The sequence below is a fragment of the Hylaeus volcanicus genome, chromosome 6 (genome assembly GCF_026283585.1).
Source record: "Hylaeus volcanicus isolate JK05 chromosome 6, UHH_iyHylVolc1.0_haploid, whole genome shotgun sequence".
NCBI lineage: Eukaryota > Metazoa > Arthropoda > Insecta > Hymenoptera > Colletidae > Hylaeus > Hylaeus volcanicus.
In genome coordinates, this window is record NC_071981.1 from 7,278,895 (window position 1) to 7,394,924 (window position 116,030).

The following is a 116,030-nucleotide window of genomic DNA, read 5'->3' on the forward strand; positions in this document are numbered from 1 at the left end:
TTACTACATTAAATAAACTTTCAAATAACAAGAATTACAAATAATGAGAATCACTTTCATCAGAAAAACTAATATTCTCACAACCAACAATCAGTACCATAGCATCATTTTTTAAACATATTACTAACATGCGAAAGAATTTTATTATTTCATTATCGCAAATACGGAACGACTGTTTGCAAAGTTATTTCATAAAGTACGACAACACACGTGTACCTCAAGAATGAAATAACCGTGAAACAAGATAAACCGTTATCTGAAATAGTAACTTTTTGAATAACGTTATTTCAAACGCAGGTCTACCACCTTGGGAAAATTCTTAAAAACGAAAGTGAAACGTAGAAAATTTGAAAGAAAAATGGTTACACTGTCGTTATCGAAGATAAGTTGACGAAGAATTGGCACGCGACGTTTGTTTACCTTTCGTTTATCGAATTCATCGTGAACGCATTGAGAAACTCGAAAATCACGTCGCCGAGCGGCTCGAATTCTCTCAAAAGTCACGTAAAATCGCAATTTTGTTCAAAGCGATGCACATTGGCGGAGAAGTGCTTGTAAACAAACACACGCAATCTTCCGTAATATCATAAACAACGCACCGTAAATAAAATTTAGCATACCTATGCATTTTTCGAAAGAATGCTGCGGCGTTGTTATTTTGCGAACCACTTTCGGAAATGCTTCGGTAAATAATCTCATTTCAATTTACTCTTACTTCATTTTTAATAAATGATGCAATTTTCAAAACGAATGAAAGTATATACAGTGGGTGCAGAAAGTATTCGTACACCGATCAATTTCCAAAAAAACTATGTAAAATTGTAATTTATTAACTTATTTTTTATAAACAATGACATTCTACATATTCTCGGAAATCTCTAGAATAGATGGATTACAAAAAAAAGTAGCTATTTATGTAAGTTGCGAAATTAACAAGAAAAAACAATTAATCGATGGAAATGTTGAAGCAATAAGTATTCGCACAACTGTTTAAAAGTACTTTCCTCGAAATATGATGTTTTCTAATTCGTACGGAGCAATAAACTAATGTGTTTACGTTACAAACTCTACTGTAAATGGTTCGTCATAAGAATCGTACAAATACTTATTGCTTCTATACTTTTACCCACTTTTCGCACTCTTTTTGTTAATTTCACAAATTGTATTAACTAGTAAATGTTGTTTGGACTATATCTATCTTAGAGACTTCCGAGAATATGTAAAATATCATTGATTATAAAAAAAGAAGTTAAGAAACTACAATTTCACAAAAAAGTTTTTTGGGAAATTGATCGGTGTACGAATATATTCTACATCCACTGTAAAATTAATTCTCATATTATCCAAGTTACCTGATAACATTTCTTTATTTATTGTATACCAATGAAATCGTGTAATTATCTTACTTAATGGCCGGATCTTCGAACTTAACGATAACATAAGAAATCATTATTCAAACTTAATGAAGCGTTTATGATCATCCGTCTTTAAACGTTGTAAGCGACATAACGCGACTTTGTAACGATTTTAATAATAAGAAACGACAAATACTTATGTAAATAATTCACACGTTTTATAAATTTTAATTTGCACAAAATTAAAATCACGTCATCGAGGTGGTGACACCCCTTAGTATTAAATATATTGTACTCCAGAAGCTTAGGCACTTTCCCTCACTCTATCCCTTCAGAATGCGCGTTATTCGACTGCGCAGACGCCTTGCGCAGTGGAGGGGAAGGGAGCCACGCGAGGGGCCCCTCCCATCGACTCCACTAGGACATAAAATACTAAAAATGTATCTCTAACACTGTAACCTAATTTATATAACCTCTTCATGTTTAAACAAACTGTTCTCCTACTTTTAAACATTCCGAACTCGCAATTTATTACAATGATTAATCAGGAAAATTTCAGGTATGAATCTATAGTCAAATACTACAGACTTTTCAATTGTTAATCCATGAATCGAGCACTCGATTTAATTTATGTACATAAATCCCATACTACTCGCAATATTGTTACGTAACAAGACGCTGAATCGATCTGATGCGATATTAACGTTAGAAGTAGTTTCTGTATCAAATTAATTCGCGCTTTCTCCTTACATCACGCTTTCGCGACGAAACATGTATAACTGGTAACTCGAGGTGTCAAAGACCATTTTCACGAGCTATTTACTGTTAGATAAGAATTTGAATGTCATATTATCTCTGTATTAGTCGTACGATGATTGGAAAGATGATTAGAAAATTGTTTCCTTTTATGACGACGTTTTAGACATGAAAAATGCTTGCATTTGATATATATTAGGTTGTCCTAAAAGTTTCTTTCGCAATTTGCACTCAATTATTTTGTGTGACAGTGTTTATATAAATAGACAATCTAATTTCTTAGAATTGATGTTGTAACAGTAATGGAGCAAAATGAATCGTACACAATTCAATAATGTAACATTAGACATAAAATATTGAGTATGTATTACTTATTAATAAAACGAAAGAAACTTTTGGGACAACCTAATACGTTGTATGTCAATACATGACTGTGTGTACAGACGAGATGAACAATGAATACACAGAAACTGAAATATTTTCATTCGTCACTATTTTAATTTAACATCTGGAAAAATTAAGCTACTACAAGACTGATGAAAGAGATAGAAAGAATTTTTTAGGCATTTAAGAAAGCAACGTAGAAAGAATAATATGCTACCAAAGTTGATATTAAGAAGTTTTCAGACACCCTATATTTATTAGACCTCTACCAATACTAATAAACGCACGATAATAGCCTACCAATGTAAACAAATTCTCTGTTTCGAATTCTGGTGTACACGTCGCTCCTCAGTTATGTTTCGTTCCCTCATCACCTAACCACTGTGATTGATCGCGGTCAACGTTATGTCGTCTGAATCTAATTTTCCAGAATAGTGTTACCAGTTAATAATATGCTAATGATTATTTCTTAGTTGGTAGTTATTTTATCTGAAATTTATTAATTCAGTAATGAAGTATTAACAAATTGAAATAGTGAAAACGGTGCAAAAACAAGTTACTGCTTGTTACTACGTTAATAGTGACCACACGTGTTAATCACAATCAAAATTCAAGGTTTTAGCATTTTCTATTAATTTACTCGACATAGTGCGTGAACAATGGCGTTCCAAAGAATCATCGACATACTTACGATGTTCAGCTACAGTCAAATCCGGTGTATGTTTGAAATTTCTTTCATATAATATATAATTGTTATATATAATAATAATTATTATATATATAATTGCCCTAGAGCCTAATCTAGAACCTTTAAAAATTGCCAACAAAGTTACACGTTCGAATATTATAAAAATTGTATGGTTATAAGAAACCATCAAAAATATACTTTCTCACGTGTTCGATTACAGGTAAGGAGGTACAGCCTGAGGAGATTGGTCCAGCAAATTTTGAACGGGCGATAGTAACAGCCGGTAAGCATGCATATTGAAACAAAATAGTTGATTCTTTCTTTTCAAAAGAATTTTATTTTTCTTCACAAAATATTCTATGAGTGTAAACCGTTTCGAATAGTCTTCTTATATTTTACAATCTCACCCTTCGTTACGAAGTTTTAAGCGGGAAAACGCATGCGCAGCGACGCGTGCGCAATCAGCTGATAAGAGATTAAAATGGCGCGCGCCAAGCATCACACAAGCAAACTTTAATTGCTCGTATATAGATAAAGAAGCTTCAGATTAAAAAATGGTAAAGGACTTTTAGGTTTCTTTTTGCGCAAAGAATTTCTTTCCATGAGCTAAGCAACTGTCAGTAGTCTAGTCATTTTATTAACCGACTTCGAAAAGGAGGAGGTTACTCAATTCGACATGTATATTTATTTTTTTTTATTTTTATTTTTTAACATTAATTTCCACAACTTTGATTCAAGGTTATGGAAAATTCAACTACTTGTTGCTGCTAGCTGTACTACCCGCCAGTTTCTCTAGCATTTTTTCGTCGTCAGCGATGTCGTATGTCCTGCCAGCCGCGGAATGCGACCTGGGCCTCAGAATGATCGACAAGGGTCTACTCAACTCGATGACATTCGCAGGTAATATTCACTCGTTACAAATCACGCAATCGTAAACGTAATTCTCAGTTAAATTTAAAAGGACTTCAAAGTCAAATTGCTCCAAAATAAAATCTGTAGGAATCAACCCAAGTCCTGACTTTTCTCATTCTTTTAGTCATTAAAAGGGTACTTTTTAGGTACCACTTTGAGAAGTTTTGGCTTCACAGTGATTGATGTTATTTTAGCCTTTCTCTCAGAAATTGTAGCTCCTAAAATATCGTGTATTTAGTTTGTTTAGACTGCAAAACCGAACACACATTTCATTTCTACTCGATCATTGTATAAGATATTCGTATAAATGTTCAAATATTATTCGAATACGTGGTTATTCGAATATACATGTCGAATACAAATAGAGTCCTAGCCCTAGTTAGAAACTGGTGTGTGGTACACCACAGGGTCATTAGAGAATGTATTTGTAGGAATACAAACATGGTAAATAAAGACACACTCTTGTACTTCCTCGTGTTGACCACGTGCCTTTCACGGAAACCGATTCCGACGAAACGGAAGTTTCTAAGATTGATGAAAAGCGTTCAGTCGTGGCAAATTTCTATTATTTGGCCAGCCACGAGAGTAAGTACCCACACAAATTTATTTACTATGATCCAAGCGTTCTTTACAGCAAGAAACCGTATCGGAAATTCCTCTGCAATAACAATGAAGAAAAAGTGACAATGGAACCTTGATAATTGCACGAAAATCGTGCAAGTATCAAGGTTCGTCCAAAGTTCGAGGCTGTCAAATTTCACTACCTTCGATCGATAAGTGTCGCGGCGCAGTCCTGACTTCGCGACACTTATCGACGATTCGCTGTGTTCCAGAGTTTGAAATGACTGGAAAGGCAAATCTTCTTTTCACATGCAATAATCTCTTTAAAATTCGATTATTATTGCTGAAATGTCACATACAAGATTCGATTGTTTTCAGGTATGATCTGCAGTTCGTTTTTCTGGGGATTCATGACCGACACGTTTGGTCGTAAGAAGATCATGTTTTATGGTTACATGTGCGCCGGGATCTTGAGTCTGATGGCGTGTTTCTCGCACACCTCTTGGCTTTTAATTTTCTTCAAATTTCTCGACGGCGTGGTGTAAGTTGACAAAAAGATGATCGATACCATCCTTGGTAACAATTAACAATCTTGCGGAAACATCATCGGTGTTCTAACGCTTTTGGAAAGTCGCGCATAGGACGAGTCGTCAGTAATAGGACACCTTTGTATTTCTTACAAGTTAAAAATTTCTTAATGTCAAACTTCAGTCCTCAAACTTTAAACAACTACCAAATTTTAGTCTTCAAACTTTACAGTATATCTGGCCCGTATGCTGCGTTGATGTCGTATTTGGCAGAGGTACACAACGAAACGCAACGATCTCGCACCTACATGTGGTTAGGCGTGTTTTTCTCCCTTGGAAATATTTCTTTACCTTGTAAGTGTCTTTACCTTGTAACTCTTTATATTTTATAAATATACAGGGTGTTCCAAAAATGTTGTAACACCTTGAAAGGGGTGATTTGGGAGGTGATTTGAAACAACTTTTTCTTTAGCGAAAATGTTGTCTGAGGCTTTGTTATGGAGATATTAACAAAAAACCCCGGACCAATCAGAGCGCGAGTGGGCGTAGACTACGCCCACTACTCTGGCCCCGCCCATACGCTACCGCGGGCGCTCCGCCAGCATACTCGCGCTCTGATTGGTCAATGTTTTCCGTTAATATCTCCTCAACAAAGCCTCGGACAACATTTTCGCTAAGGAAAAAGTTGTTTCAAATCACCTCCCGAATCACCCCTTTCAAGGTGTACAATATTTTTAGGATACCCTGTATATTGTCTCTTTATTCTTCTGTTCAATCTTTGAACACTGAGGAGCTCGAAGTACTATTGTAATTCGAAGTATAAAAACGTTTGTTTTAGGCATAGCATGGTTAATCATACCTCAGAAATGGAACATAAATTTCGTGAGCAATATGGTAGAAATCAGCTCTTGGAGAGTGTTTCTAGCAATCTGCTCGTTGCCAGAGTTTCTTGCTTGCATTGCGATGTTCGCGTTCCCAGAAAGTCCGCGTTTTCTCCTTTTGAAAGGTAGAAGAGAGGAGGCTTTGGAAGTCTTCAAGAAGATATACTCATGTAATACAGGCAAAGATCCAGATATGTACCCGGTAAAGAATGTTAAACAGTGTTTTCAATGTAAAATTGCTTACGTAACGCATTAACAAATTGCACTACTTATCTTGTGGATAGATTCATGAATGATTAATGAGTTTTATTTATAAGAGTGAGAAGTAGCATAACTTATTAGCATTAGGAATGCCAATAAGTCTGTTACTGAGGACTAAATGATTAAAAATCATACGTAGGGAATGTTAACAGAGTTTCACAAACTCTATACCAGAATATAATTACCCTGAGTTATTGATACAACGAGTCCCTAATTTATTAACAATCACCATTCACAGATCAAGGATCTCGAGGAAGAAGATTCTGTTGAAGTATCAAGTGAGAAGGTGAAGGACAAGCTACGATCATGCTGGCAACAGATGAAACCTCTCTTTTTACCTCCTAATATTTTCAAACTTTTTGCGATAGGTTTGATTCAATTTGGAGCCACAATAGGGTCAGAATAAATGAATTCTTTTTTAAATAATTTCACTGTCGCTAGCTCCTTAAACACACACACTTATATTAATAGTTTTGGTTTAAATTGTGGACCATTTTTATGATGTGAATAAATAACTCGCTTCATTCAATCTACAATATTGTTACTTGTGTATTTCAAGAGTCAGCATTTGTGAATTATTTCTATTATCAACAGAAATGTGCAGTAAACAATACTGACAAATTTTCAATTTGTAGATCGAATTCTATAAGACTGTGGATGCCTCAATTGTTCACAATGATGGAACATTTCAAGCACACCTACAATAAAGTGGAATACTCGAGCTCGCAACCACGCTTTTGCTACATGTTAGGTCAACAGCAACCAAATGAGACCTTGACAAGTTCAGTTAATGAAAGTTTACACGTTACACATGAGTGTATACTGGTACTACATCTACAGTTACAATTACTTTCTTTTCTGTTCCCTATCGAACTTAATATTCTACAGAATTTACTTTACAGGCAGACTTGAATTCAAAAGTATTCATCAACTCAATTGTGATTGCTACTACAGGAGTTATTGGATATACTTTAGCTGGCACATTAATTACTATAGTAGGAAAGAAGAAACTCATAGGTAAGATTGCTAAATTCAAAGATTATTCGAATTGAATCATTTAAAAAATATAAATAACTTTGAATTCTATTTTCAGCCACCTGTTTTATGGTAGCTGCTGCTTGCTGTGGATCCCTTTATTGGGCAACAAGTGTCAACAGTATTCTCGGTTTATGTTCAGTTTTCGTTGCCATGTCGAGCATAGGTGGGGCTTGTGTCGTAAACGTTATTGTCGATAATTTTCCGACATGTTTAAGGTAAATAATTTTAAAAAAATATGAATATATTTGATTACGAATGTGTGACTGAAGAATTTCTTTATAATTTCAGGACTATGGCAGTAAGCCTGACTATGATGGTTGGCAGATTCGGTGCGGTTATAGGCAATTCATTATTCCCGGTTCTATTCAAGCTATCTTGCCTAGGTCCTTTCGTTTTAATTGGATCCGCTTCTTTAGGTAAGATTTAAATAATAATTTTTATATTAAATGATGTAATGGAATAGTGGACTAGGTTATGTTACGTATCGCTAATTTTAATACTTTCGTCAAATAAATACTAACAATCGTAAGATTCTATTGACTGAATTCAATGTAAAGACTGTTAACTGGAAGAGAATGATGATCATACAAAAGTTTCATTTCAAAACTGTATTTTTTACGTAGATGACACAAGACACGTTTTTTAATTCAAGTGCATAGATGCACAATCCCTTTACGAAGCTGTGATGCCAGATTCTGCTCCCAGTCGCGCATGCGCATTGGTTTTAGCGGCAATAAAGTATCTGGTTAAACTTTGTCTCAAGGGCCCATTTTTTTGTAGATATTTTGATTTAATAGTCAGTATTGTACTATAATTTGCTGTACAATACTGTGTTTCGATGGCGAGGGCTACGTAGTATCTTGCTGCATTATGGTATGAGACTTTGTGTAACGTTGTATGATGTGGGAGTATTGTGTATCATTCAGTATTCTAGCATACAGTTCTCAAATATTATGTAGTTAACAGTATTATGCTCTATTTCAATTTAATACTCAGCATTATACCATAATTTGATGTACTATACTGTGTATCGTATGTCGAGGATTACGTAGTATTTTGCTGCATCATGGTATGAGACTTTGTGTAACGTTGTATGATGTGAGAGTATTTTACATCTTTCAGTATTCGACTAATAATGTTGAAACATTATGTCATTAGCAGGATTATACTGTATTTGAATACTCAATATTGTACCATAATTTCCTACACAATATTGTGTATCGATATTGAGAATTATGCTGTAACTTGTTGCATTATATTATGAGACACTGTGTAATGTCGTATAATGTGGCTGTATTGAATACAGTGTATTCTGTATGTTCCTCTATTCTGACGCATAATGCTGAAATATCATGCAGTTACGATGATTATGCTCTATTTCGATGTAATACACACCATCATTTGTGTACTATACTCAAAGTATCTAATACGACTATAAAACTGACGCCCTTAGTCGCCCCAAAGAAAAATACAAGTATACATGTATAGTATAATGAATTGGGACCACGCATCGTCGACTATAACTGCAGCACTGCGCCTTTTTTTCGACGCGCATGCGCGAGTGGGAGCAGAATCATCACAGCTACGAAGGCGGGAGATATAAGATTAAATCATAATACTAAGCAATAAATAGCGAATGTTGATTCTTACTGGATCCAATCAATAATTTCCATTAGAAACATAAGGGTACACTAACAAATTGAAGCTGTGCAATAGGTCTTGTATTTAAAAATACATAATGCATATGATATATTGACGAGAACCGTAAAATGGCGTCGAGTCAAACTTCTATATATGCCATTATTCCGTGATATCAGTAATATTTGTTTATTTTCCTTATCACTGAATATTTATTTTTCAGTATCAGCCTTCCTGGTGCTTCTTTTACCTCGGAAGCATTCGCAAACGGACAAATCAAAGAACATCGCTTGATGTTCATCTTTTCGAATACTATATCCGATTTAGCCGATTGAAATTATAGCGTCAGCGAACTGTAGCTATAAGGTTCACGTGTAAATACATTTTGTCCCTGGTCTTTCACCGATTGTATTATTTGGGTGCATGATTTTTCATCATGTAAATATGTAAATACACTGCAATTACACTCATATAGAATTAAGATCTGCTCACGTTTTATACGTATGCGTGAAACAAATCGAATTGCAGAACGAGTGCGTGTCGTAAGTGAGATTTTTAGTGAATCTCGTGACTGCATGGCGTAGAATTATTTTAGAACAATCTCTCACAATTTTTAATCACTTCGCCAGTGAATCGTTAGGTAGTATATTAAATAAATATCAAAATATCGAAGTAATGTATTCAAATACCAACATTGTTATATATTAAATCTGTTTTAATATTGTTTTAGAGTAGACAAGCCTCTGAGAGTTTCATTTCATGTCCCTATTAAGTTGGCAAAATAGTTCGTTCGAATTTTGACGCACAAATAAATGGGGAATGTTTCTTAAACAAGGAGATGTATTTGTTGTATAACATATTGTCCATTTTGTTCTATGATTTCTACCCATCCAGAGATGGGCAAAATCTTTATCTAAATAAAAATTTTAAATATCGAATAAAGATGAAAAATTGTCATCTATTACTCGTCGAATAAAGATACATAACTTTATCTTTATTCGATGACTGCCGAATAAAAAAATATATTCGAGATAAATGTACTCAAAGGATAAAGATAACTGAAATTATTTTTATCCGACGGGTCAAGATACCTGCTTTAACTGCAGAGAGTTTCACTCGTTAGGTAGTTTTCCCATTTTTAACTTTAACCGACCGCTAGAGACACCTGGTTTCTCCCCGAGAGTTTCAACCCTAAGATACTTTCCCGCATTTGTAACTGTATTTGATGGCTAGAGTTGACTGGTTTCTCTCCAGAGATATTCATCCGTAGGTTATTTTCGCATTTTTATCTTTAACTGAAGTTTCACTCATCACGTGGGATAACTTTCTTACTTTTATCTTTATCCGAATTTATCGAATAACTTTTTATGCGGTGTTTACTGTTTAGTCGGCGGTTGTAAAGTATAGTTATATATAATTACACATAGTTAAATAGGTGTAATGTAAACAAATTTATACAGGAGTAAGGAAGTATATATTCGTGCATATAGACGTGTACTGTAGATATATATGATGGTCTTTTTAAATGTTTATATAATTATTGTTATTACAAAATTCCTGATGCTTGACACGACTCGGCAACGAGTAACCGCTCGATGTGATTTCGTGATGTTTCTCATGCAGAAAAATGTGTAGATTCCTGAATGTTTATAATTATGTTGCTGCAAAATCGCCATTCACCGGCGCGGCGTAGCGCGGCAAGGGATTAACCGATCTAGATGGAACTTTTCACATTTAATATATTGATATATTGATATATTGATGTTTCGCAATTGCAAACAGTTGCAATTGTGCCGCGGATCATACGATCACGCGAGTTGTTAGTCGTCAATAGTATAAAGAAATGTAGTATCAGCTGTGCCACCGATCTATTGATGGTTGATGATCTAAGAAGTGGGTGAGGGGCCTGGTATTTAAAAAAATAAATAGTTCCCGCGGAGACCCAGGAGCAGGTAGCCGCGGACGCGGACGCGGCCACCACCCGCGAAACCGCGGCCCCGGAGGATGACGCGGCGGCAGCGCGGGTGCCTGGGAAGCACGGCGAGGGTGCCCCGTACAATTTATATTTAATAATTACTAAAATTAAAATTAATTATATTCTATAGTAATTTATATTTAACAATTACTAAAATTAAAATTAATTATATTTTATAGTTAGTTAGTTATAGTTTATTCTCTTTGCGGAGTATAATTATATTTTATAGTAAAATTGATTATTTTTATTATTATTATTAAATTAAAATTAATTATAGTAACGAACTAAGGAGTCGAACTTTTATCTTTTTCACAAGTAGTAATAAACTTCAGTAAATTCATTCTAAACTACTGTATATATTTTACTTACCTTAACCTATAACAAGCCGTTGCTTAATTCAAAGTATCTATCCTCCTCCTGTTCCAACTTAGCTCTAATCTTATTAATTTCCGGGTCTACATTTTATAAAATTTCTAAATTTCGCTCAAAGCTATTTCCTGAAATAATGAATACGCTATACATCCAACTTAATGCATCGGCATGCTGCATTCGTTCGCCTTTTCTATGCTTTATAACATAATGATAATTTCGCAATATAAGTGACCATCTAAGAATTCTGGGATTAACCTCCTTTCGCTCGAAGGTTAACTTTAAGCTATTACAATGTGTGATAATAGTAAAGCGTATGCCTTGTAGGTATATTCTAAATCGTTCAAGAGAGTAAATAATCGCCAATGCTTCCAATTCGAAACTATGATATCGTGATTCTGTTTGCGTTGTTCGCTTGCTAAAATAACAAATAGGATGAAATTTATTGTCTGATTGTTTCTGTAAAAGCACTGAACCGAATCCTGAAGAACTTGCATCGCAGTGTAGTTCTGTAACAGCCGTTGGTGAATAAATACATAAAACTGATTCGGATATCATTAATTGTTTTAAATTTTCAAAAGATTTTAAAGCTTCATTATCCCATTTAAATTCCTTTTTTGATTTTAATAAATCATACAGCGGCTTCGAAATGTATGCAAAATCTCGAATAAATTTACTAAATGTGTAGTAGTATCTCCTGTTGATGTCGTCGTGATGTTACTAGTAAGAAATGTCGCACAACATTAGAACAATACATAATTATTATATTATAACAAGTTTCAACACGTACCTTTGAAGTACCTACCTCTCCTCTTAATTGTCCTCCTAATTTGTAAGTAAAGGAAAAAGTATATATTTTTTTTTGTTAATTTATGTTAGTAAATGCAAAACGCCAGGCTTCGAATAAATTTTAAGTTGCAATTTATTCAATATTACTACTCCAATTTTTGCAATTTTTTCACTTTCAGTAATTCATCAAATTTTGTAATTTTTTCATTTATAATAACTACTAAACAACCCCAGGCCTCGAATAAATTCTAAGTTTGCCTATGTATTTGTCTCGTTTTCTTTTTCTTTCTCGTACTAATTTTTAATTTAACATTGGTCGCTGCTTGTACCCTTTGCACCGTTCGAATAAAGTGAATTAAATAAATCAGACTACGTTTTAATCAATATGCATGTCGTTATCCTCTAGTCCTAGTTCAAGTATCCTTGCGTAAGATTCATTTTTAAAACTCACATATTGGAAAGAAACAGTATAATTTCGTCAATTTTATCAGAAATTCTCAAAAAAGTATTTAATAGGGGAAGGTTAAATGTGAAAAGTTCCATCTAGATCGGTTAATCCCTTGCCGCGCTACACCGCGCCGGTGAATGGCGATTTTGCAGCAACATAATTATAAACATTCAGGAATCTACACATTTTTCTGCATGAGAAACATCACGAAATCACATCGAGCGGTTACTCGTTGCCGAGTCGTGTCAAGCATCAGGAATTTTGTAATAACAATAATTATATAAACATTTAAAAAGACCATCATATATATCTACAGTACACGTCTATATGCACGAATATATACTTCCTTACTCCTGTATAAATTTGTTTACATTACACCTATTTAACTATGTGTAATTATATATAACTATACTTTACAACCGCCGACTAAACAGTAAACACCGCATAAAAAGTTATTCGATAAATTCGGATAAAGATAAAAGTAAGAAAGTTATCCCACGTGATGAGTGAAACTTCAGTTAAAGATAAAAATGCGAAAATAACCTACGGATGAATATCTCTGGAGAGAAACCAGTCAACTCTAGCCATCAAATACAGTTACAAATGCGGGAAAGTATCTTAGGGTTGAAACTCTCGGGGAGAAACCAGGTGTCTCTAGCGGTCGGTTAAAGTTAAAAATGGGAAAACTACCTAACGAGTGAAACTCTCTGCAGTTAAAGCAGGTATCTTGACCCGTCGGATAAAAATAATTTCAGTTATCTTTATCCTTTGAGTACATTTATCTCGAATATATTTTTTTATTCGGCAGTCATCGAATAAAGATAAAGTTATGTATCTTTATTCGACGAGTAATAGATGACAATTTTTCATCTTTATTCGATATTTAAAATTTTTATTTAGATAAAGATTTTGCCCATCTCTGCTCTCCAGAGAGATTCACCCGTAGGTTATTTTCGCATTTTTGCAAATATTTTGAAAATATTGCTTTCTGAAATTTTATCTAGGTATGATCCCAATCAATAATGTACACTAGGCCGAAAAAGTATGCAGATACCTTTGAAGACGCAATTCCCTTCTTCGGAATTTGAGATTTTTTTTAGAAATTAGAATTAATTTACTAGATGACAGAAAAGAAAGATATTGAAAAAGTCCCAACCGGTTGAAATGAAAGAGGAAAGCGCGAGCTTTTATATACGGTTTTTATATATATTAATAAAATTATTATTTACCATTTTTTAACATCCATGGCGATATCTTTGATAAAAGTATTCTTCTCGTTTAATTCCATCTACAATTATCGATCGCGTTCGATCATGCGGTTAGTTCCGAAACAATTGAAAACGTTCGTAATAGATCGCAGTAACCAAATATGGATATATGGAGTGATGTGGAGTTCAAATTTTGCCGGGCGCATACACCATAGAATAAACTTACACAGAATATGAACTTAGCACGTAAAGGAGTGACACTGGCGCCGCCAAACCTCAATTAAAGTCGGGCTTCATATTCACAAGAGTAGAGCTTGGGGGCCCTGGCCAGTAATGGAGAAAGTGACCGTGATGTGAAAGATTTTGAAATTCCTTCGCTACTCCGTAGATTTGTAGGCTGGCTCGGAATCATGGAAGACGTGTTCCAAAACGGGAATTATCAGAGGGAGGCGAACGCGAATATGACCACAACAGTAACTCAGAAAGAGGTAACGCTTCGTTTCTCTCCCCGTTTTAATTCGTCCGCCAAATCGATACACATCGCTCGATACTAACGTTTCAACGCGTTCCTCCGTGAATAATTGTATGAATTTGTTGACTATCGTTCTGTCCTCATCCACCACAAAATTGGACGTTGCTTGACGTGGAAGCCTTGCCTGCAGCGATATCGAAAACCTGCATACGCTGCAAAAAAATAGAAACGTTGTACAGTGTCTCTCATGCTTTGTTATGATTGATTTGAGTAATTGCGGACTCTCGCCTTTGCGTTTGATGTCACTTTATGACCTTGTTTTTGACACACTATGCCTGCGTTTTTATTATTAATGGATGCACGGTGAATTGCATTTTAACCGACAGATATACCAAATTTAAAATTTTGCGTTTCTTGCGGGAATTATAACTATGTATATCTAATAAGATGTATTTTGTATTTTTAATATTACCTCTGTAGAAAATGATAGGCAAAGATTTCGTTTGTTTATAATTACGTGGAAGTAGGTCATAAATTGTTCGTTGAGCATCATTGTGTTGGCGGTAAATACTTGCACTATATACACGCGACTGTTCCAAGGCATAAACCTACCTATATGTGATATTTTAAATGGCCATGCACGTACTCCGACTAAAATTGAACGTTATTTAAGGAACGTTTTCCGGTTGCATGATCCATTTCTGTAACTTCTACACTTGTTCTGTTTCCTTTTGTAAATGTCCTCTGCTAATAAAATTTGTATTTGAAAAATAATTGTTAATTGTGTTAATTGTGTTGCAAATTTTCATAATAATTATTTGTTATGCTTGCTTTACTTTATCTTATTCTATATTCTGTTTGTAATATCCATTAATATCTATTCATGTGCTTGGAATTTTTTACATTACTAATTTTGCTTATTAGGATTCATTATTTGATCACATGGAGATCTCAATAGCTGAGGCTGAAAAACGAGCTAACGGAGCATTGAATTTAAGAGAATTTTATACAGTCTACCTCATTGAGACTAAGTAAGTAATAATATACTCAGGTTAATATCAAGCCTCTACAATTAATATACTGTTAATCATAGCCTGCCATTTAATTTTAATTCACTATGAAAATTACTTTTAAAGCTTCAAAGAATTTAGTATATAATATTATTGTAGAGTTACTGATCCTGATTTTAAAGGTGCGCTCACTAAAGTAAGTTCTTTGTGGCGTCGATACACAGAATTTGAACTGCTTCGAGCTTATTTAGAAATTTCTTATCCTTATATTGTACTGCCTCCATTACCAGAAAAAAAAGTATTATATGCGTGGCAAAAAGTTACTACTGATACATTTGATCCAGACTTTGTTGACCGGCGTAGAGCAGGTCTTGAGGTATATTTATATTTAAGTATATATTCATTTATGTAATTATATAAATTTAAGAATTTGACAAAAATTCTTCTGAAGAATTTCCTTTTGAGGGTAGCTTCGCATCCTATACTGTCTCGTGATGAGCATTTTATGGGGTTTCTACAACAGAAGGATGGCTGGAGGGAAAGCATTAAAGAGTCTGGTAAATTGAATAACTTATTAAAATGTATTATTGGTAAATTCCATTATGTATTTATCAAAGATATTGCAACCGTTTGTACTTTTAAACAGGATACTTACAGTTAGCAGAATCAAAACTAAAAGCACTGAGTGTAGCAGTGCGATTAAGGAAACCAGACAAACGTTTTGAAACAATAAAAAACTATGGAATTGAACTTCAGGTATGCTGACTATATAGTTAATTAATAGTACAAGTTCAATATTTACAATACTCCTTTAACATCCCTCCTAGAATAATTTGTGCAATCTTCTCCGTGTACGAGCGCGATTAGTAGAAAAGCAATACACTTTGTACAAACTACATGCAAACTATGGTCGTGTGTTCAGTGAATGGAGTGCCATAGAGAGGGATATGGGTGATGGATTACAGGTACTTAAAATTTCAAGTACTACGAAATTGTACAACTGCTCAATTTTTGAAGAGTTAGATATGATTAGCTTCTTATCTCATTAAGTGTCTAATGAAAAATCTTTGAATGATAAGATTATGATATGTACTGCAAAGCACACTGCATTACAGCCTGTTTTCTTAGAAATCGGGCCACTATCTGGACTCTCTAGCAGCAATGATAGACACAATTCTTGAAGAGGAAGAATTAATAGCAGATCAACTAAAAGAATGGTTGTTTGGCGCGTCCGCGCTACAAGCAGTAGTTAGACGAAGGGAAGCTTTACAGTTATCTAAAGATGAAGCTCATGATGCCTTAACTACTGCAGTTGACCAAAAAGAAAAAGTCATGCAAGGTTCTATGACAAATATTATTACTATAATCAAATTGAAGCTATAGAATCTATTGAGATAAGTTGTATTCGTACAGGTAAATCAGGCTTAATGTCACGATTATTTGGTTCCGTGGATACGGAGGAAGTTCGTGAATTAAAAATACTGCAGCTAGAGCAAAGAATTGCACAGCACGAAGAAGTTGTCAAACAAGTAGATGAAGATCTAAAGTATGCCATTTTGATTAAACTTTGCGTTATAAAACAGTTAATGTGTTATGTAAAAAAATGTTTGACGCAATATTTGTAGGTCTTTCTCCATTAAAGCAATGATGGACATAGAGAGATTTCAACATCAAAAAGTGGTGGACTTAAAGGAAATTCTGGCAACTTATTGCATATTGCAATTCAAGCTTGCTAGAAAGGTAACTACTTTACATTTGAATATAGCTTCAATTAATTTTGTGTCTTCGTACCAGTAACTCGATATTATTTCAAACAATTGCAGGGACTCCAAGCTTGGCAGCATATCAAAGGCTGCCTCGAAAGTATGCCATAAGAGTCTTTTCTTATTTTAGCTGACAAAGAACAATAACTGTTCTCACATCTCTCGCGCGATATACATTCCTATATTTGTAAACTCACTCGTAATGTACGCTTATTACTACATGAATGTACAAGATTGTTTCTATTATTTAATGTTAGATTAGATGATATTATTTATATATACATATATATATATATACACACGATTCATGTTGGATATATAGATATGTGAAACATTATTTAATATTTATATGTATTTAGTATGCCTTGTTATATATGTAAGACACAGTTAACCGGATATGTGAATGTTCAGACGGTACTTATGGATCTCATCAATCAAGACCTGGTTTATACGTATTATAAACCGCCAAAAGAAAATTTCATGCGTTTCATTGATGAAAGTTCGAAGTACGTAGTTGTTGGTGTAACCCTTTTTATACACTATCTTCTATCTGCTCAATCGGCTATTCAATTCTATCGTTGTCGATAAAATGTTTGAACTGTATCTTATTTACCGATACAATTGTTGCATTTATTTTTCGTAATGATAGGGACCTCGACGTTATCGTTAAATCATAAAATTTAAGAATCTAAATACTATTTTCTACGTGTAAGACTATGTTTTTCTACGTATACACCTATTTCAGTACAATTCAGTAGCGCAGCTTGAAATGTATACGAGTCGTTTCCTCCTAATGTCGATTTATTTAAGTTTACAAATTCTACAATTTACTGCAACTAATTAAAATCAATACATGTCTACTGTATAACGGTTCCAAGTCATACGATAATTCCTGTATAATAATAATAATAATTTAAATTATTATTCAGAAGTCATTTATTTAGCTGCCTTTTAGACTATAAGCACTCGATAATTCTTCCACATTTAAATTTAATTTTCGTTATAGTATATTTTATTTCATGAAAGCAAAAGAAAACTCTGAAAGTATGATGTAAATATTTTAATAAAATAAAAAAAAGAGAAATTTGATCGTTGAATTATTTGCTAGTAAAAATTTTAACGAAATAAGAAGGGTCTTGCTACAAATGAATTTTCGGGCCAGTAATTTAATTGGACAATTTATTACGTGTGCGCCGGTATAGAAATGTTATACAAATCCGAAGACGATCCGAATAGATCACGAAAACGTTGGGTTTACGATGTTCTCGCTTTTTATACATGTACATTACAAGAGGAGCGGTGTGGAACGATTCTATACAAACATCTAAACGAATCACCACTAAAACGAACCACTAATTAGCGACAATAAAACGTAGAGGGGTGGGATATTATTTACAATTCAGTGCGTTCCACTTGTTCACATGAAGTTCCGCACACTTTGGTATTAATCGAATGTACATACCTGCGTTTACAATACGACTTACAACGTAAATCAGGAATAACGTGCTATCGTCGATATTACTTGTTTATTCTTTAAACGTGAATCGACTATTCGTGTATCGATATTATGAATTAACTGCGCCGGTTGGTTTACCGTGGCCCGAATTTACAGCGGACACAATTATATTTACAATGTAAAATAGGCCTTTCCTTTGTTCTTAGCAATGCAGCTGGCGATCAGAGTTGAACATTTTTTTTTTCACCTTTAGTTTGATGAAGAAATAACATGCGATATGAGTGAAATTGGAAGGAACCATGAATTTGTATCAAGAAATGTTTTAATCTTTTACATATAAAAGGTAAAACATATTATATATGGTGTTTTGATAGTTTGATTGGCAAGTTTATGATACGCAGACTCAGTAAACTGAGTAATGTATATTTAAATGACTTTAAAACGATGTCGGAAATTATGAACTATTTCATTTAATTATAAATTTGCAGGAGATACTTATTCAACTGGTTAATGGACATTTTTAAACTTCTTTTGTACAAGGGAAAAATCATCAATCTATTACAATGAACAAAGATGTTCTGTATATTTTCAAAAGTCATTTAAATATTAGTATACAGAATCTATTGTACCTTTCGAATCCTACAAATCTATACGTACCTGCAATGAACATTATAAGCAATTTCTATGTGTTAAAAAATAAACCATAAACTTTTGAAAAGAAACCATTTTGAATTATTTCAAGTGTTAATATTGAAATGATTGGTGTTGGATAATAAAAGGAGACATTGAATGAATTCTCTGGGAAAGAAATTGAATAATAATGAATTAATACTAGAGAAGATGATTAAAAACATGGATATAAATTAATGGAAGATGAAGAGGGTCTTTTAAAAAAATTCTAATCTTAACAAAAAGGTTGTCCTTCATTTATAAATAAAACTTTCTTCAAATAAATATTTTATTTACCATGAACGAACACACATTATTACTGTTTTGATTTCAATTTTTTTTGTTCATACACAAATTTGCCCAACTCTGTCGACGTAACTGCTATGTTCCTCCTCTTTATCTTGATGATAAAAATGCTCTTTGGTCGTTTCAACGAGTCTAAAAGAAACTCGAGAATAAACACAGATCATCCAAAGCGCAAAGGATACAAAATTCAGTTATTAACTTTCGATGCAATCGCTAGATTTTGGGTCCAAAACAGAATTCCAGATGCAATCACAATCTTATTTAATCAATTCATTCAACTTCGATACGCTACTATTCATTCTCTGACAACCCTTGTTATTAACGCAACATGATGTTCTCAACAGAATATTGAAAACCTAAATATACAACCGTTTTTCGTCGAGAGGAATAATCTAAGAAAATTTCACTACATTTATTGCACCCCTCCACTCGTAAAAATTCACTGAAACTGTATGAACATTGACGAAATGACCTGATTCTATGTTTTTTCTTTTCATGAAATTGTTGCACCCGCCAATTCGACAATTTCAGTGTACGAGGGTGAATTTCGCTTAAAAATATCCGCACGATGGCAACCTATCTTAATAAATACTCAAATTAATCGTCATTTTCACTATTTCGTCTGCACACTTCGCAAATTATAACAACCTTGTCCTTCCTTTCTAATTTTAATTACTTAACGTAATTAAATTTCATTTTACAGGGGGTGACTTTGAAAAATATCGCCATAGCGTTTTCCACGGACTTATCGATTCTTTACTGATCGTCTCGCGAAAAATCAATTACAATTACTGCGATAAATTCGATCGTCGATTTGATATACATACTTTCTACTTTTGGTAGCTGACAAGAACGAACCTGATGTACGTACCATGAAATAAAGGAAACGAATCTGGATTCTGCCCAAAGGAAAGGTTGGTCGAAGGTTAGGAGATGGTCCAGGAAATTAACACATCTATCAAACTCGATTTCGCGCGGGAGAATGAGCGACGAAGGCTAAGATCTGCGCGCGCAGCTTTGGGAAGTGGTGGGGGTAACTACGCGACTATACAGGGTGTCCCAAAACTCGCGTAGGAGCCGGAAATGGTAACTGAGACGATTCTGAACAACAATTTCCTTTGCAAAAATGTCGGTGGGGGCTTCATTTTTGAATTATTAACGAAAAACACCGACCAATCACAGCGCCCGATTAGCACGCGCTCAGCTGGCTACGCAGCGACTTGGCGCAACCAGCCAATCCTGGCTCGAGCTTATGCTCTCGCGACTTGTGATTGGTCGGTGTTTTTCGTTAATAATTCAAAAATGAAGCCCCCACCGACATTTTTGCAAAGGAAATTGTTGTTCAGAATCGTCTCAGCTACCCTCTATTTGCGGCTTCTACGCGAGTTTTGGGACACCCTGTATAAAAGGACTGTTTGTTTACTCAACTGTCTTACTTCCAGATCCTCTTTTGTCAGTTTCCAACAGTACTCAACGACTTCCTCACACTCCTAATCAATAATCGAGTTTCTCTACAATTTGGCAAAATAATTGTTTAAATAATCGTCGACTTTTATTCGCTCCGATACGCATTTCCTTTCCTGCAGTCCTTACGATAGTTTTTAAATTATTTCGATCTAATGGCGGCAACTCGAACCATTGCTGCGATTTTTTGTTATTTAAGCTCTTGTTCCTGCGGATTATTTTCTTTGTTACGATTCATTTTCTGTTTTTTTTTTCATTTTAGTTATAGAAAAGGTCGATCGCTCTTAACCCTTTCGCGCAGAAATTAATGGTGAGATTTTAAGAAAAGTAGTAAATCGCTGGTCAGATTTTGAATAATTATTCGAAATTATTTTTTTATAGTGGAATAAGAATTGAATAAGATTAACATTCGATACATTGGTAGCAAAATATTTTAAAAATCGTGATACACATTTCTGATAAGAAAACTTTTCATATTTCGGTAACAACAAAATTATTCGTTGCCCAATTGTTCATCAAATAATTATTTCGTAAGCTTACGTACGCCAAACAATGTTTTATGAAAGGACATAACGTTCTACATTTAGTACACATTTAAATATAAGCTTATAATTTTGTAAAAACAGTAAATAGAACGTTCCCTATAAATATACCAATAATAATTTATGCAAATATAATTAGGGAATTTGCGTGCCAAGAATCACTGCGATATAATTCCGTTTAGAATCTCATTCATAAGGATCTGAATCTTCAAAATATTTAAGTTCCTGAAAGGTGCCTAAATGTTAATATTAAAAAACCCTGAAACTTAATCAGCTTTATCAAACTACAACGATTGCTCCTAATTTTCATTTCATTAAAAATAATGTAATTGCAACATCACAGTAAATCAAGAGTTCACAGTTGTATAGATTGATTCCTGTCTAAGAGGCGCTATCTCAAGACCTTAGATGTCTCTTAGGCGTCGACGAGTCTGATCGATATCCACTCCAAGCTCGAGAGTAGTGCTTGCGAGCACCTTCCGAGGTGGGGGTAACCAAGCGTCTCTTAAGCAGAGAACCATCGCGCCTCTTAGGCAGGATTCACCGTATTCGAAGACTCAGCGACACACCGAAAATTCGGTTTACTAAAATTTGATTTGTTTGGGTTTTCCAGTCGCCACGGTCGGCTTTGTCGACGAAAAAGGAAACATTCCTCGATGAAAAAGGAAACATTTTACACACGTTCCTCTGGAGAAATCGTGTCAGGCGCGAAAGGGTCAAGCTACCTCTCAAGATAAGCTTCAAGCTTTCCAAACAACTTTCAAATAGTCCCAGCTGTTCATTTCACTCTATATTCATTTCACCCCTATGTGTTCTCGCAGACTACTATTCTCTTCAAGCACTTGTTAAAAGAAGACCACGAAGAAAGCGGACACTTTCGTTCTGGCCACACTGCACAACACTATGGACTTCCTGTATCGTGGTGAAGGGAGTCACTGTCACTTTCGAGATAAGTTACGTAGCTATCGGTGCTGTCAGGATGCTGACCCATGTCCGGACCACCGCTGCCAGGATGATGAGGACCGGGCGGTGGCAGAGGACCGCCACCCCCGCCGCCTCCACCGTCGTTCATGGGTCCGCCGAGCATGCCTGGAGGTGGCAATTGAGGTGGTCCACCGTGGAGATCGTAGCCGTGCATCTGAAAGAGGATTATCGAATCGTTAATTTAACTTGTTCGTTGCTTATGGTGTCTATAATATAGGATTGATCCAAAAATGTTGGAGGTCCTTGAAGGGGGTGGTTCGGAAGGTGATTTGAAACAACTTTTTCCTTAGCGAAAATGTTGTACGTGGATTCTTTAAGGAGATATTAACAGAAAACTTCGAGCAATCAGAGCGCGGCTGTCTAGTGAGTAGCCTACGCACTGCGGCTGACTACTAGTGTGTAACCTACGCTATCGCGGCTACTAAGCGCGTAGCCAATGTGCTACTGCGGCCGCTCAGCGCGTAGCCTACTCACTGCGGCTGTCTAGCGCGTAGCCTATGCTACTGCGACCGCTCAGAGAGCGTAGCCTATGCTAATGCGGCCGCTCAGAGCGTAGCTTATGCTACTTCAGCCATCTAGCGCGTAGCCTATGCTACTGCGGCCGCCCAGCGCGTAGTTTACGCTCCATGAGCGCTCTGATTGTTTGGAGGTTTCTGTTTATATCTCCTTAACGAAACCTCGGACAACATTTTCGCTAAGGAAAAAGTTGTTTCAAATCACCTCCCGAATAACTTCTTTCAAGGACCTTCACCAACTTTCTTGGAACATCTTGTAAATTGAAATAACACTGATACATTGTTAGTTGTACACGTAGCTTGGCTTTCTGATTCTTACACTGATCTTTTCACACTCTGATTCCAAAATTCTTGCATTCTTACAGCCTCCCTTTAACTTGATACACATCTAGCGTCTTTCATCTAAATATTCACTGGGTCTCATGCGTTTTCTTCAAGGTACACTTGAAAGTATCGTGCGGTCCAAACAGGCTTCTCTTACACCTCAAATTCTCTCTCTCTCTCTCTCTCTCTCATATTCTATACTTATTTACTTCACTTAAATGCAACCACACAATAAATAATCAAGTGGCGTTGATTACCTGTGACACCAAGTGGTGGAACGATGGGGTGTTGGGGTCTAGCCTGTCTAAGTCGGTATGAAGAGCGAAGTCCGAAAGAGCCTTCCACGGTGGTTGATAAGCTTGCACCTCCAGTGGCGTCATTCCTATGGAACTTTCGTGTCTCACGGGACTGCTGGCCACCATTGGAATTCCGTGCATTCCTCCGAAGCCCAGTTTACGACCGTCCTGCAACAGACAGGGTCTCGATTCATGGAATTGTTCTCGAAATTACGTTTTATTGTACTGTAACTGGGGTGAGTAATGGGATTAATTTATGGGGCAGTGTCGGGTATGATCGTGGACTGTTCATCGTTTTATAGGGACTTGAGGATCCCAGGGTTCGGATATTGCAGGAGTCTCAGAATTTAGAGATGTTGTGGGTCAGCGATACTAGGAACTAGAGATCTCAGGTTCTAGAAACCTCAAGGGTTAGGGATTCTAGCATCTGCAGATTACAGGACTTTGGGTACTAGGTTCTAGAGATCTCAGAGTTTACGGATTCTAACATCTGCAGATTCTAAGACTCAGAGGTACTACGACTTAGAAATCTTGGATTTATAGAGATCTCAGAGCTTAAGGATTCTAACATCTGTAAATTCCAGGACTCAGAGATTCCAAGATACAGAGATGACACGGATTAAACACCTCAGGATCGAAGAAACTTAGAACTGAAGTTACCATCACACCATAGAATAAACATAATTCCAAAAGTTAAGTATCTCCAGACACTTCAAGCCTCAAGTTAAGCATCCCAAGGCACTTCAAGCTTCAAATTTAGGGTCAGGTTGTTCCCTAGACCTTAACACTTATGGATTCAAACATCTGTAGACTCCAGAACTCAGAGATTCTAAGATACAGAGATTACACGGATTAGGGATCTCAGGATTGAAGAAACTTAGAATCTGGAGTTACCATGACACCATAAAATCAACATAATTCCAAAAATCAAGCATCTTAAGACACTCCAAGCTTCAATTTAAGCATCTCAAGGCACTTCAAGCTCCAATTGAAACATCTCAAGGGACCTCAAGCCTGAAGTTTGGCACCCCTACCCACCTTTTCCTGCATCTGTTGCTTCATGGCGATGGTCTTCTTCTTGTCCTTGCACCGTTTGTTCTGGAACCATACCCTGATTACGCGCGGACTTAGGCCCGTCATCTCCACCAGCTGCTCCTTCATAAGTGCGTCGGGTCGCGGATTTGCTGCGTAACAAGTTCTCAGAGTGTGAAGCTGTTTCTCGTTCAGCACTGTGCGAACTCTGGTCGGCTTTCCGTCAGAACCGCCGCTGCTTTTATGGCTGCCCGTTCCTCGATTGCCTCCCACGCTGGCTTTGTGTGATCCGCTCTCGGACCCCGAATCTGCGAACACGTCGATTAAATCACGATTAAACGTTGAAGTTTTAATGGACGAATAGTGATTGATGGAGTACGATTACTGTGACCTTAATTGCTATGATTTCGATTGTTGCAGAAAGCTTGACAAGTGGAGAGGATGATCTATTAGAGTGGAGGAGTAATGGGGATGTGATTTGGGGGGGGGGGGCTTCTATTCATTGGTTATAGTGATTACATATGTTTTGTTCGTGATTCTAGAATGTGGAGACTTCAGGACTCAGAAGTATTAGGATTTGGAAATTTTAGGTTATAGAGACCTCAAGATTTAGGGATTTTAGGTCGTAGAGACCTCAAGATTTAAGGATTTTAGCATCTATAGTTTCCAGGACTCAAAGCTACTAGGATCTAGAGATCTCAGCTTCTAGGGATTTCAAAACTGAGAGATCATAGCATCTGCAGATTCCAGAACTCATAGGTAGTAGGATTTTGAGACTTCAGGTTCTAGAGATCTCAAAGGGGTGAAAGTGGGTATAAGAGGAAAGAGTTTAGGGAGAATTGAGAGTGTGTGAAGGATGAATGAAGGGAGTGAGTAAAGTGGCAGGAGGTGAAAGAGTGAATGAGAGAAAAAGTGAGGTTAGGAAGTATAGTGATACGCTTCTCATTTGGAATCAAAATCTGACTTCTCAGGGAAGAGCAACGCGACTAAATTAGGAGATATGTAAGGCTTCCACTCGTTGATTACATTAATTACACACATTTTGTTCCGGATCATTGTTTATATGTATTCTTGCGATGATATGAAGATGCCACGCAATATTCCGAAGTTGCATTGTTGCGACAGCACAGAATAAGTACAACCTATACTATACTATATAGTTGTACCTATACTCTGGAGACAGTGTGAAGATGCTCCTGCGAACGAACGGAAACGAGTTCCCGTTCTTCCGGTTGCCAAGAGCGGGGAAATATTTGAAATAAAGAGAACGGTAACAGACTTGCTACCGAACGGACGTCTTTACCATATCTCAAAGTTGATAAAGTTATCGTTGTAAATAAATGTTCAAAGTTATTATTCTTTTATAAATTGAGTTCTTATAATGGTTTCTCCTCACTCCTCGGCACCCTGGGCGCAACAATATAAAATCAACTATAAGAATGGTTTGAATAAATCCATCAAGAAACTATTTCCTGAACCGATTCACTGCCCGTTTGGAGGGAAACTGACTTCTCGAGGAAGAGCAACGCGACTAAATCAGGAGAATGAAGAGTAGAATGCCGCGGCTGTCGTCCCCAACCGGTCTTGCGAAACGTTCCTCTCTGGCTAATGGGAGATCCGGATAGCGGTTCAACATGGCGGATGGAGAACGCAAAGACGAATGTCTGGTAGGTATTCGAGAGCCGAAAGACAATATTGTCGATGAGCAAACTTCAAACGCGATTCCGTGATCGGCGTCGAGTCCAAAAAGGAGGATCGAAGACGTCTTCGAGAGCGTTTTTGTGGAATCGAAGGGCGATCCAGAAGAATTTACCACGTGGACTTCGGTGGATTCTTGGATACCTAGAGTTGATTAGGTATGAAGTCCAATGTACCATTTTGTGTACTGTAGTAATAAAGAGTGTCCTGAAGTTAATGCAAGATTTGAATTTGCCGCCATTTTTGCAGTAAATTGTTGGCAACCTTGAAAAAAGAACTATTTGACAGCTGAGAGTTTAAGGTTAGTAAAAATGGAGGTTATACGATACAACAATATTTCATTATTGAACAATATTTCAAAAATAATGAAAGTTTGACGGCCGCAGTTCGAAAATTTTATACAAAATATGGTAGAAATAGTGTTTTAGTGCTGAACCCATAACCTGTAGCAGAGGTTACAGGGTTACACAATGAGAACACATGATACATGAAAACTTTACTGGTATACCACACGAGATGGCGTACATGGTTGCCAATTGTGAAAAAGGAATATTTCCACTATATGCATGTTTGCCAACATGGAGATGAGAAACATTTCCAACAGTTTTTAAAATCTAGGCGTCCATCTTGGTCTTATATCATCTTATAGAGTCGTCTGTAACAAGTTTCCAAAAGAAAAAAAACTTGTGCTGCCATCCAACAATTAAAAACGAACTTTATAGAAGTGGACTTGAAAGTCACAATAGGTTTCAAAGAGTTTAATTAATACAGTGCCACGAGAAAATTTACGTACAAGTTCCGCCAGTAAATAAAGGGTTAAGTAAACTAGAGTTCACGTAAAAAGGGTACCTGGAAATGGTAATCGATTGAAAGTGTTGCTCGAGTAAAAATGGAAGGCATACAAAAATTGTATCGTTAAGAAGTTGATATTAAATGTTTCTCTCTACGAGTTTCAGCAAGGACCAGAGTTTTCAGGTTCAGTTCCCTCGTCGGTCGCATCGATCAGAGAAGAGGAGTGCTCGAACGAGCCGAAAAAGAAGAATCACAAACCTTTCGGGGCACATTTCAGGCGGCCAAACAGAGAAACCTGTTGAGCGTCGAATTTCATTAACTCCTAATTAACGAGTAATAAGTAACTCGTGCCACGATAAGGATCCAGTTTCCTTGGCGGCGTCCTTCGGAAGGATTCGGTGGCCGGAATCGAATGTTTGCGGATGCTGAAGTAGTCAACGAAATCCTACGTCTATTTCTACGTACTGGGGTTCCCAGAAAATACCATGGCTTTGATCAATTTTCTTCCTGCCACTTCAAAAGCAGTTCTAAACTTCTAAAGAGTGAAGTATGCTTAAATTTTAATCGTGTTAAAGATGAAGATGTACTTCCGTATCCTTTGATTTTTAGACTTCACACAAATCTATCAATTCTTTTTAAAAAAGGAAGTTGATTTTCATATTCTTTGAAGACATCCAACAGAGTAACGTTAAGTGTCATTTTATTTGGGTGACATATTATTATTTTTTTTTTTTGTTGACAAAATTCATTGTATTGTATTTTTATTTTCAGCATTTTATGTCAGTAACATTGAATGTCATTTTATTTAGACGACATTTTATTTGAATTTCATAAAATTCATAACATTTTAATATATATGTATACAAATAAAATGTCGCCTAAATAAAATGGCACACAACGTTACAGAAATATTAAAATAAATATACATTATTAAAATGCTGAAAATAAAAATAAAATAAAATGATGAAACAAAAAAGAACTAAAATATATATATTAAAATAAAATGAATTTTATAAAATACAAATAGAATGTTGTCTAAATAAAACGACATTTAATTTTTTTTCTGAGCATTTTATATATATATACAAGTGTAAAGTTCATCCACGTACATATATATAACGAAACATTTATTTGTAAACATCGAACCAATTATTTAATTTAAACAAATTTCTTTACGAGACGTAGAGGGTACGAATATTTATGAGACTGTCTGTATACATGAATCCAAGATGTAAGAATCTAGTGTTACACGTCAGTCCAAATTCGAAATGAACGCCGTGAATATTCGAAAGGCAAGTGCTGTCGGTGGGCCACAGGTGAAATCCTGTCGGTGGAACGGCTCCAGGCGTGATTTTCATAGCTGGCCCTCCCATTAACTCGTGTAAGAAGGAAGCGACTCCCGAACGGGAGACAAAAAAAGAAAGAGCACAACGAAATAAACTTTCATAAAGGAAAAAAAACGAGGAAATGAAAGGGATCGTGCGTAGCTATGTGCCACGGTAGTTGGCAGAGAGGTGTTACATTTGACACCTCGGCGCCTCTGTAAAGAGTTGTCAAACCACTGCCCCGTCGTGTGTGCCGTGGTCCAAGGTGCCGTGAATCGAGAGAAAAAAAAATAAGAAAGATGTTTAGAAGCAACAATCTCCATAAGGAAGCTCCCATGTGACAAACACCATGGAAAATATGCGGGTCGCGCGCGACTCCACGAAATTGTTTACGGCGGGAATTAGGAGGGACGTGTTCCAACTGGCCCCCGTGTCGCGTACTATACAATTTCCAATTATCACCGATTAACCAGCGCCGTGGCACGTCGTTAGACCGTACGTCTAAATGTACGCTGAATAACTAAGCTATTCCAGTGGCGGTGGCATGGGATTCATTCACCGTTTAATCCCTATGCACGTGGTATAATTTTTCTGCTCGCCGAGAAACTGTCTCGTACTCGTCTCATTTTGACCATTTTATTTCAGTAACGTTAAGTGTCATTTTATTTGTATTTTACACAATTCATTATATTTGTATTTTACAAAATGCATTATATTTAAATGTATATCTTCTTTTATTTTTATTTTCTGAACATTTTATTTCAGTAACGTTAAGTGTCATTTTATTTGTATTTTACAAGATTCATTGTATTTTACTATATATATTTTTCATTTCTTTTTTTGAGCATTTTATTTCAGTACTGTTAAGTGTCATTTTACTTGGATGACATTTTATTTTTGTTGGCAAAATTCATCGTATTTTATTTATTTATTTTTTTGAGCATTTTCATTCGGTAACATTAAGTGTCATTTTATTTATATCTCATAAAATTCATTCTATTTTAATATGTATATTTTATTTCTTTTTCTTTTGATCATTTTATTTCAGTAACATTGAGTGTCATTTTATTTAGACATTTTGTTTGTATTTCATAAAATTCAATTTATTTCAATATGTATATTTTATTTATTTTTCTTTTGATCATTTTGTTTCAGTAACGAATTTCATGCATTTATGATATACACTAATATATAAAACATACAAAATATACATACATATAATATATGTAGAATATATGCTACTAATTATTGGATAATTTTATATATATAATTCTATATATATTAAGTAACCAGAAAAAATATTTACTGAGGTTTAATACTTCTCCTTATATTTACATATTTAGCATTATATATTTGTTCCATTCACTCCTATAAATGCATGATATATGATATATGACATAAAATGCATGATATCCGCAGTCTAGTTATAATGAGTAACTTCGTAAACAATGTAAGATTGCTCATAGCCTGATTGCTCTATATAATAGAGCAATGTGATACAACGTGATCACTTGTAATTAAATTATCATGAACGCGAGCCTCATTGGACGTTTAATCCAGCGTATCCATTCAATGTGTGTTCGCATATTAGGACGGCTGGGTCGAAGAACACTAATCCCGTGTAATCCCGGTGCGTAGGAGGGAAGTGGTCAAGCCTTCCAGGTCTTAGCGGCTTCAATTATCAACACCTAATTATGACCCCGGTGATCCTAACACAATACCGTTATGTCAGGAGGGCCCTTTGAGCCTCCCCTCGAGCGCGTACCCTTTCGCAAATTTGGTCTTTGTGCCTAGATAGCCCGTGTCCAGGCAATTTAATCCACAAGTTAGTTGCGCACGTCTGACGACGTGATAAAAGTCATGGGATACGCCATCCAATCATGTTTCGCGAAACTTGCTACTTGGATTAATATCGTACGTGTTCTTTCGAGTGATATACCAATAGCTAAATTACATTGAATTTAAATTTTGAGGAGTAATTTTGTTTAGAAAAATTAGATTTGTGTTTGTGATTGGGAAGAGTTGGTTATTAGAGCATTTTAAGTATATAAAATTATTGTAGAAAGTGAATTTAAATTCTGAGGAGTAATTTTGTTTAGAAAAATTAGATTAGTGTTTGTAATTTGGAAGACTCCATTACTAGAGCATCCTAAGTATGTAAAATTATTGTAGGAATTAAATTAGATTCTGAGGAGTAATTTGGTTTAGAAAAATTAGATTAGTGTTTGTAATTTGGAAGACTCCATTACTAGAGCATCCTAAGTGTGTAAAATTATTGTAGAAATTAAATTTAAATTCCGTGGTATAATTTTATCTACAAAAATCAGATTAGTGTTTCTAATTAGAAACAATTCGATTATTAGAACATTTTAACTATGTAAAACTATTACAGAGATTAAATATAAATTCCTAATAATAATTTTGTCTAGAAAAACCAAATAAGCATTCGTAATTTGAAAGACCAGAGTTAAAACAGACTCAATTATCGGACTATATTAAGTAGCTATAATAATCATAGACAAATACTGAAAGGAAAATGGTTCTTCTACCTGATATCGAGCCGTCGTTGGGATGCAGATGGTGGTTGTTGTTCATGAGTGAAGCGTTGTTGTTGTTCTCGTTTCCAGGAACACCAGCGGCCCCCGAACAGAGTTTTCCGCCTTCCAGGACGTCGTGATCATGCCTACAGAAGAGACCATCCTGTCTCAAGGCAAATTCGTCGCCAGGTACCAGCTGCCTCATGCACGCCGAACATCGGAAGCACTTTATGTGATAAATCTTGCTCTTTGCTCTCATCACGTAATCGTCCTTGCTGAAGCACTCGCTGCACTTGTCGCATTTCGTCCCGAATAGCCTGAAACAAATCGAATTGTCTTTAATAATACATTGGAAATTGGATACTCAATCGCGGTTCGTTAATAATTCCAGTAATCGTTCATTGATGGAAAAAACTAAATTATATTAAATAAAATAAGTGTAGAACGTACATAAAATCCTCCAAATAATACGTGACATGTTTCTTCCTTTAAACTTAATTTTTATCAAATAAATTCACGACTCGATAAATGTAAATTCTGAGAATTTAGTCACCGATTATTTTGTGACAATTTTCAGATAACATTAATAATGTGTATATTTATAATCTTCCTTTATTTTAACGTGAAACGTTTGTTTAGATCGAGTAACACAATCAAGTTTAGACAAGCTTGCACTCAATTGTGTAAAATAATCAACATAAGACATTTAACTAATGGATTGCAGGATTCTTTCGGGCATTATTAATTATCGGGCATAATTTACTCTCTGTTAATTAGAGATTTGCAACAAACCCTCTTTATTCGTAATTAATACCAATTAGTTACGTCGTCTTTCATGTATTCGCACTTTCCCGCAAAATTGAGCTTACAGGCCGGTCCTGGAGCAGTTAATTATCGGTTTTTGAACTAATTGTGTCAGGTTTCTCCGATCGAGGTAAATTGCATTCATTAGTCGACAAATTGCCTAATTTTATTAATAGAAAGTTTCATGCGATCCGGAATTCAGTCCGGGTGGTAGCCAGTCAATTGCCAATTATTCGAGTAATTGCGTTACCGTGTATCGATGATAATTAATTGAAATAGTTAACATTCCGATGGCTGTTCAGCCGTGACGCAACGTAACGTATCGGTTAAATCATTTTTTTCAGTTTATAGAACGGAATGAAAGGAATACCACGCGGAGGCGATGCAAAGGCGAAGAAATGGAAGGTGACGACGGCGATAAATCATGTTTAGCAACTAATAATTGACACTGCGTTGGCGATGGTTAGCTATTCCTGATGCATCGTTCGATACATTGCTCCGACATTTGGAATTAAATAGAATTCTACGACAGCTTGGAAGGAATTAATTACTTTGAATGCTTTGTCAATAATAACACTAGTTTACAAAATAAAAAAGAAATGTACATTCAATGCCACAATTTTTTTCTTATGTATTTTGAACTGCATAACTCGAAAATCGCAATGAAAATTTTTTCTATGGATAGGTTTTTTTATATGAATTTTTGAATTTTTTTTACTAGTCTACAAAATTAAAAAAAAGTGTACATTCAGTGCCACAATTTTTTTCTTATGTATTTTGGCTTATTAAACTCTGCAATCGCAATGAAAAATTTTTCTATATACAGGTTTGCTTTATATGAATTTTTGAATGTTGTTTCGATTTTTTTCTGAGTAAAATTCACATTTTAGGCTATATTTCGAGTCAGAAACCTCCGATTGGGTCACGCAAGGTGCCATATTAAAGGTAATCAAATTTTCAACAATTTCTTCTTATATTGTTTTCCAATCCGTTCAATAGTTTAAGTGTTATAGGCCAATCTACACTTGTACAAAAAAGATAGGGGACACTTTTGAACCCTAAAAAGTAGGCTGTATTCCAATAGCTGTAAATCGGTGAAAAATCATCGTAAAAATAAAATTAAAAAAGCGTTTTAAAGCTTGAAGTTTCAACTTTAACGTGCTATTATGCGATTCTTAAATTTCTATTGTATTTTTGTTTTGTGTTTTACAAAGTAACACGTAATTTCCTTAAAATTACGTATTTTTAACAACTCAAAAGTCAATGCAAAAATATTATTTCGAAAAGTTCAACTCAAATTGTGTAAACTACAATATGTTACCTATAAAACGCTTTTTTAGAAATTGTCCTATGATTTTTTCTGACCGATTTATACGACTTTGAACAAAAATGCGCATTTTTTACAAAAGGTATCGATACTAAGTGAAAAATCATCTTAGACAAAAATACGAAAAAGCATTTTAAAGTTTGAAATATCAATTTTAACGTAATATTGATGGTTTAAACAAATTTTTTTGTCTTCCTTGTTCTATGCTGCAAAAAAGAATGCATTTTTTTGCGCATAAGTGACGAATCCTTAATAATGTCCAGTTTAATAAAAAAATTTGAATGTACGTTTTGGCTGTAAATTAGTGTGATTCTTTTCAAATTTTCGAATCCAGCTCCGAGAAGTAGCCATTTCTTCCATCTCCATTCCCCTCGAACGTAGAAACGTGAATTCGTAGATCGGGCGAGATTATTCAGGACGATCCACGTCGATCCATTTCATTCCGGATCCAATAAATCGTTTTTGTTAAACATTAAAGCTATCACGAAACATGATAGTCGAGGAAAATTGCAGAAAATGGCGGCCGTAGTAAGTTTAAGTAGTAGTTTAAGTTTATTAAACTTAGTTTAACGGGCTTCGCTTAATTCGGCGAGACGAATTTATCGCACAGTTCGCGAACAAAGGAAATCAAAAGAAGCAAGTACACCCGCGAAATCTTGAGGAGCGAATAAAAACGGCCCCGGCCGAGTGCAATATGGTAATTAATGCAAAACTGGTAGCATTCTCCAACGACACGCGATACGGTCTTTTCGGAACGCATTTGCAAACGGTGAGATTCCAGGGAAATAAAAACAGAATAAAAACGCTCCCTCGGCGAGGGAGAATTGGAGGGAGGGAACGGAACGAAGAAAGTAAGAACTGACAGAGCGTTTCTTCAGAGTATTTTTATCCGAGATATACTGAGCAGAAGCTGCCGTCCGCTCAGAGAAATGCATCCGTAACAAAAAGTGCAGTTCACACGTGATTTCGTCGAACCGACGGAATCGAATGCAGAATTAATTGTCTTGGGCTGGGTTTATGGAAAATATTTCGTGAAGAAATGATGTAGATCAGGTGAATCTCGTCATTGGAAGTGATAAGTAAGTAAAATAGAATTTGTTTAAATTATCTTTCATAAGGATAGATTGCTACTTTTTTTAATTTTGGAAATTGCGTTGAGAAAAGAGAAATATGGAATTTAGTTGCGACGTATGAGACATGTCGCCATTTTTATTTTATTTAGAGTAGTGTCTGCTAAGATGGCGCTGCTGTTAGGGTTAAATTGTCTTTTATAAGGATAGATTGTTATATCTTTTATTTGATTTTATAAATGTCCAAGGTAAGATGGTATTATACTTTTTAGATTGTATGGATCAAAGGAACAGATGAAGATTATTATTGAAAGGAATAATTTACAAGGTCCTAGTTTTCCTTAATATTAAAAATTGCGTTAAGAAAAGAGAAATATGGGATTTAGTTGCTACGCATGAGACATGTCGCCATTTTTATTTCAGAATAGCGTCTGCTTAGATGGCGCTGGACCAAATTCAAATTCCTTACCTAATTTTCTTACTTCTCCTCTATCAATAATTTCGATTATATACAATTCGAATATATACAAACCTAAGAAATAACTCGAAAAAGAATGTCTCGTGCACTCTGTCCACTCTTTCCTCGCGATCCAAAGATGGCAGATCGGTTTGAGAGGCGCAAAAACACCAGGAGGTTTTAATTTAAACCTGGAATTGAGAAACCACCGACTGGCGAGAGAATAAAAAGACTAAACACGCGCGAATAATCTAAACAAATAGAGAGAAGGGGCACAGTGAGGCCGATTCACGAGTTTCGCGGCGTTCGCGAACGTAATCCGAAACGAGTGGCGTCATCGGAAAGAGAGACGGGACTTTTTAACCGGCAGCGTCGATTCGGGGATCCCCTTGGCAACCTGCGCCAAATATTTTTCTCCGCCGAGGACAGGCGGTTTATTTGCATTGATCCATCGGACGTCGAAATGCCTCCGTGACGAAGAAGAAGACTGGCGTATCCGGTCGGCACGGATTTGCCAGCGACGGAGAGACACCGATGACGCGTGTTTGTTGTTACTATCGTCTTGGTCGAAAAGTCGAAACAACCGGGGTAAAACGTTCCCTTCTGGGTGTTCCCTTCGGTTCTCGTTCCACTGTTATCGAACGTCCAGCAGAGACATTTAACAATTTTAAGTTGTCGCTATTAATAATAAATGTATTGTAATGTGAATGTTGGATGAATGTTAATATTTAAAACCACTAGGTATGTTTATACGTTTTATAGTTGTCAGTTATGTTTGTGTTAGTAATTTATTAATTAGTCTAGTTTATTAATTAAGTCTAGTCTAGTTTATTAATTAATTAGATTTTGTCTGTGATATGTTGTCTGTTGTCTTTGAATTTTAACAGTTTTACGCCGAACCTCGAAATAAATATCCTTACAAATATATAGTAAATGTATATACTACAGAAAAAGGAATGGATTGGATTGGAAAAAGAAAGAGAGAGAGAGTGGAAACTCGAATGAAAGGCTGCTTTAGCTTCTAAATTATACACATTGTATATTATTGTTGATATTTCATGAATGTTTCCATTCATGAACATGGATTCATGGATTAATAGGATGATAATCGGTCTACTCTTAAGTTGTTCACTATTAATAATGATAAATGTATATATACTACAGGAAAAGGAATGGATTGGATTGGAAAAAGGAAGAGAGAGAGGGTGGAAACTTGATTGAAAGGCTGCTTTAGCTTCTAAATTATACAAATTGCATATTATTGTTGATATTTCATGAATGCATGAATGCATTCATGTATGCATTCATGAACATTCTAATGGATTAATACAATGATAATCGGTCTACTCTTGGAGCTCATTATCACTATGCTGCGATTTATGCGAATTTAAAGAAACTTAAACGAAAGTAGCTGAAAATAGAAAGAATCATTCAAAATGTGTATTATTACAATACACCTGTATTGTTTTCTTTCTCGATAGTCTGAACATATCGCGCTGACACCGATCATAACCTCGATTTGCAGTGAATAATGAAGACGTACATTATACGTTATTAATGCTTCTTGATGTTTTGTTCAACCTCCCACAGCGTTCCTATCAATAGATTTTAACGTATCGTTCGTTGTGTGTAACGTATCGTTCGTTTTGTTTCGCGATCTTTTAAAATAAACGTATTATACAATATATTAAAAACACGCACCGTGAAGCGACGCCACGAGAGAGTGAGTGCAAGGGGAAGTACAGGAAAGACAGCAGAACAAAAGGACAATGCTGCCAACTTACACGGGCCGAATAACCCTTCATATTCAATGAGAATTGGTAACGACAGCAAATCTACCACTACGCTACCATTTTCACGCCACAGTTCGTTCCAGAGTCTCCCACTTACATATTCAGTAATTGTCTCTTGTTTCTCATTTGCTTAATAATTGTTCCGATAACGTATCAGCTAATTATCCAATTATCCAATTTATGTTCCAACTCGAAGACTAATATTTCCTCACGCTTTCGCCGTTTATTACCGATAGCAACGCTGAATAATTCATTACCTGACGTAATCCCGTTTGCAGTAGGTTTTTCCATCTCGTACGAAGCAGGTGCAATGCTCGTCCAAAAACTGCTGGCACTCCGCGCACTTCAAACATGCCGCGTGCCATTCCAAATTTGGCGCTACTCTCAAAATCCACTGATCGTGGATTCGGCCGCCGCAGCCTACGCAATGCGAAGTTGTGCTTTCTGGAAATAAAAAAAGAGACGATTCTCTTAGATATAATTGTATATACAAACTCGTTAATTAATGTTTAATGATTGCCGTATTTATTCTGCATTATTATTAAATGCAGTTGCATATTGTTCATATAATTTATTCTCTACTTCTGTCATTAATTTTTTTGTGTTATAAATATTAGGGTGAATCTATTGAAATTATTTTATATTGCAAGTGTTATATATCATTTTGTAGCTTTTCAAAAACGCACGAAATTTCGGTTCACCCTAATAGTCTTTATTATAAATAATAATAATGATAATAATAATACTTTATTTAGTGGCAATATGTCCTTGATACCAAATACAATAACAAAAATAAAAATACATATTTATTATATTATAGAATATTTTTCTAATAATTTTTTCCTAAGGACTATAATTATATACAAGGACTAAATATTCATAGTTGTTATATTAAATCTTCAACCAAACGAACAATTTATTTACCCGAGCTTCATCAAAGTGCCATTGGAAATCATTTCTCTCATTTAAAAAATGAGCTAAAGAACAGTATATCGAACTAATGAGCAATATAAACTGTATCTCGAACAGTAAATTGATATAAACAGAATTTTACTGTACAATAAAATAGACCCGAAAGTGAAATAACGATGAAAATGATAAAAAGTAGTCTCACCTCTAAAATGCAATTTTTCTTCCATAAAGATAAAATCGATACGTTCCATATTTACGATTAATTTACAAAGTTGCACGGTTGCGTCGCTAAAAACGGGTTCGACGTGAGTACGGCGAGCTGAAGTATGCAAAGGTGCATAATCGATCATGATATTAATGCTCGTTTCATTTATTCACTAAATCGATCATTATAAAGCCATCCACTCGTTGCGTATTAGTCACGTATTAGCGCCGGGATCAATGTTAATGGATTGAATGTCGGTCGATAAATTATTAACGAGGGCATCGGTTTACCAATCGCTGGCTAATCAGATTGCCCCGTCGATTGTGTTTAACTGGCTTTCCTCCACTTTTGTCGTCGTTTACTACCACGATTAGCGTTTATCGTCGACGATAGTTTCTCTTTTTTTATTTTGCGTATTAAAACGCAAGCTTCCAAGGCATTTATAATTGCAGAAACGTGAAAATCCAAGAATCTTGATAGGCGGAAAATATAGTTTTCTATATAATTAAAATAAGCTCTGTTGAATGTAGGATTCTATGAGTGTTTTTATCTTAAATTATAATTTTTAACTTCGACAAAATTTCAGCTGCATTGGACAAAGATAGCAGAAATTATGGAAAAATCACAAATACACAAATATCGAACTTTATGTTAACACGTTCACGCCGGCGCTGCTATTTGGGATTCTCGTTACGGGGCGGCGCGGTGGTACATGCCATCTGATAGACACACTAGCGTGAGCCACCGGTGGTACACGCCGACGTGAACGTGTTAAAGCTACTCTTCAAATTAAAGCTACTCTTCAAATTAAAGCTACTCCAGCACACTGTTCTCTTCACCCTAAGTCTCGCCACGTAGAGCTTAGTAAAACTTTGAGTAGTGAAATTAAATATACGATAATCAATGAATTTTTGTTCAATGAATCAATGAATTGCAGGATCAATGTGAATAAATAAAATAACAGAAGTTTGCATATACAAAAAGACCGAGATATAGAAATAGAAATAAGAACCACGTGATATCTTTAAACTTCAACAGTTAAGTTGTCACGTGACGTTCAGATTGTAACGATACGTGCGCCATAGGTGGTGAAACACGAAAAAAGATCAAGCGAAAGGGTGTCCATTGTTACAGTTCGCAAATGCACAGTCTCTTCAAGGTAAACGGTCCTTAATTGTGGCTGACGACTCGTCACAGCCGGACACTTCTCGCGAAAATTACAGTCATCGTCTTTTGTTCCAGGAGTGAGTGCGTGGTAAAAAGCAGGGAAGACGAGATTTCAGCGAGGGGATATCGATAAGCTTTCACGCGTAAAAGGGAACCAGCGTCAGAGAGCCTCGTCCTCGAGCAAATCTTTTTCACTCTCACAATACATATACAGGGTGAAACGATAAATGTAAATCCCTCGCGAAGAGGTAGCCACTGTCGATTAACTTGGGTTGGGTACTTGTGCTAGTCTAGTTCGACGCCACCTTCTTTACAGATGTGAAGTTAACAGAAATATATAGATTAGAGGAGAGCGGTGGCTATGAGAATTCTAAGGTTCGACGCCATTTTTTTTACAAAAACAAAATTAACAGAACTATCCATATTAGATCACAGGTTTTACTATGAGAATTCCAAAGTTCGGCGCCATTTTCTTTAAAGAAGTGAAATTAATAAAACTATTCACATTAGATCACAGCTTTTGCTATGAGAATTCAAAGGGTCGACGCCATCTTGCTTACAAATGAGAAATTAATGAAAGTATCCACATTAGATCACAGCTTTTTCTATGAGAATTTCAAAGGTTCGACGCCATCTTTTTTACAAATGTGAAATTAACAGAATTATTCATATTAGATCACAGCTTTAACTATCAGAACTCAAAGGTTCGACGCCATCTTTCTTCCAAATGTGAAATTACCAGAACTATCCACATTAGACCACAGCTTTTGCTACGAGAATTCCAAAGTTCAACGCCATCTTTTTTCCAGATATATAATTACTAGAAAAATTCACAATCTACCACTAAGAATCGAAAGCTGAGAATTCCTGGAGTAAATCAATCAAGTCGCTTATTTCCTCAATCCTCACTAGCCCTACATCAAGTGAGGCTAGACAAAGAGGTCTTGAAATCGGAAAATCAGGTCATCAAACAATTAAACCCTCTGCAAAAAAGTTTCTAGTTACTGAACCAACCAACCAACCAACCCCAAAGCACCAATGGCGTATACTCCAGAAACCACCTTGCGAAATTCGTCAGTCGTGCGGCATCGCAATGAAAACATCAAAACGGAGCGATGGCTCGAACGAAACGAGCACCGGTGAAATAAACAAGCGACGAAAAAGGACGTTTGCGGCACTTCGAGGGACAATATTGCGACAGCCGTCAGATTTAGGGGCGAGAGGAGAGGACTGACGCGAGATGGCGCGCCGAAATTTATCGAACATCTCGCTGGTCGTACCGATAAGACTCGAGGTTCTCGAACGCCGCGCAGAAATGCATTTCGCGACGAGAGGCGAGGACGCCAGGCGCCGACTTGATGGTTACGACCTCGGGAATCTGGGCGGAGCCACGAGCTGCCCCGCAGCGCCACGCTCCGCCCACCTGCGTCTCCCGTTCGTCCTTCCACTCTTACCGGCCCCCACCCTTGCTCCTACCACCCCCAACGGGACTTCTTCTGTGGTCCGTGCACGGCGCAAACGCGCCTCGACTAATTTCAGAGCGATGCACTCGACAGTGGAGCAGACGCCGCGACTGGTATCGACACTTCCCGCTCTCGACGCTCCTTGGGTATTCGTTTTTCTCTGTTTGGACGATTGTAATACATGAACTGATGGGCTGCATTGGGAAGAGAGAGGTGAGGGAGGATTTTTTTTTATAATTTGGAGGGGAGTTAGTAGAGCTTGGAGTGGTAAGGTTAGGTTTGGGATGATTGATACTTTGGCTCATTATTGATGATTGTAATCCACGAACTGATGCATTGCATTGGGAAGACAGAGGTTAGGTAGGGAGAATTTTGGATAGTTATTTAGTTGGATAGTTTGCTTGATGTGTTTATTTCTATGAGCGTGACTCGGAGGTCAGAACACGAATGGATAACACAAGACCTCGAAGACGTTAAGTTTATAATATACATAATAGATGTCGCGATTTTTAAATGCTTCCTACAGAGAATTCTCAGGGAGGATTTTGTTGATAATTTAGAGCGAAGTTAGCAGAGCTTGGAATAGTAGGGTTAGGTCTGGAATGATTGATACTTTGGGTCATTATTCACGAGTGTAGTCCACCAACTGATGGAAACATAATGAGAAAGAATCATATAAGTGCAGTAAATCGATGTTATACATAGTAGTCCGATATGGGAGAGAGCCCCATGCGCTGTAATAAAACAAGCAAGCGATGACAGCGACGTCAATCGTCCGTTGATTGTATTATTTATGGTTACCAATGTAGTCCACCAATTGATGGATTGGCTGGGAAGAGAGTGGTTAGGTAGGGAGAATTCTCAGGGAGGATTGTTTTGATAATTTGGAGCGAAGTTAGCATGGAATAATAGCGTTAGGTCTGGGATGATTGATACTTTGGCTTATTATTCACGAGTGTAGTCCACCAACTGATGGAAACATAATGAGAAAGAATCATATAAGTATAGTAAATCGATGTTACACATAGTAATGCGATATGGGGAAAAGAGAGCCCCATGCGATGTAATAAAACAAGCAAGCGATGACAGCGTAGAGAATTGTAATAATGGAGCATCACATAGTAGTGTAATAAGGATGTAATATTTTTCCTTATCACTTTAAATAATTACGCAAATACGCAAAGACAGCGACGTCAATCGTCCGTTGATTGTATTATTGATGGCTACCAATGTAGTCCACGAACTGATGCACTGCCTTGGCAAGACAGAGGTTAAGGAGAATTCTCAGAGAGGATTTTGTTGATAATTTGAAGCGAAGTTAGCAGAGCTTGGAGTAGTAAGGTTAGGTCTGGGATGATTAATACTTTGTCTCATTATTGACGATTGTAATCCACGAACTGATGGACTGTCTTGTGTAAGGATCCTGCTGCGCACGTAGATTATACAACGTATAGGCCCTATCTCGAGGTGAATGTAATCCGATACGCGCGGCGAGCACGACGCGCCGAAAAACGTTTGACGATCGCAAACCGTTGGCGATGCCATTCGAGTATCGGACGCCGAATAAAGTACACGTGCCTTTACTTTACGCAATTCAGTTTTACTTTCCTTTACGTTCACTCCTGATTCCGTTACACTTGGGAAGATAAAGGTTAAGTAAGGAGAATTCTCAGGAAGGATTTTTCTGATAATTTGAAGCGAAGTTAGCAGTTTGGAGTAGTAAGGCTAGGTCTGGGATGATTGATACTTTGGCTCGTTATTGACGAATGTAGTCCACGAACTGGTGGACTGACATGAGAAGACAGAGGTTAGGTAGCGAGAATTCTCAGGGAGGATTGTTTTGATAGTTTGAAGCAAAGTTAGCAGAGCTTGGAATAGTAGGGTTAGGTCTGGGATAATTGATACTTTGGATCATTATGGACGAATGTAGTCTACGACAGTGATGGGCAAAACCCTAGGCTTCGAATAAATCTGAAGTTTGCTGATGTGTTTGTCTCGTTTCCTCTTTTGGAAAATATTCAAGAGAGGAAACGAGACAAACATATCGGCAAACTTCAGATTTATTCGAAGCCTAGGGTTTTGCCCATCACTGTTCTCATTGAATATGAAGGGTTATTTGGCCCATGGAAGACATTTTTGTGTTCTATTTTAGCCGAAATATCGAAGTTTTTCATATATATTGATCTGTGACACTTAAACTATTGAACCGATTGGAAAACAGTATAAGAAGAAATTGTTGTAAATTTGATTACCTTTAATATGGCATCTTGCGCGACCCAATCGGACGTTTCTAACTCGAGATATGGCCTAAAATGTGAAGGTATCTCCGAGATAAACATATCGGCAAACTTCAGATTTATTCGAAATCTAGGCTTTTACCCATCACTGTTCTCATTGAATGTGAAGGGTTATTCGGCCCGTGTAAGTTGGCAGCATTGTCCTTTTGTTTTGCTGTCTCTCCCGTACTTCTCCTTGCCCTCGTGGCGTCGCTTCACTGTGCGAGTTTTCAATACGTAGTATAATACGTTTATTTTACTTTATTTCCTCAATGTATAGTTATGTCTATTCCTTAGTGATCTAATTAAATTTCCATATGATTATGTTGCCTCCTTTTAATAACCCTAACAGAATATTGGGTCGTCTCAAAAGTTTCTTTCGTTTTATTAACGCATTCGCGACCGCTGATTCACGTCGCTTCAAATTCTATTCCTGGTTATGAAAAAATCACGAAAATCTATTTATTTTATTCACTGCGTATTGTTGGAAAGACAATCCTTGCGTAACTTGTGGCGGAAAAGTCCCTAGATCGGATCGCAGCACTATAGGTTAGTTAGCTAGTAAGTTTTTGTTACTTAGTTGGTAAGTTTAGTTTAAAGTGGCGTCCCCTCTCCTTTTTGTAACAGACAAAGAAGAGCTTGATTCTTCCTCATTCAAAGAAACGCGTTTGAACGTGTCGCATAGACAACATAGAAAATAAAATATAATTCTCCGAAAACAAAACTCGTAGCTCTCTATTTCTTGGTAGACACCTAAGCTCTCCCCACAAACTCTCTCTAGCGTCCCTTAACGCGATGTAGCGTCCCTACAAACGTCTCGCATGAACACAACGTCGTGTTACCAACAAAATCCGAACGAACTTTTTGGCCAGCCTAGTAACAGTGATGGGGAAAATCCTAGGTTTCGAATAAATCTGAAGTTTGCCGATATGTTTGTTTCGTTTCCTCTTTTGAACATTTTCCAAAGAAGGAAACGAAACAAACACATCGGCAAACTTCAGATTTATTCAAAATCTAGGGTTTTGCCCATCACTGTTAGTAATATAATACAGGTTATATAAAAAATAAATCTGCGATTATTCCTGCGATATATTTAAAGATTATAAAAACCATGGAACCACGTGCCCACAGATTCGTAACAGAAAGAAGTTGTCTTTGAAATATAGTCGGAGTGAAGAACTATAAATTATAATTACAGCCGGTATGAAATACCACGCCAGTGGTTGTCAAATCCGCGTATCTAGTTGACGATAAATCGCCCTCTAATCTGTTTTCTAATGCGTTTCGTGAAATATGTTTGAATACTTCCGCGGCTTATTACCGAGGGAAATAAACGCCAGAAATGAAATACGACTGGCAATGAAGATTATTCAAAGGTTTGTGCAAGGGGAGCTCGAGTGTGTGATTTTAGGCGCTATATTTAAATCTCGAACTATTATGCAATCGTAATCGTGGTTAACGAGGCAGAGTTGTAGTTAAATAAATCTATTTCATGTATTCTCACGACGCATAGTGAAACGCCTCGTAATAATTTCATTCAACTAAACTAGAACTCTTATAAAATAAAATGAAACTTTGCTACGAAACAAATATACAATTTTATGAATATTTAACCCTTTGCGCTCGAGTGGCGCTTCTAGGGCAACATATGTAATTTAAAAGTGACTCTTTGAACGTACAGTTTTAATTTTACTGATATCACAATACAGCTAATTATAAATTGTAATAATAAATCATTGAGTCACGAATGTTTTTCTAAGTAGAGTTTTTTGGTTTTACAGAAATTTATTATAAAAATGGACCGGATTTGATTCTATAGAACAATGCCTCGAGCGCAAAGGGTTAATTGCTATTACAGTCGAAGATTAGTACGAGAATACAAATTTAAAGTTGCAAAAAACTTAAAGAAAACCAAAAACCGGTATATTAAATAAAACAAAACAACTTCGTTTAAAATATTCAGCTCTATTTTCTTAAATTTAAAAGTCGTGTATTTCTTAATTCGCCGCCATCAATTTCATCCATATCGCGACACGTTCTATCGCCGAATAAATAAACGAACGCAGAGGAGTCGTCGTTTTCGTAAAATATTTCGCGCGTTTAAAATGTAAACAGAGCGACATAATATTTTTACGCGAGCAGTTTCGACGCCTAAATCGTTGCGACATCTAAATTAAAGTAAACGTCGGAGTGCACACGAGGCTGCCGATAGACGGTAATTTGCATTATCGTTTGATAAATTCAAGCACAAAATGCTATCCGTTCGCACTGGCATGCGCGATAAACACCGTATTTGCAGCTACTGCGCTTACGGTGACCCCTTTTCTACGATCAGTGGCTAAAACTTTGCCGCTGCATAAAAAGAAACTTATGTCGTCGTAAATAATTATAAAATGGGATGTTTCCATTATTTACTATTTTAGTGTCGTCTATAAATATCCAAGCAGTTAAGTTCTCCAGAAACAAATTATTTTATCCGTAGATTATATGTCAGGATTCCATTTGTTTTAATTTACAGTTTAATGCGTGTGACTCTGTTTTGTTTATTCTTATATTGCGTTGTCACTATATTCAAAGCCACGATTTAAATCCCGCGCGATTATTGCGAGAAACCCGACCGCCATCTATTCGGAGACACGCGCAACTTTAATTGGTTCATACAAACATGCCTAAAATACTCGTTTTGTATGCGATAAATAGGTTTTATCTGTCTAAAAGTAATGCGGTCTATTAATTATTATCGTAGAAAGCTTTTGTGTTCCTTTTTATATACGTATATTTTTACGTGTTTGAGTTTATGTTCGTTTTGAAGCGTGTTTTATCCGCGGTTTGAGGTTAGCTTTAGAAATTAGTACATAACCTCAAAATAAAATTCATTTGAAAGAAATTTGTCCTTTATATTATACTCAGTTTCATTCTTAATTTTGTCTACGTTGAAAAGAGAGGTGATTAAATATTTATCTTGCATATATAATCCTATATTATGAAACAAGAACGTCAAATTAAATCAAATTACATAAAAACAAAACAAACTCTTTCCTAACCCATATACTTTCTTGGCGCTATAAACAATAAAGCACTGTAAATATAGCACACTAAAAGCAAGCAAACTCTGTTTGATTAAAAAAAAAGCGAGCATGAAAATCGATGGATGTCAATGGTATAATTTTACGATCGAACGAGGATCGCGGAGTGGTCTGAGCGGGCTTCCGTCTTCTCGAAATTTTACCTCGAAACCGGTAAAAACAAGGGTCCCTCGAACGTTTCCCAACCGGTTGGGAAAATAAGAAGAACGTCCTGCGCGGCGTACACGATAGCGCGGATAAGCTTACAGATGAGCTTTCCTTCTTTTTGCTCGGTCCCGGCGGGTACAGCCAGATGTAAATGCGCATGGAAAAGGGTTGAGATTTACGGCCACCCTGAAAGGTCTCAACTGTGTGCGGATAAGATTTAAGAAGAGAGAAAAGGAGCAGGAGACCGACGACATACATACGTACACGGTAAGAACGCTGGGGAATTTGACCTGAATTATAATCAAGAGTAACGAACGTCGGATAAAAACAGGAAAAAAGGCGGGAAAAGGTGGTCTAATGATGATCGCTTTTTGTCTTTGAGGAATTTTCGAAATGGAGTAAGGTTCGAGTAGTTTGAGTTTGAAATTAGTTTTACGGGATGGGTGAAGGTAGTGATTAATTCCAAATTCAATTATTTGAGTAGATTTAATTGGAGTAATTGAATTTTAAGTTCAATTATCTTGGATAATTTAGGAAGGATTCTACCCAGGGTGGATGAAGGTAATAATAATTTTAAATTCAATTATTTTATCTCATTAGAGTAATTGAATTTCAAGTTCAATTATCTTGGATGATTTAAGAGGAATTCAATTCTATATTCAATTACTTGAATTATACGTCGTAATTCAATCACCACTGCGAAATAATACTGGATCCACCACAAACTACATTATCCAAAATTCAAAAAATTGAAATCCACCCAAATAAAATCATTCCCTCCATTAAACAATCCATAAAAACAACTATAAAAAGTCCAAACAAATTTATCCACGGATCCACATCACAGCAAGACTATACACCACAAAAATCTAAATTTATAATCATTCCGAATTCTCGAAAATGACTCAAAGCCGGACACGAAAAACTCACCACGTAATTATGCAAACGGCGGAGAGGGAATAATTATCACGGCGCGTCCCGCCAGCGGCAGTAACGTCACCGAGTACAAAGTAACGTGACAAATGACCGAGGGCTTCCAGGCGACGCAAAAATTGATCATTTCCAGCGTATCGTCTCCGGGCAACACTATACACGCATGAGACCCGCGACCACCATGAAGATCCCGAGGAGGCCTGCGGATAAGGTCAAGACGTTGGAGAATCGGGAACAAGAGGAGGTGGCGGGGGATGGGGTCGGAGAGGGGGGTGCGAGGGGAAGCAGAAGGAGGACAGGAGTCGCGAAGGCAGAGGCAAGGGCAAGTTCGGCCAGGATCAAAGAGATTCGAAAGAGAGGAGAGTGTCGGCGGCGTCCCATTAGCTCCCAGAGACGACAACCACCTTGTATCTTCGTGGCGCTGGCTGTGCGCCGATACACCGATGCACCGATGCGCCTCAATACTCCTCCGGCTCTTATAAATATGGAACGCTCGGATTTATGACATTACGGGGAGCAACCCTGCGCCCTGTCCTTCTCAAACGAACACGTCAACGACATACGGCGTGAATCGCAAAGGTTATCAAGGTTGGGAATGTTGGGTTAGGTTGAGTAAGGGAGGAGGATCAATTTTGGGGAGTTCGATGTGTATGAGAATTGATTTAGGTGAAGGAGATAGCAGTTTGTTTTAGTTTACTTCAGTTTACTTCACTTTGTTTCAGTTTGAAGAGTTACTTTCAGTTTACTTCAGTTTGTTTCACTTTGAAGAGTTAGTTTCAGTTTACTTCAGTTTTGTTTTAGTTTGAAGAGTTAGCTTCAGTTTACTTCAGATTGTTTCACTGTGCAGTGCTAGTTCCAGTGTACTTCACTTTAAAGAGTTAGTTTTAGTTTTCTTCAGTTTTGCTTCAGTTTTCTTTAGTTCGTTACAATTTTATACAGTTATGTTCAATTTTCTATCGTTCAGATCAGTTTTCTTCAATTTTGCCTCCAGTTGAAGCGATCTTTGTTTTCTTCAATTTTCTCTTCAGTTAAAAATATTGTTTTGTGTTTGTCAGTTTTCCTGAGTTTTGTTCAGCTTAATTTAATTTTGCACAGTTTTACTCAATTTTGGTTAATAGTCTACTGTCTCTTTTTCATTTTGTTCCGCCATATTGGAGCCACCATGTTGAATTTCTAAATTTCAAGTTCAAATTTGGAATCAAGAACTTCAAATACTCTTGTATGCCACGTTTCATAAAAGCCGTTCGAAAGGAACTGTTTTGATTAGGTTTCTACTGTCTCTTTTTCATTTTGTTCCACCATATTGGAGCCACCATGTTAAATTTCTAAATTTCGAGTTCAGGTTTAGAATCAAGGACTTCAAATAGTCTTGTGTACCAAGTTTCATGGAAACCGTTCGAAAGGAACGGTTTTGTTTAGTTTTCTATTGCCTCTTTTTCATTTTGTTCCGCCATATTGGAGCCACCATGTTGAATTTCTAAATTTTGACTGCTTGAAAGGGTCAAACGATTAAGGATAATTTAGCCCCCGATAAGGGTGACTGTCGACAAGAACGTTATCCATACAGTACGAAGTAAACCAAGATTATATAAACTTTCATTCAATGTTATAACATGCACACCAAGAATTTTAATGCTATAAAACTATACACTAAACAATTGGAAGAATTTGCTCTAAAAAAATTGATTATAAAAATAGAGTCTTCACTCCAAAATTTCATCCAATGTATCCAAAATTTGTTATACATCAACAGCGATGTAAACAAAGAAACCACACTATCCAGTGAAAATTTCAATTCTATATTAGAAAACTCTGATTCCATTATGATGTATAAATTCAACATTTTTACATCGAGGTATACACTAAATTTCTGTAACATGATGCAAGAACATGTGTGTATAATTCTATTTTACATTTCTATTTCCTTTTCCATCACTTCAACTCACTCAACCTTCCGCCGCAATACAGACATCGAATAAATAAACAAATATCAGCATAAACACACAGCTGTCGCGTAAATGAAAACGACACGCTTCAAATATAAATCGAACGACCTTCGGCGTCGTTTGTGGTAAACCTGCCGCCTAAGTCGGGGAATGCCTCGCGCGTTTCTAAAATCTTATCGGTCGGCTCGTTGACAAAGCAAATTGAGAGTTTAACGATTACCCGGCGGCGCAGTGTGAATTGCATTTAGGAAAAATGACATTTCAGGCAGGTTTCGCGATACGCGTTTGTAACGAGTGTGGACGATAAAAATTTCGCGCTGCATCGACAATGGTAATTTCTGGAAACCATGAATAATGCATGGAACTCCGCGACTCGTCGACTTGAATATTATGGCTGTTCGAGAGGAATCGAAAAACTTCAAACGATTCATATTTGTGCATCCTTGCTGTTAGGGATATTAATAATTAAAAATTAATTAATTCCTGGGATCTATGTATTAATGAGACTCGATATGACAGGATAACAATTTGTTATTTTGGAAAGAAGGAGGAAATTTATTCAAATTAAAATTGTTATGGTTGTTCGAAAGGAATCTAAAAACTTCAAATGATTCAATGTTTGTGCATACTTGTCGTTAGGGATATTAATCAGACTCGACACGACAGGATAACAATTTATTATTTTGAAAGGAGGAGGTAATTTATTAGAATTTAAATTGTTATGGCTGTTTGAGAGGAATCGAAATGCTTCAAACGATTCATGTTTGTGCATACATGCCATTAATAATTCGAAATTAATTAATTCCTGGGATCTATGAATTAATCAGACTCGACACGACAGGATAACAATTTGTTATTTGGAAAGGGGGTGGTATTTTATTAAAATCCGAATTTTTAACTCGTTTTTTCATGGATCGACCTCGACTTTGTATGTTGGTGAAAATTTGTGTTATCTATGATATTTAGGGAGGATTGATTGGCAGCCAGGCTGGGACACTTGAAAGGATAACGCTGAGGAGGGATGGGATCACGACGGAAGAAAAAAAAGTGTGAAAAGAGAGAAGATTTTATAGTAGCTCGCTACTGACGAAATCTGTGTGGCGAATCATCGTCAGTCTTAATGTCATCCAGCATGCTCTTTTACGGGTTTATTTATTTTATTTGTCGAATTATTCCCTTTTCTTTTGTGCGACTTGTGAGTTAGTAGGAGTTTTGTAAGATATTTAGTAAGATATTTAAAAATTTTAAAGTTTTGCTATTGTTAAATTTATATTGTGTTGGATTATAGGTTTAATAATTATATGCTAACATTTTACATACAACTGCAATTTATTTTAAACTTGAAAACTAAAAATAATAGACAGATATCAGTGTGCATCGTAAGATATTTTTAAATTTAAAAGTTTTGCTATTGTCAAATTTACTATATATTGTGTTAGATTACAGATTTAGTAATTATATGATAACATTTGACACACAACTGCAATCCATTTTAAACTTGAAAATATAAACATAATTGCCAGATAAGTGACCATTATATGATGTTTTTAGATTTACAAGTTTTGCTATTGTCAAATTTATATTGTGTTAGATTATAGATTTAATAATTATATGCTAACATTTGATAATAATATTTGACACACAACTGCATAATACGCAATCTATTTTAATCTCGATGATTGCCTCAAATTCAGCTATTTCCGTCCGTTTAATTAAAATTCATCCAATTTAAAGCGCGCCTTTGATGAAATTTTACTGTCGCATAATTATTCATCCTCTCCTCCTTGTTCCTTATTTCTCCGCGAGACATGTCGACGTGTAAATTAAATTTTATTGACTACCAACACTGCTCCCAGCGGTGATACATTAGTGAAAGTTGATCAAACCACACTCCGGTCGTGTATTTTGAAACAACAGTATTAGAGACCCGCTTCGAACAATAAATTAGGGCATCTTCGTTACTGCGCCCGAAAAACTCTTGAGAAACGTGCTTTGCTTTTACATTTTTAGAACACCGAGTGTGCGTCTGTAAGAAGGCGAAAGAAAGACAGAGAAAGAAGGCGTTCTCAGAAGTAACGCGAGGTGTACTAGAGAATCAAGTTAGATTTGGAGTTTCAGAATAAAATAATGTTTTCCAACATGTTTTCCACGTGCAAGAAGAAGGCGTTCGTGCAAGAAGAAGGCCAGAAGTAACGCGAGGTACTAGACAATCAAGTTAGACTCGGAGTTCTGGAATAACATAATGTTTTCCAACGAACCTAAACCTAATGCTTTCCAATTTGTATCGTTTTAAAAAAGAGTGACGCATAATGGCAACGCGGGACAAATTATGGCGAAGACAGTGTTGGAATATGGTATACTAGGTTGTCCCATAAGTTCCCGGATACTTGATCTTTGAATTCATTAAAATTCTTTGTGATATTTGATCCAAATCGGAATTGAACAATTGGCAGAAAAATGGATGAAAATGTTCAGAAGCGATGGCATTTATTTTGAAGAATAATTATTGTTCGATTATAATGTTATTATAAAATGATTTATTAGTAACAAGTGTCCGGGAACTTCTGGGACAACCGAGTAAGTGCAACTTTTAATTATTTTCCTCCATTTCTTTCCATTCTGCAATCGGATGCTTCGATATGGAGTCTAGTAGCGCCAAAAATGCGTTAACAGGAAAATTTTGTTTAGTAGGAAATAAAAACAGAAATTAATAAAAATAAATAGTGTACATTGTTTATTTGGATCTAAACTTTACAAAAAATTTTATGTCACTTTATTTTTCCAAAAATTACTATATATAAAAAATCACGTGATCCACAACACTTTTTTTCTTTTAGCGCATTTTTGGCGCTGCTATCGCATGACCAATTTTCAATTCAGTATGTCTCTGGAATTAGGCTGTTGCGCAACTAACCAAAACGAGTAAATTTGACTCGAAAAGTTCTTTTCTTTCATTTAATAAAACTGACATTGCTTGGAAACTGCGTTACTAATATTTAATCTCGAGTTTAGAGGTTACGTTCGCGTCGCGGTTATTAAGTTAAGTTATTATATTAAGAACGCGGAGACTTCGATGCTCGCTCGCTGAACTCTACTGGGTCGATTAAATCGTAACTCTCCGTTATATACAAAATCACCCCTCGAAATTTTCTGTAATCGTGAAACGAATGCTTTCCAGCACATATGAAGCTGCTGAAATAAATTCTATTAAAATAAGTTATAGAGAAATCACGGACACACAGAGATGAAATTTCACGCAAGCTTTATAGCAGAGGACATTTTGCGAAGATAGTGATAATTCCAAATTTAATTATTTGATTAGATTTAATTGGAGTAATTGAATTTCAAGTTCAATTACCTTGGAGAATCTAGAAAAGATTCCACCCAGGATGGATGATGGTAAATAATAACTCTAAATTCAATTATTTGATCTAATTGGAGTAATTGAATTTCAAGTTCAATTACCTTGGACAATTTAGGAAGAATTCCACTTAGGATGGATGAAGGTAATAATAATTCCAATTTTAATTATTTAATCTAATTACAGTAATTGAATTTTAAGTTTAATTACCTTGGACAATTTAGGAAGAATTCCACTTAGGATGGATGAAGGTAATAATAATTCCAAATTCAATTATTTTATTTCATCGGAGTAATTGAATTTGAAGTTCAAGTACCTTGGACAACCTTACTCCTCTCAAGTTTCTGAAATCATGAAACGAACGCTTTCGACCAAATCTGAAGCTGCTGAAATAAATTCCATTCGAATTGCACGGGTACACCAAACGTTATAGAGAGATCACGGACACACAGACACGAAATTTTACGCGAGCTTTATGGCAGTGGACATTTTGCTCCCATTTGAAAAAAGGAACCGGCACACCGAGGCCCCGATTGAGACGCGTTTCGCTTTATAATCCACGCTTCCGAGAAGCGCGTACTCATGTAAAACGATGGATAACCCTTGACGGTAGGACGACGGGCATAAAAAATCCTGAATTTAGAGCAGGTAGATAAGACGGAGAAGAGGCGTACAAGAGTAAAAAAAAGAAAGAAAAAGAAAAACGGGACATAAATAGAGTAAGAGGACGAGAGTGAAGCCAGAAAAGATACCGTAACGTGGAGGGGGAGAGGACGAGGGATCTTAGGTAGCGCGTTGCCGTAAAAGAGCGACGAAAAAGAAGTCACGAATAAGAATGTTTGATTAGCAGCTCGGTAACCGTATATCGGGTATCATAATATATATATATATATCTGCCTACCAACGTCGCGCATTCGTCACAGGAACCTCAGCTACGTTATACTAGACAAACAAGGAGTAATAAATCGTCAATCGTCAACGCAATATCAAGACTCAATTCCCTGAAAGAAGGACAAACATTCAGGGATCAAAAAATCAGGGAGAAGAGTTAAAAAGAATTGTATCTTGTTTAGAAGGGACAAAAATTTCCACAGAAATAGAAGGAAGAGTTAGAGTTAAGAAGAGACACTATAAGTTGCTAAAACGTTCTAATATACGTTTAATGCTGAATAGCGTTTATGATTATTTGATAGATGTTAGAATTAGGTATTTTAATCATAAGGCATTGCGTATTTGTTTTAATTATATTATGAGTCGTGTTTGTATATAAATGATGGACATGTAACTCGCAGTGGTCGGTACTAGCTTGCAAGCTGATGCAAGAATAAAGAAAGAAAGAAAGAAAGAAAGAAATGTAGTTAAAAGAGTCGAATGAGACGCGGTAATGTAATAACCACATGTTTAGCATGTTTATACGAAAAATTGGTATTTGATTAGTAAGAGTCTTATTGAAGTAAAAGTTTTGGAAGATTCTAAGGGTCTACAATAGAAATTTCATTGAGAATATCAAAGATGGCCATCTTTTTAAGAAGTGGTGAGGGCCATGTGCCTCTTAGACAGGGAATTGTCGTTGCTAGTAACAAATAACCGGAAATAGATAGAAATAAATATTGATAGGTTTAATGATTTTAATGTAAAATATTTAATATTCTCTTTAATATTCTCTTTTATCCATGTTATTACAGAAAATTTAGTTTCGATGAAAACGAGGTTATATCATTTTTGTAACTATAATAAATACAATTGTACAACTTTTTGTGCCATTTTTAATTTTATATTTTTATATGTTTTTGCACAAATTCTAAGATTATATTTTTTCATATGTATATGTGACATATATTGTTACCTACTCAATAAATCATCACAAAATACTTACATACCTTTATATTATATTTTTTGGGTTATGAAAAAACTCACAATCATAAATGGGGTCAATGAAAAAAGTTTAAGAAGCCCTGTGTCAGAGCATCTCAAAGATCATCTATATGTGACGTTAGGTCCTGGCCATGACACTTACAGAAACGAGTAGACGAAAATTGCTATTTTATTAATAAATCTCTTACTCCAAAATTCCAAGAGCCTAAAATAAAATTTTATTGAGAATATCAAAAATGGCTACCTTTAACGAAGGTGTGAAGGCCATGCGCCTCTTAGACAGAGAATTCTGGCTGCTAGTAACAAATTACTCCATCATTCCATATAATAAAATTTCATTGAGAATATCAAAGATAGCCATTTCTTTACGAATTGGAAGAGACCATGCGCCTCTTAGACAGGGAATATTCGCTGCTAGTAACAAATAACCGGAAGTGGATACAAATAACTATCAGTAGTTTTTATGTTAAAGGTAACAAATAAAATAAAATTTCATTAACAATAAAACTTCATTAACAATATCAACTATATTCCCTACCACTTCGTTAAATTGAACCATGCGCCTCTTAAACACGGAATTCCCACTTCTACCACCAAACAATCATCCTACCCTAAAAGAAGACCCCACACAAACTCACCAATACTTTATTTATCCCCAAATCGAGTACACCTATCCTCCCAACGTCAAAAGACCCCGTAAACCCTCATACTGCATCTAGAGATCTAGGAGGATTGCTTACCCAGCGTCCCTCGAACCGAAGACAGAGCCGAACGCATTCTTCGAAAGTCAAAAAATCAGGGAGAAGAGTTAAAAGTGTCGGATAAGACGCGCCAAGGCAAGGCGGAAACGCGGGGCAGAGCAGAGGAATAAGGAGGGATGAAAGAAGGGAAGGGAAGAGTGAGGAGGGAGGGAGAGAGCAGAAAACAAGGAGATACGTTAGGAGCGGTGGTTGCAGCGGCGCAGAAGGACGAGGAAAAGAAAACGGCGCCGTGGACTGTGTCGAGGATGTCTGGTTGGCAGTTCAGAGGCGCCGACCCGGTGTCCCACGGCGTTCGTTTGGTATTTCATTAACACCTCCGCTAATTATTTCCCTTTTTTTGTGTGACCCGGGCCGGTTTCGTAGCTGGATCGGGAATGCACCTTACAAGTTGCGAGTCCGGGGTCCGGGTACCTCGAGCCACGGCTAAGGATGCCCCGTGTACGCCATGGATGTAAAATGCGTCCGTTGAATATCATTTATAAACGCGCGTGTGTCTACCTTCTAGCAGCGGGTAATCCCGGACCCCTCATTTTCGAGTTTAATAGTCGGAGACGTTCTGCCATGGGTCATTGTTCAAAATTCTCGCGAGAGTTCCGAAGACCCTCTTAGACGGGATAGACCCGTCTGGAACTCCAAATCTAACTTGATTCTCTAGTACACCTCGCGTTACTTCTGAGAACGGCTTCTTTCTCTGTCTTTCTTAGACCCTCTTAGATGTGCCTTTGTTACTTTTTGGTTTAAGCGTCAACGTTCTTGAATGAAGACGCGTTTCATGGAAAGTACTTTTGGTATTATCTTGTAATTTTGTTCGTGTGTCAATGATAAGTTTATCTATGTGCACTCAAAGTTTTAGAGAACATGAAGGTTGAGCGGAGATATTTATCTTGGATGTGTTCAACGACGACGACTTTAAGAGAAGCTTTGACTATTGTGGAATTAAGTAGAACGAGTGAATTGGGATGGAAAAATTCTTTTCCATTTTGCGATAGGATGGTTATGTATGAAGATATGATGGGTTTAAGATTTTGGGTGTGTAGATACAGCGATCAGCTGATGAATGTACAAGTGGTGCTGCTGTCGCTTGGCAATTTTCAATTGAGTATATTTCTGGAATTAAATTGTTGTGCAATTAACCAAAGCGAGTAAATTCGACTTGAAATATTCTTTTCCATTTTGCAATCTAATACTTTTATATAGAAATACGAGGAATTTAAGCTCTCGAGTGTATAGACACAGCGATCAGCTGATCGATGTACAAATGGCGCTGCTGTCTCAAGACCAATTTTCAATTAAGTATATCTTTAATCAAGCTTCGTATTGCAAAATTTGAATTTCTCAATTTCGAGTTCAGATTTGGGATCAAGGACTTCAAATAGTCTTGCGTGCCAAGTTTCATGGAAACCGTTCGAAAGGAACGGTTTTGTTTACTTTTCTACTGTCTCTTTTTCATTTTATACCGCCATATTGGAGCCGCCATGTTGAATTTCTAAAGCTCGAATTTAGGTTTGGAATCAAGGACTTCAAATACTCTTGTATGCCACGTTTCATGGAAGCCGTTCGAAAGGAACGGTTTTGTTTAGTTTTCTACTGACTCTTTTTCATTTTGTTCCGCCATATTGGATCCACCATGTTAAATTTCTAAATTTCGAGTTCAGGTTTGGAATCAAGGACTTCAAATACTCTTGTATGCCACGTTTCATGGAAACCGTTCGAAAGGAACGGTTTTGTTTAGTTTTCTACTGTCTCTTTTTCATTTTGTTCCACCATATTGGATCCACCATGTTAAATTTCTAAATTTCGAATTCAGGTTTGGAATCAAGGACTTCAAATACTCTTGTGTACCAAGTTTCTTGGGAACCTTTCGAAAGGAACGGTTTTGTTTAGTTTTCTACTGGCTCTTTTTAATTTTATTCCGCCATATTGGAGCCATCATGTTGAATTTCTAAATTTCGAGTTCAGATTTGGAATCAAGGACTTCAAATACTCTTGTTTGCCAAGTTTCATGGAAACCGTTCCTTTTATATAGAAATGCAAGGAATTTAAGCTCTTGAATGTATAGACGCAGCGATCAGCTGATCAATCCACAAATGGCGCTGCTGTCGCAAGACCAATTTTCAATTGAGTATATCTCTTTAATCAAGCTTCGTATTACAAAATGCTAAAGTACATTTCCATTTCTTTTCACCTAAAGAATCACTTCTCGGGATTTATATGAATCCTTCGAAGTGGACAGCAGGAATGATTTAAACTACCGTTCGAGGGAGGTTGTGTACCTGTCAGTAATATTTACGCAGCAGTCAACGCACAAAGAGGGGTATGGTAATAAGATGCAGCTTAAAATGCACGCAAGTACAAATGTCTTGAGATGGAACAGGTGTACCGATGATATCTCCTGATGGGAGTTAATTGAAGCGACGTGAAATGATAATGGTAAAGTTGCTACATAATTCGTCTTGCTACTTGCCCCGCACTTTTCAATCGTCCATTTCACGATTCGTTATAGCGATTAACTTGTGTTGCATGCTACATCGCGAATTACTTTATCGCGTCTTACAATCCGCCAGTGCAATCGTAATTAGAAATGGTATAATAAAGGATTTATTACTCCTTCCTTATATTATTCCTTGTTATTCTCTTATTACCACTTTAAAATATTTCCAACCTTTCGAGAACACTTGCAATTGATTCGTTTTTCATATTCGGCTGTATGTATGTTACCACTGCACAATGCTCTTTTAAACAAAAGTTAAAACAGTAAATGTCTGCTGTCAAAATTATTCAAATAATAAATAGATTGATATTTTTTTAAATTTAATTTGGAAAATCAGACTTCTAAGGGTTAATTAGAAACATTATAATAAACGATTTATTACAATAGAATATGGTTTGTTTTTAATATTTAGCCGTGCATATGTTACCACTGCACACTGTTCTTTTGAACAAAAGTTAAAAATGTGAACTTTTAAATTTAGCTCACACTTGATTTAAATTTAGTATTTGTAATATTTATTATCAATATTTACTAGCTGTTGCTAGTTCCTTGTAAGACCATCGGAAAATGAAATTTCAATTCTAGATAATGGCATCAAAGCCTTTGACGTACAAATATTTAGAATAACTGGCGACCAATAAAGAACGATGTGCATTGAAATTGTCTCTCTGCTGTAAAATATTGAAAGGACAAATTTGAAGGTACAATCACAAATTGTAAAAGTAGTATAAAATTAAATTTCCACGGTCTTATGTCGAGGGAGGTTCGACATAAGCATACCGAAATCAGAAAATTCGCATTGCAAAGAATTAAGAAAACGGACGTTTTCCAGTTTTGGGGTGACAGGACTTTTCATTAAGGAACCAGAGAAATTTATTTCGAAGGTGAGGCACCAAGGAAAATAAATCTGTATAGGATTCGTGAATTTGCTAAGATTAAAAAATTAAATACTAAAACAAATGTTAGATTCTATAATTTGTAGAGGAGATACGTTCAAATATCATTAAAGACTGCAATATATCCGGGGCGGACAGTGGAGCAGTGTGTAGTGTAGTGTAGTAGACTACCACGCTTGAGAATCGGGTTCGAATCCCCGCGAGTCCAACTCGGTTTTTCTTGATTGGGTTAGGGTTGGCTAACAAAAATATGAAGTTTGAAAAAAAACCCTAGGTCGCAAAAATAACGAATAAGATAAGTGCAATAGCAAATAAAGGTGTTTGAGTTCGAAGTCAGATGACAAAATCGTTGTAATTGTTCTTCTATCCGACTACACAATATATCCAAATTCCGTCAAAATCTGAGATGTCAAAAATTATCCGATTTCGCGTGCAATGACTCATTTGTTTCGTGACAAAATTTGAACCTCAACCGATTGCACCCGGGCGCAACTAATCAGTTTCAAACCACTCTGAAACTACATAGTTTCATGCGACTGTAGATCTAGGTAAAACAAAGATAGTGGAGTGTGTAGGTAAAACAAAGAGCGCGAACGCTTTGCAACACTAATTTCAAATCGATTGCGACCGTGTGCGATCGTCCTAAGAGTGTTTGAGTTCGAAATCAGATGACAAAATCGTTGTTATTATCCTTCCATCCAACTACAACATATCCAAATTCCGTCAAAATCTGAGATATCAGAAATTATCCGATTTCGTGTGTAATGACTCAGTTGTTTCGTCACAAAATTTGAACCTCGTAGAAATTTCCACACGAGATTATCCTCTCTATTGTCCTCCATATTTCTTTCCTTCGCAAGCCAAGAAGATCGCCAGCCAAACCGAGTTCAACGTGCCGATTTAAACCGATTTAAACCGTCTCCGATTTAAACCATCCCCGATCCCCGTCACGTGCGTTACCACGAGGCACCAGGACGCGGCTCCGGAGAAGTTTTCCCGGAATAATAAGGGCAAGGACTGATAACGCATCCGAACGAAAGCTGGCGTCGCGACGGAGCAACGAGCTCCTGCACGCAAACCGGGCGCCTCCCGTATCCGTGGAGGCCGATACAGCACCGTGGCCGGCACTAAATTTAGGATGTATGCTTAAATGAACGAAAGGTCGTCCTTAGATATCCCCGGCCGAAATTTATGTAGGTGTTGCCCGTGGCTTTTATCAGTCCGGCTGGCATTCCTTTGCGTCCACCCGGCGCCCCGGTGTCGCCCGAGCAGGTTCTAATTCGTGTGACCGCGGCTCGGTTCCTCGAATCGAATGTCTCCCACCCTGCTCGATCGCGGAAAGGTTGTATTTATACATTGACGCGCGACCTGGACGAAATGATCACCCGTTACGTCGATTTGAAACAGGGCTGAGATCGGTGAAAATGGCGGGAGACTCTGAACTGGACTCCGGGGATGGTGGACTGTGCATTTGAAGCACTCGTGGCCTTTCTGGACACTTTTTGACATCTCAGATTTTGATGGAATTTGGATATGTTGTAGTCGGATAGAAGAACAATAACAGCGATTTTGTCATCTGACTTCGAACTCAAACACTCTTAGGTCGATCGCACACGGTCGCAATCGATTTGAAATTAGTGTTGCAAACCGTTTGCGCTCTTTATTTTACCTACAACACGAGTGCTGAGAGTGTTTAGATAATTCGTGCATATTTGTGTGAGAGGGAATTTTAACACCAATGTTGTCGATATTTTATTTATTACGTGTTTCTGCTGGGATTGGTCGACATGAGTGGTCTTTAGAGACAGATTTTTTAATATTGGAAATATTACATATTGGAAATATATGTCTATAAATTTATAAATTTATCCAATCTTAATATTTAATATTGGAAAATAATTTATATGGTAGTGAATTCAATATTAGATGAAATAATTGTATACAATTTGTATATTGTGCATGAGATATGTATAAATTTTTAAAATGGTCATTTGGTATGAGTGTGGTAGGTTTGGTCTGTTAAAGTTAATTTGTTATGTTGATGTGAGATATATTTTGATATCTTAGGAAGATTGTCCAGGAATGTAATGGTACTCGAGTAAGTTGGTGCATGAGGAAAATAGTAAAATGCTTGATGCTCATGTAAAATGGCACCTGAGTAAAAGGGAAGGATCGACACAGACTTCATTGCCACTAGGTTTGATAGATATCAATATTGACCGCAATATAGATTGTCTGCGTTTAATTATGAAGAGAGTTTAATTTAGAAATTTATAAACTATACATGAGAATATTTGTGGTGGTCATTTCTACGGGACCTGAGTAAAATGGTACTCAAGACAAATTGGAAATATGTTTGCCAGGAGTGTCGGACTATGTTATGCTATTATCAACAGTAGAAGTGGTTTTTCTCGAAGGAAGCAATCGAAAAATGGCATCTAACTCATATAAAATGGCACTATAAAATCACCATTATTAACAATAAGAATGTTTGCTTTGAAAGAAGCCCAATCGAAAAATGGTACCTATCTCAAATAAAATGGCTCCTGAGTAAAATGGTACTCGAAACAAATTGCAAATCCCTTTTCCAGCAGCCCCAGACTACATTAAACCACCATTATCAACACCAGGAATGTTTTCTTCAAAAGAAGTCCTGTCAAAAAATATCCTCTACCTCGTATAAAATAATACCCTTGTAAAATAATTCTCCAAACAAAGTGAAAATCTCTTTTCCAACATCTCCAGACTATATTACACCATTATAATTACAAACGCTTTCTTCAAAGACCAATTGAATGGTACTCATCTCTCAACAAAAAGAACCACGAAGCAATCACAGCAAACCCAATCGTATACGTGTTTCACTTTTTCCCAGATAAAATTCTCTATTTAAGAAAGGAGGTTGCTCGCGAGGCGACTGTGTAGGAACACCGATCGAAAAAACTGGCGCTTTCTTGTCCACCTGGTTAACACGTCGGCTGCATAGTTATGCACTGTTGAATCCTCGACGTGGAGTGAAGCAGAGGGGATAAATCGCAGTCGGAACACGTAACGATTAGGATCGGTTCGAGCGGAAAGATTCGCGCTGGTCCACCCACGTCGCGCTTATAAATATTGAAAGGAAAATTTGTACTCGCGTCCCTACTTTGTTCGAAGTCAATACGATGGAATTCCCTAGCCTTTGAAGTCTATTCCATTCCACTTTCGAGAACGTTTGATCGCGAATAACTTATTCTATATAAAATATTATTTATTTGTAATATTTCGTCGAGGCGCTTAATTTTTACTAAATTAAGATTATTAGATTTTCCGGAGATTCTCGTTCACGCCGACTATAATATTTTAATTACAATTTGCACATAGTCCACGGCGCATAAAATGAAGAGGTTAAAGTGGTTTTAATGTTACGCTCGCGGAGGTTAAAACACTTTTGCAATAACGAAATTATGGCTTTTGAAAAGTAGCTTTAGACTGCGATTCGAGGGTAATGAAATCCAAGCAAGAATGTAACAAAATGTTAACGAATACTATGAAACGTTTTACTATCGAACGTTAACTTTCAAGCGTATATTGAAAATAGAATGTAACATTGCTGATATCGCTTTATAATTTAGCTAATTCATTAATTTAGCTAGTTTCATGTGAGCAGAGAATTCGTTCAAAATTGAAATGCAAATACCATCGAACGGATTGGTATTTCGTTTATTAAAATTGATTGTTTAACGTCTTTATTGCGCAAAGCATGCGATATGTGAGAGGAAGGAATTTGCTAATGCTCACGTAAGATTATTATTTAATAGGAAATAATCTACCAGAAGCTCCTTTTGGAAAAGCTATTTTATTCATCATTAATGGATTGGTAATTAATGAATCGATAGGAGTGTTTAGTTTGTTAGCATAGTGTCTCAAAAATAACGAGTTTCCATTTTTATTAATTCAAGTACTGTCTCATAAATATTCGTACCTTCTATGTCAATTAAAGAAATCATTCTAAATTAAATAACAGTGAAGTTTAGTCGTGTACATATTAATAATGAAATATTTATTTGAAAATATCAGGGTTATAATTTGATTTAGACGGATTTTTTTAATAGAAACAGGAGGTACGAATATTTATGGGAATTACTGTACGTGATTAGGAAGATGCATACTTATGAGATAATCTAATATGTCTCTTTTATCAATGAGTAATTATGATAAATACCTATGATGGACAATTTCTTTTGGAAAGAAAGTTGTGGATTCATCAATGTTAAGTCGACTTACCTGAAACAAAAAGAAGAAATCGAGTTAGTGTCGAAGAACAACAATATTGGCTTCATGTTAAGTATCTTATAATTAGACTGCGAGTTTTATGCATTTATGTCACACAATATTTAGAATACATACGTAATGTATGTTAAACACATTTTACAATGATTATAATAATATTCTTACTTTACTTCGGATAAGTGTTGTTAGAATTACAGCCGAATACCGCGAGGCGCAATGTCTGAATACCTGTTCGAAACTGATCGACAATGTCAAACCGAGCCAGAGAAACATTATGAGGTAAACACGGGCTAAATACAATAATATAAGAAATTAGTTCGACGATTTAGCAAGGCTAACGTGTCGAAGACTTCGATTTAACATTGAATTTACCACGGATCGCTCAAATGATCGTTTTCTAACTAATGTGTATAGTTCTTGTTCATAATATATAAATTATGTAGAATTTATTGTTTTAATTTAGTATTTCATGTATTATAGGTTTAGTATCACGTGAAATATTTTCTAAATAATTGAAGAAAGTGTCTTTACGACCTGTAATTTAATCTTGTACAAATAGTAAATTTAAATTTGTAAAAATAGTTACAAATGAACACGTTGATAGGTTTCACGATAAATTGTATGGTTATTCTGTATGTTTAAATGACGCTAGGTCCTGGCCATGACACGTACAGAAACAAGTAGACGAAATATTGCTATTTGATTAATAAGACTCTTACTGAAGAATTTTGAAAAATTCCAAGGGTCTATAATAAAATTTCATTGAGAATATCAAAGATGGCTATCTTTTTATGAAGTGGTGGATACCACGCGCCTCTTAGACAGTGGACAATACATTTTCAACTTTGAATGCTTGAGATATCAAAGCTTTATTTACTCAAACTTCCGTAAACCTAGCATTAATGAGCTTATGCACAGTGCCTTAGAGTCTTGGAATTACTCAAAGATAGACTAGTGGCATTTGGACCTGACCTTGCGCCTCTTAGACAGGGTACAATCCATTTTCTACTTTTAATGCTTAGGATACTAAAGGGTTGGATACTCAAACTTTCGTAAACTTAGCATTAATAAGCTTATGCACAGCGTTTTAGAGTTTTCGAATGACACAAAAATAAAGTTAGTGACCTGGGCCTGAGCTTGCGCCTCTTAGACAGGGTAAAATGCATTTTTACCTTTTAATGCTTGGGATACCAAAGGGTTAGGTATTCAAACTTTCGTAAACCCAGCGTTGATTACATCATGCATAATGCTTTAGAATTTTGGAATTACTCAAAGATAGACTAGTGGTATTTGGATTTGAGCTCGCGTCTCTTAGACAGGGTATAATGGATTCTCAACTTTTAATGCTTGAGATATTAAAGGTTTAGTTACTCAAACCTCCGTAAACCTCCATTAATGAGCTTATGCATATCGTTTTAGAGTTTTCGAATGACACCAAAATTAAGTTAGTGGCCTGGGCCTGAGCTTGCGCCTCTTAGACAGGGTAAAATGCAATTTCTACTTTGAATACTTGGGATATCAAAGGTTTAGTTTCACAGCAGTTTCACTCTCGACGTTGCATCGTTACATAGTGGCATTCGATGAGGGGTTTCCTGATTCTCCTAAGAAATTAGCGTCGCAGACAAGAAGCAGACCTTGACGAAGGCTCATCGACCAGTACTCCGACACGGTTTTACAACTGACGGTTATCGTTGGGGGCCATTTGGCCGGCTTTCGGGAGAACGATGTCCAGAAGACCCCATGAGACTCCTGTCACAGCCACGACCTTCTTCGCGACGATTGTAAACCGAGCTTTCCGGGGCCCTAACGCCGGCGCCAGGCTTCGGGTTTACGATACGGAATCGATATGGTCCCCGTCATTAGTTCGGTTTAACGAGCCCGGACCACTGTTCTTCCGTTTCGTACCGTTGTCCGTCTAGGCCCGCTATAAGCCTAAACCCACATTCATGCTCGCCCTGAAATTGCTCTTCCTCGATTATCAACTAACTATTCTCGATTTCGAATTATTGCGAGGGGAGCACCGAGACTTGTGTTTTTAGGAATTGACTGGGTTTGAAGAGCAAAAATGTGAAATGGAATCTTTTTGAAGAAAAGAGTCTGGAGAAATGAGTGGAAGGATTTGGTATAAGTAACTCTTTAATATTTCAGGGGTTATTCAACGGGAAATCGAATGTTAAATGGAATAGCCTCGCAGGCTTTAGTGATGCTTAAATGTGTTTCAAGGATTTTTCAAAATTTTAGAAATTATGGATTTCATAGGTGTATGATAGTAGGTTGTTTTCAAGGTATTTCTGTTTACAAAAATTGCAGCTTTTGATATAATAGACGGAGGAGAATGAGCCATTAGGAGATTATTGTTTATTGGTGCTTGAAAATGCAGCGTATCCTGTCTAAGAGGCGCGAGTTCAGGCTTAGGCCACTAACTTAATTTTTGTATCATTCGAAAACTCTAAAATGCTGTGCCTAAGCTCATTAATGCTAGGTTTACGGAGATTTGAGTAACTAAACCTTCGATATCTCAAGCATTAAAAGGAGAAAATGCATTGTAACCTGTCTAAGAATTTTTGTATCATTCGAAAACTCTAAAACGATGTGCATAAGCTCATTAATGCTAGGTTTACGGAGATTTGAGTAACTAAACCTTTGATATCTCAAGCATTAAAAGGAGAAAATCCATTATACCCTGTCTAAGAGACGCGAGCTCAAATCCAAATACCACCAGCCCATCTTTGAGTAATTCCAAGATTCTAAAGCACTATGCATGATGTGATCAACGCTGGGTTTACGAAAGTTTGAGTACCCAACCCTTTAGTATCCCAAGCATTAAAAGTAGAAAATGTATTGTATCCTGTCTAAGAGGCGCAAGATCAGGTCCAAATGCCACTAGTCTATCTTTGTGTAATTCTAAGACTCTAAACCACTGTGCATAACCTCATTAACACTAAGTTTACATAGCTTCGAAATATTTCCATTGTTTTTTTCTTTTTATTTGACGTTCACTTTCTAACAACTTTTGCTCGTCTCTTTACATAAATAAAATTCAACATTCTCACCAGCACATATAACTGATTTCTGTAACATTCCTAATGAAACTCAGAATGGCTAAAAATGATAATCCTCCGTTACCCGATTTTATGTATCTCAAATGAACTATTTCAAATAGACCTGCGTCTCTTACACAGGATTCACAGTCTATTTTTCTCCACTCACACCAGCAATGGAAACGACCGTGCAGCTCCATTTTGGAGTAACGTATGTGCAATCTTTGAAAATCTAGGAACAGCACGAATCGCATGATTAATAGCGGAACGGTAAGATCGTTCGCTATTAATCGGCGATTTCGGTGACGACGTTTTCGGCGTTTTCAGTGACGTAATTCAGATATGGAAAAACACGATATTCACCGACTCTGCGATGCGTAATCAGTCGGCACACACGGTTATCAGCGATCGAAAACATCCTTCGAGTATTACTAATGCCGAAAAATAAATCAGTGCTTTCCATAGATCAAAGGCACGCCGCTCCGTAGGAGAAGAGCGTTCCTCGTATCGAGGGCCCGATAACATCGTTTGTTATCGGCACGACGAATTGACTAACTGTACGATAACTGACAGGAACCTCGTCATCGATTTCGAACCCTCGTCACGATTAACTTTTCATTCTCTTCATTCAGAACAAATTTGATTTCGGTATTTCCTCCGCCATTCGCGAACTTTGAGGTTAGGTTTTAACTGCAACGTTTTCAGCCACACCTCGCCACTTACTCGTTCGCGTATTTTATTTGTACTCGCAATTATCACGTACCGAGGCGTCTGTTCTTTTAAATGCCCGTGATAGAGACGTTTAGTTGTAAATTGATATAGTACTTTAATTTTTCACGAGTGTTTTCATAGCAGATAGAATTCAATATTCCGTAACAATGGTAAAATTAATAGAAGTGTTTTGTTATCGTAATAGAGTCAACAGTGTCAACTTAAACTCTTATCGATAATTTTTTCTAATCGACCGCATCGCTTTCAATTATTCCCATTTACTTGAACCGTACAAAAAGCATTCTATTAACAGTTGGAAGTGAGATAATATCTGCTTTACGTCTATTAAGTAAATGAATACTGAAACGATATTTTATTTATTTATTTATTTATTTATTTATGAACCAGCACGAACTTCTCAGTAAATATTACGAGAGTACTAAGATGTTTTAAAATTTAATCACAAATATAATTCGTTCTCTTGATGAATTGATTTATCGGACGCCACGAAGAAAATTGATTCTCCTGGATACTAATGGCTTTCGAAATCGCACGGAGAAGACAAATTATCGTGTTATTCGTTGGGTTTCGTCACCTCGTCAGACAATTTCATTCGATACAGACGCCATCGTGTCCGAAAGAAGGCAGGATTATGTGCGAGAATTATTGACGCGCCGACAAAGCAGCGAACTTTCTAAAAGAATTCGACGAAAATTTTTCCTTGAGGCTACTACACGAAAAACTTGCGTGTATAATAATAAATTTAAACGGTGTATATAAGTTAATCACAGAAGTGTTTAAAATATTAAAATTAGGTGGTTGAAATTCTATAAAATTTAAATAGTAGATATTATAAAATAAAACATGAAATTCTGCATTTTGAGATTGAATATTATAGAATATTGCGGGGTTGTTTAATATAATTAAATTACAGTTATAATTTTACTCTTGGGGGTACCAAATTCCACGCAAACTGACTCAAACAAATTTTAGTTTATAGGTAGGTGTAGGCACAACGCCGTGGTCGTTTGAAGAAAATTTGACGAAAGCATTGATTAATATTATAATAAAAATTCAATTTTATTCACTCATTAAAACATTGAAATTAGGTGGTCTAAATTTTCTAAAATTCAAGTACTAGATGTTAAGACAAAATGTGGAATTAAAAATGCATTTTAAAATGGAATATTAAAGTGTATTGCAGATTTGTTTAAAACATTAAAACTAGGTGATCCAATTTCTCTAAAATTCAAATATTATCCTATATTTCGAAATAGAATTTTAAATACCATTCTCGTAAATTTCTCTACTAAAATATTATTATTAATGTTTATCTTAAACGCCCCGAGCACTCGATCGAAATTTTCATGGACAGCCGCATGATTTACCGACGAAGGGTGCCGTGTGTGTCCAGGGGACACTCAGGGGTGGTTGGAGAGAGACGAACGAAGGTTTAGGTGGAAATCATCAGCCGATTAGAGTGCAGATGTTCTCGTACGGAGATTATAAGCCGTTTCCACCCTCTGTAGTGTTCCTACGGGATTCTTGGTCGGACGGGGGTTGCTTCCGAGGGAGGAATGGGTATAACTCGATGGGGTGAGCTTGATTGAATTATCATGAGTGTTTGCGGAACGGCGGCCTGCAATTGAATTAGACCCGGCTCCTTTTTCTATCGGCGCACGTAGACATCTATCAGTGTCTCGCTACAGGGGTCTTGCTTTTAATGTTAATCAATGCCTTCGTCTCGTTTCACCAAACAACCAAGACGTTGTGTCGAAACTATGGAGAGTAGCGTATCCTAAACCTATGTAGCTGTAAATGGAGCAGCTATGGTTTAATTATATTGATCAGTGAATAGAAATTAATTTTTATTGTTAAACAATGCCTTCGTCTATTTTTCTTCAAACAACTAAGGCGTTTTGTATATACAATCCGATATTTTATATCATTTTAAGAGAATAATATTTAATATTCTGTTTCGGAATATAGGATTCCATGCTTTATTTTAATACCTAATATTTGAATTTTAGAGAGGGAGAGGATCACCTTATTTTAATATTCTAAATAACTCTCCAATATTTTTTGTTATTCCATTTCAAAATGCAGAGTTCCACGTTTTGTTTTAAAATGTAGTATTTAAATTTTAGAGAATTTGGATCACCTAATTTTAATGTTTTAAGCAACTCTGTAATATTTTGTAGTATTCCATTTCAAATGCATTTTTTATTCCATATTTTGTATATATGTATGTATTCCATATTTTGTATTTTATATATTTTAACATCTAGTACTTGAATTTTAGAAAATTTGGACCGCTTAATTTTAATGTTTTAAGCAACTCTGCAATATTTTGTAGCATTCCATTTCAAAATGCATTTTTAATTCCATATTTTGTCTTAACATCTAGTATTTGAATTTCAGAAAATTTAGACCACCTAATTTTAATGTTTTAATGAGTGAAAAAAATGAGTTTTTATCATCATAGTAATCAATGCCTTCGTCAATTTTTTTCCAAATAACCAAGGGGTTGCTTCAATACAAATCTATAAATTAAAATTTGTTTAGGTCAGTTTGCGTGGAATTTGGTAGGCCCAAGAGTAAAATTGTAACTATTGTTCAATTACATCAATCACTAAATAGAAGTTAATTTTTATTATTAATCACTGCCTTCGTCAATTTTCCTCCAAACTAATGCGTTGTGCCTACACCTACCTATAAACTAAAATTTGCTTAATGCAGTTTGCGTATAATTCAAACATCCTCAACAGTGACCATATAAAACTAAACCCCCTACAAATAAACAAACCTACAAATAAAAATTAAAAATGATTCTACACATATCCAAGAAATATATCTTCCACGCTCATTGGAAGGGCATCCGTGGGATCGTCGATAAGGAATCGTCGTACAAGGAAAATGAAATGTGCGCGATAGCGACTGCGACACGAAGCGATTTATTAGAACAAGTTCGAAGTGTGTTTTGGCACATTGCCTCTATCACGAGAATTAATTGCAACAAGTGAAGTGAAAGGTGCTACCGAGTATTTGTAAGCAATACTCCGACCAGTGCGGATGCAAATGCGGATTTGTAAACCTGCGATAAGAATCGCGAATATATATTTCTGGAAATCTATCGAGCGTGACTAGATGGCGAGAGTAGTGGATCGATTTTATCTTACGGACGCGTGTAACTAAATAAAATTTCGTTTGAAGTCGAACCGAGGATTCGAAGAGAGAATCGGAAATGAATAATCGCCATTTGTTTAATTCACTTAGGTGCATTTGCCGTGAAAGAATCGATTGTTCGACGCTTTGCGACTTATTTTTACTGCGGGAACAATAATAAATACTATTGCATTACGTCCTGCCTACACGTGACTCTATTTTAACTTTGTCAAAATATAGACGCATTGCTCGTATACGTCTGTCTGCGTGTCCGAAATAACGATGCACTTGAAGCTATATAAAAATAGTCCCGACCGACGTTACGATTACATATCATAATTGCACGTAATTTCTTATGATTCTTTAAACAACTCCAATCCTGTAAATTACCGGTGATTATGGATCAGAAATCTTTATTTCGAGCAGTTTATTTAAGGACGAGGAAACTTTCTGAATATGGAAAATGCAGAGGAAAAATCAATGAATATATTTATATTGTTAACCCTTTAAATGCACTAATTTTCAAATTTGATACAGGATTTTTAAATCGAATTGTACACTTGCAATTGGTTTGTTTTTCATATTTGGCTGTATGTATGTTGCTATTGCGTAATGTTCTTTCGAGCAAGAGTTAAAAAAATAAACGTCAGCTGGGAAAATTGTTCAACTAATAGATACATTGATATCTTTTTTAATTGGAAAATCAGGTTTGTGAGGGTTAAATGTAAAAACTCCTGGTACGTTTGAAACAGTAGTGTAAAAGTATAGTTTAAGAAGTGAAATTTGCATTAAATATTATTTTGGTATGTAGTTTTTATGATCTCGACTAATTTCAATTCTGAATTTTATATTAGTATTCATCTTCATTATAATTCTTTTGCTATCGTGTATTTCAAAGTAATATTCATTGGTCTAGAGTAAATTTTAGCTCTTTAGACGTAACGTAAATTTTTGTCTTCAAAAGATGCTTGTTACGAAAGCTGTAGATTACCACAATTTTTCATTACGAATTAATTCATTACCACAACAGTACTATTTTTATCAGAATTCAGATAAAAATTAAAATACGCGTTTCTTAATATTCTAACAGTATTCAATATTCCCGCCATTATATACATTAACAGTATTCAATATTCCCGCCTCCACCAACAACTACTCCAAACCTACTCAGACAGTATTTCCGCTTAGACAGCATATCCATTAACAATTTCATCACATTCCTCACCATGAGACTTAAAATAACCATTAATTGAATTTTTAGTTGTAAATTATAGAATGTTGTTATCCGCAGCCTCTCGCATGATAGTATCCAACAAAAATCTAGCTTCAAACCTAGTCAAACAGTATGCACATTAACGCTACTCAAAACGGTTTAAATTTGCCTAGCAACGAATGTCTTAATAAATTCAAACATTGCATTTTCACTCTAAAAATAATTTCGTCTGTCAAAACATCCAATAATTGCTGAGATTTTGTAAAACCCTGTGTTCTCCAATTACCGCTTTGTCACCTGCACGCTTCTTCGCACTGCTAATGGATAGTAATGCCAACTCCTACCGGATATATAATAGAACACCATTGGAGCTAGAATAACGTCCTGCTGAGATTAGCTAACCCTGTTGCGCCTACGCCTCGATTCTATCCGATTCGATCGTGGCTCGTGGATCGCTATAATAACACATCTTTCCCCCGCGATTCATCGAAGCTCGCGTTACTCTCTGTACGCGAATGAAAAGAGGGAGTCCAGAGATAGGCGGTTATTTAAATATTTAAAGCTGACGTCGGGCGAAATTATACGCGCGGAGGAACGACTGAGAGAGAGAGAAAGAGGAATCCCGCCATTAATGTCGTGGTTGTTTTCGGTGCACGGAATGCTGATACCGCGTAACTCTCAGGCTCTAATCATGCAAATGTATGAGCCGTTAATTAATACCAACTCAAGCTGCATTTCGCTCGGTGGCAATTGCCGCGAACGTACTTTGCTCCTGCCGCTGCTGCGGATTCGCTGAATCCAGGATTCCGATTTATTACTGTTGGGTTGATGTGGACCTTCTAAATAACAGACGCCACAGTATTATGATTGTTTAATATAACTTTAATTTGTAAGACAATTAACGAATTCAAACTTTCGCGTTGTGAGCGTAATCAGCGCGCGTGATTGGTTCGTGGTTTTTCATTAATAATTCAAAAATGAAGCCCCCACCGATATTTTTGCAAAGGAAATTGTTGTTCAGAATCGTGTTAGCTACGTTCTGGGACACCCTGTAGATCCTCTGTCCCAGAACTAACCGGAATGGCTTGAAAAATAACAGAACTAATTAGAAATAGACATAATCATTTTGTTTATTCAAAATATTCTGCCTCCGCCGAAATACAACGCTTCGCACGTTCAAAAAGTGCAACAAATGACTTTTTTATGTCCGTGATTGAAATGTTGTTGATATTGCTCGTCATTGTTTGTTGAATATCTTCAATTGATGCAAAGCGGTTTCCTTTCATCGTCTTTTACCGTTTTTAACACAGAATCTAATGTTGATTATTTGCTCGTTATTCATTTTTCGACGAACGTATATCAACCACTGTCATTTAAATGTGTATCTTGGCTTCTAATAAACGAAATTTCACGAAACCTTCAGAGGTTAATAAAAATTGACGAAAAATCATGAAACAATCGGCCATTAGTAGATGGCGCTACTCCATTTATTAAACTAGAGCCGTTCCGGTTAGTTTTGCGACAGAGGGTGTATCTTGGCATCTAGTGAACAATATGTCGTAAAACTTTCAGAGGTTAGTAAAAATTGACGAAAAATCATAAAACAAACGGCCATTTGTAGATGGCGCCACTGCATTTATTAAACTAGAGTCATTCCGGTTAGTTTTGCGACAGAGGGTGTATAAATTCCCTCCAAAGAAATCCTCTCCAATCTTCTGGAACACCTTTCTTGGAAACAGTCATCTTCATCCCTCCAAATGCAATTTACCTAACATCTTCCAGCCATAGAATAATGAATTAATTCCAAGTTGATTAAAGACCATCCACCTGCTATTCCTCAACACCGTCGAAAATTGATCGCAAATGTACAAGCCAGGAATAGTTGACGATAATCCAATCCTGGTTTTCACGATGGAAGATTCACATACCGATCTTACGTCAATTTATCGAGTAATCAATCAATCGGAACTATTGGAAGAAGTCCCATTCGATATTGTAGGCAGCTCGTGATTTATGCACGACGTTGCACCGACACGTTTTGCTCGAGTAGCCAGACAGATCTCGAACGAATGGTTTTTTAACGAAAGGATGGGTCGTGCAGAATATCTATCGCCTGGTCTCCTGATCGTTCCTCAGATTGAACTGAGGTGGATCTCTATTTCTGGGGCCACTTGAAGACAATTGTTTTGTGGTGGCTGTGGAGAGAGAGCGATAAAGGAGAGAAGGAAGGGAGCGCTTCGTCCTGGGCCTGTTAGTGGACTCGTTAGATTCTTAATCCTTTCGATCTTCTATCTTACTTACTCCTGTCTCATACTATACTTCGAGATGTGTATCTATTCAGTTTTAAAATGTTAGAAAATAGATTTAAAAGTGTACACATTCATGTACTTAAGTTTGAACTTTCTAGATTAGATAGTTTCCACGTTACAAATTCTAAAAATCGATTTTTTTGTAGGTTAGATTCTCAGCCCTTTCGATCTTCTGTCTTACTTACTCCAGTCTCTCAATATACTTCGAGCGTGTGTATCCATTCATCTCTAAAATTTTACAAAACACCCTTCAAAGTGTACACATTCATGTACTAAAATCCAAACTTCCCAAATTAAATACTTTCCACGTTAAAAATTCCAAAAATGGACTTCCTCACAGGTTAGACTCCCTGACCCTCGCCACCTAACCTCACCCAATCAGAAAATTCATCTTATTAGATTCTCAGGTTCCCCCGTGCGATAAGCAAAGTATCCAAAAACTTTTAGAAGCTCTCGTCGACCCACCGTTTCGCAGCATTTCGAAAATCATCGCTATTAGAATCGGACGAGGTGGCGAGCCGGATTCGCTTGAGTTTATTTTTGATTGCACCCATGGACCGATTCGGCGACTGGCTATTCGGCTGTTAAGTAGAAACAAATGAAGCGAATTCGTGGAATTCGAACTAAGACCGCGGTCTTCGGGGCTGCTCTAAATAGTTTTTCGAAATCAAACGCGACCGACCCTGTCTCGTTTTCTTCGTCTCCGTCTCGCGGCGATTTTAGCCGAGCAATGGGAATAATCCAACCAGAAACCTTTCCCATTCCTCGGTTAGCGAACATTTTATTAAAAAAAAAAAAGAAGAAATGATATCTACCTCATAGTAGCTACACAACACCAAACCAAATTCAACCAAACTTAACCCTGAATAAATTAAAATATACATGAAAAGAAAATGCATTATTACCACATTTTTTCATCATCTAAATTAAAATTAGAAGACATGGTGACCAATAAAAAATTAATAGTAGCTACACAACACCAAACCAAATTCGATCAAACTTATTCCTGAACGAATTAAAATATACATGAAAAGAAAATGCATTTTATTAACATATTATTTCATCATCTAAATTAAAATTGAAAGACATGGTTTCTCAAGATCTCAAACAAAAAATGAATAGTAGTAACACAACACCAAACCAAATTCAACCAAACTTAACCCTGAACGAATTAAATATGAGTGAAAAGAAAATGCATTATTGACAGATTTGTTCGTCGTCTAAATTAAAATTAAAAGACAGGGTTTCTTAAGGCTTCAAACAAAAAATTAATAGTAGTAACACAACACCAAACCAAACTCAACTAAACTTAACCCTGACCAAATTAAAATATACGTAAAATAAAATGCACTACTAACACATTTCTTCATCATCTAAATTAAAATTAAAAGACATGGTTTCTCAACCTTATATCAACCTCAAAATTTTATCTTTCCTTAGATTCTCCAACTACTATACATTGTACTTTTATTTTCCACCTACATGCCTCGACCAAGAAAATGTCTTTTCCCCAAGAAGGGTGCCTTCAGCAAAGTTTCTAAACTACTGCCCCAAACGGTGCGAAGAAATAGCAGTCGGATCCGCGCCGTTGCCTTATTCATAAACGAAGTAACGGCGTAATAATTGCGCGAGATAAACGATCGTGGATATTAGCGTCACGGGCGTCGTAATTACGATCGATCTACGGGGTCCACGATCGTTCGGCAAACACGGAAAATGCGTGTTAAACTAGCCGCCGTAACAGCGGGCAACGTTCATCGATAGAAAGTTATCGTCGAATCGTTGTACGCTACTGAATATTCTATGGCGACGGGAGATCGTGTTGGCGAATTATCTGATTCGGGGAAGCACGTGCGAGGGGTTTGCGGGGGAAGCTGGCATTTTAAAAGGAGAGTCCGACACGGATGAAACTACGTGGGATTGTAGAACAGCCAAAAATAATAGTCACGTATTTTTGTTCAACTGTGATACTTCGACTCCGAGGGGTGTAATCGCCATGCAAACTTTGTTTCTCGGGTTGCGACTCGGAAACGGTTAGAGATAGAGGAAAAAAGTATTAACGAATCTTGTTGGGTATCAAAAACTGTTCAACTTTTGTTAGAACATTTTTTTTCTATCTCCAATAGAAACTGCGATACCTCGAGTTGGAGAAGTGTAATTACCCTGCGAACTTTGTCCCTCGGGTTGCCACTCGGAAAGGGTTAGAGATAGAGGAAAAAAGTATTAACGAATCTTGTTGGGTATTAAAAACTGTTTAACTTTTGTTAGAACATTTTTTTTCTATCTCCGATAGGCAGTTGGGTTTTTAATTTTTTGTCGAAAAAAAATGTCATAAGTAAACTGTGGATCTTTATGCATTTATAATAAATTTGAATGTGCAAAAACCTACAAAATGCAAACAATATTCGAGAATATAAAAAAGATTGAAAGTAAAGTCCATGTTACAATATTTGTAGAATAAAATAAATTCCTATTTAGGTTCAATTTTTGTACGCACGTTCGCGAAGATTTTATTTTACATAAAGATCCGCAGTCTAGTCATAAGAATTGATATTCCTTTGAAGAAGATATGTACTCCGATGGTGATTAAAGAAACAAATCAGATTCGATCGTTAATTATTAGATGAGATTGTAGTTTCATGAGACGACTCATCGCGACGCCATGGGTTATTCAAAGTACATCCATTATGGCCGCGAAATATCTTTCCTTTTGCGGTAACAGAGGGCATTAAATTCGGAGGAACCTGTATTCGCGTTTATTGGCCCGCAGTTAGATCGAGGAAAACACGAGGCGACAGCCGTCGGCAGAAATTTGTTGCGATCATGCTGAGAGTTCTACATCCTTCGATACTTGTTCGGGACCGATTATCTCGGTTCTTCTCGGTGGTCATTATTATTGTTTTCGCACGTTGTTATTGCCGGACAAATTTTAATTGAAATGAATTTCGAAATGTATAAATTCCAATAGAATGAGTTATTTGTCTGCACTTTGCATGTTATTCGCGAATAACGAATGATGATTGTAGATTCATTCGTGATATTACTTTGTGTTTACACATTATTTGTCGGACACAGTTAAATTGAAATGAACTCGAAAACAAGTGAATTTCGATACAACGAATTTTTATTCGTGTTTGCTTTTGCATGTTATTTGCGAATAACGAACAAATATTGCAGATACATTCGTGATGTTGCGTTGTCTTCACACGTTACTATCGTCAGACACAGTTACGTTCAAATGAATATGGAAACATATAAATTCCAATAAAATGAATTTTCATTTATATCTGCTCTTTGCATGTTATTCGTGAATAAAAAATGAAGATTGTAAATTCATTCGTGATATTACTTTATCTTCACACATTATTTGACATTATTTGTCAGATAAATTAAAATGAACTCGAAACAAATCAATTCCGATACAATGAATTTTCATTCGTCTCCTCTCTCTGCATGTTATTCGCGAACAACGAATAAACATTGCAGACTCATTCCTTTGCTTTGAAAAGATTGGTTTACAAAGTCTAATTTATAATCGAATTTACAACTAAACCGTAAATTTACGAATAAAGCTGACGTGTTTATTCGAGAACAAGCGATGGATAATGACGAAAGATGCCGAGACAATCGTCAAAGACCCAAGATTACGAACGCGTTTCAGCAAATCCCATCGTCGTTCAACGACGGACTCGTTTATCGACGTATAATATCGCGATATTGGATCAACGTGAATCCATCAATTAGAACATTTTCCACAAATTTTGGCACGAACGCGAGCCAGCGAACGCGCCACCTTGCGCGACCCGATTATTGCGTTTCCGCGGTGCCGTGCATAAAATATTCACCGACGCAGATCTGCCTCCGCTGCCATTTTCTGCAATTTCCCTCGACTATCATGTCTCGTAATAGCTTTAATGTTTGACCAAAACAATTTATTGGATCCGGAATGAAATGGATTGACGTGGATCGTTCTGAATAATCTCGTCCGATCTACGAATTCACAGTTCTACGTTCGAGGGGAATGGAGATGGAAGAAATGGCTACTTCTCGGAGCCGGGTTCGAAAATTTAAAAAGAATTACACTAGTTTACAGCCAAAATGTGCATTCAATGCCACAATTTTTTTCCTATGTACTTTGGCCTGCTAAAAGCGATGGAAGAAATTTTTGTGTTCTATTTTAGCCGAAATATGGAAGTTTCTCATATATATTGTCCTGTCACACTTAAACTATTGAACCGATTGGAAAATAGTGTTAGATGCAATTTTGGAAATTTGATTACCTTTAATATGGCACCTTGCGCGACCCAATCGGACGTTTCTACCTCAAGATATGGCCTAAAATATGAATGCAACTCAGAGAAAAATCGAAGAAAAATTCAAAAATTCATATAAAACAAACCTATCCATAGAAAAATTTTTCATTGCGATTTTCGAGTTTAATAGGCCAAAATACATAAGAAAAGAATTGTGGCATTGAATGTACATTTTTTGTTTGTTTCTTTTGTAAACTAGTGGCGAGCGTTGGCGAACGTTGGGGAGCGTTGGCGAACGTTGGTCGGGTCATTCTGTTCTCATATTTTTGGAAACATAGGGGTAAAGGATTATTGAAAAGTTGGATAATATTTAGTATTTGTTATAGAGAAAAGTATTAGATCTAAATGTTTATACTGGTATTGGAACAAATGAATTTAACATATCGAGGTATAATAGCATCGAACATGACATTTCTCTAACGCCTAAACCTCAGAAGGTCAAATTTTACCGGCAAAAGTGAACAAGAAAATGGCGCCAAGCAATGCAAAATGGTGGCTGATCCCGAACAGTTCTGAACCGATTTTAAAGTAATCTTAAACCTAATCCGGAACATCGAATGTCTGTAACCAACAGTAATCAATTTCGTTCTTGGAATAGACACTACAAAGTCGCCGCTTCGGTAAAGGCAGCTACGATCGCTAAGATAAGCTCCCCTCGCTTAAAACATGAGTTTAGAGTGACGTGTACATTGGAGTCACAGGGTATCAGTCTCCAGTCGTGCCAGTCCGGGGACAGAATTAGCTCTAATCACGATTTCGACATTAATTTAGACCACTGATAACTGAAAAAATCTGCAGGTCTGTACAATTCTAAAATAAAATAAATTTTGCACCCTCTTAAAAATTCTCTAACCACAAATCCAACATTATAGTTGTCTATTGGGAACTTTCCAGATTTTTTAAGAGTCTTTTGGACAACTTTAACTACCTGTACAATTTTCAGCTGTCCAAATCGCATTAGTAGAGCGCAGAGCTGACCAAAGTGTCCCCGGTCCCTGTCAGGTTAGTTAGATCGCTAAATTTGGAGTAGATGAGATTTAAATACAGGCTCAACCCGAAGTTACTAACTGACGTTAACGGGATCTGGACACGAAATGTATACGTCAACAGAATTTCTTTGTTGATACTCTGACAGCAGACAATTTTGGCGACCGCACAGACGGTAGTGTCAGGATCAACTTACATTGACACGAGTTACATTTCCAGCAGGCACGTCTCGGAGGATCTTTTTGTATAAGTATTTGTATAACTCGAATTTCAAATATTTTCGTCTTGTTACTATTTTTGGTAATAGTGGGTTCTCGGGGATTATATCGGGTCACGGATGGAAAATGTTTGGTTTCTGGAGATTGAGTTGTAATTAGAATATAGACGAGACTGTTGAATCTGTATGGAATAGTCCGGAATATTTATGAATTTTATTGGTATAATTTGTTTTAAAAGAAGACAAGGTGACTATTCCTTTATAATTATAATGTAAATGTAACTGATGAGATTCTTGCTAAATTGATTGAATTTGAAAGAAGGCAAGGTGACCACTGCCTCGTACTTAGAACACAGACCCAACTGTTGATATCATACTCTGGAATATTTATAAATTTTCTTGCTTTAATTTTATTAAATTTAAAAGAAGACAAGGTGATCATTCCCTCAAAAGTATAACATAAACTAACTGATGATATCATAGCCTGGTATATTCATGAATTTTCTTGCCACCCTTTGATTAAATTTTGAAAGAAGGTGACCGTTCATATATTCACGAATTTCCTTGCTACAATTTGATTAAAAAAGTATCCAACCTAGCCTTTGCCTCATAATTGCACCATAGATTATTCCCATCACAGTCAGGAATATTTACGGAATTTCCTCTCCACAGTTCGATTAAATACAAAAGAAAACAAGAGATGCAAACGCGAGAAATAAAATAATACAAATGGCGCAATTTTCATGTCACTCAACTTCACTCTAACTCCAACAATATTTACCTATAACAATGCTCCCCGCGAATTCTAAATCAAACCTTAACTTTCTTTCCTACAAACCTGAAAGAGCCCCTTAGTACTCCGGACATAAATGTCTCGAAAGCTCTCTATACTAGAAACTATACTTTACAAACTACGCTCAACAAGTCGGCCCCCCTCATTCACTAGTTACTTGTTCACCTAATCGCAGAGATTGACAAAACCTTAGGCTTCGAATAAATTTGAAGTTTGCCGATGTGTTTGTCTCCTTTCCTTCTTGGAAAATGTTCAAAAGAGGGAACAAGACAAACATATCGGTAAACTTCAGATTTGAGGAACATTGCCTTATAATTAAAATATAAATGTAACTGTTGATATCAAACTCTAGAATATTTATGAAATTTCTTGCTACCGTTTGATTAAATTTTGAAAGAAGACATGGTGACCATTCACATATTCATAAATTTTCTGGCTATCGTTTGATTAAATTTTGAAAGAAGACAAGGTGACCATTGCTTCATAATTAAAACACGAATGTAACTAATCATATCATACTCTGGAATATTTATGAAATTTCTTGCTCTTGATGAAATTTAAAAGAAGACAAGGTGATCATTTTCTCATAATTATAACATAAACTAACTCTTGATATCATAGCCTGTTATATTCATGAATTTTCTTGCTCTAATTTGATGAAATTTAAAAGAAGACAAGGTGACCATTGCCTCATAATTAGAACATAAACGTAACTGATGATATCATACCTTCTATATTCATAAATTTTCTGCCTATCGTTTGATTAAATTTCAAAACAAGACAAGTTGCCCCGTCATATATCCACAAACTTCAGATTTATTCAAAACCTACGATTTCGCCCATCTCTCCCTAACCGCATCATTCATCACTCTACTTCCACTATCGTCACTCTAATAAAAACTAGGAAATACATGTATAACATACGTACTTTGGGAAGTGAGGTCGCCAGGCTCGTCCTGTATGTTAACGGGTGAGATTTTCACTGACCTTGGAGGGCCCTGAAGGCTGAGGGGCCCGGGCCCCCCGGCAGTGCCCAACCTCTGCATCGCCGCACCCCCGATTTCCATCGCTCTTCCAGCCCTGCGCACCTCCTTCGACGATTTTCGAGCAATTTTGAAGCCTTCGCGCCAAGTACGACCGCAGGTCGTACTTACCTCTTCTCGATAACCTTTAGTAAAAGTTCGACACTCCCGAGCTCTCGACGATCCCCCGCGAAACCACGAAAACTCCGCGAAGTCACTAGTCAGAGACCAGAGGCAAGAGTCACCGTTCACAACCCCGAGAACACTGGAATCATTCCGGAACTCCGAAGAACTACCGACACGGGTCTCCAGTGACCCAAGCGGATTTTTTAAGGTTTCTCAAGGCGTCTCGAGGAGTTTCAGAATGTTTAGTTCAGACACTGTTCACTCAGAGTCACTGTTACCACTCGGAAACTGAGGATTCACCTGGGTTAGGTCTGAGTTAGGTCTGGAATATTTTCCAGAAATGAAGAATACACTCGGAGGCTCTGGTTGGATCATCGAATCCCTTCTCAAAAGTTCCCAGGAGTTCGAAAGTAACCAGGATTGAGGAAGCTTCATTCACGGAGTCAGTTCACGCTCCGATCGACGGATCCCGAGGACGGTTCGCCGGCGCCCACGCCATTTTGTTCTGAGAACGTCCTCCAAGAAGCTTCCTAGCCCCCGGAAGCTCGCCGCGATTGCTCCCCCGACGAAATTTCTCTCTCCACCTTGTCATCACCCGGGCCACCTCGATCCCTGGACTCCGTCACTCGCGTTTAATCCACCAATATCGACTCCTTCGACAGTCTTCACTCGCATCGAACCGACAACGATTATTCCGAAGGCTTCCAGCCACCTTTCCGGGGCTCCAAATCGATCCTCCGCATTCTTGCGTCGTTTCTGCGCAGATCTGTATCCTCTTCAGCGATGCTCCGTTCCGGATGAGCCTTCTCGATTGACTCTTAGTCCCACCTGGAGGATCGCCTGGATCGTTGGTTCGCGAACCGTGACCCTGGGCTCGGATTCCTGGACACGCACCATCCGTCACCCAGCGTCGAGAGTCGCGCGCGTGCACGATTATTCCCTTATCACTCGCGGGCGTCGATCGTGGTGGTAGCGTGACGAGAGTAACAAAAAAGGAAAAAAATGTATATATATCGGTGGAAACAGGGTGGAGAGGAGAGAGGGAGAGAAGGAGGAAGAGAGAAAGAGAGAGAGAAGAGAAAGAGAGAGAGAGAGGACACGTTACACGACACACAACACCAACGAAACTGACGGCGCGGGGCCCTGGGAGGCACTGACTGCCGGTTAGACTCCTATAGAACCCAACCTAACCACCCGACTGCCCCCACCCCTCGAGGTCGACCTTTTCGACCCCACTCCGAAGTCGGTTTCCACCACCAGGGCTCCTCGAGCACGTCCTATCCCGTGGCGAGGATCCGTGCCGCGGTTCCACGCCGACGTCGAACCATTCGTTCCCCCGATGGTGGCCGTTATGTTGCTTCCACGCCTCCTGGGGGCAGCTGCGGGACACTTGGCCGGCTCGAGCCGCCAACAAAATGGCCGACAGACCTAATCGATTCGTACCCTGCCCCCTCCACGCGTTGCAAGTTCGCCTCTTTCTCCTGTTGCAGTGGTTCCCTCTCTCTCGCGCGATAGAGCGCGCCTCCTACGTCCGCCGTCGGTCCTCGACGCCCGATGGGAACAGCCACCGAGAGACGCGCGGCGTCCCTGACAGAGCAAATCGGTTCGCGGTGGCGTACGTCGATCTCCAAGAATTTGATTTTTGGTTGTTTTTGGATGGGTAGATGGTTTGGTGGGGCGTTTTTCGGAGCGGTTGGAGGCTAGAGTTTTGAGGGAATGGAGATCGGGGGATAGTTGTGTGGAGAGTTTGATGGAGTTTGGTTTGGTTGGGTTGAGGTGAAGGTTGTTGGTTGGATAGGGTTTTGGAGTTGAGTTTTTGGTTTTAGTTAGGTTTGAAGGTGTTTGGAGGAGAGAAATGAAGAAATTAGATTTGATTGGTGTCCGGTACTGATCCTCCAGAATTGAAGTTGATTAATTTGAAGTTGATTAGGTTATTGTGCGTTGATTGTCTGTATTTTTGCAGTTGATTTCTTCTTTTTCTTAGGTTCGGAGATGTTTGGAGGAGCTGCGAGAGATGTAGAAACTAAATTTGATTGGTGTCAGGTACTGAAACTTTATGTTGATTAACTTGAAGTTTATCAACTTGAAGTTGATTAGGTCGTGATGAGTTGATTGTCTATGTGTTTAAAGTTGAATTTTTTTTAGGTAGGAGCTGCGAGAGATGTAGAAACTAAATTTGATTTGTGTTAGGTGTTACCGATCGACCAAATCTATTAGCTATGAAGTTGATTAGGTTATTGTGCGTTGATAGTCTATGTTTTTGGAGTTGATTTCTTCTTTTTTCTTAGGTTAGGAGGTGTTTGGAGGAGCTGCGAGAGATGTAGAAACTAATTTTGATTGCTGTCAGGTACTTATCATTCCAATCCATTAACTGAAAGTTGATTAAGTTGTGGTTATTTAGAAATGATTTTGCTTTTCTCAGGTTTGGTGGTGATTGATGAAGTCGTAAGAGATGTAGGAATTACTTTTGATTGGTATCAGGTACTGGCCGTCTAAATTTACTAATTGGAAATTGATTAGGTTGTGGGTCGTTTGTTGTCTATGTTTTTGGAGTTGAATATTCTTTTCTTAGGTTTGGAGGTGTTTGATGAAGTTGCGAGAGATATAAGAACAAGTTTTGGATTGTACCAGATACCACGGTCTAAATCTGTTAAGTGGAAGATGATTGGGTTGTAAGAAGTTGATTGTCTACGTCTTTAGAGTTGATTTTTCTTTTATTACGTTTGGATGTGTTTGAAGGAGTGGCCAGTAATATAGAAACATCGTTTGATTAATATCACGTACTGATCGTCTAAATCTATTACCTGCAGGTTGAATTAGGTTATCAGTCATTCGTTGTCTATGTTTATGGAGTTAATTCTTCTTTTCTCAGTTTGGAGGTGTTTGAAGGACTTATCAGTAATATACAAACAAGTTTTGATTAATATCAGGTACTGATCCTCCAAATCTATTACCTGCAGGTTGAATTAGGTTATCAGTCATTCGTTGTCTATTTTTCTGGAGTTAATTCTTCTTTTCCCATTTTTGGAGATGTTTGATGAAATTCCCAATAATATACAAACAACTTTTGATTAATATCAGAGTACTGATCCTCCAAATCTATTACCTGGAAGTTCATGAATTACCCTTCGAGGCCCTACAGTCCATGAAACTCTTTTAAATCGATTCTTCACAAATGATTATTTTAAACATCAACTAGGTAGTCATTAACCACTGTCGAGGTGACACAGATAGCTTCAGATGATTAAAGTAGGCACAGAACTATGCACCAATTATAAAGTATTGAGTATCTATCAACTTTCTAACTAAGAAACAAAAGAATAGCCCTTCCACCAATCCTCCAACCAATCCCAACAAGCTTCACAAACTAATCAACATCTACATCACCATCTACATCAGCATTTACATCAGGATCCACAAGAAATCCTTCCTGATTGCATAATAAAAAAGCAGTCACTCTACAGTTCTACTTCCGCCCTGTCTGCTGGTAGAGGAAGGGACCCCATTATCCCATAGGTTCTTAATACCACACACTGGACATTTATCAAAACTAAATATAATACATAAAAAACATATTTTTAAACATATTTTTGTGTAATTTTATGTAACCGTAAAATATCTAACACAATTTTCCAGTGAACTACAGAGTGTTATAAAAAAGTGTACGATATTGGAGTCCTTTCTTCCCAAGTCTGTCATGTCATGAAACACTTAGTGATTTAATTTTCCATTAAAAAAATAGTAGAATCTTCAAAAAATAAAGTAACTACTGTCGCTGACATTGAACAAACCACAGACGGCTACTAACACGAGGACATTCGCGGAGAAAATACCCCCGGCATAATTTTGAAACAAAATTGACGTAACGTTTCTTATCTACCTCGCATAAATATCCGCTGGACAGTTTCTGCTCCGAAATGGCGCCTCCAAAGGCGACTCACCGGGGCTTCGCGAATTATTCTTAGATTTCTGGGACCACGCTGACTGGGAAAAGGTACTGAATTATTCCGTCAGGAAGATTCGAGATACCAGTACTCGATCATCACGAATTTACCGATCGCCGGGAACCTGTTTCTTTTAAATAATTTCCTCGCAACGTCGCCATCTCCAATTTTCCGCTTCTCCTTTTGGGTGTCGAGTGGTTTCAATTTCTGACTGCTTTTGAAATATTCCAGCGGAACTGTCAGTGGTGAATATCTAGTCGCCATTTGCACTCGTCTAACCCATCGGTTCGCATAAAATCTTCTGCATACGTAAATAAAATAACACGGTACAAATAAAGCGGTGATTCAAACGCAGATTAAAATCGTTCGAAAGCGAAAACCCGAGCGATTGTTTGATAAAAGCTTTTCGAAACGTGAAAAACGATCTGTTCGCGTCTTCGATCGATGAATCGAAACACGTTCGAAAAAGTCGCGCTTTTCCCGCCGGTACTGCGATTCACGCGTTCCCGCTAATCATTTAAACCGATTCCGTCGCGATTAATCAGTCGATCAATTCATCAACGCGCCAGAAATAAACAACGGGACCGACCGAAACGCGATAATACGCTTTCTCGCGAAAATAGTTCTATTTACACTACGCTCCGCAAATCGGGTTACTCGAGTCTGAAATAAATTTTAGATTGAAAATCGGAAAGTCGTGATTTTTATAGGGGAAACATAGGTACTGATGTTTGGGATTTTTATTTAACTATGCTAGGTGTGTAATGTACATTTTTTGTAGATATATTCAAAGTGCATAGTTTGAACGATGTTTCTGCTAATTTTCATAGAAATATGTTTACAAATATCTTTTTATAACTCGAATAAAATTTTATTCGAGTACAGATTCAATCGAATAAAATTTCATTTGAATACAGATTCAATCGAATAAAATTTCATTTGAATACAAACTTAATGGAATCAAATTTCATTCGAGTACAGATTTAACTAAATAAAATTTTATTCGAGTACAGATTTAATCGAATAAAATTTCATTCGAGTACAGATTTAATCGAATAAAATTTTATTTGAATACAGATTTAAACGAATAAAATTTCATTTGTATACCGATTCGATCGAATAAAATTTCATTCGAATGCAGCTTTAATCGAATAAGATCGAACAAGTTTGAACGATATTTCTGCCAATTTTCATAAAAATATGTTTAAAAATATCTTTGTAACAGTCTATTGAAATTTGAGAGGATTCTATTGGTTCTAAATTAAACGTTATCCTTTCTACTATCCTTTCTAATTTGGTATTGCTTACTTAGATTCAGGACTGCTTGAATAATTTATAAACAAATATTCCACAATTTCAGTTTTTTTTTTCTCGAGTATTTTATCACTGAAGCAACAACGACACAATTTCGACAAATTGATAATGACATGTCTGCGAATGCCAGACGATCTATCCATCGAATATCGGTATAAACAATTGGCGAAGATGCAATGAACAAGTGTGCCAAATCGAGGTGAAAATTTCGAGAATATGAATCGAGTTGGTAGAACGATGAACCTTGCATTATTTGGATAATGGAAACTCTGAAAATACTTTCCGTTTCAGTGCCAGACGAAGACCCGTCGATTGGCCATCGATTTAAAAAGTTAATTAATAACATTAATATAGTGTTCGTTGCTAATTGGCTTGTTTCATTCATTCGTCACTCGATCTAGCATACCTTAACTTGAATAAAAATTAGATGGAATTTATATGCGCTATACTATCGCGTAAATTGTGCATGTGTAAAATAATGATATATATAATATTTGATATGGTATTTAAAAAATGTATGTAAATGAGTGAGAAAGATAGAGAAGAAGAGGAACATTTACAGTAGCGAATAGACCCAATGCACCGAGGCCTGTTCACGGTTGAACGTGATTGGGATAATGTGGATTACCTAATGCACGATCGCTGAACCGCAAAAGATTGTCCTTTTTGGGGCGGCGAATCACGCTTGACCACTTCATAGCTGCTCTTTTCGCGCAACATTCTTTCACGCCCCTTTCACAAGGATATTTCTGCTTCAAGAACTCCGGGAGATCCAAGGTGCGTCGCGTATTACGTTCGATGCAGTGGCGCACACTGAAATTCAGCGAGCTAGGGCACCACGCTTTCAATCACTATAAAAACCTTTGTTGAGGAAGATAGAGAAAAAGTCTATTGAACTTTTTTACGTAGAATTTGGTCCTCTTTGAGATTTGTATGAATCATTTTTCGAAATTTTTGCAAATAGTGAATATGTAATGGAAAAACAGAGAAGCAGTACGAGTTTATCAAGCTGGGGCACCACACTTCCAACACTCTACAAACCTTTATTGAGGAAGATAGAGGAAAAGTCTATGGAACTTTTTTACGTAGAATTTCATCATTTTTGAGATTTGTATGAAGCATTTTTCGAAATTCTTGGAAGTAATGAATGTGTAGGGGAAAGACAGAAAAGCAACATGAGTGTATCAACCCGAGGCACCACTCTTTCCATAACTCTACAAACCTTTATTATGGAAGATAAAGAAAAAGTCTATTGAACTTTTTTACGTAGAATTTCATTCTCTTTGAGATTTGTAAGAACCATTTTTCGAAATTTTTGCCTATAATAAACGTGTACGGGAAAAACAGAGAAGCAGAACGAGTTCACCGTTATCCACGAACTAATTTTCTTTAAATCGAATCAAATCAAATCTTGATGCGAGATTCGTCTGTTCTTCTGGATAGGAGTTCCTTGCTCCAACTGCCACAAAAAAACTTGAATTTCTTTTTCGTCAAAGGAAAAATAGTGCGAAGCAAGTGACAAATGTAAGGAGAACACGCAGGCAGAACACCGATCGAAGATTAACCGCGTAAGACGCGTTTCGACTGCGTGTATAACGTTAATCCTGTCCAATGTCACGCTGTATAACCGAGCAAGAGGAACGTCACGCTTCTCTCGCAAAATTTCGCTTGAAAAGAGGTCCGACGACATTTCACGGCTTGTAGTATTCGTCTCAATATTTGTACAGGATCAAAGACTGGCAATTTTCTTATCGAGATCCAATTTGGATGTAATGAGCGAAAAATAAACAACTTTTGATTCGTTGTTTATTCGGTGGAAATTAAATGTTGAATTGTAACATGAAGTAAGGTTGGAATTAGTAAGTGTTTTTTTTTATTTTTAAGCCTTTACCGTAGCTAAAAGAGATGTAATTAAATCCAATAATATTTGTTATTTTAACAACATTTGTTTGGGTTATATTTGGCTTGCAAAATGGTTGATGTGAATTTTAATGCGCAAATAAGTAGCAATTTTTTTTAGAGAAGAAGATATATTTATTCTATAATAATCGATTCAATCTGTATTCGAATGAAATTTTATTCGATTAATTCTGCATTCTAATGAAATTTTATTCGATTGAACCTGTATTCAAAATGAAATTTTATTTGATAAAATCTGTATTCAAATGAAATTTTATTCGATTGAATCTGTACTCGAATGAAACTTTATGCGATTGAATCTATCCTCGAATGAAATTTTATTTCATTAAATCTATATTCAAATGGAATTTTATTCGATTAAGTCTGTATTCGTATGAAGTTTTATTCGAACAACGCGGGACATGGTGGGCACAGAGCTTTATTTTATCGATTTTGTTCTATGATCTTTCCCCATCTTTTGTGCAAATTAATAGTTCCCTGTTTTTAAAAGCCTAATATTTATTTTGATCTTTTAGAACCGTTCTTTGATTGATATTTACGTAATATTTCATAATTCACACAATAAAAAGAGGATAAAGTGTTATTTCAATAATAGATACCAAAGTATTGGTTGTCTTAATATTATTGAATATTTATTTTCTCAATTAGAACAGTTTTTAGATTAACATTCATATAATATTTCGTAATTTAAAAAATGATGGGAGCATAAAGTGTTATTTCAATAATAAATAACAAGGTATTGTCCTAGCAAAAGTGAATTAACTGGCTATTAAAATGTCAACACACCAAACAATTTAAAAAACAATGCGCTCCATTTTTTAACAATCTTTAACTTTAACAATCATGGCATAAGATAACCAAAATCTTGAAATACTTCTGTAAAAATTTCAAATATGCCCAAAGCTGATCCGTAGGAACGCGTTCCATTATTTCAGCGCGTGAAACCTTCTACCAAATGTTATGCCTACTCATTCGGATACACCCTGTATATTTATAAGTGTACCAACGCTTCACCCACACATAATGCTTCTTTGTGAAGTGTTGCCATCGGCGGAGAAGGAGGAAGAGGACGAAGAGTAGGCCTCTTAAGCGGCTCAGCGCGTAGGAGCGTGTACGAGCGAGAAGCCGACAAAGCTATCAGCGCCGAATGCATCCCGGGCAGATGCTCCCTTTGCCATGCACTTTCCCTCTCTCTCTCTCGCTCTCTGTTTCGTCTCTCTGTTCGAGTGTCGAAGCCATGTGAACCCTGCGTAATAATTCACCACTCCCTCGTACATCCAAACTCCGAAACGTTAGAAGTGGAGGAGCGGTCATTTCAGCGGCACCGTTCAATAAATTAATTTTCGATCAGCTTTGTGTCTACCACTTCCTGCGTTGTTTGAATAAAATTTCATTCAAATACAGATTCAATCGAATAAAATTTCATTTGAATACAAATTTTAATGAAATCAAATTTTATTCGAATACAGATGCAATTGAATCAAATTTCATTTGAATACAGATTCAATCGAATAAAAGTTCGGTCGAATGCAGAATTAATCAAAAAAAATTTCATTCGAATACAGATTGAAGCGAATAAAATTTCATTCAAATATAAATTCAATCGAATAAAATTTCATTCGAGTACAGATTTAATCGAATCAAATTTTATTCGAGTACAGATTTAACCAAATAAAATTTTATTCGAATACAGATTTAATCGAATAAAATTTCATTCTGATACAGATTCAATCGAATAAAATTCCAAGTAGCTTTCCAAGCTGACGAACGAACTGTGTGTCATCAGAGAATGTCGAGCAGAAGTTCCAATTAAAATCGACTCGAATAAAAAGTTATTTTAGTAAGATATTACTCGAACGAATTTTTTTTAGAGTTACGGTTGTCTCGTTGCTTTGATAAATCCACGCCACTCGTGGCTCCGTTGGCGGACGACGTATCGATTAGGTTGATTTGTGCGCACTGTCCGAGCGAATTTTCAAACTTCGCGCAGAAAAAATGCTGGGAATAATTTTGAAAGGCACTTTCGAAACGTTAGAATACAATATCGATAGAAATAATTCATCCATTAATCCGCTGAACGCCAAAGACCTTATTCGAATAAAGTTTCGTTCAAGCGATGATTCATTCGAATAAAATTCACAAAGTCAATGTGATTAGTAACCCAATCGTTTCATGATTTGTTCGAGCCTCGAATAAGACTCATGTTTCTTTTACTTCTACGCGCTGTACCAAGATAAAAAAAATCGTGTAGAACTCAAATTAACATATTCACGTATTCACGTGTCCTTGGATGATTTGATTTCATGCCCGTTATCAATCCGAGACGGGGCGACGCGGGAGATAAAGTTTGGCGAAATTGCGAGGACGACGGCGATTTTCTTGCGTGCGATTGTAAAATTACGGCGCGGTTTGTTCGAATTTATCGCCGCGCCGCTCGAATAACTAAATCTCTAGGGGCTACGTGTCGTCGGATTTAATTGGCCGAGGAGGTCGTTAGATTCGATTCGCACGAATTCTTATCGCTCTTCTTGGACTTGACAAAATTAGTTGGAGAAAAGAACACAACATTTCTTCAACCCCTTCGATCCTCGATCTTTTTTTCCACGAGCAAAGATTTATTATCACGTGTGATCATTAGTGCAGAGAAACAGTCCTGCGGTGAGTTATTCGTGATTGAATGTATCAACGTTTAGATTCTATATTTCCATAAATTGTTATATATTGTAGAATCGACGCACATAATGGAAATTATGAAAATTCAGGTGGGTATCTATTGGAATTCTTATATTTAATTTTATTGTGTAAATGTAATTCCATTTCTTTGTATAAATGTAATTATTCAATTTCATTGCATAGATGTAATTATTCAGCTTTATCGTATAGTTGTAATTATTCAGCTTCATTGCATAAATGTAATTATTCAGTTTCATTGTATAAATGTAATTATTTAGCGTCATTGTATAAATGTAATAGTTCAATGTCTTTGCATAAATGTAATTATTCAATCTCAATATATAAATGCAGTTGAATATAAGAATTCCAATATACAGGGTGAGAAAGAGTTAGAATTCATCTGGATTGAACTTGAATAGAAGGAGTGATAAGGAAATCGCAAACACTGTGATTTTGCGTGGTACGTAACGAGTTAACGACGTAGAGTTCAGTGAGCAAGAAGAATGGGAAGTGATGGTAGAAGGGCACACAACCTATGACGGATTAGGGCTTACTTCCGCGCCGAGGCGCCTGGAGCAACAGACTGACCTCCATATTCTCGACTGTCTGAACCAGGAGCCGCTCTGAGCCGCTTAAGTAGGTGGGATTTGATTTCCTGGAGCGATGAATGCCTCGGTGAGCTCTTTTACGCGGGCGCAAGGCGCCACCCGGTGTTTTTTCCTGTTTTCACGCGGACCATAATCGCATGCGAGCCAGTGGCGCATCTTGAGAACTTCGAGAGGGTGGCCTGACAAAAAATCGTGGGAAACATCAAGGTTCCAAGGATTTGAAAATCTCATTCCTAGGAATGACAGAAAATTAATTAAAGACTGAAATTTAGGACGTTTTTTATAACTAGAAAAATATGTGACTACATATAAACCATTGGTGACCTTGAAAGAACCTTGAAAGAAGGTAACCATGCAATTACTTTCTTCTCGCGGCGACTTAAACGTGATGACTTGCTCTGAGTTATTCGATTAATAAACAATAAGGATGTTTAACACGTTGGTCGCCACGTAATGGGTGACAGGACTTAAAGACTCCATTAAGGAACTTAAAGAATTAATTCCGACGGCGAGGCGACAATGAAAATAAATCTGGATAGGATTCGTGAATTTGGCAAGGTTAACAAATTAAACAGTACGACAAATATTGAATTACTTGATCTTCGATAGTCTCGAGACAAAATTTTAAGCTTGTAGAAATTTTCGCGAGTCTTAGCCTGGCAACCAACGTGCAAAGAAACTGAATAATTATATTTATGCAATGAAATTAAATAATTACATTTATACAATGAAACAGAATAATGACATTTATGCAATGAAATTAAATAATTACATTTATACAATGAAACTGAATAATTACATTTATGGAATGAAACTAAATAATTACATTTACACAATGAAATTAAATGTAAGAATTCTAATATATACCTAAAGAAAATTTTCTTTATTTTGATATCTTTGATTCTTATACTCTTTTGCTCCAATCCGGAAGAATTCTAATTCTTCTTCCCTTTTTGCACCACTCCAGAAGAATTCTAATTCTTCTTCCCTTTTTGCACCACTCCAGAAGAAGTCTAATTCTTCTTCCCTTTTTGCACCACTCCAGAAGAAGTCTATTCTATCGAAGGCCTCATATTCAATGGACAGTACAATCCAAGTATGAAACATGTATGTTTGTGATTTCCCAATAACTCCTTCCATTTTATTTCGACTCAGATAAATTCTATTATATCGTAGTCCTCACGTCCAAAGAAAAGTACGATCCAATACTTAAAACATGTGTGTTTCCAATTTCATCATAACATCTCTCATTGTACTCCGTTCCAGATGAATTCTAATCTATCATACTCCTCTCCTCCGATGAAAAGAACAATCCAATACTTAAAACATGTGTGTTCATGATTTTTCGTCTTCAACTTCATTCCAATCCAGATGAATTCTATTATATCACAGTCCTCAGATCCAACGATAAGTATAACGCAAGACTCGAATATATTTTTGATCCCTTCGCAACTTCGCCACCCTGTGCATTACTCCAGCGTGTTAAGCAGCGATCTTACGTAAAATTGCGAACTTCTTCACCGGAAACGGCCACGTTGTCGGTCGACGAAGAGGGACAGGGGTTGCGCCGTGGAGGAATCATCGATAAATCCGTACTAATGAGGGTCGCCGTGGGAGGGCTGATAAATTCCAGGTAGCGCTGTAAATTCCAAGACGCCTTAAAGCGTACCCGCAATGTTGTGATTCCGGAAATCTACAGTGCCTGAACAATCGTCATGCCGATCTGGGTTGCAGGATGAACGGTATCACGGTCGCAAGCGTATCTAGAACCCCCCAGGGGGACGCAGGGGCTAAGCAAAAATCGTTGGGAGATCTAACCATACAAAAACTCTTCCCTGGGGATGATAAAAGCGAATAAATAATTATAGTTTTACTCTGGGTTCATTAGTCGATGAATAAAGAGGGGGTTTAATGGCCCCCGAACCCTCCTGTCCCTCGTACCCACTATTGACGACGATCGCGGTCATTTGATGGTACCTCCTCTGTCGTTCAAACAATGACGTTTGCGATGTTAATAACGTCGCGGGCAAATAAACATAATCGACGAGCAAATTTAATAATTATGGAGACGCGGTGTTTATTCTCTGCGGTGCAGCCGACTGGCGTTTGTTTTCCCGATTTGTCAATTATTTCCGTCTCCCGCGTTTGATCATTCCAAGTCTACTCTCGCAACAGAATATTGCAATATTTGTTTATTGCCGACGGGGCGCTTTTGTTGCTCGTTTCACGGTTTTAATCCAGGATGATTATCCCGACACGAATTTGTTCATACCAAGGAATATGGGTTTGATTTCTCCGTTCGCAATGTCGTTATCTAAGGAATTTGGAGAATCACTTCAGACAATTCAGAAAGAGAATGAAATTTCCTAGAAAAAAGCCAAACAAATTTTTCCTGTATCTTCTCTAATAAACTCCTGCAAAGACCTAGAACCTCCGTTAATATTTAATTGTAAATATCAAATTGACAAAAATGAGTTTGATGTCTCCGTTCGTACAGTCGTTATTTAAAGGAATTTGAAAAATTACCTGAAACAAATTTGAAAGAGAATGAAATTTCCTACAAAAAAGCTCAACAAACTTTTCCTCTATCTTCTCTAATAAACTCTCTCAAAGACCCAGAACATGTCACCACCTATCTCCGTTAATATTTACATACCTACAACCCTCTAGTCAATTTTCTCATTCCACATTGATCCCATACCATCACTTAACAAAATCCACTGTCTCCGTCAAAAATATCCCGTTTATCATCCCAGTCGTCCCCGAAAGCCTTTCCCTCGACCATTTCCGTTTCCACGTGGCAAAAAGCGGGACGGTCGAGAATCCGTGACCTTGTTTACGATTGACATCCAACACGCTTAAAGTCCCTCCGAGGGGCGAGGCGAGGGGTAAGACAGCCCCGAAGGCTACCTGAGGGTTAGAGACGAACAGGATGCGCGTCATAAAGCACGGCGCCAGGCGCAACGACGTGCACTTAAACGTTTACCGTGCGTTAAAGGCGGTGGCAGGCCTCAAGCACTTATTGCTTAGGGTTCCGAGGTCTCTGCAGTCCCTCCGCAACTCCCATTGCCCAACATTGCAATGAAAGCCTAGGAGAGGGCTGAGGCTCGCAGTCAATCGATACTTTTTTCCCCACCGTATCCTCGTAAATCCGCAAAATATCCTGTAAACTCTGGTTAATGAGGCGGAACATTTACGTTTACACTGTTCCTAACTACGACTCCTCAGGGTATGAGGTTTGAATGAAACGATGATAAGTTCCCAGTCTCAAAGAAGCTCCTGTTTATTTTACGATCGAGGCCATTGTTTCGTGCCCGATAGGTTCAGACCTGAGCCGGACCTAACCTTAAATGTCGGGTATCCATATTAGGTAGGCCTTTTAACCTATCGAGGGGACTAGGCAGTCAGGTTGCTCCAAAATGAAGTCATCTTTGGGATTTAATTGAGAGCGAATGAGTCCTTGTCCTAATTTATCCCTTTGCACGATGTTTGTGTCTATCTTCAAGAGCGAGAAAATATTTTTTTGGGTGTGTTTGTGATCGATTAAAATGGCGCTGCGCGAGGATTATTCAGGGAGTGTTTACAAGATTGATATTTAAAAACATATTTTGTCTGGATTCAGAATTTTATTATTTTCGACTCATGTTGACTTCGAATATGTTTGGATTAAACTTGCAAGAAAAAGATTAGACAAGTAGTGACCAAGTTTGTTTTTCATTGAAAGAAAAGCTGTTTCATTTCCCCTCTTGGGGAAGTACAGTTCTCAATAATACAAATTATAGCAAATGCTGCTACTTACATTGCAACGAATAATAAAGTGTCCATCCTTGACTCGTCGTTTCAAATTTTCATCTAGATAAGAACATTCCCTGGGTCTCCGCCTTATGCAGTGAGCTGGAGAACAAAGAAGGGACGGAAAAGTGACAAGCGGCATTTTGGAGCCGGAGAACGCCATATCGAGTCGATCTGTTTCAAGAATATAATTAGGGCAGAGCAGTTGCGAATGGCTAAGAACGCTAAGGTACGCGAGAGGCTTAAGAGCTCAGCAAAATCGCCCTGAAACTAGCCCAGATAGAAATTACTAGCTGAAGGTTTTCTCAAGTATGAACGGGGTGTTCCTGTAAGCGCGATGCGACCGGAAAAGGAGTGTCAAACCTTGTCAAACTTCTGGACAATCCATAAAAAATAAGCTATGTGTGCTACTACTGTTGTAGTAGTGTAGAGGATGAGAGGAGTCAGTCGTAATAAAGCTATGGAAATGTATATATACACTGTGTCGTTCGTTATTCGATTAAATATATAAAGCTAGGTAAGGTCTCCATGCAACCAAATCAACGCAGAAGGAATCAAGTCATACATTCGAAAACGCAACGATACTAATGTCACCAACTAAGTATTCCTATAGTGTTAAACACACTTAAATCAAAGCAAACATGCCATTGTAAGCGTTTAAGTGCTCCTACAACATCACGTACACTAAAATCAACGAAGAAGGAATAAAGTCATAGATATGAGAACGCAAACATACTAACGCAAACATCTGAGTATTGCTACAGTGTCACAACAGGCTCAAATCAACGCTGATATGGCAACAAAACCATCTCAGTGCTCCTACAGTGTCACAACACGTTCAAATCAACGCGAACATACCAATGCAAACGTCTGAGTATTCCTACAATATCACAACACGCTCAAATTAACGCTGACGTACAAACGCAACCACCTCAGTGATCCTACAGTGTCATACGCACCTAAATCAACGCAGGCATACCAACGCAACCATCTCGATAATCCTACAACACCAAGTCTTACAACGCCAAGTTGACTCAAGTCAACGCAAAAGAAACCACCTCGCGCACCGTCCAACAGGCATACCAACGCAACCTTACACACCAACCGATCGCTTCCGACCCCAGCGGCACGTTATTGTCAAAATTATAACAGACGTCGCACCGAACCGCTCTCAAAGTGGAGCAATATAGAGCTCGGGCGAACGCCTCTGTGTAGGCGCACACCGATTCGCTCGCGCGAGTGTAGAGCGAGCGGTAAAGCAGCGGCGCACTCTACACTTCGCCGCGCCGTTATCTCGGCACCATCTAGCCGGGCTAAAAGCTTCTCCCCATCAACTCCCTTCTTCAGCTCCCATCCTACGGTCCTGTTGCCCACCTTCCACGTCTCCGTCGACGCCGCGTGTCCCAATTCTTTTTTTTTTCTTCTTTTTCTTTTACAGCCCGCCCTGAACGAACTTCCCGAAAATGCCGCGACGAACTGCTTAACATCTTGTTACCCGTGTCCTCAGGCATTTTATATAGATTCCAGCGGCGTCACCTATTCCGTCCCTCCTAGGCGATCGATCCCCCGCTCCCTCATCCCTCCGCCTCCTCTCTGGCACGTCGCTGTTCCTTCTGTTGCGGCGTCAATGAATGTTTCGCTCGAGATTAGGGATGCGAGCAACTTCTACTCGCGATTTTCAACCAATCGTGGTCGTGAGGCTGTGGTATGAAGTTGGTGAATTTTTGTTGGGTATGTTGGGATTGGTCAGATAGGTTTGCTGGTGCTTGATTTAGTTCGAGACGTTAGGGAAGAAGGAGGTAGACTGTGTGAAAGTTACTGTAGGATAAATTGTACTGAATTTTAATACACCTTTTAGATATATGCTCGAGTGTATCTTGAGGGGTTTGTGGAAAATTTGGAAAATTGTTTCGTTTGCATCTGTTTGAAGAACATTGAAAATATTTACAGTCAAGGTATTTGATAGACATGCTTTGTTCGAGGGTTGAAGACTCTTCTGCCTTTTTTGCAAATCAACTGAATCTAAATAGGAATTTATTTTACTTTACAAATATTATAGTATGAACTTTACTTTCAGTATTTTTTTATGTTATTGCATACTGTATAAATTTGTAGCATCTTGGATATTCATAAAAATCTGCTAATTGTGATCGTGAGGCTCTGTTATGGAGTTGGTGAATTTTTATTGGTTATATTTGAGCTTGATGAGTTACGTTTACTGATGTTTGATATAGTTTGAGACGTTAGGGAAGAAGGAGGTAGACTGTGTGAAAGTTACTGTAGCTAAATTGTATTGTATTTTAATACACCTTTTAGATATATGATCCAGTGTATCTTGAAGTGTTTACGGAAAATTTGGAAAACTGTTGGGTTTGCAGTTGTTTGAAAAGCAGTGCTGGCGCTTCCATGTAGAGTATTTACTTTAAAATGATTAAGTAAACAATAGACGATGGTCAAGCAGACTCTAGGCGGCTCGGTTTCGTTTCTCCAATTGCGAAAGGATCAGGCTCCTTTTTTCCCGCGAAATGGCGAGATTAAAAAGCTTTTACAAACTGATTCCATTTCCTTTGAATGTTTTCGCCTAATGCACTTCGAAGATAATGCGATATAATAACACTGAGATATTCCAGGACGCGAGTCTAGCCGCGATGTTTCACAATGGTATGTAATAGTATTATATTATTTTAATCCGTGAGAACGGAGCGACAGTTTTAAGTGATGTTTAATTTTCGCGGTTCACTTGAAAGGCGAGACCGGAAGATAAATTTTATCAAAATTGTCGGATATTTGTATTACGCGCAACATTTGTTATCGTTTCCTACTATAAATGTTATTACTACGTTACATTGCACGCCTAGCGTTCCTTTGTCTACTTCCGGTTTATTTGGAGCATGGTTTTCTTTTTCCTTTCAATCGGGAGGGACTCGTAGGACTCCGGGAAAAATTTATATTGTCGGTAGAACACTGGGAGTCATGTTTCAAAATTTCTTGGATCGCTTACTTGGAGGTTCGTATTTTTTTATTTCAATCAGAAGAGACTTAAGAGAACCACACTGACGATATTCGATGGACACGCTTTGTTTTAGGTTGTGGAAACTGATAATCAAGTGTTGGAGACTCTCCTCTATTTATGAAAAACAACTGAATTAAAATACATAGGAATTTATTTTAGTTTACGAATATTATACGAATATGAACTTCATTTTCAATAGTTCTTTTATGTTTGTGTATACTGTATGCATTTATGTAGTTTTTTGTACATATTTCAGGTCTCAGATTCCACCAACATATAGAAAATGTTCTCCATTGAATATAAACATCATCAATCCCATTAAATACACAGTTTATTTTATTCAGTTTATAAGTATTAACTTCTCATGATCAAGACACTTCAGAACCAGGTTCAGGTTCTGATAAAGACCTACATTGCTAACAAATCTATGGAAGGATTCACATTCCAGTCCCTACCAACAAAGGAAGACTTAATATTACAAAGAAAACTTAATATTTCTAGAGGTTTATAAGTAAAATTTAAGATTTATAGAAATTAATAAAGAAAATTGAAGTTCGGTAGAGATTGATAAAGAATATTTAAGAAATCGATCAAGAAAATTGAAATTTGATAGAGATTAATAAAGAAAATTGAGGAGATTGTCAAAAAATGAAGAAAATTGGAGAAATTGATAAAAAAAATTGAAGATTGATAGAGATTGATAAAGAAAATTGGAGAAAATGGAAGAAAATTGAAGAGATTGCTAAATAAAATTGAAGAAATGGAGGAAAATGAAGAAAATGAAAAGAATTGAAGAGATCGGTATAGAAAACTGAAGACCTACATTGCTGACAAATCTACCGAAGGATTCACATCCTAGTCACAACCAACAAATGAAGACTCCAGCCTGATCCAGACATCACCAGGCCAAAGTTCTATCATCCCCTAAGACCTGACGATCATTCTACCAAAAACAATCCAAGTCCAATCCTTTCATCTGGACGAATGAATCCAGAAATCAACCACCCACCTCCCAGGAAAGATTCACGTTCCTTTTCTTTGAAAAAAATGAAGAATTTAAGACAGAAGGCGGGTCCCATCATCCCTTAAGACCTGATTCTACCAAAAACGATCCAAATCCAATCCTTTCACTTCCATCAATCCAGATATCAACCAAGTAACCTCCACAAATGCCTACGTTCTCTTTTCCATTAGGAAAATAGAAGGGTTCAAGGGAGAAGGGAGGTCCCATCATCCCTTAACACCTGATTTTACCAAAAACAATGCAAGTCCAAGCCTTTCACCTTCATCAACCAAATAACCCCCACGAAGGCCTACGTTTTTTTTCCTTTAGAAAAATGGTGGGTTTAAGGGAGAACACAGGGTCTCATCTTCCCTTAAGACCTGATTCCACCAAAAACAATCCAAATCCAATCCTTTCACTTTCATCAATCCACATATCAACCAAGTAACCTCCAGAAAGACCTACATTCTTTTTTCCTTCAGGAAAATAGAAGGGTTCAAGGGAGAAGGGAGGTCTCATCATCCCTTAAGACCTGATTCTACCAAAAACAATGCAAGGCCAATCCTTTCACCTTTGTCAATCCACAAACCAATCACCCACCTCTTAAAAAAGATTCACGTTCCGTTTCCTTGAAAAAAATGAAGGGTTTAAGTGAGAACACAGGGCCCCATCATCCCTTAAGACCTGATTCCATCAAAAACAATCCAAATCCTATCCTTTCACATTCATCAATCCACATATCAACCAAGAGTAACCTCCACAAATGCCTCCGTTCTTTTTTCCTTCGGCAAAATGAAGGGTTCAAGGTAGAAGGCGGTCGCAGTGAAAGACGACCGGTCGAAGGACTCAGGGTGGATCAAACCCTGTGGCCACGGGGGATGGGCCTCCCCTGGAGTTGCCAAGAACCCCGTGGTGCAGGTGTGTATAGAGGTGCACGCGTGTACACGCGTGCGTACTTCGATATTCAAAAGGGGGAGGATGGGAGGGCGAGGAGGGTGGTATTTACTGTATAAGCGACAGACCTGCGCAGACACGTTCTATCGATCTGACGCTTCCAGGGCCGCTTAAACCCGCGACTCACGCCCGAGGATAATAATTCATGGCTCCAATGGCGATCGTCGAAAGGGAATTCCGATGCGAGCGTTATGATTTCTGCAGTCTCGCTGTTTCGCGTTCTTGCATTAATTTTCGCGCTGGGAAACGCGTCAGACGCCATCACCGGGATGAATTTCACGGGTGGAATACACCCCAACCTCCCCCGCGTGCTTATTTTAGAGGACGGGGGAAATGTTGTTGTCAGACGCTGTTGACGCGGAACAACAAATAAGGTAAAATGGGACGAGTAGATGGTATTAGGTGTGGGCTCTTTTGTCTTACGTCTGTCGATGTGTATCTTTCGGCGTTTCTCAAGACTTTATAAACTTTAAGGAGTAATATTAAAGAAAGTTAAGGTGTAGTGGCACAAAAGCTTCATGATTGATAAAGAAAATTGAAGAAAATTGAAGAGATTGACAAATAAAACTGAAGAAAATGAAAAAATTGAAGAGATTGATAAAGAAAATTGAAGAGAATGGAAGAAAAATGAAGTGTTTGATAAAGATTGATATTTTGAATTGATATTTGAATTTGGCAATTAATATTAAAAAAATCTAAGGCCCACTGGTACAAAAACTTGGAGGGTTGTGACGTTTATTATCTAAGGAATAAACGTCTAAATTGCCATGCAAATCCACGACCCCGTAAATGTGATATCCTCTCGTTAATTGGCAGGATAAATAGGTATTTGTTGAGGCTTGGTACCTGAACGAGGCCTAGAGGAATTAATTTTAGAATTCTTTAGTCAAATATGGCTCGAGACTGTTAAGAGGTCTCTATAGAGACCTTGACTATAGTTACTTGAAAGCTTCTGTAACACTATGTTTATGCAGTTTTCTTATCAGATTCCTATTACCGAATGCTAATATATAAAAAGTGAAGTTTATGTACTAAAATTAATTAGAAAGCTTAGACAAAAATGAATTTGGATATATGCTTATCTTAAGTAGATTGCAACTCCAATTTTATTTATCAATCTCTTCAATTTTTTTTATTTTCTTCATTTTCCTCCATTTTTTTCAATTTTATTTATTAATCTCTTCAATTTTCTTGAATTCTCTTTATCAATATCTACCAATCTTCAATTGTCTTTAACAATTTTTATCAATACCTTCAATTTTCTTCAATTTTGTTTATCAATCTCTGTCAATCTTCAATTTTCTTCAATTTTCTTTATCAATCTCAATCCATCTTCAATTTTCTTTATCGATGTCTTAAATTTTGTTTCATTTTCTTCATTTTCCTCCATTTTTTTCAATTTTATTTATCAATCTCTATCGTGAAAGTCACTTCACAGTTTCTGAATACTAATAAACATAACTGGCTCTCCAGACTTATTATTTTATGCTTTCGAGCATCGCTCCATTCATCCATCTTGGAATATAAATATTCGAATATCCAATCCACTTCGCAATTTTTAAAAGATAAAATAGGATTGATACGCGACGAAGAAACCCGAGATGAGGTCTCGAGTAAAATTTCAAGGTAAGAAATTCGTCAGAGGGATTGTTTTGACTCTGTCAGAGGGTTTCTGACGAGGATTGCTTGCCGCGGAGCGGCGCCAGTCCCTGCGGTATCCAGGTCAGTTGTTTATATCCACTGTTGACAGACCGCCGCGTAAGTCCTCGAACAATCCCACTGTACCTCGCATAAAACTCCCTGCAATAGGCCCCCAGATTACACGGAACGCGTATAACTCGAAAAGTTGCGGTAATCCTACCATAACAGGTGAATTCGTCCACCTATAACACGGTGCTGATAGTTCCTAGTGGAGCAACGCATTCCCAATTGCATAAACGCTTCGACACGTGTGTCATTTTTTAACATAATTCAATATAAAGGAAATAGTAATTTAATATATTATTCAATATCATTTAATATAAATGAAATAGAAATTATTTCATACTTTTAAGTAATTATATCTAGAATTGGTGAATATTCATATCAATTAACTAGAAATTATTTCATACTGTTTAGGGCAATTTTTGCATAATAGTTTCGTGGCACAGGCCCCATGGCTTTCAGGAGGAGAAATAATATTTGGAATAGGAGGTTCTTTGGGAGGAATTCTTTAGAAGTGGTTCTGTGTAACACAGTGAATTAATGTATTAATAGTTTATGTATAATATTGTTGTAAAAATTCATTAAGAAATTATATATTGATATTAATAATGACAGATAATATATAAGATTATTATATAAATATGTAAATGTATATATATATATATACTTATTTTTACGTGAATACATTAATAAATATATAAATGTATATACATATTTATTAACTAAAACAGCTTCCATATAATTGAATTTATTAAATTAATATTTCATATATGTATATATCTATTAATACGTTTATATAATAATAAATATAAATATACTTTTACATGTTTATTAATACATAAATATATTCATCAATTTTAATATAGTTAATACATAAAATATTAATTTAGTAAATTCAGTTCTAAGCATGCTTCCTAAAACCACTATTTTATGCCTCGAATAATATTATTATATAAATATTGTATATTAATGAACATGTAAACTTATTCTTACATAAAGACATTAATAAATAAATAAATATATATACATATTTATTAACTAAAAACAGCTTCCTTCCAACTGAACTTTACTAAATTAATATTTCATATATGTATATATCTATTAATATGTTTATATAATAATAAATATAAATATTATTTTACATGTTTATTAATATATAAATATATTCATCAATTTTAGTATAGTTAATACATAAGATATAATTTCAGTAAATTCAGTTCTAAGGATGCTTAAATATTGTATACTAATGAACATGGAAACTTATTCTAAATATAAAATTATAATATATAAATTCTTATTATAAATACATTAGTAAATACATAAATATATATACATATTTATTAACTAAACACAGCTTCCTTGCAACAGAATTTCCTAAATTAATATTTCATAAATGTATATATTTATTAATACACAAACATATTCATCAATTATAATATATTTAATGCACATAATACTAATTTAGTAAATTCCAATGATGCTTCCCAAACCCACTGTTTCATGCCTCGAATAAACGTTTCCGCAAGAAAAACTCCGTATCTCACTCTTGAATCAGAAAAACGAAGGTAGGGTTAGTTTGGGAAGTGTAAACAGTGTCACCCGGTATATAACGGCACACTCGTAGAGGCTGCTTGCTAGGCAGATGAATGGACCAGCGGCACGGATCTTTGATCTAGGGTAGGATGCCACTCTTCCTCGAGGATCTCTAGTCCTGTCTACCGAAGGCAACACCTGCATTCTGCGGAAATAATAGCTTGACGCGGAGTGGATCGACCTACGAGCCTAACGGACGTTTCTATTTTTGATCGTGTACTCGATCGCGCCTCGAAAATTCACCCAACACGACCCCCGGTTCGATCTCGAGCCCTTCTCGCGACTGTGGGAAGAATGGTTCGGAAACGAGACGTCGAGATCGATGATATTAGAATATTGGATCGTTTTAGAGGCTTTTGATTTATATACAGGCTGTCATTGCGAGAACAGGTAGGAAAAGGTTGCCTGAATTGGACATTTTTTTGAATTGTGATGCGGCAAATAGACAAATAAAAAATATTTGTATTTTTTATTATTTTGTATGTGATACAGATTCTACTTTGTGATAGATATAAATGATTAAATATGATTGATGTAGATGATAGAGTGCAAAAATATTCTGATAGTTTGTGAATGGTAGATTTTTATAGTATAGTTGTATAGTATAATATAGTAGTTTATTAGAATTATGGTATATTCTATAGTATAACATAGTTGTATAGTATAGTATAGTAATTTATTAAAATTTTATGGTATGTAATATAGTATAATATTGCTCAATCTTTAGTGAATGGTAGAAGAATTTTATAGTATAGTTGTATAGCACAGTATAGTAGTGTATTAGAATTTTATAGTATCCAGTATAGTATAGTATAGCTCAATCTTTAGTAAATTGTAGGTGAATTTTATAATATAGTTCACATAAAAAAATAAAAAATATTTTTATCTTTATTATTCTTAATTGTATTCTTAATTTCTATATCTATTATTTTTAATTGTTTGTTAGATGTATTGCTAGTAGAATTTTCAATAAATAACTGATAAATTTGATAGTGTATGTCACATACACTATAAAGTCTAGTATAGCTTAAATATACCTATATATAATCATTACATATTATTTGATTGTATATATAATATGTTCTACATTATATTACTATATACTACATATATTATATAGCTATAAAGATACTACTTACTTTAATTATTCCCCGGAAAATAAAATTCTCATAATTCGATACGTAAATTTAATTAAAGGAGATAATTTTAATTAGGTGTCCTGAAACTGGTCGGGACAGTGTATATTCGGAGATTAAGCTGCACGCTCAGTGAAACGTGGAAAATTCGTTCGGAAGGGTATTTGCACTTTGTTAGCCCAGGGCTGTTTTAAAATCGAGAGGGGGGGCTAATATTTTGGCGCGTGACTACGTGTAATGGACACGTACAAGGGACCGATAACTTTCCGTTGTATCATGATTAAAAGAACGGCCATTAAATTCGTTAAAATCGCCGGATGTCGACTCGTCCAACGTAATTGTTTATCAATGGAAAAATACCGCTGGTTACAATCCGCGGGGACTTGATTAATGCAGGAGCCCTAATTTTTCGATATCCATCGAATCGACTGTGTCGTTGTTGATTAATTATCGAAGCTGGTATATTTCCAGCTAGAATTCAATTTTCACGAGGATAATCTTTGAAATTGTCGGATATCCATAAATGTGTCAGAAGATTTATTTAGAATGTGTTTATAAACGTAAATATATTTTTGTACTAAGAACCTCAGAGTAGAATTTCAATTATTGTTACTTAAAGAGAATTCTCGTTACTCAGCACCTATATTTATTAATCCAAATGCCCACTTATCGATCAACAATCGAGCCACGAATAGTAAGCGATAGAACGAAAATAACCTAGAAAAACTGAGCTAATTAGAAATAGCTTCCGCTTCCTGTTTCTGCAAATTTTAATTCCGTCCCCGGTAATTAAGCCGTTCTGCGCTTGACACTTCAACATTGTAATTACGAAATGCCATTAAGAAGTGATTAATTAATGAGATAAATTGGAATCTGTCATGGTACGATCTCCGCGGGAATGTCGTCCGAAAAGTAAATATTTAATAATTTGCGGTAACAGCATGAAATTAAAATCGTCAGCCGAACTGTCATGCCGAGGAACCACGTCGAATTACTTCGTATGAGACGTTGGCAAAAAGGGAGTTTGTAAAAACGATAATGGGGCTACTTGATAACAGGTGAAAAGCTGTTATGTACCTAAGAAAGATTCATGTTAATAATTAAGGGCCGAGAATTGCTGACAAACGTGCAAGAAGTCTGAAGCCAGCACTGTTAGAAGACTGTGCTGTTAAGAGTCAATTGCGATCATCTTTTCTTCTTGGAACTCCCAACTCTTTTAATAAATTTAATTAGGGGGGCTTTTCTTTAAGAAAGTAACGTCGTTTCTTTCACATTAAATTCAAACAAGTAAATTTATAATATGTTTTTATTTTTAATCGATTATAGAATCGTTCTCGTTGCCAACAATCTTTTACCATACAGTATGCAAATTTTCAGCATCTGATTGATGAAAATCGTGTGGTACACAGTGAATGATAAATAATAAAAAAGTATTTACATTCGGAGAAACGACATTACTTTCTGGTCCCCCTAAGATTAAGAAAAGTGAAGTGATTGGTGAAATATAGAGATTGGTACAAGTTGGTAAAGAAAAGCGAAGATTGATAGAAATTAATAAAGAAAATCAAAGAGATTGATACAGAAAATTGAAGAATTTTAGGAAAAAATTGAAGTTTGATAAGTAATTGATAGAGAAAATTCAGGAGATTGATGAAGAAAACTTAATATTGATAGGGATTTATAAGGAAAATTGAAGATTTATAGAAATTAATAAAGGAAATTGAAGTTCGATAGAGATTGATAAAGAAAATTGAAGATATTGATGGATGAAATTGAATCTTGACGAAGAAAAGCGAAGATCGATGAAGAAAATTTGCCATCGACGACGATTCGCTGGGAACGTTGAAGATACAAATGGAAGATTAAAATTTCGAGAATCCTCGCACGGTTTCTGTCTACCGTCGATGATTATGGATCCCAGCGAGAAATGGGAAGCCAGTTCCACTGGTTCACTTTGCAGATGCGACTGCAGATGCAGCTGGTGGGATGGCTGCATCTATATAGATAAAGCAGTTATGTCTATATGTCGTATTCCGAGACGCGGGGCTGTGGCTTTCTCTCTATCCCGGCCGACAAAAGGGCAGCCACGGATAAATATGTAACTATAAAAAAGGATAAATACTCACGGTCAAGAGTCAATATTGTGAGAGAGTCCCCGTCAGACGTTGTGTCCGAGTCGGATCCTGTATTTAGGAAGCACCGCGCATTTTTATCCGCTTTCTAGGAAAGTATTTTTCGACTTCGAACCCTTCTAAAAACTTTCCACTCTAGATCTTCTTTTGTTTAAAAATCGTTCGTTTAATCGTGGATTCGTTTAACTGTTCGCTACTTTACAGAATTTCTGGATGGAAATTGTAAAAATCGACGACATTGTTGAAGGTCGATGAAGACTAAAGACTGATGGAGATTGACGTGGATCGATGAATATGGATTTATGAAAATTGATGACGATTGATGGAGATTAACGAAGATTGTTTAAGGTCGATGGATGTTGATGCAAAGGTTGATGACGAATGATCGATGATCGCTGTTATTATATGTATCCTATCTTCCATCCACTGTTAACAAAAACGCTTACATAATCACATCAACAAACCCCAGTTTTACTCATCATTACAACGAAAAATTCCCTTTTTTATCATCGAATCGTTACAAAAGAGCGATGGTTCCGCTAATATTTTCCAGCAGTCCGTCGAAAAACGGCGCGTTCCGTTAAAAACGTCCACGGCGCGCGTAACAAGGTGATAACGAAATAAGCTCGATCGACGGGAAAAGTTTCGTCGCTAAAAGCTTTCGGATCGTTCGTAAATTTGTCACCGACCGATTATGGCTGATAAAGAGAGCGAGAGGAAAATAATCGTCGGCTCGCATTAGGGATCCATTACGTACGGGGTCACGCGTACAAACACGTATTAACCCCCGCGGAGTTTTTCATCGCGGTGCAAACCCCTGCGTCTCGTATGCTAGATTAACCTCGACAATTTGAAAAGTTATGGTCCCTTGAAGCTGACCTCTACGATCTGTCGGCGCTGTATTAGAATATCGTTCCGGCTTCGTTATGGAGGCAACTTGCATTTTTATTTTGACGCGCGATAGGGAGGGAGGGGGCGATACAATGATGCTAGAATTAAGGGAGGGAGTACTATAGTATGCTATACACTATACTATAAAATTTTAATAAACTACTATACTATACAACTATACGATAAAATTCATCTACCATTTACTAAAAATTGACCTATACTATACTATACTATACAACTAGACTGTACTGTACTGTACTATACTATGCTATACTATAAAAATATACTATAAAATTCTAATAAACTACTATACTATACTATACAACTGTACCATAAAATTCATCTACCATTTACTAAAGATTGAACTATACTATAAGGCCACATTTTAACTCTCAAAGTCAACTAAATTAAATACTCTCGCAAGTAATTTATAGAACGTTATTAATGGGACCAGAAAGTAATGTCGTTTCTGCGAATGTAAATACTTTTTTATTATTTATCAGTTCACTGTGTACCACACGATTTTCATCAATCAGATACTGAAAATTTGCATACTGTATGGTAAAAGATTGTTGGCAACGAGAACGATTCCATAATCGATTAAAAATAAAAACATATTATAAATTTACTTGTTTGAATTTAATGTGAAAGAAACGACGTTACTTTCTGACCCCCTAATTAAATTTATTAAAATCTTGAATTGTCCTTCACAATCTCTATTAAACTTCAATTTTCTTTATCAATTTCAATCAATCTTCAAATTTCTTCATCAAACTCCATCAATCTTCAATTTTCTTTATTAATCTCTTCAATTTTCTTTATCAATCTCCAATTTTCTTTGTGAATCTCTATCAATCTTCAATTTTCTTTATCCATTTCAATCAATCTTCAACTTTCTTCATGAATCTCCATTAATCTTCAATTTTCTTTATTAATATCTTCAATTTTCTTCACTTTTTTACAATTTCCTCGATTACTCTTTATCAATTTATATCAAACTTCCATTTTCTTTATCAATCTTTGATTTTCTTTATCAATCTCTGTCCATCTTCAATTTCCTCCATCAATGTGCATCATCTTTCCGCAATCTCTGTCCATCTTCAATTTCCTCCATCAATGTGCATCATCTTTCCGCAATCTCCATCGCTCTCCTGCAATTCTGTCCAGTCTGAGCCTACATTCGAATTAAAGTGCCTAAACGCAGACGTCCAAGTAGCCTAAACGCAGCTGAACAATAAACGAGCAGATCGATGCCGTTCAGCCGAGAGAATCAAATGCGCGGATCGCGTGCGAGGAGCTGACTAACTGACTAACTGACTGACCACAGGGTGGCGGAGGGGTTGAATAAACAGTTACGGGATGCCAGGATAGTTAGGTGCGCCAGGATGAACCGTAGATGAGCACGTGACACGCAACTCCGTATAATCGTTACACGCTTTTCCACATTTGCGCGTTACACAACCCTCCTCGCACGGACGTGTGTGCCGTCCATTTACGTCCGCGGTGACTTTCTTTTAATTATGCCGCACGCGTCCATTCATGCTAACATCCGACCATAAATTATAACTTGTTTCTCTTTCTTTCATTTCGTTCATTCTGTTTATTTTCTAATGCTACGATTAGATAATTGTGGGGCCAGTGGTTCTCAAGCTATGAAATGTTTATTGATAAGTTTTGGCTAATGAATATTAACCATTTTATTATAGTTAATACAGTAAAAAAGGGGTCCATTCGCGTTAACTTTCGACCAGAAATTATAACTCGTTCATCATTCTTTCATTCTGTTCATTTTCTAATGCTACGATTAGAAAATTGTGGGGCCAGTGGCTCTTAAGCTATGAAATGATTATTGATAAGCTTTGACTAATGAATATTAACCATTTTATTAGAGTTAATACACTCAGAAAAGGGTCCATTCATGCTAACATTCGACCAGAAATGATAACTTATTCACTATTCTTTTATTTTGCTGATTTTCTGACGTGATGATTAGAAAATTATTGGACCAGTGGCTCTCAAACTGTGAAATGTTTATTTATAAGCTTTGAGTAATGAATATTAACCACTTTAGTGTACTTATTATATTAAAAGAAAATTATTTGCTACAATCTAGTGTCGTTGATGTTATAATTGCAGAAAGTTTGATGAAAATCACAATTGGCAATGAAAAGTTCGTGATAATTTCGTAATTTATTTGCAATTACACGTATTGATTATTGGCGAATAAATTTGCAGTTATGGTGAAAGGAATCCTTCCAAGGCAGCACGGTGTTCGAATCACCTGTTTGCAAAGCTCTGCAACCGCACTGGGAATGGATTTGTTTGCCTACATAAAAGGGATCAAAGGATTATCTGGACAAACATGGCAGCCGTTACGTTTTATCATGTTTGTCCTCTTATTTTTTATGCACGCGATCGTTCTTTATCTCTTTATCGACTCCGCGCAACTGTTAATATTTTCGTAAGCGTTCCAAACGCTTTTATCACGCCACGCTTCCTGAGAAATCAAACGGAGAAACGTGTTCGCCATATCTCTACTTCACGTCTATACCCCTCAAAAAAAAAGGACAATTCAAAATTACCGAAGCTTGAAGAAATATTCAGCCGATGCAAAGTGTTTGCAATCGTGGAGAATATTTTCCAAGTTTAATGTAATAAATACAGGCCCCATAAGTAAGAACTAATAAATACTGATGAATAAAAATTGAAGATCAATCGAGATTGATAAAGGAAATTGAAGATTAGTAGAGATTGATGAAGAAAATAGAAGAAATGGAAGACAATTGACGAAAATTTAAGAGATTGATAAAGAAAATGGAAGATTGATCGAGATTGATAAATATTGACAAAGACAATTGAAGATTGGTAGAGATTGATAAAGAAAATGAAAGGAAATTGACGAAAATGGAAGAGATTGATAAAGAAAATGGAAGAAATTGACGAATATTGAAGACACTGGTAAAGAATTGGAAGAAAATTGAACAGATTGATAAAGAAAATTGAAGACAATGAAAGGAAATTGTAGATTGATAGAGATTGATAAAGAAGAATTGAAGAAAAATGAAGGAAATTGTAGAAGTGATAAAAAAAATTGAAGAAAATTAAAGAGATTGACGAACAAAATTGGAGAAAATTGAAACGATTTGATACGAAAAAATGAATGCCTCGCCATAAAAAAAACCAAACAAAAATCCAAGAAACCCCCTCCTGACTACTCTCCGTCTAACGGTTCGATCCCGCGGAGTCTTTCGTTCGTCACGACGGAATTTCACTCGGAAACGTGAAATCGGTTGCGTCATCCTCCCACGCGAGTCGTGCCATCTGCAAATCAAGTAGAAACGACGAGCATGAGCTGGCTAGGGCAAGCAGCGACGATGATGAGCCCGCGATCCAATCAACAGCTGCCCTCCCCGGCCATATGGCATACATCGAGCGTGCGCCTCTCTCTTACCTCTCCTCCCTTCGCGAACGACGGGAGCCACCCTCGCGCGTGTACATCTGATAAGAAGATCGCGCCGCTGATAAGGGAGCCGCATCGCTTATGCCTAATAAATCCACCGACCGACGGAGGCCCCCGCGGAAAGGTAGACTCTCGCCACTGTGCAGCGACGCGCCGGGGGACAAGGAATTACATTTGGAAGGTCTGTTGGATTCTACGTTGAATTATCCTTGAATTATGAATACGTTACGAAAGAGTAGAAAGTTGAAGACACTGCGACTGTTTGACGTGTGGCTGCTGGTACAAGTATTCTAGTAAAAGTGCAAACAGTATTGGGTAAATATATGTACACCAGAAGAGACGTCTCGTTGTCGGAACGAGCAAGTGAAGCTCGACTGTAATCTATCAGCGATCTCTTATTAGTGTCAGTAATCTATCAGTGATGTGGTGGGTTTGATCGTCGTTGATGATCGCCGAATGCAATCAATCACTAACCAATTTATCCCTTTACAAATGGGTCACCTGTGGCTGAAACATTCTGTTTTGATAAAGTTATAGTACAAACGGACCTGTAAGTAATACTCAACCGCTGGAATTCCGAAAATAGGAAAAGAAACTCGATTTGTAATATGGAATGCGTAAGAAACATTTATCTTCCAGGGGTACAATTTTAATCGATGATCATACAAATTTTTATTTACACGAAGTGGACTTGGAAATCGACTTATCTTCAATTTTCTTTATCAATTGCTTCAATTTTCTTGAATTTTCTATATTCTTTATCAATGTCTATCAAACTTTAATTTTCTGCATCAATCTCTACCAATTTTCAATTTTCATTATCAATATTTATTAATCTCTATCAATATTTAATTTTCTCTAATTTTCACTATCAATCGCTTCCATTTTCTTTCATTTTCTTCAATTTTCTACATCAACCTCTACCAATCTTCATTTGTCTTTATCAATATTTTTTAATCTCTATCAATCGTCAATATTCTTCATCAATCTCTTCAATTTTCTTTATCAATCTCTACCAATATTCATAAAAATGTTAATTTAAACGAAATGAACCGCCGAAACGAAACCATGCTTATTAATATTTACTTGCCAGAGTAGCAATAAAATGTACCAAATTCAAAAATCGATTAGTGTTATTTTTCAGGAACTCGAAAATCATGGAACCTGTGAAGGTCGATAAATAATTAACAGCAAACCTTTCATCAATTAGATACCATCCACCAAAACTCAAACCCTCAATCAATAAAGAAGAATAATTTAAACAAAATCAACACCTAACTACCCTTTCACAAACGAACCAAATCAAATATAAATACTTCAAAAATCTATCTATCTATATATCTATCTGATATATATATATATATATCACGATTCGACGCACGATTCCTACACAAACATTTCTTACGTCCACGTAAACCGGAAGCCTCCTAAATCCATTCCATATCGCTTGCATAACGCAAAGCCTGGGCGTAAAAAGCACTGCGTAAGTCGAGGGACCTCCGTGGTCTATCATTTTCGAACCGATTCGCCGTTATTCGTATTAATGTTGCCATTTGTGGGGTGGATTCACCACGCGACGATAATAACGCGTTGTCGTTCTCGTCCTCGTGAATTTATAGGGGGGAGGGGTACCGGATGCGAAAGGATTTCAAGAAATCCAGCTTTCGTGCGGCTGGTCCCTTCGACGTGCGACACGATAAATATTTTCCGGGACAATGAGCGACGTCGGAGCTTTATCCTCCTTTTCTCGTGGTTTTCGATCGGAACCGCCAAAGGGGAACGGGGGAATCACCGCGACCGGAAGCCGGGGACGAGCGGCCTAGCATCCGGCCACGCGCCGCCACATGCCAATTAATTCATTACGGCCCCATATTTTTCCCTCTTATTCGCGTGTTTATAAATTTCGCTCAACCCCTTTACCCGAATACTGCTTTTCCGCGGAATTACAGAGCGTTTGACAATATAATGGCGCGTATGGATCATTACTTATTCGAACGACATACATTAGGGCGGTTCTTAAATGATTGACTTTCGGATTGAATGCTCCCAAATTTGATAAAAATTTTAGCTCTCTATCTTAATAGAAAATAAAACTGCTGATTCTGATTTTTATATTTTGAAAATGAAAGAACAGAATAGAGTAAAATAATTTTTGTCGAATTTTTAGAGTTACGTGGAAAATTAAAATTTTCTTGGAGAGTTTCTGCTTTTAATGGAATGTTTAGAAATATAAATTTTTCATTTCTCTGAAAATGAAATAACAAAATCTTCAATTGTCTTTATTAATCCCTTCAATTTTCTTCATTTTTTGACAATTTCTTCAATTTTCTTTACCAATCTCTTCAATTTTCTTCATTTTTTGACAATTTCTTCAATTTTCTTTACCAATCTCTTCAATTTTCGTCAATTTCTTTCATTTTCTTCAATTTTCTTCATCAATCTCTACCGATCTTCAATTTTCTTTATTAATTTCTTTATTTTATAACAGAATCGAGTAAAATAATTTTTGTCAAATTTTCAGAGTTATCTGCAAGATTAAAATTTTCTTGCAGAGGTTCTGGTTCTAATGGAATATTTAAATATATAAATATTAAATAATAAATTTTTCATTTCTCTGAAATTGAAATAACAGAAATGTAATATAATATAAAGTCGAAATGATTAAAAATTCAGAAAAACAAAAGTGGCAAAGCTACAACGGGGGACGCTAGTAATTGGTAACAACCAATGGGCACATTACACTCGAGCACACTCACACACCCTATAACAATCACAAAATATACTATACAAAATATGTAGAAAATTCACTCCACACTGGAAAGAAGCACCAATTTAAAATCGACCGACCCACCAAACCAACCAAAATTCATTTGCAATTTAAATCTCCATCTCAGCTAATATATATTCAAGGTTACATCCCGAAAGCATCCTCCCAACAGGCTCACCTTTTCAGAATCTATTCCTCGTCTACTCCTAAAGAAAGGAGCAGCCAGCTCGCAGCTTTCCGATTGCAACTCCGACGAACTTGGAAACTTCTCTCTATCTATTTTTGTAGATAGCAGTTAGCGGAAGTTTCTACGTTTCAATATTGATAGTGACATTCTTATGTTTTCAACAAACGGGCGTCTACAGTTCGCGAACTTCGGCAAACCCATTAAACGGAAGGAAACACTTGGAAGGGAACGGGAACGGACACGGTTCCTGGGACGGAGCGATTAATTTTTGATCAGCCTTGTTCCGAAAATTCGTGGGGCCAACAAATTCTCCAGCGACACAATGTGGGCTGATTGGAAGTCACGTGTCGGTGGCAATGAATTCGAATATTGAGGTCACGTGTCGAGCCGCGTTTCCGTGAACGACGCAGCCAAAAGTCAGGGTCCTGTTGGTTCTGCACCCTAAAACGAGGACCCCCAAATGCTGGCCAACGTCGTTCCGCGTGGCTTTCAGGAGGAGGAGCCTGTTTCCGTGATCGAGCCAAGATAGCCGTGCGCTTGATCTGATCTTCCTGTCTCTTCCTGTGTCTATATGGCTATTTGGAAGAGTCCCAGGACGATGGCACTTGGATCCTCCGCTTCAAAACAGCTGGATGGGTGGGAATCGTGACACTGGAGGATTGTTTAGAATAGAATTGTCTCTATGTGTATTATGGTGATTTTTATAAGGGTGCTTTCGAATTATGTGAATTTAAATGACACAAGAATTTGTTTTTCTGAATTTTTTAATGTGTATTTTAATGTATATCTTATATAATGTAAAGTTGAAGTTATAAGAATTTATGTAATATGTAATAAAATATATATGGTATAATACAAAGTTGATATAATATAATATATTATATATATTATGTTATGATTCACGAATTCTAACGAACAATTTTCTGGTTATAAGCTTAAGGGCATTCGAAAGAATGTTTAATGCATGTGTTTTTAGTGCATGTGTCATAATTTTTGTACTTAAAAATGTTGTACTTAAAAAACTTATAGTAATGTAATATAATATCTACTAATAATATGTAAGGTAATATATAAATTTAAATTTGGGTAAGATTCGTGAATTTAACGAGGCTGAGAAATTAAATACTACGACAAACGTTACATTACCTGATATCTACAATTAAATAAAATGAATAATATATCTATTATACTAATAATATATAAAGTAATATACATATTTAAATTTGGAGAAGATTCGTGAATTTGACTAGGTTGAGAAATGAAATACTACGACAAATGTTACGTTATCTAATATCTACAATTAAACAAAATGAATAATATAATATCTACTAATAATATATAAAATTAAATAAAATGAATAATATCTTCGATAATTTCGATTAATTAATTTCTGTTAATGAAAACTTATGCCAGTACGTGTCCCAATAGGGGATCGACGAGGGGGTGGATTCGGCAGAGAGGAAAGTCGAGCACTTAGCAGCGGCGATAAGGAAGTCGTGAGTTGAAAGTGACCCGGAACCGCACTCCCGTTTCCCAGTGATACGGCTACTCCCACAGGAGTTGGAGGTTTCGCGTGGCACAGTTGCACGAACCGCTCGCGCGCGCTTTCTCGCGGGAACCCTGACAAATGACGCGTGGCGTCGTTCGGTCACGTGACGCCTAATTGACGCTACCGTGACGTCACGTGCCGCGACACTGCACCGTTTGTCAGCTTTCAGCCGGCCCGACGCCCGTACGATACGCGTGCCCGCGGCTTCGTGCGTCCTCCAATCGTCCGCTTCCTGCGGATTTTGAGGAAGAGGGCGGCAGTAAATTCCCGTCAAGTGATTTCTAATCGCCTTACCCCAAACCATCGGGTGCTAAAGAAACCGCAATACTTGCGATCGATTATATTTACGAGGGTAGTGAGTTTGTTTTGGAAGAAAAACATGAAGAGGAACTTGGTTGTTGGGATTTCCAAGGATGAATTTGTTTGGAATGAATGGGAATTTAAACTTGTTGTGGTGATGGTGATGATTTTTGTATGGAATTGATAATATGTTGAATGCATATGGGTGAAAGTGCTTTTCACTGAGGAATTGTAAATATTAATTTTGAGAGTCATCAGGAAATCGAATTTAACCCTCTATGGATCCATGTAACTTTCAGATCCAATGCTAATATATATTTGTTTTTCGTCAAGTAATTTTAGTTTTCTCATAAAATGACGTATACATAGGTCTTAATTACATAATGTGTTTGTTTTAGAAATTGAACCTATATAAGAATTTATTTTATACTGCATACATTATAACATAAACTTTACTTTCAATATTTTTGATATTCTAGCATACTGTTTGCATTTTGTAGGAGCTTGTACATTCAAATTTCCTATAAATGCATAAAGATCCGCAGTCTACTGATAACTAATAACAATATTGATGACCGTTGGTATCAATCTGAAATGTCAAAGTAAATGTCTAGCAAATTGTATGCAGAAACAATCATTTGGACCATGGAGGGTTAAGTGAAATTCATGAATTTTTCTACAGTTGAAAAAATAAATACCACAGTGAATGTTTGTTTATGTAGTCTCCAATAGTCTGTTAGTATATTTAATCCTAGCAGACATTTTCAAGAATATTTGTGTGGCTGTTAACAGTTTGACCTCCTAATTAACCTGTTAATCTAAACTAGACTTAAATCATACTGAAACACTTTTATCTACGTCCGCCTCTTATCATCACATAGGTGATATGCTAAATTCCTCGCAATTCCAGACCTAACCTCACCAAACTGTTGAATTGACTTGCGACGTCCTAGACTTAGGGCTTTTTTTATTCTCC

General features: G+C 36.7%; 3 protein-coding genes across 8 annotated transcripts in view; 2 read left to right on the forward strand and 1 right to left on the reverse strand.

Moving 5' to 3' along the window:
* LOC128878458 (synaptic vesicle glycoprotein 2B-like) overlaps positions 1–9,740 on the forward strand; it is an 11,092-nt gene extending 1,352 nt beyond the window's left edge. The window contains exons 1-12 of one of the 3 annotated variants that reach the window (XM_054126676.1): positions 2,845–3,212; positions 3,404–3,466; positions 3,922–4,083; positions 5,035–5,197; positions 5,416–5,537; positions 6,022–6,266; positions 6,564–6,721; positions 6,961–7,150; positions 7,228–7,342; positions 7,419–7,578; positions 7,652–7,779; positions 9,225–9,740. In XM_054126676.1, coding sequence (XP_053982651.1) covers positions 3,155–3,212; positions 3,404–3,466; positions 3,922–4,083; positions 5,035–5,197; positions 5,416–5,537; positions 6,022–6,266; positions 6,564–6,721; positions 6,961–7,150; positions 7,228–7,342; positions 7,419–7,578; positions 7,652–7,779; positions 9,225–9,295 — 1,635 coding nt within the window. In that variant the 5' untranslated portion in view covers positions 2,845–3,154 and the 3' untranslated portion in view covers positions 9,296–9,740. Of the gene's footprint in view, positions 1–2,844; positions 3,213–3,403; positions 3,467–3,921; positions 4,084–4,526; positions 4,681–5,034; positions 5,198–5,415; positions 5,538–6,021; positions 6,267–6,563; positions 6,722–6,960; positions 7,151–7,227; positions 7,343–7,418; positions 7,579–7,651; positions 7,780–9,224 lie in introns of those variants that run through there. The other 2 variants (XM_054126677.1, XM_054126678.1) reach the window with 2 other exon arrangements.
* Positions 9,741–14,051: 4,311 nt separating this feature from the next.
* LOC128878175 (sorting nexin-4-like) lies at positions 14,052–17,336 on the forward strand. The gene is made up of 10 exons (XM_054126162.1): positions 14,052–14,278; positions 15,187–15,293; positions 15,432–15,648; positions 15,724–15,829; positions 15,919–16,028; positions 16,100–16,237; positions 16,401–16,611; positions 16,686–16,818; positions 16,898–17,012; positions 17,096–17,336. Exons 1-10 carry the CDS (start codon positions 14,201–14,203, stop codon positions 17,144–17,146), a joined length of 1,266 nt encoding a protein of 421 aa, XP_053982137.1. The 5' UTR covers positions 14,052–14,200; the 3' UTR covers positions 17,147–17,336.
* Positions 14,289–81,462, reverse strand: LOC128878174 (insulin gene enhancer protein ISL-1). 4 transcript variants are annotated; one of them, XR_008457351.1, is made up of 7 exons: positions 37,541–38,036; positions 36,684–36,870; positions 30,988–31,292; positions 24,630–24,931; positions 23,553–23,759; positions 20,338–22,610; positions 14,289–14,474 (listed from the first exon to the last, which is right to left on the reverse strand). XR_008457351.1 is itself a non-coding variant. In XM_054126160.1 (7 exons), the coding sequence occupies exons 2-7, from the start codon at positions 62,190–62,192 to the stop codon at positions 22,374–22,376; spliced, it is 1,281 nt and encodes a 426-aa protein (XP_053982135.1). In that variant the 5' UTR covers positions 62,193–62,211; positions 62,383–62,448; the 3' UTR covers positions 17,582–22,373. The 4 variants fall into 4 exon arrangements, 3 of the variants coding, with proteins under 3 accessions (XP_053982135.1, XP_053982134.1, XP_053982133.1); XM_054126160.1 differs by lacking the exons at positions 14,289–14,474; positions 37,541–38,036 and adding exons at positions 62,150–62,211; positions 62,383–62,448 and having other exon boundaries at positions 17,582–22,610; XM_054126159.1 differs by lacking the exons at positions 14,289–14,474; positions 37,541–38,036 and adding an exon at positions 79,895–81,462 and having other exon boundaries at positions 17,582–22,610.
* Between the last annotated feature and the right edge of the window lie 34,568 nt (positions 81,463–116,030).

What these genes read in the sequence shown, in the direction of transcription:
- LOC128878174 (XM_054126158.1), bottom strand. Translation starts at nt 37,688, where the DNA reads ATGATCGATTATGCACCTTTGCATACTTCAGCTCGCCGTACTCACGTC. An exon ending in AGAAAAATTGCATTTTAGAG is followed by an intron (nt 36,871 to 37,540) that starts GTGAGACTACTT and finishes TTTTATTTCCAG; the next exon opens with AAAGCACAACTTCGCATTGC. An exon ending in TGCAAACGGGATTACGTCAG is followed by an intron (nt 31,293 to 36,683) that starts GTAATGAATTAT and finishes GATTTGTTTCAG; the next exon opens with GCTATTCGGGACGAAATGCG.
- LOC128878175 (XM_054126162.1), top strand. Translation starts at nt 14,201, where the DNA reads ATGGAAGACGTGTTCCAAAACGGGAATTATCAGAGGGAGGCGAACGCG. An exon ending in GGAAAGCATTAAAGAGTCTG is followed by an intron (nt 15,830 to 15,918) that starts GTAAATTGAATA and finishes ACTTTTAAACAG; the next exon opens with GATACTTACAGTTAGCAGAA. An exon ending in ATATGGGTGATGGATTACAG is followed by an intron (nt 16,238 to 16,400) that starts GTACTTAAAATT and finishes CTGTTTTCTTAG; the next exon opens with AAATCGGGCCACTATCTGGA.